The 108,624-nt window shown below is 32.6% G+C and overlaps 5 protein-coding genes across 22 annotated transcripts; 1 reads left to right on the forward strand and 4 right to left on the reverse strand.

The window, feature by feature from the left end:
• Positions 1-9,323: 9,323 nt before the first annotated feature.
• LOC127710504 (uncharacterized) lies at positions 9,324-44,363 on the reverse strand. 13 transcript variants are annotated; one of them, XM_052216398.1, is made up of 8 exons: positions 44,043-44,363; positions 21,805-22,782; positions 19,238-19,342; positions 18,866-18,934; positions 18,277-18,336; positions 15,902-15,970; positions 14,426-14,470; positions 9,324-10,282 (listed from the first exon to the last, which is right to left on the reverse strand). In XM_052216398.1, the coding sequence occupies exons 2-8, from the start codon at positions 22,566-22,568 to the stop codon at positions 9,427-9,429; spliced, it is 1,968 nt and encodes a 655-aa protein (XP_052072358.1). In that variant the 5' UTR covers positions 22,569-22,782; positions 44,043-44,363; the 3' UTR covers positions 9,324-9,426. The 13 variants fall into 13 exon arrangements, with proteins under 13 accessions (XP_052072358.1, XP_052072357.1, XP_052072361.1 ...); XM_052216397.1 differs by lacking the exon at positions 44,043-44,363 and adding an exon at positions 40,417-40,609; XM_052216401.1 differs by lacking the exon at positions 44,043-44,363 and adding an exon at positions 34,091-34,110.
• A 16,148-nt stretch (positions 44,364-60,511) lies between these two features.
• On the reverse strand, positions 60,512-62,957 carry LOC127711627 (tripartite motif-containing protein 45-like). Its single transcript, XM_052217733.1, has one exon. The coding sequence runs from the start codon at positions 62,883-62,885 to the stop codon at positions 60,924-60,926; it is 1,962 nt and encodes a 653-aa protein (XP_052073693.1). The 5' UTR covers positions 62,886-62,957; the 3' UTR covers positions 60,512-60,923.
• An 8,720-nt stretch (positions 62,958-71,677) lies between these two features.
• On the reverse strand, positions 71,678-79,512 carry LOC127712497 (uncharacterized). Of its 6 annotated transcripts, none has more exons than XM_052218963.1 (3): positions 77,015-77,106; positions 75,953-76,211; positions 71,678-73,680 (listed from the first exon to the last, which is right to left on the reverse strand). In XM_052218963.1, exons 2-3 carry the CDS (start codon positions 75,955-75,957, stop codon positions 71,769-71,771), a joined length of 1,917 nt encoding a protein of 638 aa, XP_052074923.1. In that variant the 5' UTR covers positions 75,958-76,211; positions 77,015-77,106; the 3' UTR covers positions 71,678-71,768. The 6 variants fall into 6 exon arrangements, with proteins under 6 accessions (XP_052074923.1, XP_052074925.1, XP_052074927.1 ...); XM_052218965.1 differs by lacking the exon at positions 77,015-77,106 and adding an exon at positions 76,880-76,984; XM_052218967.1 differs by lacking the exons at positions 75,953-76,211; positions 77,015-77,106 and adding an exon at positions 79,407-79,512.
• Positions 79,513-99,756: 20,244 nt separating this feature from the next.
• LOC127712891 (uncharacterized) lies at positions 99,757-101,368 on the forward strand. Its single transcript, XM_052219491.1, has 2 exons — positions 99,757-100,944; positions 101,166-101,368. The coding sequence occupies exons 1-2, from the start codon at positions 100,410-100,412 to the stop codon at positions 101,366-101,368; spliced, it is 738 nt and encodes a 245-aa protein (XP_052075451.1). The 5' UTR covers positions 99,757-100,409.
• Positions 101,369-103,314: 1,946 nt separating this feature from the next.
• LOC127712501 (P2X purinoceptor 7-like) lies at positions 103,315-105,257 on the reverse strand. The gene is made up of 3 exons (XM_052218974.1): positions 105,141-105,257; positions 104,422-104,649; positions 103,315-104,120 (listed from the first exon to the last, which is right to left on the reverse strand). The coding sequence occupies exons 1-3, from the start codon at positions 105,155-105,157 to the stop codon at positions 103,964-103,966; spliced, it is 402 nt and encodes a 133-aa protein (XP_052074934.1). The 5' UTR covers positions 105,158-105,257; the 3' UTR covers positions 103,315-103,963.
• Between the last annotated feature and the right edge of the window lie 3,367 nt (positions 105,258-108,624).

The raw sequence follows: 108,624 nt of genomic DNA on the forward strand, positions 1-108,624 counted from the left end.
TGCTAAAATATAAAGAATAGAGAATAATGGGTTGCTAAAATATAAAGAATAGAGAAAAATTGCCTATAAGAATTAAAGAATACTGACCTCATGAAGGACCTTCATCCAGATCCTCAGTTATCCCTTCCAATAAAGAATATGGTGTTTGTATGCAGCATGCACACGTGACACGACAATCATCACAAACAATTTCTGCAAGTATGCAGTTTGGTTTGGGTATTTTACTTCATTGAGGAATTTTTTGCTATCATCTTTAAAATTATGATCAGATAAGTGAAACTGTACGTGGCAAAAATGATCTGCAGGACAATATCTATTAATAAGACGACATTGTAGGAAGACGGTCAGTCCACTTCTTATAGAGGATTTTGCCCTTGGAAGACAAATTTTATTCATTTTTATGTATTTTGTTGGACTACTGTAGATAAAAACTGTAAACAGCAAAAATTATCAGCTTGGTAAGATCTACAAATGAGACCTGACCGAAATCGTCAGTAGACGCCTTATAGAAGTTACATCCTCTGAAAGACTATTTTACACATTTTGTGTTTTGTTGTTGAACCTACAGTGAATTTCTTCTAATAAATTGACATGGTCAAAATTAGCATTCAACTTTATATAGGACATGCCCAGAATCAATCGTATATATTCTTATTTCGTTAATCAATTTTATGCAACGACGGCTATCTTCACACTAGACAAAAATACCAGCTGAGCAGCTCCTCAGAGCCACTAGTTATGGATCATTGTTCAACATTAAGACATAATAAGTTCAGTAGGTGCAATGTATAAAAGGTCAACTATATATGTTGGTCAACATTGCTAAAATAAATGTAGTGCAAGTAATTGCTAATATTTTGAAATGTAGACAAGTGTGGACACAGATCAGTGTAGATAGTAATTGTTAAATTTGACAGGGTTATCATCACCGAGTTTATGCATTGGTTGTGACCCCTCCAGATGTTGTTTGACCTATTTCTTTGTCTTTCACATAGGGTTCTATGTTAAACTATGTTCAACTGTGACGGTCATCTTGTTTGAAATGTATAATAGATAGTGAAAATAAACAGCAATACACAATATTCAAATAGGCCAACATAACTGAAACCATAAATTGACTCTTTGGTGAACTGTCTTAATTAGTATATGACATTTTTTCTTCTTTTAAATATAAAATGAAGAGATGTGGTATGACAGCTGAGACAACTATCCAAAAAATAATCAGATTAAAAGGACACAAATTTTAGGTCAACACAAAGCAGAGGGAGGTCTCAACAAACAAATTTTGGTACAGATGTTTGGCTGGGGTTTAAAAAAACCATCCTCCATTATATTGATATTTGCTAAAATCCCTACCCATACATATATTTCATAAGATAAATCAACACATTTGTAATATTTCCCAACTATCAAACATACAATCTTTGAAATCTTATTTAGATGTTAGAGGGTATGGATGGGGGCGTTCTTCATTTCTGTATTCTTTAATTTGTTCGCTCATTATTCTTTATCTTTAAAAATAATGGCTATTCCGTAATTACTTGATAACTGTATTCTGGACAATGTTCTTTTCTGTAATCAGTATATGTTTACCCAATTCTTTAATTTTTGCAGTTATTCTTTACATTTTAGCACCACATTATTCCCTATTATTTTTTTATTTATTTTTCGCCCATTATTCTCTATTCCTTAAACTCCATTCACACCCTCATGTTAGCCACATGGGACCATTCACATTTATAAACCATTTACATAAAAATGTTTACCCATTGATATATTAAACCTGCATGAAATTGCACCCCATTGATATATTTGACATTCCAAAAGTTACCCATTCAAGCGGCAGGTCTCTGTATACAGGAAGAGACCCCCTTCCACTAATGCCATACAGCCTTAAAAAAATGAGCAAAATGTATACCAGATATAGTTAGCTATAAACGACCCCAGATAAGAAAAATTGAAACAATACATTATTTAATTTAGAGAAAACTAATTACTCGATTGTGCAAATGACCATTTTTATTATTTTTTTTTGCGATTTTGCCTAATATCTGAAAAAAATATTTAATAGATCATAGATAGATACTGCTGAGATGCAATGTATGGAATTATAGAAAATTAATTTTGATTCAACAATATTTGAAATGTTTAGTTTAATCTGTTTTGGTGGAGACATGAGTAAGTATATTATTTTTGAAAGAATAAAAAATACGTCGAATGCAACAATGACACTGTGACATAGCAGGATGGATTCAAGTTATCCTTTCGTGTATTTTCTTCCACATCAAAGCTATCAGCTCTTTTTTAGTCTTTGTGTTCAAGTTTAAATATTGTTAAGACTTTTGTTTTTTACTATTTATGTCTAGATTGAATAAAGATATATATTTTGTCTTACAATGAGTACAAATTGAATTCGAAAATCTACACAATGCTAGTTTCAACACGCTTTTATGGGACAGGTGCGAAAAGATAAAAACAACTAAACTTAGTTAAGCAATTGGTCCAATATTATTAATTGCTTATGTACTTTATTTCCAACCTTTATGTAAGCATATTTACAATCTATCCATTGTCATTGTTAAAACATAAATTAAAGGTTTAAAACAATCTTTTTATTTATAGAAATTAGCGGAAATGATGACATGTATAGATGTCTAGACCATTTGTCATGATCCATTTATCTCACAACTTTTGGAGAGAAATGTTATCGATACGAGAAGGGCGAATCATGGAGCATTAGGGGTGCTACACTATAAAAATAGAAAACAATTTGCCAAAAAATAAAAGAATAGAGAAAAATGCCTTAACCATTTGAGAAGAGAGACGCCCAATCCAGACCCTCATACCATAAAACATACAAGTGTCATAGTAACACTGAAACATTTCATGATAAAACATACAAGTGTCATAGTAACACTGAAACATTTCATGATAAAACATACAAGTGCCATAGTAACACTGAAACATTTCATGATAAAACATACAAATGCCATAGTAACACTGAAACATTTCATAGTAAAACATACAAGTGCCATAGTAACACTGAAACATTTCATGATAAAACATGCAAGTGCCATAGTAGCACTGAAACATTTCATGATAAAACATGCAAGTGCCATAGTAACACTGAAACATTTCATGATAAAACATACAAGTGCCATAGTAACACTGAAACATTTCATGATAAAACATACAAGTGCCATAGTAACACTGAAACATTTCATGATAAAACATACAAGTGCCATAGTAGCACTGAAACATTTCATGATAAAACATACAAGTGCCATAGTAACACTGAAACATTTCATGATAAAACATACAAGTGTCATAGTAACACTGAAACATTTCATGATAAAACATACAAGTGTCATAGTAACACTGAAACATTTCATGATAAAACATACAAGTGTCATAGTAACACTGAAACATTTCACGATCAAACAAGTCACAATGTCGGCTGTGAAAGTAATTCTTTTAAATTATCTCTTATAAGATAATAACCATTTATTTGAGGAAAACCTCCAAATCAAACTTGTTATCAATTTTCCTGAAAAAAAATACCCATTTTGTATGCTATTTCACTGTACAGATATTTAACTGCTGACATGTCAAATGCAATGTGATGAGCATTGTGGATTTAATGATACGAGAAGATACCATATGTTTTAAAGAATTAAAACAGATCCACTTCATTAGGCAATATCAAAGACTAAAAAAAAAACTTTATTGGATTTAGTACGTTAATTCGAATTATTAAAAAAATAAGTTAAGAATCCTGATAAGACAAAATTTGCAATCGAAACAAAAACCATTTAGGACGCTCTAGTGTTGGCCATTTTTTGATAGTTTGGTCGAAGAAATTAAATAAAATTGATAAAACTGGGTTAACAAAACAAAAGTTAATGTGTGAAATACAACATTGTCGTCCTATGCATGCGTGCGATCTTATATTAGTATAGTTAGACAAGCAACAGGGAAACAACAGGCAAACAAAAGTCGAACAATTATTATATTTATAAACACAATGAGTGTATTTCATTCCTAACATTGATGTTTTTGTTCTTTTTTCAGGCGAAAGGAGTTATTGAAGACAGCCAAACTGTGCCTGGTTATATATGGAAGATTGCGAAAGTTTATGTCGTGATGATAGTGGTAAATGGATATAGAAAGATGTGGTATGAGTGCCAAAATGAGACAACTCTCCATCCAAGTAACAACCCATAAAAGTAAACCATTATAGGTCAAGGTACGGCCTTCAACACGGAGCATTGGCTCACACCGAACAGCAAGCTACAAAGGGCCCCAAAAATTATTAGTGCAAAACCATTCAAACAGGAAAACCAACGGTCTAATCTATATAAAAGCGAGAAACGAGAAACACTATGAACTACATAAACAGACGACAACTACTGTACATCAGATTCCTGACTAAGGACAGTTGCAGACATTTGCAGCGGGATGATTAACCATATGAAAATAAGGAGATGAGGTATGATTGCCAATGAGACAACTATCCACCAAAGTTCAGATAAAGTGGATGTAAGCAATTATAGGCAACCGTACGGCCTTCAACAATGAGAAAAACCCATACCGTATAGTCGGCTATAAAAGGCCCCACAATGAAAAATATGAAACAATTCAATTGAGAAAACTAACGGCCTAATTTGTAACAAAACAAATATGACAGACATGAACCAACGACAACCACTGAACTACAGGCTCCTGACTTGGGACAGGCATATAAAGAATGTGGCGGGGTTAAACATGTTTTTGAGCGCTCAACCCTCCCCCTAACCCGGGACAGTGGGGTAACAGCACAACATAAGAACAAACTATAAAAATCATTTGAAAAAGGCTTAACTCATCAGATCGATATAAATTTAGCAGAAAAACATTAAATATAAACACAGACTGGACGTGGCAGGGTATTTATCCATCCCTCATCATCCATAACATCAAAAAGGACACTAAGAACAGATCTGAGAGTACTCGCAGTTACTGACAGCTAGTTCAAAGCCAATACTAACTGATAAAAAAAATCATGTATCTAAGACTAAAAAATCAATCAGTACACATCCAACATCCAATGGATTTAGTGTAAAGACGTCATTGACAGTCAGAGAAAATCACGACCTTGTGCAATGCCAAAATAAAAGTATCGACAGATTGCAGTACCGTTAAAGTGCATATGTGTATAAAAAAAATTATTTAGTATGATTTTAATTTACTGATAACAAAATCAATATTTGTATCAATAAAAACAAAATACAAAGATATAATTACAGTGTTGAATTGGCAACCTTTTAGAATAAGTTTATTTAAAATATAAATTTCCGGGCTCGGTAAACAACATCACCGTAAAATTTAGGATGTGCTATTCCGTCTGAAATAAGTTTTTTACAGGTATGATGTTTCCCCTCTGGATTTGTATACTCGTTTATTTATCAGTATGGTAAGTGTTATGGTACTTCCGACATCACATATGTGGAGCATTATATCATTGACTTCCATTGCACCTGAAATCATGTCAGGAGTTTAGTGGGATTCGTGTTGCTCAGTCTTTAGTTTTCTATCTTATGTTTTGTAAACTGTTGTTCGTTTTTTACCATGCCGTTGTCAGTTTGGCTTCGACATATGAATATCACTTTGGTATCTGCCGCGTCTCTTCTACATCATATTAGATAAGTTAATATATATGTGGTGTAACCTAATAAAAAACAAATGTCGCAAACAACACTTAATTTATATCGTATATCGTATACACATATCCAAGGCGATAGGTTTACATTTTGATGTTTGCCTTCAATTACAAAACTTATGTTTTCTCCTAACCATCTCTTAACTTTATCAACAACAAAAGATGATTTTATTTTAAATAAACAACATATCTTTAATTAATAGACAAAGACAGTAGAATAAGAAATCCTTGTTATTAAAGGAATAGCTCAAATGTATTGCAGATCATGTATGCTTGGGAAATAAGTATGGTGATCATAGTAAATGTTTATTCCCTGTTGGTGAATAGTCCAGTTGTTTATCTGTTATTATATAATGAAGTAAAAAATGAACGATAAACTCTATCTGTCCCACATTAACAAAGAACACCATCTACGTTACCCTTCCGGAGCACCTGCTATCGTCCTCTTTTAACCCCCTCTCCCAAACATGGATATAGTGTTCAGACGTCACCAAGCACTTTTAAAAGGCGTAGACTTTTAACTAATGAGGTCAATAAGCAAGCTCGTTAAATAGCTGTGTTAAATCAGACTTCAAAGAAACATAACAACGTTTACTAATACAATGAAATTGACGGATATTACATCTCACTTATTATGCACATAGTAACCATCTATCATAAAACTTGGATTTTGCAGAATAAAAAAGTTCACAATTCACAAGGAAAGCTGAAAGCGTCTCTTTTTTCTCGTAAAAAATGAATCTCATTCGACCATATTTTCTTAATGTAAGTAGAGATATGTGGTGAACTTTATTTCAAATTCATTGAAAAACATTGTCCAACATGACCTTCATTCAAGTCCTTTATTTCATAATAACTGGAAAAATAACACTTTATACAGATGACTACGGATATGTACTAATCGTCGTAACCACACTCCCGTCCTCCTTTCCCCCGAATGTGACCTACCGAATTAGACTTGTCACCGGGTTGGTACTTACATAAGCAACATGACGGGTGCCACATGTAGAGCAGGATCTGCTTACCATTACGGAGCACTTGAGATCAACCCAAGTTTTTGGTAGGGTTGTGTTGCTCTGTCTTTAGTTTTCTATATTGTGTTTTGTAAACCGTTGTTTGTATTTATAGTTTTTTTTCTTTTTTGCCATGGCATTATCAGTTTATTTTCGACTTATGAGTTTGAATGTCACTTTAGTATCTTTCGACCCTATTTTATCAATCAAATGAGTCCGAAGCACTTTTTCGAATCTACCTTCTACAGGAACGTTCAAAGCCAAATATTTCAAAAACTAAAGCTGTATAAGTATCGATACACTTGAAGAGCTATATGACCATGATGACCAAAAAGGGACAAAAAATCGTAGTAAAATCCATCGAAGGTCAACTTTGCCTCAGGGAGCTAGAACCTTAGTTTCCGAAATTTTAATCTAATTTTATAAACGGATAATCTATGACAAGCATGTTATAAATCATGTCATTACCGAGGCTGCATTTGTATCGACTCAGTGCTGTAAAAAATGAAGGTCCGAAAAGTTCGAAGCACTTTTAGGGATTTGCCTGCTTAAATTACGTTTGATCTACTTACAAAGCAAGATTTCAAGTTGTTGAGATAATTCAAATATACAAAGTATATTTTACAAGACGAAGGTCCTTAACGTATTCTTTTCGTTGTTCGTAATGCTTTATATATTTTTTTATTATAATTAAATTGGTTTAGGTATTTCCACATGTATATAACTAATATCTATCAATTCACACTGATCATGCTGATTATATGTTCATGTATGTTTAATTCAAGTATAGTTTCGGGGTACACAACTTTCCTACAAACCAAATATGATGGGTAAAAGATGTCAATAATGACTGTTTCATACTGTGGGCTCAATTATTATTGTCGTGGATTCAGGAAAATAATGTATCGTCGCGGATTCTTGATTTCGCGGATTTCGAAAAATACACGCCTATAGGAAATTTGTATTTTGTTAAGAAGTTTAAATTCGTTGTTCACTTACACCCACGAAATCTATGAAAATGACATGTAGTACCCTCTTATACTAATGAATCTACAAAATTATAAATATAATTCTGCAATCTAGATACAAAGGCGGAGAATATACAAATGGAACAATATAAACCCATCAGAAGAAAACCAAATGAACCCAAGGCAAACATTTGAATGACCAAGTCCATAAAACACTACTGACACAGAAAACTAATGATTAGCAAGACGGTGAATTCATATGATATCATGAAGCAAAATATCATTTGGAGTAAGTTTGCTGCTCATGTATTGGGCATTTTATACTTACAGTTTGAAGTCCAAATCTAATAACACAACATTAATTAAAACAATTAAATACGGATATTTGACTGTATATACAAAATGTTATCAAATAATCATTACTCTTTGCCCCGCCACTTTCGTTTTGTGCATGTCCCAGGTTAGGAGCCTTTACTCCAGTGCTTGTGGTTGGTTGATGTTTTTCATAACTGTTTATCGTTTGTTGCTTAAAGCATATAACAGTTCTTTAGTTTTATCTTTTGAATTGTTTAACACTTCGTCATCCGTTAATAGCGTACTACACGGAATATGTTTTGCTCATTTTTGAATGTCGTACGGTGACCTGTAGTTGATTTAATCCTCTTCCATTTGTCTCTGGAGGAAATTCGTCTAATATGCAATTAATATAACCACATCTCTCAATCTTTCTTTTTTCATGTTTTATAAAATTGAGAATGAAAATGGGGAATGTGTCAAAGAGACAACAACTCAACCAAAAAGCAGAAAACAACCGAAGGCAACCAATGGGTCTTCAACACAGCGAGAAAACCCGCACCCGGAGGCGGGCTTCAGCTGGCCCCTAAACAAAAATGTGTACTAGTTCAGTGAAAATGGACGTCACACTAAACTCCAAAACATATAAATGAACTAAAATTAAAAAAAAACCATACAAGACTAACAAAGGCCAGAGGCTCCTGCAAAAATGCGGCGGGGTTATACATGTTTTGTGAGATCTTAACCCTCCCCTATACTAAGTACCTCTAGCAAATGTATGTTTAGGACTGTCGATAGCTTTGAAAGTTTGGTATTGTTCTAGATTGATCAAGATATTCAGTTAGATACTATAAAATTTGTCCTATGAAAAAAATAGAAGACAACGAGGTTGCAATAAAAAACTATAGATCAAATGAATCCCGAAAACACCACGGTTAAAATAAAAACCACGGAAAGACGCAAACAAAACTACCAAAACATAACTCTGAAGACTATAGATTGATGGGCACAAACCACACCAAAATATCGGGGTATAAATCTGGTGCTCCGGATTGGGAAGCACTTCCTGCTCCACATGTGGGACCCGAAGTGCTTGTGCTTATTGAATCTATAATTCTAAGAAACTTTACAAATTGTTCATACAACATTTACAATGACTATAACTATATTTCAAATTCAATCGAAATAATTTTTGCAGCCCATATTTATCCTTTTGTAACCTACTCAATATGTTTGAATACACATAACATGAATACCTCAAGATTTCTCCTAGTATTAATGTATACATTAGTTGTGTTATTTAAACAATGTGTCTGCCTCTAACCCAACCATTTGAAAAATTGAAAAAAGTATCAATAAATATTTTAATAAATGTTTTTATAATATGTCAATGAGTGAAAGACAAATGATTATTTTCTCACTCTCTTATATTGATCTGTATCCCTTAGTCTTCTTATTTCACCAATGAAATGTTAAATCGACGTTGCCTATCTCGTTTAAGCTTATACATACACGATAATGAAACTGGATTATCTTCTCTTGACATGCCTTTTCGAATTCCGAACGAGCCAAAAGACACAGGATTAGTTTTGTCACATTTCATATTATCAACTGACAATTTTATGTGTCTATCTTTAGACTTTTTATCTAAATCTTCATTGTTTATCAAAGCATGAATACGTTCACAACATCTAAATCGCTGGCCATATACCCGTTGTACGTTTGGAGGGTTTGTTCGACTGGAAGACAATACGTTCACTGACAGTTCATTATCAATGTTGTCATGATATGTGTTTGCACGTGATAAAGTTAGCTCCGATCTGTTAGGCCACTGTTTCGCACCTAATGAATCCGGAGTAGATGTTGATCGTTTCCGTGAATGTCCTGCACTATAAATATAATGTCTAGGGAGATTTATAGCACCTCTGCTTAAACTACGTTTCATTTCAAATTTAGGTGTCCAAGGATCACCTGGACCATCTAAATTTAACTGTATATTCTTTTTGTGTAAAGCAGGCTTTGTGTTTTTTTCTTCCATCTCGTTCGTTGCATTTAAACTGTGTGTTGTTGAGTTGCTGCTAGATCGAGTTTGCCGATGTGGCACTACTAAGTTCAAATAATGTTCTAGTGAGAGATTGGGGTGGACAGTTTTGAATTTTTTAAATCCTTCTGATGTTTCCTGATTTCGAACAGGAGCCAGGTTTAGCATCTTTCTCCGATCTTTAACGGACAGAGTTCTTACAACAAAGGGATGATCACTAAATGGTCTTGGCTGCAGTCTGGTGTTTTGTTTTTCTGCTGAAAATTCACTGCAAGCAAACATAGAATAAGTTGTAATCGTTATATTTACTTAATTATAATGTTTATTTCATGAATTTTTAAATGCCGGACAAAATGATTTATTTTTCCCTTTCTATTGTTTGAATTAAGATGGCATATTAAGTTCAATCCAAAAACTTCATGTTTTCTTCTAAATATCGTAACAATAGTCATTATGTTTTTGAACATTAAAATGTCATAATATATTAAAACTTAAGAGTCGAAATATAATTTTATAAGGCATCATTAACATGTGATTACAGTAAAATAGTTGATATTGAAAATTGCAAAAAATTAAAAAATACAGGCAATTTTACAACCAAAACCCTTTCATTAACTCTAACTATCGCCACATCTGATCGATACACAAAGTTATTCTATCAAAAATAAGCCCACAGAGAACAAAACATTGTGATTCTTAAGAAAATACGCTTCAGTAAGTTACACATTTTCATGACACGAGAATATATTAGAAATACTGAACGTTTTGCTGAAAACAATATTCAAGTAGTAGTACATTATTCAAACAAGAAAAAACGGATATCACATCATATGTTAAAATCTACAAACTCAAAGGAAACTAAAGAAAGCATGCATAATTAAGAAAGAAAGATAACTTGCCAGTAACAGTAAGAACTGTATATTTGTAAATGCATTTTGTTTTCCCTGCTTCTCCGTATATGCTATACTAGTTCATCGTGGATTTTTTTTCTGGAGAGACATTAACTGCGTATTTTCAAATATTACATACACGAGGTCTGGATTGGGGAATCCTTATCTAATCTTTTTTTGGGGTCATTTTTTTTCTTTATGATTTTCTGTATTATTGAGCAATTTTTCTCTATACTGTTAACCCTTATACAGACCCTCATATACATGGTTATGTTAAAACCCTTACAATCCATTGATTTCACGGCTTACCCGTTACGTTCTTTCCTATACAAACCGATGTGCACAAAATGCAATGACTAAATAAAAAATAAATTTTCTCAATCTATGTTTGCAAATGCAGCAGATGGATTTTTTGTGAGTGCGTTATAACTGCTCCAGCACGAATAGGGGGAAGACTGAAATCAACACTACATAAGGCTTTGCATGATACGTTTTACGGTCACCATCACGAACAAGTTAATCTATATAATGTGTTTGTGTCTCAACAGCCAAGCGACATGTGTTCACGGTAATTTAATAAAATTGAGAATGGAAATGGGGAATGTGTCAAAGAGACAACAACAACCCGACCATAGAGCAGACAACAGCCGAAGGCCACCAATGGGTCTTCAATGCAGCGAGAAACTCCCACACCCGGAGGCGTCCTTCAGCTGGCCCCTAAACAAATATGTATACTAGTTCAGTGATAACGGACGTCATACTTAACTCCAAATTATACACAAGAAACTAAAATAAAAAATGATACAAGACTAACAAAGGCCAGAGGCTCCTGACTTGGGACAGGCGCAAAAATGCGGCGGGGTTAAACATGTTTTTTTGAGATCTCAACCCTCCCCCTATACCTCTGTACGTAGAAAAAACAAACTTACAACAGTACGCACAGTAAAAATTAGTTTAAGAGAAGTCCGAGTCCGATGTCAGAATAGGAAACAAAAGAAAATAAACAAAATGACAATAATACATAAATAACAACAGACTACTAGCAGTTACTGACATGCCAGCTCCAGACCTCAATTAAACTGATTGAAAGATTATGTCTTCATCATATGAATATCAGGCACAATCCCTCCTAAGGGGTTTAGTATTATACCGTTATAAAATATATGAGAAGAACATAACCCGTATCATTTACCAATTGTGTCCTATGCCCTTTTTCCTATTTTGACCCCCAAAAAAATCAAACCAACACTGTATAAATGTTATGTGTCTGAAGCACTTTTCTGAATTTATCTTCATCAATGTGTTTTCGCATTTCGGGTAATGTATGCTTATCAGGACAATCATTCTTTTCTTGATGATGTTATCTAATCACGCTCCATACGATTCAATCATTTTTTAAATTCATGTGACCGAAGCACTTTTCTGAATTTACCTTCATCAATGTGTATTCGCATTTCGGGTAATGTATGACTAGCAAGACATGCTTTTCTTGCCGATGTACCTGATCACGATCATACGATTCCATCAATTTTTTTAATCTTGATTTGAATAATACAAATTGTTTGACGAGTTTTGGACATTTGTATCCGATTGTTGCCCCTTACAGTTCAGAGCCAGCATTGACCACAATAACAAGTTGATTATCTGACTCGGACTGCGGAAGTCAAATACCCTAGCTTTTTTATGAAATTGCCATTGACAGTCATTTTTCAATCAATTATTTAATGCAGAATTTTCTATATTTACCCAAATTATATTTTCATAAGAATGAAACCAAAAAGTGTTAGTCGCGATTTCTTGAAATAATCTTCGCCTGTAATATAAAGAAGTAAATTATGGCGATAGTGATTCAGCGATGTTCAAATCTCGTAAATCGATAAGAAAGATGCAAAAACTTGATGATTCAGCTTTACATCTTTCTGGTAATTGTTATCAAACTCTGCAGTCAAAGGTACAAGAAGATTTACATGGTGTTGAGGAATGGTGTAATGATTACAATATGTTCATCAATAAAAATAAAACAAAATATATGATTATTGGAACAAAGCAAAAAGCAATGCCACATTACAATGAGAGTTGTTTAACTATTAACAATCAAGCGATACAATCTTCCACATGCGAAAGTCTCTTAGGCATTTAAAATTGACCCTTCCCTCACATGGACAAACCAAATTGATGTGATCTGCTCAAAAATTTCAGCTAGGCTATATCTACTATTAAAGATTAAGAAATTTCTAAATCTAGACTGCAGAAAATTATTCTATAATGGTTATATCTTGCCACTAATTGATTATTGTTGTATAATGTGGAGTAGTTGTAGCAGTGAGGGTTTAAATAGAATATTAAAATTACAAAAGAGAGCTGCTAGATTAATACTAGAAACAGACCCTTTCGCTCCTTCCGAGCCCTTATTCAAACACTTAAACTGGATGACAGTTGAACAGAGAATGAAATATCATTCAGACAGAAATCCATACCCCTTGAGAACGCTATTCAAGGAAATCTCATACTCCCTAAACCAAAAACAGAATTGTTCAAAAAATCTTTTATGTATTCTGTACCATTCTTGTGGAATAAAGTGCCAATACCGTTAAGAAATATTGCAAATGTTAATTCTTTCAAATACAAAATAACAGATCATTTATTGAAATCAACCTAGCTGTATAAAAAATATTGAAAACTGATTAGGTCATCACCTATTTTTTCAAGTTGTATTGAACATTATTATCATACTTTTCTTTTTATACTAAAATATGCAATGCATATGTTTGCATTTTGTTTGATTTTTATGATGAGGGCATCAGGGAAGATTAGTTATATAGCTAACTGTGTAACCCTCTTAAAATAAAGTATTGTTGTTGTTGTTGTTGTTGTTGTAAAACAAGGTAACAAACAAAAACTTATGGAAACGCACGAACTCCAAAAGTATTAATTGAAAACGTTTTAAAAGTCACAGATGTAGAACCAACCAAATCAGATAATAAAAGAACTATCAAATTTCGTGTTTGGTAAGCGTGTACTTTATTGTTGTCATACATTGTATGAATATATGATATGGTTGGGACACAAAAAGAGTTCGGTTTCTCTAAGTACATAATTCTGCATCTTAAAAGGTTCGAAAAGGGTAATGTCATACACTATTTATAAAAGCATTTGACTTTTGCATGCTGACATCAAGACTTCAATACATGGTGTCATGAAATATCTTGAAGTCGTTTCCTTGTACTTTTTGTGCATTACACTAGAAAGAAAAAATAAAATAACAAGTTTACGAACCTTTTTGAATACACTAATTAGGTAGCTACTAACGGATATTCAGAATGTTTCAAAGAATATACATTTTGTTTAAATACAAAGGGATTTTAAAAAAAAAACTTTTATGATTTACCGCGTATGTTTAAAGGTTAAAAGCGAAATATTCAACTGTGTTATTACAATGAAATAAACAAATGACATATCCAATTACCATAATAAATCTACTTTTTGTCTACAACAGCTTTAAGGAAAACAAAAAAAATTACCTATTGGCGTGAGGAAATGCAGATAATGGTCTTTGTTTTGGAAAACTGAAATATTCATAAAATAGTAGAGAAATATCTCTCAACTCAATAAACTAAGTTTAAACATATATTTGACATTCATAAACTATATTAAAATGATTATGACTTGGTTATTTTTAACTACTTTATACATGTTGTGATTACAGCTTTTAGTATGTTTTCGAAATGTGTTGTTCATTTCGAAAAGAAAAGCTACAATCAAAATCTTGCCCTTGACCTGTACTTGTTTCCTGAACTTAAAACTATTTTACCGCCCGTTCAATTCAACGTTCTGTAGTGACATAAACTTGAATGAAATCGGTTCTTTCTAAACTTAATGCACAACTGTTGACCTCTACTTATTTCCTGAACTAAAATATGCTTTTTTTACCGTCGATTAGATTCATAGAGCTTTAATCGACTAAAATCGACCAAATTGATTCTTTAGGTTAGAAGAAGATACAAATCAGTTTTGAGATGTATCCCCACACTATTTTGCACTCCAAAACACAGAGACTGTAAGGTACATTGCATTATGAAATGATGACATGCATTTATAAGTTGAAATTTAAGTCAAGATCAGAATGACTAATTTAGTCTAGAAAATGTTTGAAATGAATGTCCTCCAACATTTGCTACATTCTTGGGTTATGTCCAGACATTATTTTCAAGAGCATCAATCACAAACTTTCAAAAGATATAAGTAAATACTTGGCTGCTAATTGACAATAATATGTCTCTTATTCTATTTCCAAAATTCAATCATCTTGATGTTTTAAAACTAAAAGGCGAACAAAAGTTAGTTCTTAAGAATGTTTGCTACTCATTTTCAAAATAGCAAGCTTTGCATAACACTGGTACATATTAATAGGGAAACAATAAAGGAATTAAAAAAGCGAAAAAAAATATGTGTGCTTGTTTTAGAGATATAAGCTATTGGAAATATGGCGGGAAAATTATTCTCTCTTGATTTTTCATAGTTTTAAAATTGATTAGTTTTATTTTTCAGAACATTAGAAAAATAACAAGGATTTTATAAGATATTACAAATGCCTTCTTATCTTGCATGTAAAAGATTTATGAAAAGAAAAATGAGTGTTAGCGGGGAATTTTGTTTTATGGCATTCAAATAGAAAAAACCAGAGGATTCCGAAATCTGATGAAAAATCAAAAATCTGTTTAGCAAACATTATTAAGGATAAAGTTGTCTGCATGGATTTTAATGGTCAATAGCATGAATACACCAAGATTGACGCACCAATTTGACAAATTCCCTTTCGTGACGTTGTCAGAATGAATTAGTATGCATACACAATATATATCAAAATGTAAATTTACTTTTTTATGGCCATAAATCTGTGATACCAATTTATTGGAATTAAAAGTGATAAAATTTGTTTCTAAACTAAGTGTACAACTATTGATTTCTACTTTTTCCCTGAACCCAAAATATTTTACCGTTCATTCGACTTTTCTTTCACAGATAAAGACGAATCTGTTCTTTTGAATGAAGTTACTATGACTGGGCTGAAATACACATTGACAGTGAATATGTATGTTCCTACTATATACAATATCAATCAGTAAGCAAAGCTTATATTAACAGATCAAAACATTTACGAAGTGTCACACAAATAAATTGTCAGTAAAATTATCCATGTATAAAGTCTTTGCAAAACCCATAAAATTGCAGATGAGTAAACTCATAGGAAACGATAAATTTATTAATTAACCATGTATTATACATGTTATATATCAGATCTATCGCAGTTATTAGTAACCTAACACGAGCTAGAAAATAGTATCATAAACTAGGAAATCAATAGAATTTTGAAATATAATTAATATGGCTGTACTGAATTTGAAGATGTAAACCAAACGCCTGAAAACAATCCAAATCTAGAAAGTAAAAATCGGCAAATCTACAAAGGGATTTCAATTTTTCTTTTTCGTGTTTTTAAAACTTATTTGTAGTGTTTGTTAAATAAAAACAACAGCACATACACATTATTATCACAATTGAATTACATTATTGTAATTTAGTGGAAATATGTTCTTCATGCTTTAATACATACAGACTTGGATTAAATTATCTATATATGTTATATTTATATATGTATCTGACTTGAAACATCCCACATGCAATCAATTACCCTCTATTCCTTTCTTTGTTTATATCATATACATATGACGAGGGTCTTAGACGTGGTAGATATGGTAAAACAGGTCTACAAAAACCATTGTAAGTTGATAGGTGCTGCTTTAAGGAAACATGTTTTCTTTTCGAAATTGAAAGAATATTTGAATAGTGGTCACGCATATATTCTTTCTTATCCAAGAATAATGACAACTGTTAGATTACTCATAAGGGCCAGTTTAAAGAGAAGACATACTTAAGGTTGTACCAAACACCTTGACTAAAATTAATTTGGCTCGAAATTTTATTTTTACATAATTTTGACAAAATATTTACTTTGACCCTTTGACAAAAATATAAAAATCTTGAGAACCACACACTTTATCGGAAAAATTTCATTGGATTTATAGCAGTTTGACAAACACTAATTTTGATCATTGAGAAGCTTAATGTTTCCTTAACAATAGAACGTGATTAAAACGTTCAGCTGAGTTTTACAGAGTTATCTCCCTGTAGTGTTATGTACCACCTTAACAGTTAAATAAAGTACTTTTAAGTTGTATCAACTCGGTATGGGAATACATTTTATTTCGTTTGAAATTTGGGTTTCCCGTTTGCTATATGTATGATTCATGTTTTGAGAACCCATTAATTTAAACCAGTTCTACAACAGCTGGTTACTGTTTATAAAGTTTGATGTTGGGTGCATGGAGCATGAAAAAGGTTTTAGTGGTTTGTTTGGTTAGGTTTTTATGATACTATATAAAGTTCACGATTTAAATGTATCTGTAGAGAAGGTCCTCACAGTTACGACAATGTATTTCAGTTTTGCACAGTTACTGATACGTTTATTATCTAGTCTGAGATACATCGAACAGTAGATATTTCAGATGGTTTCAAATTGTATAAATATTGTCATAAAAGTTGTGTCGTAAAAATGATAAGAAATTGAGAGCAACTTATTCTAATCCTTTGTTCTCTTCTTTATGGCCAATTGAATGTACAGTAGAAATTATTTAAATTCCGACGAGCAAGGCGAAAGAGAATTTGAAATACGTTTTTTAACAGAAAACGGCAATGTCATTTGGAAGATTAATGCACTTTGAAAAAACTGACGTTTATGTGAATATTGAAATTGATATTTTTCCTTTATTTACTAAAAAGTATTTCTTGTTTTAGGACAAGCGTGACAAAATAAAAAATAAAATAGAAAAGGAATCAAAATATGGAAACACAATTAAAACTGAACAAAAACTTTAAGGATAGAGCTTTGAAATATAATTTGAGAATATTGCTTTAATCTGTAAAACAGAAAATAAACATATTTAAAGTATTTCAATTAACTCAAAGGTACATTTCGTTCTCAACATAAAAAGAGGTATAAAAAATAAAAGTACAATTTATCTTTAGTCATAAACCAAATTATTTTAACTTCATTTTCAATGAATCAACCGGGTTATACGACTGTGTCAAATTTGATACAATCATACTATTATCATATCAAATACAATAGCCTTATTCTGATCTATATGAAATTTGCTTATTTCACTTAAATATATACTGAACATTTGACATTTAAGATGGACGCCACAATTACTACCTTAACTATAAATAATGGCTCAATTCATTATCAATTTACTAGGTATTTTAATAGAATTATTTTGTTATTATAACATGCAATATTCATGTGTATTACCGTGAGGCTGTTGCTGGGTAATAGATGAGGGAAGTCGGTCTGTCTCTCCGTAATTGAGGTCTAAAATATTTATTCACAATCTGATTAAAAACAGATCCTGTGTCTACGCTTTGCTTACAAGGATCTAAACACGCTCGGTTCTACTTTCTGTTCTCGTAATTATTACAATCACCCAATGAAATTCATGCCATCCAAATTTTTGAAGGAGTTTTTTTAACTACAAAAGACAAAACCGGAGGATCCCGAAAGATCTTTAAACTGAAAATTGAACGGAACGTGGTCAGATCCTTCATTCGATCATAGCATTGTTTTCTCTCCTCTCAATACACATTTACATCTGTGCATAATACAGCACAGCTTATTTGTGATAGATTTATTAAAATTTATTAGAAGAATTACAATGAAAAATATCTATAGACAATAACTACAAAATTTAATAGTAAAAACATAAAAAGCCAAAATTAAGTAATATTGTAAAGCATTTAGTTTTTAAGCAAAATAAAGGCAATAGCCAATCATAATATTGCTAAAAAGCAAATATATTTCCACATGTACGATTTAAAAAAGCTAAGAAAAATTAAATCTTTACCCGTCTTCATCCGAATCATGCGAAGGACAGTAAACAAGCGATGATGGTCGAGGTCTCGGCAATATTATGCTGAAATATTTTATATTAAGAGGAAAATAATATATAAACGCTCTGTTATCCGTTCTGATTTTTTTATATATTTGTTTATACTAATATATTAAAGATAATAGAAATGGTACATGAGTAAAAACGAACATGAAAACATGACTTTGGGCGTGAAACGTCACACACAAACACACACTGAGGTGATTGATATGCATATGATTAAAAATTGATGTAAAATATATACAAATTGATGTGTTGGAAAAAAGTAAATGTGAAAAGGTTCAAAGTAAATTCGAGAATAAAAAGATAAAAAAAAAAATCATATACCTTTGCTGTTTTTCTTTACAGGCTTCTTTTTCTTTCATTTTGTCTGCTTTTTCTTTAGTGCTACTTGCATAGACCGTTAAGAAATCACAATTTTCAGCTATGGAACTACAAATAAACAACGTCATACCGTACGAGATTAACAAAATTGCTAATGTCACATCATAGGAAGGTGGACAAGTGCAGACTTTAACAAAATATAATACTTAAAAGATAAAAGTCAGTTTCTGTAATATATATCACTTTGTCCATTACATAAATCCAATCACCAACATGAGAATTTTTGGACCAAGTCATTCATAAATTTTGACGACAGTAGTTTACCGAAGTTTTCCTTTGGTAAATCAATTAAGAAGAGACAAGTCATGGAAACAAACAAAAACTTGAGGGAATAGCATGAACTCCGAAAGGAGAGAGCACGGATGCGTCGGCAGTGTAATCGTCTTCATTTATGCACCACCCGCTCAGTGAACCTAGTTAAAATGTCGGATTCGGGAATAGGAATCAATTGGTAAAATACAAAAATTGACAGCATCACGCTCAAGTTGGTCATCATACACTGTATCAATGTGAGAATTTAAAAAAGAGGTTAAAACATAAAATGAATGGATGTGAAAAATATGTTTAAACGACAATTTACACAAACTAACGGAGAACATTCATATTGCATTTGACCAATCCATTCTAAAACGCTAAGTAGAATGTGAAACACGTCTATGCACACTTATTGACAAAAATGAATATGAATTTTGGAAACTTGAATTCTATAATATTACATTTTTTTTGTAAGAGTTAGAACTGGCGATGGACGTTTGTATGTGTATAAAACACGAAGGTATACTGTTCATTTGGGCATTTTTTTCAAAATGCTATATTGTAATAAAAGATTTATATTAGATGTGCGAAATATTTTGTTCTAATTTTTAATTGTTTAGTCATTGATAAAATCACAAAACTTGAATTATAATGCTTCAAACGAAATATGTCCTTTATTGATTATGCTTTTAATTACAGCACTTAATAAACAGGAAACAAAGTCTGTACTGACTATAGATTATTCTATATAATGCTTTTTGTTTCACAATCGAGTTCATTTAAAACACTGCACATGTTTTATGTTTTCTAAAACCAATAAATATAAGCTGTAAAAAATGCCGTGTGCATTATGGAGAAGCAGAAAATTCCAATTTTGAGTAACTGAATTGACCTTACTGGCGTGGGGGGTCGAACCTACGACAGGACGAGAGAATTCTTTAGCTGCATAGACAACAAGACAATGAGGGTAATATATTCAACATGTACATTGACATAGGTACAGAATATGTGTAAACGGGCATTGATTAAGGTGTTCACCCTAATAAGTCAATTACAATAAAATATGACTTTAATAAAAAAACAAAAGTTAGTAAAAGGCATGACATCCAATGGATGTTTTAATAGCAGAGAATAAATGTTATAAAGAATTTGTAATTGGCAATATAGTACTAATGTTAATATCAGTTAATAAAAAGTATTTTTGGTTAAGGTTCCAGACAACGCCACCCTTATATGATAATATACTACATGTATGTACTAAGTTTACTATCAAAAAACGAGTACTCCTACATGTAATCAAACCATCTAAAACTTCAACTTCAAGAAACAAAAAAATAAATAAATCACAAAATTATACGTCAATTAGATTGTTACGCTAATTGACAGAGACAAAAATGTATCCTTACCAACTATAATTTTCCCATTATATAACCTTTATCAATTACTTTATTATCTACAAATGAATTTGATTGTACCGTATTTTCTCCTTCTGCTGTTTTTGCGCACTTGCTATTCTTATTGGAGTCGGTTGAAATAAATATCGACACATTTTGTCAAATTTAATGAAATAATGAACGGAATCGTTCGTGTTGATTTTCCAACGATTTCGTCTGGCACACTTCTTACATGGACTACTAAAATATTAACATTTGATTGGAATATTAGTTCCCAAATTATTAGTACAAATGAACTAAAATTTAGTCCAAAATGCATACTTGTATTAAAATTGCATCAGAATAGTATGTGTTGTTATGGCGTTCATTGGTTGGTTGAATGATGTCGCATAATCTGATTGTATCAGTCTTCAAAAGTCTGTTCTTTTGTTGTGCTGGTAAACCACTGTCCACTGTTGGGGACTGAGAGTTCAGTGCTAACAAGCATGTTTAACCCCGCCACATTTGATATTTGCCTGTCCCAAGTCAGTAGTTGTCGTATTTGGGTTTCGTTTGTTGTTTTGTGCATAAGTTTGCTTTACATTGTGTTATGTCTGGGCCGTTTATAGCTTGCTATGCGGTATGGGTTTTGTTCATTGTTAAAGGCCACACGGCGACAACCATGCAGTTGCAAACATCTACGTCTTTTAGTCTGTTTTGGATAATTGTCTCATTGGCAATTAAACCATATCGATAGTTGTTTTATGAACAATCAAACCACATTTCTTTATTTTATATAAAAATATGATATTTGTTGTTTTAGAAAAATTTTCTTTGTTTTAAATAGAAAAATAAGGTGGAAATATTTATTTCAATACTCACCACATATTTCCCTTTAATTTCGCAGCATATGGATCAGGAATCAACATGGCCTCCTCTCCCTCGTTAGCGGTCTTTAAACGATTGTCTTTAATAGATTCTTCTTTTCTGTATTGTTTAATATACTCGGAAATATCGTCATAATGTTTAAATAAAAAGGTTGAGTCCTTTGGTTCGGTATTGGGTCGTGGAAATGCCGACGATGGCGTTCGGGGAATTTTAGTGTATCGCCGAATATTCGACCTTGATGGTTTTGAATTTTTAACAGTAAATGTTGTATCCCAGCCTCCAAAATCGTCGATAATATTAGGCCGGATTTCCACACCATTGTGAAGTATTTCACGCATTATGTGCCGTTTCGTCGATTTACCGAAATTGCAATCGTCACTTTCCTCGTTTCTTTCGTCGTATATTTCGTCTGGTTCAAACATATCGGGATCGTAATGCTCATACCTTAGCTGGTTCCTTCTATAATTTTCATCTTCGGACGATGAATCGGACGAGTAAGGTGATAAATCTATCGATCCCCGACGATAATTTCCATCGTCATTGTCCGAATCCTCTCCACCATCAGATAAATATGCACATTTTCCAGCTCGAATGGCTTCGTTGTTGTGCGTTTCTATCATAGACAACTGGTCATTTGTCGGTCGTAGAGTCATACTTTTCCGTAATCCATTTGGTGGTTTAGTTGTTAGATCTTGTCTGAACCCGTTAGGTCTCGAAGATTCTAAACGACCTGAGATCTCGGCAAATACTGAAGTCATCTTAATAAATAAAATAACATTGACAATCGGTAAGTTTATTACGGTGACTGTTTGTCACAGTTTTCGAGAAATTGTATTGTTTGAGCTTTACACAATGTTAACTGATTTCCATCAATTAAGCTGTTTACAATTGTGATATTATCATTTGTTCCAAATAATTACCAGCCTTCTTCAATCATTCTATATAGTTCAGAATTTTGGTCTTGAAGAAACCCTGAAATTAAATGCATACAGAAAAAATATATTTGAAACAAAGTGAACATAATAGCAAACAAAGTACCATTATGATTTTTACAAATGCCGAAATTAATTTGATTCGCGAATTTCGGAAATATATTTTTCATCAGCAATGCTCGAAACACAACAAAATGAAAGCACGAAAGCAGCAAAAGGATTTTCGTCGTAGTAGAATATTTCGATATACTCTTTTGCATTATACTTATATTAGAAAATTGAAAACCAAACTATGTAAATTGTATTGCTTTCATTGCCATTTCGTTGACAATTAAAACCTTTGTTTGGCTGAAATGTCCATTTTCAAATTATCACTTTCGAATAAACTTGCATAACAATTAATGTTGTTTGTACCCCCCTTTTTTCTTCCTATTTTTCCTCCGTTTTGAATCCGATTGGTTATTTTCGCGTCATTAAATTATAGTGTGCATTTGACATTTGCATGACACGAAGGTGCAAGTTGATGGAGAGAGATAACTTTTCAGAGCAATTACGACATACTGCAAATACCATAAGTTTGCAGTTCAAACATATTAATACATTTTTCATTATCTTTTTATTGATCCATGTTTGACATTTCTTTCCCATTGAAAGGTGATTTAAATATCTGTTCATTTGCCGATTGAATAAAGATATGAGAAAGTAATGACATAATATCAGGTGTAAATATTTAACTTTTTCCCAATTAAAAGTAATAAACTGGGATAAAACACCAATTAATATAAGAGAGAGTATTAGTGGGTTTACAAAGTTTAACGTAATGCTTACAATATCATTATTACAACAAAACTTTGTAGGATCTTAACCTTGAAGTAAGAAACAGTTTCCCAATTAATTTGAATATAACATTTGATATGAATTCTAACATGTTAATGGGTTATTCATCTTAAAGGCATATTGAGAATAAAAACTGCATATATATATATATATACATATAGAAAATCAAATCTGCTTAATGAAATATGTTTTTTCTATATGTATTTTTCAGATAAACAACAACATATACCGTACTGGAATAAAGTCATATAACGTTTACAGAAATCATAAAAAAAACCGACACAAGGACGTTCGTCATTGAGTTGTAATTCTCGACATTACAATATCTATGTTGTACAAGTCTACTTTAAACAAACATATTTGTTTGATTTTATGCCGACAAACCATATTTTTATTTATAAGGATTAACTTCAATGTATAATACGAAGACATGTTTTTACATTATGAACTTGGATGTCAAAACAAGATTGCTAAATAAATATTTTTCACAAAAGTATTGTCATAAAGCTTAATGAATATCTATCGTATACATAAAAGGAAAACAGAAATTATTGACAACATAAGTCCATTGGCAGATACAGGGGGCGTAGAGGGCGTGTGTCCCCTCCTTTGGTTACAAAATCTCATGTTTCTCACGAGTTATATGATCGTTCAGCATTTAATAGTCTAAAACGTTTATCGCGTCGCTCCGCTCGGTGGTATGTATTCAGTTTATTTTTATAATTACTCCCCACCTCTTTCATGAATTCTGGATCCGCCCCTGAAGACAGTACAAAAGAAGTACCCCAACCCCCTCCCCCGAATCCTCAGAAAAAAATTGACGTACAAACCAAAACTAACAACAAAAAACAACACGTGGTCAGATCAGCCTTAATGCAGTAGTAGATTATCAATGATCAAATCGATTAAAACGAGCAAACGCCAGGTTTACGAGCGCACAAAACCTTCAAATTTGTAATTTATTGTAATTTTTGATATAAGAGAGTTTAAAAAGGGAGAAGATACATTTGGGTCAACCAAAAAACATAAATCCAATAAAAATAGACAACAACAAAACATTTCCTTCTCTATTAGTGTCGCTCGTCGTGTCATCATTCAATTTGTAAGTAAGTGAGGTTGAGAAAAATATATTTCAACCTCTACATTATAGAAATGTATGCCTTGACTAGATTGCACAAACTTCAATTAAATTCATAAAGTGTCAATCAAATCTGTTGAATTTGACAATAATTGACGTGCTCGCAACCCAGTCGTGTTTATAAATATAATTGGCGATCTTTCTGCACAACTACGACATGTTATGTTACATCAATGACAGAAAATAAAGGCATATTATAGAATAAGTCTTCTTTTTCTATTTATCAAACCTCACTAAAATGGATAAGTCTAGACACGATGTAAATCAAGTTCCTATACTGAGAGATCAAAATACAATTTACTAAAATGCAACGCAAAACAACTGGATTCTGTGTTTAGACTGGGATTTAAACCATTTGACAGGGTTTAACTCGTTCTGTGAGTCTCTCTCTCTCTCTTTCTCTCTCTCTCTCTCTCTCTCTCTCTCTCAAAAGCTTTCATCTTTGATAAATAACGAAGCGGAATGAATTTATAGGATTTTTTATAAGTAGATAAATGATTACTCACGACACTGGTTCGAGTTTTTTAAATCTTAGTAGCTCTATAATCATATACGCACAAACCTATATGTACTCCGGCTTTACAAATACTCTGGAACACCTCTTGATCTTTGATCATAAGACTCTCGGTCACTTATAATGCAATTCGGGTGTTCATGTAGTAAGTCTAAGATCATATACACATAAACTTATTTTGATATACTCCAGCTTTTTATATACTCTGGAACACCTGTTGATCATTGATAATTGCATATGTTATATATCATTATTGATTGAATTAACAAATTCATCTGATGACTAAAATTTTAAATCCGCCCATTCGAATTAAACCGCCCAAATATCCGTTTTCAACAAGTTCAAAGTATATATTATACAGACTGATAACGACTTTCATATCCATTTGTATCGAATCAGTGAACGAAATGTAAAATTTTAAGATCACTAATACTTCAATACATAAAAATAATGTATTTTGCATAATTTTGTGTTGATTAGATATTTTCATCTCATATTTTTATAAGCTTAAAATTGATTATTCATACACAGTAGCGAAAGTGGAAGAACATTTTATATAAGCTGTCATTTATTTTCATAACGGATTTTAAGTAGTCTAGTACGGAAAAACAAAATAAACATTCCAAAAAACCTAATGAATTTTTAAAAGGAAATAATATACGTACCTTTAACAATTATACGTGTTTGTATCGAATAAATAATTTTAATTTTAATTATGATTCCTGTTTTCCTTCAGTTCACACATATTTCTATTTTATTAATTTAAAGTAAACAAAATATTTTATTCTCATTGTGATTATTTTTTATAATTGATATTTAATCGATAAACAACGCTTTTGGTTATTGTCATAAACAAAGTATATACGGTGGTTATTATCTTCATAAGGGAGAGTTTATTTTTACTATAGAGATTACAATCGAATATTACCCCCGAGGGTTGAGTGGGATTAGAAATATGGTCATTCCTGGACTGTTTCCGTCAAGCAGTTAAACCTAATATAGAGAGGTGCGTACGTTTTGGCTCTGTGGGATGTATAAGTACACAGTCACGTCTTGTCGGAGTAGGAGCGTCAAATATGAAGCCTCGTGTAGAAACAGTGCCACACACTCTCTGCACGTTGCAGAACCCTTGCACGTTTCTTTAAGGTGTCTTTTATTGTACATGTAAGCCACAGACCAATATTCTACATCCAATATATAAACCTGTCTCCAAAGCCATTATAGATTAATCGTATATTCTTTTGTTTACAAATGAATACATGTATCTGCAAGCTTTTAGATTCTAGTTAAAACAAAATCTTCTTCTTTCTTGCAATTTATAGAAGAAAACGGGATGTACTAGTATTAGAGAGATCTTTGAGTGAGTGCCAACCCTTATTAATGACAATAAGAGATCAAATCTGGGAACCAGTACGTTAACAAATTAACATATAAAAAAAAAATTATATGAATATTATATATCTCCCCAAAATCAGCTGTATTTACAAAGTGCAACCTTTATTTTGGTTCACAGTAGTTAAACTTTCGTTTTCAATGTATAAATACTATATTTAACCTTGAAGAATTAATATTTTTACAAAATTCACCAAAAACAAAATATGCTGAACTGATGTGTTATTTTTTTTACATTTCAAAATATTTGTTTCCTGTTCGCACCTAACTCTTTCAAATTTGTTTGTCAGGAGGTTCCGGATATCAACATCGTAATCTGGCTTTTATCTTTATATCGGTAGAATGGTGGCAAAAAATAGTATAAGTTGTGATCGATCGTTATATTTACCTTTTAATAATCATAATGTTTATTTCATTAATTTTTAAATGTCGGACAAAATGATTTATTTTTCCCTTTTCATTGTTTGAATTAAGATAGCATATTTAGTTCATTCCAAAAACTTCATGTTTTTTTCTAAATATCGCAACAACAGTCATTATGTGCTTGAACATTAAAATGTCATAATATATTAAAGCACAGTTGATTTATCAACTTATAGTTGTAGAAGATATGTATCCTAATGTCAAAATATAATTTTATAAGGTATCATTAACATGTGATAACAGTAAAATAGTTGATATTGAATATTGCAACAATTAATATATTAATCAAATACTACAAACTCAAACGAAACTAATGAAAGCATGCGTAATTAAGTAAATAACTTGCCAGTGACAGTAATAAAAGAACTGTATATTTGTAAATGCACTTTGTTTTCCCCGCTTTTCTCTGTATATGCTATACTAGTTCATCGTGGATTTTTTTCTGTACAGACATTAACTGCGTATTTTTAAATATTACATACACAAGGTCTGGACTGGGTATTCCTTATCTTAATCTTTATTTTGGGGTCATTTTTTCTCTATATTTTTGGGTATTTTTACGGCCAATATTCTCTATATTGTAAACAATCTTAATTTGATTCGCCATATGCGAATTTCGGAAATATATTTTTCATCAGCAATGCTCGAAACAAAACAAAATGGAAGCATGCACGAAAGCATCAAAAGAATTTTCGTCGCAGTAGAATATTTCGGTATACTCTTTTGCATTAAACTTAATATATTAGAAAATTGGAAACCAAACTATGTAAATCGTATTGCTTTCATTGCCCTTTTCGTTGGCAATTATAGCCTTTGCTTGGCTGAAATGTCTATATTTTAAATTACCATTTTCAAATAAACTTGCAAAACAATGAATGTTGGTAGTACCCCCCCCCCCCCCCCCTTTTTTTTTACCACTCCCCCTTTTTTCCTCTTCATATTTTCCCTCGTTTCAAATCCAATTTGTTGTTTTTCGCGACATTAAATTACAGTGTACATTTGACATTTGCATGACAAGAAGGTACGAGGTCATGGCGAGAGATAACTTTTCAAAGTAATTACGACTTACTGCAAATGCCATGAGTTTGCAGTTCAAACATATTAATATATTTGTCATTATCTTTTTATTGATCCATGTTTGACATTTCTCTCCCATTGCAGTATAGGTGATTTAAATATCTCTTCATTTACCGATTGAATAAAGATATGAGAAAGTAATGACATAATATCAGGTGTGAATATTTAACTTTTTCTCAATTAAAGGTAATAAACTGGGATAAAACACCAATTAATATAAAAGAGAGTATTAGTTGGTTTACAAACTGTATGCTTACAATATCATTATTACAACAAAACTTTGTAGGATCTCAACCTTGAAGTAAGAAACAGTTTCTCATGTAATTTGAATATTACATTTGATATTAATTCTAACATATAAATGGGTTATTCATCTTAAAGGCATATCAAGAATAAAAACTGTATATATATGAAATGAGAAAATCAAATCATTTGAATTAAAAATGTTTTTTTATATATGTATTTTTCAGATAAACAACAACATATACAGTACTAGAATAAAGTTATATAACGTTTACAGAAATCATGAATAAAACGACACAAGGACGTTCGTCATTGAGTTGTAATTATCGACATTACAATATCTATCTTGTAAAAGTCCATTTTAAACATACAGATTTGTTTGATTTTTTTGCCGATAAGCCATATTTTTCTTTATAAAAATTAACTTCAATGTATAAAAATGACCCCCAAGATTGACTCAAGAATAGAAATTTGGTCTCTTTGGACTACTTCCGACCGGCAATAAAACCCTCGCCAAAGTGGGCGTCCGTTTAGCTGTGCGGGATGTATCAAGTACGCAGCCACGTCCGGTCAGAATGGGGACGTTAAATCCGATGCCTCGCGTAGAGAGAGTGCCACGTTCTCTGCACGTTAAGAACCCTTGCAACAACTCATTGAGGGGTCCGAAGGTGGCCAGTTGCAAGACCAAATTTCTGTTCCTATCCAATATACCCTCATTTTCCAGTGGCAGTCGAAATTTCCCCGACCTTATCCCGAATGGCCTCAATTACAAGTCCTACCTTTTGTATTTATTGTTAATGTTTTCTCGTCCTGAACATGCATGAAATATTTGCCACTGGACGTTGAGGAGCCAAAAATCAATCAATCAATGTATAATACAAAGACATGTTTTTACACTTTGAACTTGGTTGTCAAAAAAGATTGAAAAATAAATATTTTCCACAGAAGTATTGTCAAAAAGCTTTATTAATGCCTATCGTATACATAAAAGGAAAACAGAAATTATTGACAACCGATCCAGGGGGCATAGAGGGCGTATATCACCCCCTTTGATCGCAGTTTAACAAAATCTTAGGTTTCTCACGAATTAAATGATCTTTCAGCATAAAATAGTCCAAAACGTTCATCGCGTCGATCCGGTCGGTGGTATGTATTCTTTTTTTTTTTTATAATTACGCCTCCACCTCTTTCAAGAATTCTGGATCCGCCCCTGAAGACAGTACAAGAGACGTTCCCCAACCCCTCCCTCGAATCCTCAGAAAAAGTTGACGTACAGACCAAAACTTACAATAAGAAACAACACGTGGTCCGATCAGCCTTAATTTAATAGTAGTTTATCGATAGTCAAATCGATGAAATCGATTAAAAAGACAAATCAAGGTACCAAGCAAAAACCAGGTTTACGTCCGCACAAAGCCTTCAAATTTGTAATTTATTGTAATTTTCCATTTTATTCTGCTATCCGTTTGATATAAGAGTGTTTAAAGAGGGAGGAGATACATTTGGGTCAACCAAAAACCATAAATCCAATAAAACAAAAAATTTCCTGCTCTATTAGTGTCGCTCGTCGTGTCATCATTCAATTTGTAAGTAAGTGAGGTTGAGTAAAATATATATATCCACCCCTACATTATAGAAATGTATGCCTGGACTAGATTGCATAAACGTCAATTAAAATTATTACATGTCAAACACATCTGTTGAATTTGACAATAATTGACGTGTTCGCAACCCAGTCGTGTTTATAACTATAATTGGAGATCTTTCTGCACAACTACGAGATTTGACTATCGATAAACTACTATTGAATTAAGGCTGATCGGACCACGTGTTGTTTCTTGTTGTTAGTTTTGGTCTGTACGTCAACTTTTTCTGAGGATTCGAGGGAGGGGTTGGGGAACGTCTCTTGTACTGTCTTCAGGGGCGGATCCAGAATTCTTTAAAGAGGTGGGGGCGTAATTATAAAAAAAACTGAATACATACTACCGACCGGAGCGACGCGATAAACGTTTTGGACTATTTTATGCTGAAAGATCATATAACTCGTGAGAAACATGAGATTCTGTTTAATGACGACCAAAGGGGGAGACACACGCCCTCTACGCCCCCTGTATCTGCCACTTAAATAAGTTGCAAGCATTTAGATTCTAGCTAAAACAAAATCTTCTTCTTTCTTGCAATTTATAGAAGAAAACGGGATGTACTAGTATTAGAGAGGTCTTGAAGTGAGTGCCAACCCTTATTTGGGACAAATGCGAACATCGTAATCTGGCTTTTATCCTTATATCGGTAGAATGCTGGCAAAAAATAGTATAAGTTGCAATCGATCGTTATATTTACTTTTGAATAATCATAATGTTTATTTCATTGATTTTTAAATGTCGACAAAATGATTTATTTTTCCCTTTTCATTGTTTGAATTAAGATAGCATATTTAGTTTATTCCAAAAACTTCATGTTTTCTTCTGAATATCGCAACAACAGTCATTATGTGCTTGAACATTAAAATGTCACAATATATTAAAGCACAGTTAATTAATCAACTTATAGTTGTAGAAGATATGTATCCTAATGTCAAAATATAATTTTATAAGGTATCATTAACATGTGATAACAGTAAAATAGTTGATATTGAATATTGCAAAAAATAATATATTAATCAAATACTACAAACTCAAACGAAACTAAAGAAAGCATGCATAATTAAGTAAATAACTTGCCAGTGACAGTAATAAAAGAACTATATATTTGTAAATGCACTTTGTTTTTCCCGCTTCTCTGTATATGCTATACTAGTTCATCGTGGATATTTTTCTGTACAGACATTAACTGCGTATTTTTAAATATTACATACACAAGGTCTGGACTGGGTATTCCTTATCTTAATCTTTATTTTGGGGTCATTTTTTTCTCTATATTTTTGGGTATTTTTACGGCCAATACTCTCTATATTGTAAACAATCTTAATTTGATTCGCCATATGCGAATTTCGGAAATATATTTTTCATCAGTAATGCTCGAAACAAAAGAAAATGGAAGCACGAAAGCATCAAAAAAATGTTCGTCGTAGTAGAATATTTCGGCATACTCTTTTGCATTAAACTTAATTTAGTAGAAAATTGAAAACCAAACTATGTAAATTGTATTGCTTTCATTGCCCTTTTTGTTGACAATTATAACCTTTGCTTGGCTGAAATGTCCATTTTTAAATTACCATTTTCAAATAAACTTGCAAAACCATGAATGTTGTTTGTACCCCCTCGCCCCCCCTTTTTGTTACCCTCCCCCTTTTTTTTCTCTTCATATTTTCCCTCGTTTCAAATCCAATTTGTTGTTTTCGCGACATTAAATTACAGTGTACATTTGACATTGGCATGACAAGAAGGTACGAGGTCATGGCGAGAGATAACTTTTCACAGTAATTACGACATACTGCAAATGCCATGAGTTTGCAGTTCAAACATATTAATATTTTTGTCATTATCTTTTTATTGATCCATGTTTGACATTTCTCTCCCATTGCAGTATAGGTGATTTAAATATCTCTTCATTTACCGATTGATAAAAGATATGAGAAAGTAATGACATAATATCAGGTGTGAATATTTAACTTTTTCTCAATTAAAGGTAATAAACTGAGATAAAACACCAATTAATATAAAAGAGAGTATTAGTGGGTTTACAAACTTTATGCTTACAATATCATTATTACAACAAAACTTTGTAGGATCTCAACCTTGAAGTAAGAAACAGTTTCTCATGTAATTTGAATATTACATTTGATATTAATTCTAACATATTAATGGGTTATTCATCTTAAAGGCATATCAAGAATAAAAACTGTATATAAATGAAATGAGAAAATCAAATCATTTGAATTAAAAATGTTTTTTTATATATGTATTTTTCAGATAAACAACAACATATACAGTACTGGAATAAAGTTATATAACGTTTACAGAAATCATGAATAAAACGACACAAGGACGTTCGTCATTGAGTTGTCATTATCGATATTACAATATCTATCTTGTAAAAGTCCATTTTAAACATACAGATTTGTTTGATTTTTTTGCCGATAAACCATATTTTTCTTTATAAAAATTAACTTCAATGTATAAAAATGACCCACAAGATTGACTCAAGAATAGAAATTTGGTCTCTTTGGACTACTTCCGACCGGCAATAAAACCCTCGCCAAAGTGGGCGTCCGTTTAGCTGTGCGGGATGTATCAAGTACGCAGCCACGTCCGGTCAGAATGGGGACGTTAAATCCGATGCCTCGCGTAGAGAGAGTGCCACGCTCTCTGCACGTTAAGAACCCTTGCAACAACTCATTGAGGGGTCCGAAGGTGGCCAGTTGCAATACCAAATTTCTGTCCCTATCCAATATACCCTCATTTTCCAGTGGCAGTCGAAATTTCCCCGACCTTATCCCGAATGGCCTCAATTACAAGACCTACCTTTTTGTATTTATTGTTAATTTGTTCTCGTCCTGAACATGCATGAAATATTTGCCACTGGACGTTGAGGAGCCAAAAATCAATCAATCAATGTATAATACAAAGACATAAGAGAAATCAAATTGGAACTATTTTACATATTATAAGAAAGGAAACATATAGGCTAGGGATACCTGATGAGGTTAGGCCTAGGTCTACATGACCGTAACCGAAACACCTATTTTAGTATTAGAAACCCAGACCTGATCTGGATTTCTATTCTAAAAATACACACACAATAATTATACTACAAACATGCAAGTGTGAATTTCTAGAAAAAATATGAAAATAAATGCAGAAGCATGTATTCCATAACCAGAAATATTCATCATACACTGAGTTTACCAGCTCTAAATTACTCTAAATGTATGCACATAGAAAATGGGATTAATTACGAAGGATTATAATAAAATATACTGGATTGGTCCTGGACCCGATTGATTTTAATATAAACGTCAATTAAAATCATTACATGTCAAACACATCTGTTGAATTTGATAATAATTGACGTGCTCGCAACCCAGTCGTGTTTATAAATATAATTGGCGATCTTTCTTCACAACTACGAGATGTTCGTTACATCAATGACAGAAAATAAAGGCAGATTATAGAATAAGTCTTCTTTATCTCCCATTTATATCTATGATAAAATTGAGAATGGAAATGGGGAATGTGTCAAAGAGACAACAACCCGACCATAGAACAGACAACAGCAGAAGGTCACTAACAGGTCTTCAATGCAGCGAGAAATTCCCGCACCCGGAGGCGTCCTTCAGCTGGCCCCTAAACAAATATATATACTAGTTCAGTGATAATGAACGCCATGATGTCAAACAATTATTTAAAAAAGCTATTTATTTATCAAACCTCACTAAAATGGATAAAGTCTAGACACGATGTAAATCAAGTTCCTATACTGATACTAAATTTCAAAGAGGATCAAAATACAATTTACTAAAATGCAATACAAAACAACTGGATTCTGTCTTCAGACTGGGATGTAAACCATTTGACAGGATTTAACTCGTTCTGTGAGTCTCTCTCTCTCTCTCTCTCTCTCTCTCTCTCTTTTCAGATCTTTTTACCACCAAAAGCTTTCATCTTTGATAAATAACGAAGCGGAATGAATTTATAGGATTTTATAAGAAGATAAATGATTACTCACGATACTGGTTCGAGTTTTAAAAAATCTTAGTAGATCTATAATCATATACACACAAACCTATACGTACTCCGGCTTTACAAATACTCTGGAACACCTCTTGATCTTTGATCATAAGACTCACGGTCACTTATAATGCAATTCGGGTGTTCCTGTAGTAAGACTAAGATCATTTTCACATAAACTTATATTTATATACTCAGGCTTTATATATATACTCTGAAACACCTGTTGATCTTTTATAATTGCTTATGTTACATATTATTATTGATTCTATTGACAAATTCATTTGATGACTAAATTTTAAATCCGCGCATTCGAATTAAACCGTCCAAATATCCGTTTTCAACAAGTTCAAAGTATACATTCTACAGACTGATAACGACTTTCATATACATTTGTATCGAATCAGTGAACGAAATGTAAAATTTTAAAATCACTAATACTTCAATACATAAAAATAATGTGTTTTGAATAATTTTGTGTTGATTAGATATTTTCATCTCATATTTTTATAGGCTTGAAATTGATTATTCATACACAGTAGCGAAAGTGGAAGAAAATAAGTAAAAATCAGTTATTTATTTTCAAAACGGATTTTAAGTAGTACGGAAAAACGAAATAAACATTCCAAAAACGTAATGAATTTTGAAAAGGAAATAATATACGTCCTTTTAACAATTTTACGTGTTTATACCGAATAAATAATTTAAATCTTAATTACAAGTCATGTTTTCCTTCAGTTCACACATATTTCTATTTCATTCATTCGGAGTAAACAAAGCATTTTATTCTCATTGTATTTTTGTGTAATTGGTGTTTAATCGATATACAAAGGTTTTGTGTTTTTTTTCCCTTAACAGAGTATACGATGATAAAGTCTTCATAAGAAAGAGTTTACATGTATCACAGTATGTTACCATACAAATTTAAATCTAATGCACCCTCGAGGGTTGACTGGGGAATAGAAATATGGTCATCTCTAGGCAGTTTCTGCCAAGCAGTGCAACCATTGTAGAGATTTGTTTCTGTTTTTGGCTTTGCGGGATGCATAAATACGCAGCCACGTCTTTTTCTTTTTTTTCATGGCTTATTAATATAAAAATGTAATTATAAGAAATGAATGCTTCTTTTTGTAATTTTATGTAAAAATGTTGAACAAGCACACATTTTTAGAATGAAGCTCGGAAATACAAAATTTGCTTCGGTCACCACTTTCAAACCACAATAAAATTACGAAAAGAAGCATGCATTTCTTAATGAAATATTAAATGGATGTATTAATAGCATGTAGCCGTTATAGATTAATTATATGTTCTTTAGTTTACGAACGAATACATGTATCTGTAAGCATTTAGCTACTAGCTAAAACAAAATCTTCTTCTTTCATGCAATTTATAGAAAAACGAGGCGTACTAGTATTTGAGGGGGTCTTGAAGTGAGTGCCCTTACAAGTGGCAATTGTGAACATCGTAATCTGCCTTTTATTTTTATATCGGTAGAATGCTGCAAACTGAATAAAATATGGAGATGCCGAGTAAAAATCTGTCAGACATCAGCAATATATATCTATTTGAATCTAAGAAAACTTTTCTTTTTTTTCTTTTATTTGGAGAAGGGTGTGTTTGTCTAGTGGTTTGGTTGTGTCTTGATCATTACTGATCTATTTGTTGTGGAAAAGGGGAGGGGAGAGAATACAAACGATAATCTGTGAAAGTCCTGTTGTGATTAGTTGATAAATTGGATGGATGGAATAATGTATGGATAAAAGGATGTTAAATGTCCAGTAGCAAATATTACATCAATATTCAGGACAAGCAAAATATCATGTTAGTGTGATATGAAAAAGAAGTTTAATAGACAAACTCAATCAAAATGTTAACGTTCCGATAAAAAAAAAGGGGAAATTTTCCACCGAAACAAATGTAACCCTGTATCTGGACACATCATGAGGATGGATGGCTGCTTAACGTCCAGCGGCAAATTATTATGCATATTCAGGACGAGAACATGTGAATGTAATATGAGTATTAACCCTGCTTTATACTAGACCGACACGCTGAGTCGGATTTTTAACGTGCTAGTTCACAAGGTAACAGTCCGCAGGTAGACATATCATTTTACTCGGACACATTAATCTGACTCCGAGCCGACCAGTCTTTGCTCTTACTTCTTAATGCTGCGTGCTTAGTGAAGAAGTAGCAAATACCAATTTAAAAGTCTTTGGTTTGGCCAGGTCGGGGTTCGAACCCACGACCTCCCGCGCTCGAGGCGATCACGCTACCACGAGACCACCGAGGCGGTGGACACATCATAAATCTTATCTTACCTCCTATATATTTCTAGAAATATGATTGGTCAAAAGTAACCGCGTGGAGACCGTGTATATTTCATATGGGGTTAGTAGGCGTGGTGTATTTCAATACATGCTTAGTAGTGGTGCTACGTCCCTTTGTGAAAACAACACGGTGTTGAGGAAAAATCTGAAAGGTTTCAACAGACGAAGAAAACTGATGATGAACGATTGAAATAAATTCATAAAACGCATTATAAGCTAACAAGTTGTTATTGTTGGCATTTGTTTTTGTATAGACCAATGGAAGTAGGTTCTTAATATTGAAGATTTGATCACTTTGATAGGCCACTAGTCTAAATACCACATGTTAAGATAGTCGGAAGATGTATTCGATACACAGTGTGATGGTGACCTAATACGATGTATATGGGGTCAGTAAATTCCATATGGGGATTCGAGCTTTGCTTTCACCACATATGGAATTTACTGACCCCCATATATATCGTATTAGGTCCCTAGCACACTATGGAACTAATATTACTCATAGATCTGACATGCGTAAGGGAGAAGCAACACAGACTCGTTTTTTATGCAGTTCTACATTGTTTGAGACTGCCAGAGATCTGGCGCAGCCCTCAAATAGAGATCACTAACAAGATACTACCGAGGTGGTTCACTTGATTGAATATAACAGTAAGAAATAAGGTCTATGAATCTCATAATGACTACAAACAGTTACTGAAAATCGTATTAGTGTACCAAGTTCAGCGATCATTCCCTTTTTTGTTTGACTGGTATACTACCTTAACTTAAGAATGTACCTTACAATGTCCCTACATATGAAATGCCAAATTCGAACACTCGCCAAAAATACCACATACTAGTTATATATTAACCCTATACTAGTGTTTACTTTTTTTCAGATATCACTATGTCAAGAACATCAATATTTTACTTTCACTTCAAAGGAATTCATCATGTTATTAATTTTCGATTTTTTGTCTTATCTTAGACAGTGGAATTAAATAACACATTTTATCGCGAGATCAATGAGCGGGAAGTCACGATAATCTCGGCCAACAAATCTTATAAAGCTCATAAATACAATATTGAACTATTAATTATACCACACCGGATGGTTATAATGTGGAACTACTTGTCATAATCAATAGCAAGCATAGTTGAAGTTATTTGGTGTGGATGAATTAGGAAAAAATTTACTTTCTGAAAGAAGAAATGAACTTGCTATTAAAAGGCATTCCGAAACCTGAGAATATAAGAGAGATTCCGAGAAATGTGAAACTTAAACAGGCGATGGAGTCACGCAACTCTGCTAAAAGGAGGATATCGTTGGTACTCGTGCTTCAGATGATGCCTCCTTACCTTTTCAGTTTTTAAGATTGATTTGTAATCATTGAATTAATAAAGGCTTTTTCAAGTTTGATTCGTGCTGTTTTATGCTGATTTTGTTAGAGTACAGATCGGGTTTAAAAGGGGGAAGTTTGACGAAAAAAACTTATTTAAACCATCCACATATCCATGTGCCTATCCAAAGTCAGAAAGCTTCACAATGGTAAAGTTAAAATCATACCGTAATGGATGATGTGTGTAAGGGACAAAAAGGGGGATGGTATTTTAGAGATTCAAGGTGTCTTGATAGTTTATACTGAATTTATTTGTAGGTTTTATAGATTATGTTTTAATTTTCTTTAAACTAATTTCATGCATGACTGCCAGTTCTCTTAAATTGGTACTTAGTGTTTTTGTCTTTACATTAGTTGTCTGTTTGTTTTTCGCGCACATCTGATGTCAAGTCATTTCCCTGATGATTTTTGACAGTTTATTCTTATCTTGTGCTGTTACACTACTGCCCTGTTAAGGGAAGAGCTCATAAAACATGATTCATCCACCCGCCATTATCTTTATATTTCTGTCAGGAGTCAGGAGTCTGTAATTCAGTGCTTGATGTCTTTCATATTTTTTTTTCGTTTATTGTTTTGTCAGAAATTAGGCCGCTGTTTTTTTAGTCTGAATTTTCCCCTTTTTTTCAAAATCTGGACCTTTTATAGCGGAATACATGGTGTAGGTTTTGCTCTTTGTTGGAGGTCATACGGCCTTGAACTATGATAGTTGCTTACGTTCACGTCATTTGGACTTCGGAAGATATTTGTCTCATTGGTAATCGTACCACATATCATTATTTTTATATGGGCGATTCTAATGTAACGTTCATTTTGATTGGATAACGTCACCAATTTCATGGCATCAATTCACAATTGATGCTATGAAACTGTACGCGCAATCGCAGATTACGTATGACATATTTTAAATGTATGATTTGGCGTTTTTTTCTGTCAGTTTCATTAGAATGGAGATAACAATATTGTATCGACGGCATCAATTGGTGATTTGATGGTCGCAAATACCCATTTACTGGTTCCGCTAACGCGACGCCAGTAAACTTTATTTGCGACCATCAAATCACCAATTGATGCCGTCGGAGCTTAAAATACAATACAGTTATCTCCTAATTTACAGCGTTTGATATGGTATATTCACCGGTCTGTATGTTGCCCTCTATATTTCGCTTCAGATTTTGTTATGTTTTAGTGTTTCTGTCTTATTGACTCATAATCTACATAAATTAAACATCATTGTCAATAGCTATATAGGTTGCTTTTCATTTGTTCGTTTCAACTTGTCGGATTACCTATTACGTGTAAATTTCATGGAATGAAATTGATTACAACGGTATAGATTATCTATTATGGATATGTTACGACGCTCTAAAATAACATATTAATTGAAGTTTTAATGTTGATATAAACTGAAACGAGGCTATAATTGTTGCATCAATTGATTTAATTGTGTGGGGGAAGTTGATTATTTCATTTTTACATGTTACTTTCGTTACATTAATGCAACATTAATGCATGTGTCTGGCCTTCCTTTGTTTATAAGGAAACTGTCTCGATTTTTTAATTTATAAATAGAACTTTGTCTGATGCAAGTATTCCACTTTTTGACCTTATATTGAAGAAATATTGTCAATATATTAGAACTTGATATCAAATATTCTTTCATTTAGTAAATGAGCAATACAGACTCAGACATGTAAGATATTTTGACAATTACTGAAAAAACTTTCTTTGAACAAAAGGAAGTCAAGCCCAAATATTCGTCAATGACAGTAACTTTATTGCTTTAGTTTTTAAAGGAAAACATAGTTAGGCCGCCAAATGTCTTTTTGTTATTTGTGTCGTTGGGTTGATGACACTTTCGTGTATACCCAACATCTTTTAATATTCATTCACTGAAATATTAGAAATTATTTCAAAACTCTGTGCATATATATATACTTTTTGAAACATAAGAAGTAAATATGAATTGCAGAAAGTTATATGAATTTAGTGAGTGGTTTAGAGTATTATGCAATTGTTAGTTACAGTTTTATAGAATTATTATCATATATCTTATTTCATCTAATTTAATTCTAGATGTAATGGAACCAGACCAGTAACTAATCGTGAAACATTCCGTTAAACTACAAACTATTTCGTCAAGTTCATTTGATACGTTTTTGTCATATCATGCTCCTGTTCTTTATTGGGGGAAGCATCTCTGTTTGCTGGATCCTTTAACATTCCGAATATGTAGGATATGTTGGTTGCTGAACGTCACACAACGAAACTATTGGCCAATATATCAATGTCATTAGTTTAGAGAAAGGAGCCAGAGGGAAGTCTATTATCTTTATTAGTTCTTTGTTTTATGATATACCCTAACATTTGGCCTCGATCATATCAGATGCTTAAAGTATTACAGGTTTCATTGTTTCAAGAAAAAGGGGGCTTTGATATTAGTCCAACTACTTGAAATGGGCTGACTGCTGCGATTCGTCTATTTAAATTATTTAACTTTCAAGTATATACACATTTCCGCAGTGTATAATACTTTCAGATATATACATAGCAAGTCAAATCGTTTTTCCTCTGCAGATTGTTACATAGCAAAATAAAAGCTGTAACAACAAAAAACAACATTCACACACACAAAATGAGGAAATTAAAGTTAAGTTTCAATTTCTTACCTTCAGAAAACAGAATTAATCCATATCTTATCAAATATCAACTTCTTTTAGTTACATATCTAGATTTTTTTTATATTACTTTAGAAATATCATTTAAAATATGAAACTCAAAACTTTCCGTTGCAAAATTGCCATTGGAAACCATGTGTCACGGTTTGTACGTTTCACTCTCGATCTGTTGTTGTTCATTTCAATCCATTGTCTTAATTTTGAAATAGTTTTAATTAGACTCGATTGAATAGTGTCAGAGATATTTTGTTGATAGAGATTATTTTGCGTGTCGGTTTAAATTCCGCTTTTCTTTAGCGATCGACGAGTCATGCAAAATTTATTGTTATAAAATATTAAGCGGAAAATAACAATACAATTACCATTTTGTGCTATTTAAACACAATGACCTTAAATATTTATTAATTTCTCTATTTCAGTGAATATATCTAGGTCTGAAGATAACTAGATAAAGTTTCTAATAAATAAGTAATTTTTATTTTCGCAAGACTGGTTCTGTTCCAAATTGAACCAATTTAAAAAAAAATATATACAGGTATGAATATATAAATCGTAAACTAAGTAAAATGTAGTAGAATAATAAAGACTCTACTGAAAAAAGTACGCTAAGAACCAGTCTATAAAAATAACATAGTTTGTAGACAGTCTATGGTACCAGTAGTACGACAAAAAAATCACAGGTACAAGCAAAACAATCCAAATAGTACATTTCAAGAAATATGCTCTAGCTCAGTTATTAAAAATTAAATCACAGTAATTAAGTACAGCTAATTAATAAAAAAAAAAACACCAAAAAACAGTAAAGGTCCAAAATAATGTTGATGCATGGCGACTTAAGCAAGGATTCATTTTGTAGAGTTATCTCCCTTTCCTAATGCATTCTCAGTAATTTACATCTCAAATGAACAGACAGATATACCACCAAGCAATTATAATAATCTTTTTATTTATATTCATATTACATTCCAAAACGTGTTTCCGCACCTTGCATCACCTTGTACCTAACTTTTATAAATAAATCGTGCTTTATTTTCTGATATATCAGTCGCTGAACTTCCGGGTAAATTTCACACAGCAGTAACATAAACATGTTCATGTAAAATGTCCAAAGTAAATGTTTATATGATAATGTTGTGTTACACACTTATGCCTACTGTATCAGGTTAGGAGTGGATTGAGTGTCCACAAACATGTTAAACCCTGCCAATTCATCATGTGCCTGTCAAAACTCTGGACCCTGTAAGCCATTGGTTGTCATTGGTTGTAGTATGCAATATATGGTTTGTTTTTATTTATTGTAGTAGCATAATTCAATTCGTTGGTTTTCTCGTTTGAATTGTTTCACATTTTGTCATTACATGGGCTTTTATAGCTTACTATACGGTATATGTTTTGCTCATTGTTGAAGACCGTAATTGTCCGTATACATGTACTTTTTTGTCACATTGACAATCATACAACAACTCCTTATTTTTGTACAGAATAGAAAATAAAAGGAACTTTCATATCGTATTTAATTCAAACTAAGATCAGGAATTTGCCATTGCGTTGCAGCAGTAGATAGTACACCCAAAGTAACTCCTAAGATAAAAAAATAAGGATTTCATGTAATGACACGATGCATATGTTTTTTTCGCTATACATGAACTATTTGAATATGCACACAGCCTTAGTTTAAAGTAAACAGTACTTAACATTAGATTTGGTGTTTTACTTTGGCGATTTATTCATTTCCAATTAACCTTAGCAAACGAGGCGATAGTTTTAGTCGTTGAAAATGAAAGTTTATTCAACAATATAAATTCTTTCACAATACCAATAACGATGATCTTGGCATTAATTTTATACTGACTTGATCTCACAAGTATCAAATCTAGACTTTCTCACCCATAGCCCTCGGATTCCAACTGACAGAACCGCGTTTATCAAGGCTTTATAAACGATACCTGTTCACATTTACTGGGTTTGAAACACCAAAACAAAAATACAATGCACTTCATATTTATTTTTTTTTTATATTATTTTTTATTGCATGTATACTTAAAATAAACCAATTGTGTATTTGATTGAAGTGTTTATTTGTGGACAAAAACATTACATGTAAACAGAGAATGTACGTATGATCCGTTTCATATGACCTGCTGGTTAAAAGCCAGAAAAAAAAAAAAAAAATAATTGTGTTCATTTTTCTTTTTCATAACCTTTAGAAAACGAAATAATCAACAAGTAAATGGTTTAAACATTAGTCGTTTGTTTTGTAAACAAACAAACAACATATAAGTAGCGACTACAAACAATCGAACGTTATTACCATATAATGGACGTATTTGTAAATAATTTAAGGTGCAAAAGACAAAATGAGCTTTATTATAATATCAATGAATGGGTTATTTAATTAATTTACAGATGTAGGAGGTAAACGAGTCCAGAATATATGGAAGTCTGTTGAATAATAAGGCCAAGCAGGTCTCCAATAAGATCCTTTTAATAACAAAGGCCATCTATATTAGGCTATATGTGTCATTTAAAACGCAAGATGTGAGGGCTATCCCCATTGAAAAAAAGGTGTAAACATACTCTGTTTGCACTTTCTTTCTTCTATCTAAAATCGTATAAATTGCATAATATGTTTTGTTTTGCCTGTACTTTGTCATCAAGTCCATATAATTACATTTATTCACAAAACTGACAAGTTTGTTTTTTAATTTAGATATATTCTCGTTTAGAGTAAGGGAGCAACCATTTAACTTCAAGGGGGGGGGGGGGGGGGACGGGGGCGGGGGCGGGGTTATGGATTTTTGTCGGAGTCAGAACTGAATTTTTTTTCGCGCGAACACCTTTTTTTTTAGTTTTTCGATCAAATCATATTTTTTTCAAAATTTAACACTATAAGGTACGGGGAAAATCTGGATTCAGAATACTCTTTTTTTACAATATTTTTTTCATTAACTTAGAGATCAGAATATTTTTTTTAGGAAAAGACAATAACCATAACCACCCTCAACCACCCCTTGTAGTTAAATGGTCGTTCCTTAAGACCTTTCACGAGGGAATGGGTGAAATCTACATAGAATGAGCAGATATGCATTATACATGTACATCTATGGGACGATTAAGTCATGAAAATATATTCAACGTCTATACTCCGTCTTCTAAGCCCATGAGTAGCCAACAAAACAGAATAATAGAGCCGTATACTTCAGACTTATTGTCAGTTTATTTTTCTATTTATACCGAAAATGACAGACATAAACAACAAACTTCCATAACCACTACAGATTATTTAAATAAAACTTGACCATAAAAGTATAAAACAAGAACGTCTGTTTCTAAGGCTTGTATTTCATTACAATGTTATTATCAAAAAAGAGATGATGTCATAAATTAATGCATTGCAGGGAGATACATGTGAGGTATGATTGCAAATGAAACAACTATCACACAGAGAACAAAGGACACAGATTCAAGTGGCGACTTAACCTTCGGCTGATTCGCATTGACGGTGTAACCGGACTGCCCGATTTACTTCGGTATTCCTACCTTCCGTTGGAAAAAAAACCCAATCGCATGCATAGTTAATACATAGTTGTACAGAAATAGACAACAAAACTACTTACCTATAATTTTCCACATAGACGAATTCCATAAATTGTTCAGCAATTTAATTAACCGGGTTTTTATGTTGCAAATGATTCACAAATATCGGTTATCCTTTTGTTCTATTTAATTCAATGTTCCGAAACAAATTGTCAATTTCAAATCCACAGTTGATGTCCTTTTTCTGTCAATCATTCAAGTAACAACACAAATGTCAATTTCATCAAGTCTCTAGGTATATTTTATCTATATATAATTACCAACATAAAGTAACAACCCAGTGCATTTGTCAATAATCCTAACGTAAAACTATTGACTAAAACATGTCTCTTTGAAGTAAATATGTGGACCATTTTGAAATAAAACAATACAGGGTATTTAAATTTACATGTATAGTGAAATTTAAATCATCAATTTATTTTTATCTGTACGTATATAATTAGTATACGATCTGCTATCAGGGGGGTCATCAAGCTTTGTAACATTCTGAGGGTGTAAAATATGAATGTCTTAAAGTGCAATGTCTCAATTATTTCATGTTTATGTTAAGTTAACAAAATATAAGAACCAAAGAATAACAAGTGAACAAAAATGTCTATATTTAACGTTCATTAAAAATAGAAACGACTACTTTTGCAATTTAGTAAAATTTACAAAAATAATATTCAGAATATGGCGTTTTTAAACAAAAATGGATAGAGGGAAATTTCAATATTATCTATAAATAATGTATCACAATGTCTGTAATGATCAAAAGAACTTGAAATCAGACTCAGATACTCCTTAGAATATGACAGAATGTGACAAACTAAATCATTGACTAGAAATATGCTTCAATTTTCTGTCGTAATTCTCTGGGATGATAGAGATAAACTGTCCCCTCTTATATCAACTGTGAATAAATTAACAATTTGGAAGATACCAAGACCTTGTTGATAAATATTCCGTATCAACTTCACAAATAATACATAATTGTCGTGAAGTATAGATTCTAGGCACTGACGTTGTTTATCATCTTAATTACGTGTTATATTGTTCTTTTTATTTGTCCTTGTACATTTTTAACCTTTACTGTTTAGTCTATTTTTGGTATCACACTTTTGGCGTGGCTCGGTATTTATACATCCCGTCTTTGTGTTATTGTGCTATGGTCAATTTTTGTATTCTTGTCCTTCATTTTTGCTGATGTGCTTTTTATGTAGAGTGTCTGTGTGCCATTTTGTTTTTCTTTGTTGAGATAGTTATTTGTTTTATAAAGGACTTTCCGTTTTGGGTTTCCCTTGTGTTTGGTTTTTTGTTACTTTACTTTTTGTTTAACCGAAACAAACGATATTAGGACTGTTTGCCTTGTTATGGTATATGGCAACAGATAATGAAAGGAAGGCAACTGAAATCTTCAAGGGTAGTTTTAATTTACTCCAATCATTTTAAATGCATTATTCATATCCCCAATTTACACCCAATTAAGTGAGTTAAATAAGTAGATTATTGATAAAATTATAAGAATATTAGAAATGATGATGTACCAAGTTTCATATCATCCACCATATTTACATTCACAATTTGCGTTTGAGCGTTTCTGGTGAAGGTAAATCCAGAAAGCACCGAATAAAGTGTTATTTCCGGTTACTTACACTGGGGACCTCATAAATATCCTCATTTAAATGATGGAACACTTCAGACTTAATGATTGTTTGTTACAAAACGTATCGATAACTAAAATATGATAGGGTCACGTGTCTAAATTTAAAACAACTTTATGATGAGAATCTTTATATAAACATCAATATATCTAAGTGATCTGAACGACACTTTAAGCTTTGTAAATGTTTACAAATGGATTTTAATGAACACAGATAAAGTTATAAACTTTAATAATTATGTCACTGTTTGGCTAAAACGGTAGCACAACATAAATTTAAAAGCATTATAAAGTCTGACAATTTATTAAGTTGAAACATTGTATTGTTTTTACTGATAAGGCTGTTTATGTATATCGTCAATATAATTTCGATTGTTTTGCACTTATTTGGCCCATAGAAGCACGGAGTGCACACAGACATAGTAGAAATCGTATAAAGGAAAGAAGAGAAAGAGATTACATATTTTTTAAAGTTTATTCCTCGTTTATAGTTTAATATAAAAATAAGAAGATGTGGTATGATTGCCAATGAGACAACTATCCACCAAGTTCAAATGAAGTGGAAGTAAGCAATTATAGGCAACCGTACGGCCTTCGAAAATGAGAAAAACTCATACCATATAGTCGGCTATAAAAGGTACCGACATGAAAGATATGAAACAATTTAATTGAGAAATATAACGGCCTAATTTATAACAAAACAATTTACGAAAAACAAATATGACAGACAGAAACCAACGACAACCACTGAACTACAGGCTCCTGACTTTGGATATAGGCACATACAGAATATGGCGGAGTTAAACATGTTTGTGAGCGTTCAACCCTCCCCTAACCTTGGACAGTGGTGTAACAGCACAAAATACGAACAAACTATATAAAAAAAAAACATTTTCAGCATATTTAGACGTGCAGTACACAATTATTTGATTCATGAACATTTGTAGACAGTCTGCTCTTACGATCTTGATTTTCGACACAAGGTTATCCAAATCATGATGTCTCCAGTACTTCCATAGCGCATTAAATCATTACAGGGTGACGTCATGATCTAAGTGTGAATCGGTCCAAACATAATGAATAAAATATGAAAACAACACGTTTTAAATTTCATGTTCTGGATTTATCTTCATCAAGAACGCTCAAAGCCAAATATTTGAAAGCCAAGGAATAACATGCAATTGTCTAGTAAGTAAGACCCCCCCTACGTATGTAAGGTCAAACTGTGGACAATCTGACACAGAGGTAACAACCCCTTGTGATTATTGTACTAGCATGCAAGGTATCAACTTATTGGTATAGTCGTATTTGAATCAGAAATAAACTACAGTATACTTCAAGGTTTTGTCATTATTAGGTCAAATAACTGAGTAGATGGGTTGGACATTTAAAACAAAACAATCTATCAACAGTATATTTATTTAAGCATGTGGTCTTTTAAGTTCAATTTTTTCTGAGCTCTTTATGTCCTTTAAAATAACATGTTAATAAATAAGAATATAAGTTTTAAAATTTGGAAAATATCATCTTCAAAAGTAAAGTACGCGTATATAATGTTGTTATTTTTTCATATTATATAATTGAAAAATGCAAAAATGCAAAAACGTCTAATTCGTGATATTCCGCTAAAGGTTTCTTCAAATACCTTATTTTGACCCAATGAGTGAATCACTAATATAAAAGGAAAAGAGACTATACATGTTTCTCTTTTTTTTTAAAGTTATGTTAAGTGTTGTGTAGTAGGATTGATTGATTGATTGGTGTTTAACGCCATTTTCATCACTATTGGCTATTTCGATCGATGCTGTCAATTTTTATTGGTGGAGGAAGTCGGAGTGCCCGAAGGGAACCACCGACCTTCGGTAGGAAAACTGACAATTTTGTAGTGGGAAAAAATGTTTCATGATCATGTAACAAAGGACGCGGCAATACAGATGATGCATGTTTTAAATTATAAAGCAAACAACAAAAAATAAACAAAAACAAAAACGAGTGAAACATATATTGGTACGAAATTGTCCACATGTTTTTACCAAACAGAATTTCTGAAAACTGAAAAGTCTCACTGATCGGTTCTAATGGAGTCTCTGATTGTATAAAATTGAAAAACATCAGTTATTTTACATTGTTAGATTATCTAACATGTATGACAACATTATTCTATAGACAGAAGGTCAATTGACAATTTTCCCCTTATTGCAGTAGGACGCCTTTCTGCATACATTTTAAAACAGACAAGACTTAATCAAGCATACCATATCATATTGTCAAATTTAAATTAAAAGAAAATGATCATAATGTACTTAAGGACGGAAGCAAAAAAAAAACCCTCTTAAGGATGTTCTCTCCTCTTGTTTTTGAAATTTGTCAGATATTCGGAATCCTCTGGTTTTTTCCAAGTAGTCCCATTACAAAATTTTCCCCACTAACCCCTCCTTTTCTTTTCATAAATTAATTACACATAGTTTAAAAAGCCATATTTGAAAATGCTATACAATCCTTCTTATTTTTTCATAATTTTTTAAAGAAAAAAGGTGCAAATGTTAATTGAATGAAAAGTCTAGAGAGAATTATTTCTCGCCAAATTTTCAATGGCTTTTATCTCGAAAACAAGCACACGGACCCTTAATTTTTTTCTGCTTTATTAGTTCCTTTATTTATATACTATTAATTTATAACAGTCTTAAAAAGCTTGTTATTTTGAAACAGAGTAGCGAACATCCTTAAACATCAAGATTGTTTATAAGTCCCATATTATCCTTGTCTTAAAATATTTTTTACGGGGTTGTTTAAATTGTGCTGTTACACCATTGTCCCAAGTTTGGATTAGATCTTTCTCACAAACATGTGAAATCTTTATGTTGAGATCCAAGACAGGAGCCCGTTTTCCGGGTGGTTGTCGTGGGTTGCTGTCTGCCATAATTGTTTTCGTTTATTGTCGTAGTATAAATTAAGACGCTGGTTTTCTTTGTTTAACCTTTCCACATTCTGCATCTTGAGACCTTTTATACATTACTAGAGTATTGGTTTGCTCATTGTATGCTGACCTGCAATTCTCAATCTAATAAAAATTAAATATCCGCACTACATAGCGACCAAGCTAACAAATGAACGAGTGCGGAGATATAAAAAAGTAAAATAACAAAAATACTGAACTCCAAGGAAAATTCAAAACGGAAAGTCTCTTATCAAATGGCAAAATTAAAAGCTCAAACACATCAAACGAATGGAAAACAACTGTCATACACCTGACTTGGTACAGGCATTTCCTTATGTAGAAAATGGTGGATTAAACCTGGTTTTATAGCTAGCAAAACCTCTCACTTGTATGACAGTCGCAAAAAAATCCATTATATTGACAACAGTGTGTGAACAAAACAAACAGACATAAAATTTGAAAATGTCAAAAATAGGGGTACAGCAGTCAACATTGTGTTGTAATTAAATTTTGTGATTTGTCACATCAATGTCCTTTGGTTTTTAACGGATAGCTGTCTCATTAACAATTATATACAATATCTCCGTTTTTATACTCGTTAAATACTGATTTTCGTTAAAAGTTGCACAATTCGATGGTGTTGCATGTGCATATTTTATATTTACAATCGGGTTTGTTTTTGTTTCCGTCTTTTGAATGAATATTGACGTCTGACTTTTTCTTGAAAATAATCACGTTATCCGCATTTGTCCCGGAGTTTCTTTTCCTGTAAACAATAGGATGAGTGAATGTCAATTAAACAATGCAATCAATTATCAAAGAACAATAAAACTGTTTGCGACTGACATTAACCCAGTTTATAGAGCGCTATTAAACAGTCGATTTGATATCGTTGATTGCCATGCTTCCGAATAGTTTTAAAAATTAATATTGACGATGAACTATATGCTAGGTAGAAATATTTTTGAGCTTCCAATTTTCTATGGTTTATCGCACGTTGTTGTTTCTTTAAAATGTATATTACATAAAAATTTAATCTGATATTTTACAGAAAGAATAGAGTCAGTATTGAAACACTGACTGAGTCAACGATGCATCTGGATAATCCCTCTCCCCTAAAAAAAATAAAAAGAAAAGAAATAATCTTTGATTTTAAAAAGCGATATGGATAAAACCGTTATATGTCAACAACAACAGCAATAACAACAACAACAACAAAAAAAAAAAAAAAAAAAAAAAACGGAACAAAATTAAGACAATTTATGTTAAATTACTAGATTTATATTCTCTACTAATTTCTCATCAACGAATAAGATGATACACATGATACACATGTAAATATCTGCTTTTCGATTGACAAGTTCTATATTATTTTGTTTTCAAATATGATCTAACACTTTTCCTCTCAGACAATACAACCGACAACGTCATTTGCATTGATAAAAACATGGGTTCAGCGCTTTTAAAGATTCAACAGACAGGCACTTTTGTCTGAATATGTTTTAACCTGTATACGCTATCTAAAGGTATTTAAGTAAAAAAAAAAAAAAAAATAGAGATAAGTGTCTGTGTATAATCTCCCTTTATACATACGTTGTTTTGAATTTAAATTGACTGGGTGGGCTTTAGTATCATCTTTCATGCGAAACAGTGGAAATAAACACTTTCAAATTTTAGAGGATTGCAACACAATTCCATATTGCAGTCCTAAGTATGAAATCGTCCAAATTATAATTGCATATTGTTATTCTAAACTGTTTCTAAAAATTGATCGCCCTGAAGATCATATTTTTTTTTACTAAAATCAGGTCTGGAGCTGGCATGTCAGTAACTGCTAGTAGTCCTTTGTTAATTTATGTATCATTGTCATTTTGCTTAGTTTCTTCTGTTACCTATTTTGACATCGAACTCGGACTTCTTTTGAACTGAGTTTTACTGTGCGTATTGCTGTGTGTTTGTTTATTCTACATTGGCTAGAGGCATAGGGGAGGGTTCATTTTTGCGCCTGTCCCAAGTCAGGAGCCTCTGGAATTTGTTAGTCTTGTATGATTTTTTAATTTTAGTTCATTTATATGTTTCGGAGTTTAGTGTGACGTCCATTTTTATGAACTTAAGTCTAGTATACATTTTTGTTTAGGGGCCAGCTGAAGCCCGCCTCCGGGTGCGGGATTTTCTCGCTGTGTTGAAGACCCATTGGTGGCCTTGGGCTTTTTTTTTTTTTGCTCTTTGGTCGATCTGTTGTCTCTTTGACACATTCCCCATTTCCAATCTCAATTTTACTCTTTATAAAAGAGAAGTTACTATTATCATAAGGCCACTTTTTTGGCCCCTTAGGGACTGGTCATTTGTAACCTGAAGGGGGTGGGAGTGGGAGGAAATGAAGGGGGACTTTTAAAATTTTTGGGAATGGAAAGGGGGTGTTCAATTTTTCAATACTTCTGATGGAGGGGGGGGGCATTGAACATTTTTTACAAGATTTTAGCAATTCTGTATTTTAAACATGCAAAAATTAAAGCTGATTTGATGAATTCTCTAAATCAGTATCTGATTATTCAACAGAAGTGTCTAACACTTGATTTGGATATCTATAGCTAGTCACATTGTTTGGCCTTCAAACTTCATTTCAATGTTAAATATTTATTCATGTGAGTCATGACCATCTTCTGTTTGTTTGTTGGACATGGATAATGCAGGTTTTTCTCGAAAGTTTTCTTAATATTATACCCCTTTCCATATGTTAAAAACACTCATCTGATGATATAAGTTGTTTCTTTACATGGTTAATCGCAGAACACATGATTGAGCACATGTTTCAATGGTTCAGGATGATATCTAGAAGTCAAGTGCGGCTTTTTCATATGTCTTTTATAATGTAAATAATTTTCATTTATGACATGAAGGTATTGAGCCAGGCGACCCACACCCAACGCGTCCCCTTACAATACAAATAAAATAAAAAAAATGTTGGCAGAAAAGACATAACAAACTTTCGCCTTGCTCCACTCGGCTCATTTGTTTAGAAAAAAATCCTAATTTTCAACATGTGCCTCTAGGAAAGTATTTGTTATCCCAAATCCATTTTCTAACTTCTTTAATAAAGATAGGAACAATGTGCTGAAATTGAATGAAAGTGTGGAAAATGTCAATGAGACCATAACAGGCATATATGTTATAGATATAGATAGTTTATTCTCATAAAACCATGAAGTACATAGGTTACAGAGAAGTTAAAAACATGCATAAAAAATATTAGATGAGATAACATAATATTTAAAAAAAAAATAAAAATGAATAAATGAATAAATAAATGAATAAAAAATATATAATTAAATGAATATATATGAGAATACAAAAAAAAAATGAAATAAACATGTTTAAAGAAATAATTTTAGTATTTAAATATGTAGAAGTTATGGTTGAGAAGAAGGAGTAATTTTACTGTTGATACATCTTATGAAATTGCAAAGCTGTCTGAGTGTCTTTTGTATTTTGGAGTTAAACAATGTCTTGAATTTTAAAATATTATGACTGAGCACATGTTTCAATATATAAAAAGATATGAAAATAAAGAGATGTGGTATGATTGCCAACGAGACAACTATCCACCAAAGTTCAAATGAAGTGGATGTTAGCAATTTTAGGCAACCATACGGCCTTCAACAATGAGAAAAACCCAGACGTATAATTGGCTATAAAAGGCCCCGACATGAAAAATATGAAACAATTCAACTGAAAAAACTAACGGCCTAATTTATAACAAAACAAGAGAGGCGAAAGATACCAAAGGGACATTCAAACTCATAAGTCAAAAATAAACTGACAAAGCCATGGCTAAAAAAGTAAAAGACCAACAGACAAACAACAACATAGAAAACTAAAGACTGAGCAAGACGAACCCCAATTTCAATTTACGAAAAACAAATACGACAGACATGAACCAACGACAACCCTCCTGACTTGTTCCCTGTAGTCAAAAACAACTGACCAACTTGAAGAATTATTTCCAATTCCGATGCACTATTTTATTGAATAATAATAATGTAAACTGTTCATGCCTTTGGAAAAAGGGGGTAGGTTCTTGAATTTATTTTCCTTCTTCAAGGTGGGGTCTTGAAAAAAAAATACGAGAAATTCTGATGTTTCATCCCATCCCCCAAATCAAAAGAAAATGACCAGTCCCTTAGATTCGAAAATCAAAATGTGTAATAAATCTACCAAGTAACATCCTTCAGATGTCTATAAGTTATTCGTCTGAAAGATATCAGACTCTTAAGGCTGACTCTGAATTTTATCGTACGTATTTGCAGTTGGACTTCAAACATCTTGAATTCAGTGCAAAACTACAAGAACAGCATTGCAGAAATTGTCTTATTTTGAGATCTTGTCGTTTATATTTCGATATATAAGACTTGCCCAAAATATGACATTATATTGCTTCGAAATGTATTTTATACAGATATTAATGTGTATAAAATTTCTCTTTTGACGCAGCCTGGTGTCACTTATATTTTGTCCAAAGACTATGTGTAAAATAACATTTGTATGTCAAATACAATGTAAAAAATGTATGTGAATGTTCATTATGATGCCATAGTGACATCACAAGTGAACGTTCTACACTAAAGTATCCAGAGTATACTTACCTGTTTATTAATCAATAACACTTTGAAAGTCTAGGAATTATTTTACTAGTTTTGTAATTTCGGGGACCAAATAAGCTAGCTTTTATCATTTCCTTCCGTTCGTACAAAGCCATTTTCTTAATTGAACTTTATCAGGTACGTTTGAAAGCGAGGGATGTATAAATTTGTATATAGAAACGATAGGAGCTATGTTACCACAAGGTAACCTTAAATATAGAAAAGGCGACGTCGCAGTACAACATGTCTTTACCAATTACATGGTATGAATTACTATAATGAGGAGTATATTTCAATAAGACAGCAATCAACGACACAAATAACCAATTTAAGAAAAAGAATAAAGCCCTTAAATATAACCATTTATAAACTCTGTCTTTTAGTTAAGAATGCAGCGTAACAGTTTAAACGCTGTTTTTACAAGACTAGTATTTTATAAAGGAAAGCAAAAGTTTACACTCAAAGTCATCATTTGCGTTTAGATCTACATGTAGGTTAACTAAAAGGGACACAAGCTACGATTAAGGCAAAAATTAAAAGAATGATATTTTATGAATTCCATCCAAATAAAGAGCAAACGATAAGCTGTATTTGATGTGTAAATCGTTATGTCGTTTTCTGGATGGCAATAGGTCCAAATTGAAGTCTGGGGAGTTCTGTCCTAAATAATCGTTTAAACTGGTTAAATATTTGTTGACTTCCAATATCTGCTCATGTAAAGTGACATCCTCCTTTAAAAACTGGTCTGGATCAGGGTGGTCATGAAAAAGATTCCATTTGGAAATTTATTTGGATGGGATTCATCCATCTCCTGCATTCGCCACACTTTGGTTAATTAGACTGTGTTTAAGGTTTAAATACAGAATGTAATTAACATATTTAGCTACTTTTATTGTACTTTTACAAATTGTGACTTGGATAGAGAGTTGTCTCATTGGCACTCATACCACATCTTCTTATATCTATTGAACGTTTTTGCAATAACGAATAAGCGGAAACAGATCTTTCATGATCATTTTCACGATCATCAAAATGATGTACCCGATCTTTCACGATCCGAAATATAAATTTTGTACAAATATTACCGTTTTTGCAAAGTTTCTGAATAAACTAATCAAAATAACTTTAAGAACTATTTCAAACAGTAATATTGAACAATATTTGCAGGAGAAAAGTAGTTTATGCATTAAAAATTTGAAAAAGAATAATGTTTGTTTACATTTTTTTATTTCTCTGAAATTTCGAAGAGCAATCTGCCTTTTGTAGTTTTGTAAAAACGGTGTCCTTTTAAGTCTTGATCTTTTTTCGGATACCAATCAAAATGTTGAATCATTTTGACGGACAGTTTTATTTTTTCAATATTTTTCATAATAATTGATTAAAAAAGATTATTTACTGACGGTGCATGTGTCTTCTCGATTATATTTCATTCACGATCCTATACCAGGTCTTTCACGATCTGATCGCAATGCTTGACCACCGTTAGTTATTCTTTCACGATCGTTTCTCTCGATAAATCGAATGACACCCGTGTAATTCAACTAGTGAGAAAATAGTTTTAGTAAACAACCAGTCTGTAAACATTGTTGGTGTTTCTCGGATAAAAATGCAAATACCGCAAGGAAAACATTGGGTTTTAGAACATATATTTTCGCAAACATCACATCCTTATTAGGAACAGACTATTTGTTATCAAAGAAAATAGTGTTGGATTTTTCTAAATTGTCTGTTTCTTCTCGATTTAGTAAAGTGAAGAATCAAAAGCGTTTATCTATTTTGCCGAATTCTGAGATTGTATTATGGGGCAAAGTTCGTGGTAATATTTTACATGGTGTGCAAGGGATCTGCACGAGTCACAATTATTTATTAAAATTGGGTGCTGTCACAGCGAAATCAGTAGTTTTTGTAAATAAGGACCAACTGATACACGTCAAAATATTCAATCCGTCAAGTGAGACTGTTGTCATCTCAAGGGGAACAATTTTAGCACAATTTGAGATACTGGACAATGATTTTGATGTTACAACGATTCAAAACGATGGAAAACTTGAAGTGAATAACGTTCAATTTCAAACCAAAAAGATTCCCGAAGAGGTTGAAAGCGGAGCAAAATTTCAGCAGGCCGAAAACGGAACAAAATTTCTGTCATATTTTGATATCCCAAAGCATTTATCTGATTTAGAACAAGTACCCGGTATCTTGTACCACGACGGTCACGTGACTACACACCAAATCAATTGTGAAGAATTAAAGCAAACACATACGTTTCCTTTCAGTAAAGTTGCATATTTTAAGATTATTTTTATACTAGATTTTTATATTTTTCGTTCAAAAATGCTTTATTTGTAATTTTGTTAACCTGCAAAAATACGAAAGTCCGTCGGGTGTAACTAACTACCGGTGGGAAAGTCCGAACCCGTAAATGGAAGGCATTTTGATGATCGTGAAAAGGATCGTGAAAGATCTGTTTCCGCTTATTTGTTATTGCAAAAAAGCTCGAATCTTTCTTTAAACAAGTGATTATTTATGCTTGTAATCGGTATATCAACATATTAGATTTACATGGCTTATTCCGCTTCCTTTTTGTTTGTGAATAGGGCTATATTGGTTCAATGCCATTGGATTTGATTTTTTTATAATACCACACCGACTAGTGTTCTTATTACAATACAATGGTGTCTGTCCGTCCTGGATAAGTTTTATTTGTTTGAAAAGTTAAGATTGTCTCATCTGCTTCCCATTAATTTTTATGCATAGTCATATCTATAAAACGAAGATCCTTGTTGATTTTTTGTAAAAATAGGGAAAAAACATGGTTTAAAACAAAACAACAGAAAAACAACTGTCATATTCCTGACTTGGCACAGGGATTTTTCCTAAGCAAATGGTGGATTAAATCTGGGTTACTTGCTTGCTTATACGCCCACTTGTAGGACAGTTGTTTAATGTTCCGTAATATTGCCAAATTAGGGGAGCAACACAAACAGATATAATTGGTTTACGTGGTCATATTTGGCATCCAGCAGCATACATCACAGACATACAACACAACTTAATTTAACGTTCAATAGATATAAGAAGATGTGGTATGAGTGCCAATGAGACAACTCTCCATCCAAGTCACAATTTGTAAAAGTAAACCATTACAGTTCAAAGTACGGCCTTCAACACAGAGCCTTGGCTCACACCGAACAAACACACTTACAAACGAATCAAACAAATACGCCAGCCAAACAAAGATTATGTAGTTGATAATACAGCCAATATAGTAAAGCATAATTAAGGAGCCCCTTGAGTGTCATGTAAATATAAATATGTTCGTTTGCCGGATATTTATTCTTGCACGCACCAGTTTGAAAACTCGTGCGCACGACTTTCGAACTTGCGTGTGCATGACTTTCAAACTGGCCCGCATGACTTTCAAACACGTGCTCACGACTTTCAAAAATGGTGTTCACGACCTTCAAGATCTGGTGCGCATGACTTTGAAACTGGAGCGCATAACTTCTAAACTGTAGCGTATGACTATCAAAATGGTGCGCATGACTTTCAAACTGGCGCGCAGGACTTTCAAGAACTGGCGCACACGACTTTCAAACTTGTTCGCATGACTGTCAAACTTGTGTGCATGACTTTCAAACTGGTTTGCATGACTTTCAAACTGGCGTGCTCGACTTTCAAATTGGTGCACACGACTTTCAAACTCGTGTGCACCAGTTTAAAAGTCGAGCGCACCAGTTTTCAGATGTGTCCTTATCGCATCTCTGGACCAACCCACATAAAGAACGATAAACGTCAAAAATCTGAAAGCTGGATGCACATATACCGAACCACGACAAGAGGCATACGATCAAATGGAACTTAATACTATAGTAGTACAAAGACAAATAAAGATAAAACTGTAAAGTAGATAAAATGCTACACAGCGTCAACACCTTAAACCCTGGTTCATTAATTGTTTGCGAAGGCACTGATAACGTTTTACAAACTCGATCTGAGTATCAGCTGCAATCTCTTGAAAATCGTATGAGTTCAGAAATGTATACTTCATAGGCGGATGAACTTGGTAAATCGTTGCTAAGGTGAGGAAATTTTATGATTTCAAAATTGAAATCATCTTGTTTGTCATAGATTCTGGTATTAAAAGATGACCGCTGTAGTCAAATCGGGGTATGTGTCTAAAAATGATGCAGAGGAAGCTGTGTATATGGTGTCTATAATATCTAGTTCATGACTATTAATGGGTCCAAATGAGAAAAGTTCGTATTGTTAATGGAAAGAACATCTTCAATACACCTGTATGTAAAATTAAATGATGTGATATGATAGCCAATGAGACAACTCTGCACAAGAGACCAAAATGACACAGAATTTAACAACTACAGATCATCGTACGGCCTTCAGCAATGAGTAAAACCCATACAGCTATAAAAGGCCACGAAATTACATATGTAAAACAATTCAAAGGAGAAAACAAACGGCCTGATTTATGTAAATTGAACGAAAAACAAATAAGATATACACCAACAAACGACAACCACTGAATTACAGACTCCTGACCTGGAACAGGCACCTACATAATGTGGCGGGGTTAAACATGTTAGCGACCCTCTTTCTTACCTGGGACAGTGGTGTAACAGAACCGCAATTGAACTAACTATAAAATTGTTGAAAATGGTCTTACTCATCAGATCGATACAAGGCAGAAACAAGTAACAGAAACACAGAGTGAACTTATACATCTCCATTATCCTTTCCAAAACAAAAACTCACATATTAAGATATTTTCGGGGAAAGACCACCAGACCCCCTCTCGCTTCCCTCATGTGTGAATTCATTACGCATTATGTATACACAATATTTACCTTTCGGCCATTTACGCTGCTGGCGGTCTTATCATCTTGGATGTCTAGTTACGCGTAGCATTGCCTCATAAATGAAAATAGGTCTAAATATGGGTAAAAATATATATATCACCAACAAAAATTAAAGCAATAAATTACGTTCTTAGAAAGTAATTACACACTTCAACCAATTACGAGTATATCAATTGGTAAAACAAATGCTGTTTTCTGAGTCATTAAGTCTGGTCACGCCTTGTCTTTCACGATCCAAATAATGCGTTGAATGATCTTTCACGATCAATTTTGATAAAAAAAACAACAAAAATAGACTTTTTCAAAAATAATATGAACTTTTTCAAGTAATAACATAAATATATTTTACTGGACTATCTGACATATACAGATTAAGTTTCAAATATATCATGATATATTGGAATGTGACTATTATAGTTACAAAATGTAATATTTTTCTAAATGATTTTCATAGGATTGCGTGTCGCCTTTTGTGTTTTCTTAAAGAGTACTGCATTTTTTCATTTATTAAGTGCACAGTTTTATTAAGGACGTTGAATCATTTTGACAGACATAATTTTTGTTCTAATTTGTTCCACCTTTTGAAACTACAGCAGATTGTTTCTTAGATTTTGAAGTAGAACTACACTTAATTGCATTCACGATCCGATACCAGATCTTTCACGATCTGATCGCAATGCTTGACCACCGTTAGTTATTCTTTCACGATCAATTCTCTCAATAAACCGAAAGACACCTGTGTCTGTAAGCAAAGGAGAAAATTGGAGGGCAATTCATAAAACTTTAAGCTTTATAAACAATGCGTTAGTACAAAGCTGGATCCCAAATACACATACAACAAATTCTTGCTATTAGGTCTCACTTCCACAATAAATCTCTATATTTGTGAAAACATTTATTAAAAGTTTTGAACAATTTATGATATCTTTTTTTTATAGCACTAAGGGTGTGCTTATTATCGCATTTGGATTTTTTAAGTGACAGGATGTTAAACTTTGTCATTTTGTGAAATTATGCAAGCAGAGTACATGTACAGACTTTAACCTGTTTACGCATGTTACGCTTACTACAGTTTTCAAATTAGAGGGTTATTTTTTTATTTTGTAGAGGTTTTATTCACATCAACGGTGTGCATATAATACGAATTTCCAATCAAAACGGACACAATCACGGAAAAAGACCCGACAAACAACAATAGCATAACAACACACAGAAAACTAAAGATTGAGCAGTACGAACCCACATAAAACACCGGGAGTGAATTCGGGAGCACAGTGAGGGTCAGTCGTGCCGCTTCCTCTGATGATATCCCTCGTGTTGCACATGTATTCTCTTGTTAAAATATATCGATGTGTCCTATCCAGTGATAAACCAAATAACAAAAGCGGATTGATAAAAGTATCTTGCCAAAGTCGAAAACATCCTCAAATTGAAAAAAAAATCAACAAAATAAAAAAAAACAAAAAACATCGGTACCTTTTAAATTCTCTAGCGAATGTAAAAGTTTGAAATGAAAACATGATATTCCTGGACGAATAATTAACGAGATTTAAAGACAACGCAGACATTGGAGAATGAAACAGCACAAGCTAGAACAGTGAAAATAAAAGCAAATGCAAAACGAAGACCTTTATAACAAAACTATACACCATGTTTTCAGTTTTGTATCTAATCATATTTGCTAGATCTAATAATATTGGCGAAATCAAAACCATAATAAATAGAATTGTTATACACATATGCTCATTAACGGTACGTACTACAATCTTTCGATATCTTCATTTTGGCATTGCACAAGGTCATGTTTTTCCCGGACTGTTATTGACGTCTTTATCGTAAACCCATTGGATGTCGGATGTGTACTGATTGATATTTTAGTCTTAGATACATGCTTTTTTGTATTAGTTGTTATTGGTTCAGAACAAGCTTTCAGTTACTGCGATTACTCTCAGATCTGTACTTGGTGTCTTTTTATGGGGGTCAGGGATGGATAAACACCCTGCCACGTTCGGTCTGTGTTTTTGTTTGATGTTTTCCTGCTTTGTATCGATGTGATGAGTTAAGCCTTTTTAAACTGATTTTTATAGTTTATATATGTTGTACCGTTTAAACCCCAGGTTAGGGGAGGGTTAAGCGCTCACAAACATGTTTAACCACGCCCATTCTACATGTGCCTAGTCCAAGCCAGGAGCCTTTAGTTCAGTGGTTGTCCTTGGTTCATGTCTGTCATTTTCGTTTTTCGTAAATTGTTTTGTTATAAATTAGGCCGTTAGTTTTATTAATTGAATTGTTTCATATTTTGCATGTGATATTTTATATAAAAAACACAAAAACACACATTTCTCCCTTCAATTAAATTAACCATTTCAATAAATGAATATTCTCTGAAATAAAATTGTATTGTTTAATTAGGGTTAAATACCGCTCTCTACCCCTTACAGTAGGAAGTATATGAAGGTAAGCATATGCAATTGATGAAAAGATTAATTGATTGTTGATTGCTTAATATTTGACGGAAAGAACTGTAGGGCATATGTCAATGCGGTAACAACCAATCGACATTAAAAACTAGTAAACAACCAGATGTCATAACAAAGCTAGGTGTCAGATTCGAAATCCTACAGAGTAAAAAAGTTTGTGAATAAATTAAAGTTATGATAGGGTATCAAAGATCTACCAACAACATCAAGTTTGATGAATGAATAAACAGTCATTTCAACTTTTCTGTTTATCGGCTTTCTGTTATGGTAAACGTCAATATGTTCAAAATGGTTAAAAGGTTTCCACATCTAACAACACCAAAATCAAGTGTATGAATAAATATTAATTTCGCTTTTACCGGGGAAAGGGACCAAGGCTTTACTACCACTAAATGTCCAAAGATTTCCACATCTATCAATTGCAAGATCTAAAAGGATTGTAGTTGCATTATGCGCATTTGGTGGTAAAATATCTCCTATGTAATGTCCATACGGAGTAAACAAACATATTCTTTGGTTTCCGTGAGCTCTGTCAGCGACAAACACATTGCCTCGCTGATCTTCGCAAACCAGCCAGAAGTAAGAATTTTCATCCTGGAATAATTGCTCTAATTTTCCAGAAAATGTAAATGCATAAAGTGATTTTTCTGTGCAGATTAAAATTCTGGAAACCGTTGTCACACGCATGCAAGATATAGACTCCAAACCATTAAAATTTTGCGCTAACAACTTGCTGCCAAAAGTGTTAATGACTCTACCGTTATTGTCGGTTTCATAAAAAGTACCCTTCGGTTGATTCAGCAGCAACACTGTATCATTATCAACTGTACAAGCATGTGTAAATGTAACTTTAACATCTAATTTTTCAATTTGTTTTGAAATTTGGCTTAATCTGAAAAGACATAATGTATTTTTTTCTGTAAGGTAGAAGTAAACGTTGTTCTGTGTATGTCCAACTGGGTTCACATGACACTTTCCACACTGGATGAAAACAAAGTCTTTGTACGAACCATCCGCACTTATAATTTTCAACTGATTGCCTACTAATACCAACACTGCATCTGTATTGTAAGTGCAGACAACTGAGTCGACACGAAAATCAAGATTGAATGATTTTCTTTTTGCAAAGGCGTTTTCGTTGTCAACTAGATGTGACGACGGTTTCTGTTTAACGGCTATAAACGAATTTGTCATAGGTCTTTGTTCCCTTTCAATTTGTCCTACTGCCTCATAAAGCTGATTTAATTTAATTGACCCAGGCTTTAGCAGGGGTTCGAAAATGTCAGGCATTGTTATACCATAATTATGTTCATAGTGGCATAAGCGTGTTTCAAGTTCTGGAAAAGATTTTATCAAATCGCTTTTGTCTCCAAACTCCAACAAATTTTCGGTCGCATACAGGAGCCCATCGATCGTCTTCTTAGATCTGTTCACGTCCTTTCTGTACGATTCTAAAACAGCCTTGTCTGTGTGTGCCAAGCTATCTAGTTTGCAGATATTTTCATCTGTAATTTCATCAATTTTTCTGCAAACGTCCAATTTCAGACGTTCTGATAAGTCTTTAATTTCTACTCGTGTGTTCTTTATATGATTATTATATTTCTTTTCCTCGTGTGCAGCCTCGTTTAAGAGTGATTGGAGAAGGGGTAAACGTGATTTTAAACCTCTTAACGCTACACTTAAGGATGTTCGTGCTTTTGCAACAGTCGTTTGAAATGGTTCAGTTTTATGTCCTTTATGTATACCTAACATGCAAATAGAACAAACGGGTTTTGAGCACGATTTACAGAATTCCTCTATCGGACGACAGTATGTATAATGCTCTTGACACATTTTCTCAACGGTGGCAACTTGCATACATGCATCGTCCTTCGAAACGGTCCCGTTTCCCTGTGTGTCTATAAGGACTACGGTATGACCTTTGAACTTGTTATGCTTTTTATGGTAATCATGACACTCTTTGCACATAAGTTCTTGACAATCTTCACATTCAGAAGAGACCACACCTGTGTTATCGCACATTTGACACTGTATTCTAGATTGATCATTTTCCGAACGATAAGAAAATTTATAGTCATCTAGTCCATCGATTCCCTCCCTATTAAGAGAAGTTAAGCTTTCACATAACGGACATGCTATTCGATATTTCGGGAGACAGAACGATTGCTTGTCTAAGCAACGACGACAGAACACATGGAAGCATTTTAATACTTTCGGATTATACAATTTCGATTCACATATTCCACAAGAATATATACTTGGAGTAAAAGTTGAACCCTCAGCCATTGCTGTTGGTTATGAAATTTAATCAAAATTAAATTATCAATACTGATTTTAACAAAACTAAACTTGTTACTTAATTTATTGTTTTCACTACAAAGCAGTATTGATTACTGTGTGCATGTTCCGATTAATAATCAATAATAAAGCCAATTTATAAGCTTGAGTAGTAGCTTTTAAAAATTATTAAATGATCCGATAGTTCCATAAAATATAAGCATTCTAACTGTAACGTACCAATTCCTCTTTCCAACTTTTTTATATTTGTTTATATAAGCTGTGATAAAATCTGATATAACATGTTAAAAGTATAAGCGTTTGACTTGGTAGTGAAATAGAAAAGGATTTTATGTTTCATTTCTCAAGATGGCGGTTTGTTTCTTGCATTTTGAAAAATAAATTCATACCCATATTTAACCCACTCTCTTATTACAATTTTTAAAATTGTCCCACCATTCACCCCGATCGATGAGCTTTTCATATTCTACATTGTATTTAATTGTACTCATCCTGATGTACCGGACATTTATTTCTCTTTTTTTTTCTCACATTATGTATGAACGACTAATATGATGTACGCATGACTGTTTAGCGTCCAGTGGCAAATAAGATGCATATTCTGGACGAGAACCTGCTTCAGCTGTGTACAAGACAAACACGCTGAGCCATATTTTTAAATCACGTGCTTGTTGACACAGTAATAGTCCATAAGAAGACATGTCACTCTGCCTAGGCACGAAATTCTGACTCATTGCCGACCAGTTTGTGCTTTAATTTCTTAATGCCGCGTGCTTAGCGAAGAAGCAAACAATACTAATTTTAACTACAGGCTTTGGTTTGGCTCGGCCAGAATCGAAATAAATGCTTTTGTGAATATGAACATTATTTTATTAAGTGACTTACATATACAATAAACACTGAAACTATAGTCACATGATTGCGGTACAATGTAAAATCAATATAAAGTTGAAAGTTTGACTTCAGTGATTTAATTATCAATATCGCGAAATTTGTCAATACATATATCATATAACGTTTATTATTTTTTTTAGATACGGAGGGCATGTAAATTTAAAGTATAAGTAGAGCCAACCCATCAAACAGTAATATAGAATATTGGTTATGTTGTCCCTTTAATCATTGAGTTTACACCGGGAGCAATGGCAAAATACACAAGACTAATAGTAGGGCTGAGGAACGTCCGTCTGAAACCCATAGATACTCAGATACCGTTTGATAAAATTTTCATACTTAGTCGGAATATTTGTCATTATAATTACTTGACTTTCATATATCGTCAGTTTGATTCGACTATTCTTACGATAGTTATGAAACTTTGTCCATTTTGTTTGTTTTTTTTTTGTATTGCAAGCATGACACATCGTGAATGCAAGTCATCAGAATTTGTTTAACAGAAGGCTCTCATACTTTGACTGTTTACCATCACGTGTAATTGACCATATTGTATCGCCATTTTCATTTGAACATTTTTAGTTATTTGACTGGCGGTTTTTTTTTGTATTCTGACAATAACATCTTGTGAACGCAACTCCTCTGATCTGTTTAAAAAGAAAGCTTTCGTACAAATATGGCAAGACACGAAGTTACAACTGCATGAAAGAATGAAAGAACAAAACCATTAACTGGAAAAAAGAAAATAATTGATTATATTAAGAGTTTATTAAACGAAAAAAAAACAAGTCATACCATCAATTATGGGCTAAGATTGTGAATTCCCAGTCTAAGACTGAGATACAAACCATTTGTGAATGTCCTGCTTCCGGATTGCCAAATTCTTTTTTGTTGAAATAAGATGTTGAAGGAATTTTACATTTTCCTCTCTACAATGATACATATATGACTCCATTGATAAAAAACGCGCAATCTACAAGTTAACGCACGCTGCGGTTTTTTTCTACAAAAAAAAATAAATGATGACAAATGATTGAACTAAAACATTTAATTTTTTCGGCTCGAAAGTCTTTCCTTCATCAAACTAATGCCATTGTTGAGAATCTCCCGAATGTCATATCATACAGAACGTAAGGAAATACAAAGGGGCAATTTCACAACTATAACTCGAAAAAACATGGCCTACAGAAAAAATAACTAGAGGCTCTTAAGAGCCTGTGTCGCTCACTTTGATCTATGTGCATATCAAACAAAGGACACTCTCCAACATTGTAGACGAGAATAGACTTCATGACAAAAATCTCTATTTTGTTGATCTTGTATTACTGATCTTTTAGTCTGTTTAATTTCTCTCTATCTTCTTTAGTTTTTGCTAAAAACACAAAAAAGGGTACAAAAAATCCTCATTTTAGGGCAATCCCTCCTATGACGAGTGACAGTCTGCTACATGTAACTATATCGGAAAAGTTTGACTTTTTAATAGATCTTGCCTTGCTGATCATTTTTGTGATTAAAGGTGTTTATTTATCTATTATAATTTAAATCATATAAGGCATAAAGTAAAAAAAAAATGTTTCTCTCTAAATATCATAGTTTTCATGATTATAAGCAAAAATGAAAAAAAATGGTAAAATTTGTCATTTATGTGCAATAACTCCTATAAGAATTTGTCTAACAGTTTTGACGTATAAGGACAATTGGTAGAGATCATTATTCTGAACATTTTTGCTCCTTTAAGATTTTCTCTATTTATAACGTTTAAAAAAATTTACAAACAATTGTCAAAAATTGACTATAAAGGGCAATAACTCCTTAAGGGGTTAATTGACCATTTTGGTCATGTTGACTTATTTGTAGATCTTACGTTGCCGAACGTTATTGCCGTTTACATTTTATCTATATCTATAATAATATTCAAGATAATAACCAAAAACTGCAAAATGTCCTTATAATTACAAATTCAGGGCAGCAACCCAACTACGAGTTATCTGATTTGTCTGAAAATTTCAGGGCTCATAGATCTTAACCTGATGAACATTTATACGTCGTTTCAAATTTGCTCTTAATGCTTTAGTTTAAGAGATATAAGCCAAAATCTGCATTTTACTATTATGTTCTATTTTTAGCAATGTCGGCCATGTTGGTTTGCAAGCGAGGTCATCGGACACATTTCTTAAATTAGATACCATAAGGATGATTGTGGCTAAGTTTGGTTAAATTTGTACCAGTAGTTTTAGAGGAGAAGATTTTTGTAAAAGATACAAAAATTTACAATAAATTGTTAAAAACTGACTATAAAGGGCAATAACTCCTTAAGGGGTCAATTGATCATTTTAGTCATGTTGACTTATTTGTGGATCTTACTTTGCTGTACATTATTGTTGTGTACAGTTTATCTCTATCTATAATGATATTGAAGATAATAACAAAAACCTGCAAAATTTTCTTAAAATTACCAATTCATGGGCAGCAACCAAAACAATGGGATGTCTGATTTGTCTAAAAATTCCAGGCAGATAGATCTTGACCTGATGAACAATTTTACCCCTGTCAGATTTGCTCTTAATGCTTTAGTTTCCGAGATATAAGCCACAATCTACATTTTACCCCTATGTTCTTTTTTTAGCCATGGCGGCCATCTTGGTTGGTGGGCTGGGACATCGGACACATTTTGTAAACTAGATACCCCAATGATGATTGTGGCCAAGTTTGGTTAAATTTGGTTCAGGAATTTCAGAGGAGAAGATTTTTGTAAAAGTTAACGACGACGGACGACGACGGACGACGGACGCCGGACGCCAAGTGATGAGAAAAGCTCACTTGGCCTATTAGGCCAGGTGAGCTAAAAAGGGGAGTTTAAGAACATTCAACACAATGCAAAAAATAGAAATCATTAAGCAAAACAACTCATACAATCAACGGTTGTGAACTTAGCTGCTCTGGAATGATTCGCAGTAAAAGGTATCAACTCACTGTACGTCTTTCGAAAACTTCAAATATGACTGACTCAGTGTCAGTGTCACAATCACATATATAAGGTAATAACAGACTAGGACTCAGTTTCAATTGAAATGACGAGTAACATGTAGGCAGTAAGTTAACAGAAGTCATTAAAACTACAAAATTTAATGAAAAATCAATTCAAAATTTGAGTTGAATAAAAAATGAGAAACCTTGCATTTTAGATATTACACATATAGTTGAATAATTTTAATCATCTAAATATCACATTTAATACATAAACTCATACATACATGATCTCATCCATTGATAATAACCGGTTATATAGACGTTTTCACAGTAAGTACTTTGAAAAAAGAAATTAATGAAATACGATTTAATATATCCTTGTGACATTTCAAACTAAAGCACACTTAGTATCAATATACAGTTTTCAACAAGTCAGGTGTCTGTGCAATTCGAAAGCTCGAAATCGACACGAACCTAACCAAAATAAGCTATAGGTAAACTTTAGAGGAACTATACATAAATATGCCAGATAGGTGTATGAAATAAATACTGATTTTATCATTAAGTTTTATTTGTCAACATATAAGGTAAACAAACAACGTTCTAAAATATATCAAAATATTACCACATTTATTAACAACAAATATACGGTAGACTGCCAACAACAAATTCGGAGTATGATTCAACACAACTTAATTTTCTCCTTCGTCGTCGTAATCATAAACGATTCCATGTCCATTGATTGTCCAAATACTCCCACATTATCAGCAGATAACGCTTGCTGGTATATACCATATAACTTAAATAAATACTTATATGATGGAAAAATTTCTTCTATATAGTTTCCATATCGAGTGAAAAAAAAACACACGCTTTTCTCACCCTTTTCATCGTCTGCCACAAACAAATTCACGCGTTGATCTTTGCAAATCTGACAGAACTTTGATTTTTTTGTTCTGAAATACGTGCTCTAATTGACCAGAGAAAGTAAATGTGAACAGTGAAGGCCATGATGAGATGAGAATTCCAGATACTGATGATGTAACAAACATGATATTAATTTTGTCAAGACAATTTGAACTTCGTCTCATTAAGTCGATACTAAAAGTATTAATGACTGCTTTCATCGTTGGTTCCGTAAAAGGTGAATACAAATGGATTGATTTAGCACCAAGAAAGTATTATTATCAGTGGTACAAGCATGCGTAAAGGTGATTTATAATTTTAAATATGTTTTGAAACCGGGTTAGATTTAAAAAGACACGAAAAGGTATTTTTCACTATTTGAAATGGTATGGTATATATTATGGCACACTAGCCCACTAGACTAACTCGCGCAATCCAACATTTGAAAGAACTACTGACATTGACAAATCCATCTGTTTAAAACTTTATAACTGTCTGTCTATTATTTCCAACACTGCTTTTTGAGCTTTATCAGAACAGACATTTGTTTTGAAAGGAAAATCAAGTTTTTTTATGTTTTAATATTTTTTAAGGCTTTAATGTTGTCAACAAGATATGAAGAAGGATTCTGTCTGACAGCGATAAACGAATTAGTCAAAAGTTTGTGTTCCCTTTCCATTTTCTTACTGCTTCATAAAGCTGATTGAGCTGTTTGAAGCTCTGTCAAGGCAGTTATTTTTTGGTCTGTCTTACCAAACTCCAACAGGTTATTGGAAGCATATAATAGCACACTGATTGTCATTTTAGACCTGGACAACTCATCCCTGTACGATTCAAAAACAGTCTTGTCTGCTTGTGTCATTCTGTTTTACTTACAGATATTTACAAGAGTAGTTCCGTCAATTTATTTTAATCGGTCAGATGTTTCTTTGATTTTCGCCCTTGTGTTTCTTATATGATTATCATTTTCCCCCTCAAAATGAGCTTTTGTCCCATGTACATTTACTCCATATCCTTTCATTTTCTATTAGGTAAAAAAAAATCGAGAAAGGGTAATCGTGATTTAAACGCTCTCGTCGCTGCGTGAATTGAAGTTCATGCTTTCGTAATAGTTGTTTGCAACGGTTCTGTTTTATGTCCTCTATGAAAACCTGCCAAGCAAATATTACAAATAGTTTTTGAGCATGCTTTACAGAATTCCCAAACCTGACGACAGTATTGATAATGCTCTTGACAAATTTCTCTATGGTGGCAATCTGCGTACATGCACTCTCCGTCGAGGAGGTCTCTTTACCATGTGTATCTATAGCGACTACGGTATGGATTTTGAATTTGTTTTGTTTTTTATGGTTATCATGACACTCTTTGCATATAAACTATATTTTGACAATTATTGACGCTTGACAATTTTCACATTTAGAAGAAGCAACATCTTGTTAATCGCACATTTGATACTGAATTTTAGATTGTTCATTTACCGAATTCGAGACAGAGAAGTAACGCTTTCACACAACGGAAATGCTATTCGATGCGTTGAAGGACGAACAGTTGACTGGTATAAGCACCGAAGACAGAACACATGGGTGTTATTTTTATATTTTAGGATTATACATTTTCGAATGACACAAACACTTGAAGCAAAACTGATCTCGCAGCCATTGTTGGTTATGACGCTCTCTAAATATTAAATAAATGATTGTATTTTTACATAGATTTATTGTATATTGTTGTTATTGTTTTCACTACAAAACGTCGTGATTACTGTGTGCATGTTCCAATAAATGAGCATAGACAAAATCGTTTGATTATGTTTGAGTTACAGGTTTTAAAAAGTATTAATCTATTCGATATAGATCCGTAGTGTATGGGCAGTCAAAAAGATTTTAACATTCAAAGTCAGCAGTTTTGTCTTTGTCATTAACTTTTTTCGTTAAATATTCTGTCTTGTTTGCTTTTTTCCTTTGTTTTATTTGTCTTGTACCATGCCAATGTGTGACTACTTCCTTATTGTCTATAACAGAAGCTATATTTCTAATATGTGTTTGCTGTCATCATACAAGTGTATTGTATATGTATGGAGAGAACTTAATATAACTTGCGTCAAAACATTTTGCTTGATTATTGCAATAAAATATTATTAAGATAAAAAATAATATAGGCATGTCAATTGTGACGTTCCCATTTAATGGTCAAACAATAATTGTAATATGGCAGTAAGGTTTGGATATTTAATGCATAATGTACATGTGACTTACACCAGCAGTGTAACTGAGACTGTTGTCGCTTCGCTCAGATATGTTTTGATCTTGTGGAACAATTAAAAAAGTGTAACTGAGACTGCTGTCACTTCGCTCAGATATGTTTTGATCTTGTGGAACAATTAAAATGTATTCTTGTGTGTTTCAATACATACTACTGTTATAAGGTTACTACTGTTTTGTTTTCAATTTCTGTTTAATCTGAAGTTAAAATATTTAATGAATAAAACAGTATAACGTATAGAAACTGTAAACATGCTTGACGATGATCATCATCATAGGTTGAAGCGCCATGTTCTAGAACTATTGAAAGTTAAATTTTAAATCTATACTATTAAACGAGAAGACCTCATTTTGTGTGTCGCTTCTCTTCCTTCCCCAATGAATTAATCATCATGCCTATAGGTACCATGCATAGTCGCATTTGTCATCCATTCTTATGATTATTCAGTTTGGGTTATTTTGGGAGAAAAAGAAAGAAAAAGGCGTCCGGATATTGTTTCCGTCATCAGACCAACATTTAAGTCATACCCAAGACTTCCGATTTTAAACTTTAAAAGAGGGGGTAAAGGGTTATTTTCGTGCAACGTGTTTTGCCACTTTTTATTTCACGTGCAGCCGTGAAAAAGGTTCGTTATTCACCGTGTTTCTTGAAATCGATAAAAAGATCAATGTGCAAGAAATTTTTAATTGTTCGCTCATTGTGAAATGGCAATTTTATTTCGCGTTCTCAGTCCGTGCAGATACCCCCCTTTACTCCCCTCTTTAAACATAATTTTCATAATTACGCGGAGACATGACAATTATTTTCGCGTTATTCTGCATGTATACTATGTTTATAATCCTAAAATATATAGAGACTCTCTATATAATATAGCAGTGATCGCCGTGGAGAAGAAACTTGGAAATGATAGTTTAACTTAATAGAAAACACACTTTATTTATATTATATGTATGTTCATAGCGGTCATGATGCAGAAACGCGAAAATCATTGAATTTAACAGAGAGCAAAAATATAACGGACTTTGGAAAAAAGGGAGAGGGCTTAAAATAATTGTCCAGTCTCCAAGTGCCTATGACTCAGTTTGATACCTTTTCTGAAATTCTCCAGACATAAAATCTTTTACAATAATTCATCCTACAACAGTTAACATACTTTCAACCAAGCTCTAAATACCCGCGATTTCGCGGGTGTGTTCTAGTTCATTTTGATAATTCAGACGTGAAAATATCAGATTGATGTTGAAAGTAAAAATAGTGTGATTAAGTATGAAAATAACCACAACGTGTGTCAGATATTTGAAAAATAGAAGTTTCCCCCTGACCATGCTGACGGTTGCATAAACATTTCTACGTTTCTGTTGTCTCAAAATTATGTTTAACCCTTACTAGATAATAAGCAGTTCGCTGGTCTACGGCAAGAATGTTTACAGTTTATTACTATTTTGATGTTTTAATGAACTCTCGTAAATTTTCGTACTGTACAATAACATTCGCTCTGTATGTGTAACATGCATTTTAATTGTTCCTTTATTTTTCGAGTGAGTTCACTTCCCTTAATCTTAACGGAGCAAGTTTATTACCTGAATAGATTTTTTAGTAAGAGCACTATCGAATCTTGCCGTTGACTGCTTCTCATATGACAAGCGACCAACAGTGGGATAGAAGATTGCAATAGCTGAAACTACGTCCTCTTTATGCATGCCTGTATTAATACATGTACTAATGAAGTAAACCTCGATACGACCATGTTAAAACATGATATAATTTATTAAGTTTGTCCAACCTTCTATTTAGCTGGACCACAATGTCAATACGCAATCATAATATATTAATTCATTTCTAACATTGTAATTTATATATTCTTATTAACTCTGTTTTATCTATTACAGACAACAGATTTCGACCAACGAATAAACTATTTCCGTCACCGAAGTAATTAGGAAGTCTTAAGGTGGACACTGGTTTCAAATCACCATCAACCGACAAAACACGCACTACTTTCGATTCGCGTAAGAATACAAATATTTTACCATCATAAAAGCAAACGCCTTCTGGGGTGTCATTTAAATCATATGTCCATTTGACGAGTCCATTTTGATTGACGCAAGAAATAAAACTGTTAGTTTTAGTTTGAATGCTAACTACTATAGTGCCATTTGGAAGACAACATATACTTTTAAGAGGCATAATAAAGGGATCGCCGAATTCGGTTGGTTCACAAAGAAAGGCTTCACTAAAATGTTTAAGAACATTTCCATCGATTTCAATGATGTCAATATGCGACGTTACCCCACGCGACCAATCAAAGTTAACTCTTTTTTTTGAAGCACCACTGGGACTTGAATGACATATGACTGCATACACATTATCTGGCAAGCGAGAAATATTAAAGTACGCATTTTCCGTTACTTTTTCGGTAATTATACTCAAACTTTTATAAGTTGATAAGCGGATAAGACGCGATTGTTTCCCAGGGGCAGTAAGTAAGACATCATCGTTTTCATGAATATTGGTGATGTCGTATACACCTGCAATCGAAACTTCATCAATGAACTGATTTTCGACAGTGTCTCGGAATCTTTGTACCTTCAAGTTTGCATTGTCTATGGCAATTATCGAATGTCCTTGAAGAATTAAACCTGTAAATCTTGCAGTAATTTTATTTTCTAATCCACTCGGTTCAACTTGAATCGCTAGGAACTGTTCAAGTTCAAATGCACGAATAGGTAAAACGTCTGATGAATATTTGATTCGCTTGCTGCATACTGTGGTCTCCGTATCTTCGAAGTCTAGTGTATCAGCTGGAACAACATGAACCGTTCCTATCGGTTGATCAACAAGTGTGTCACACAAATTCAGAAACTTTTCGTTAAGTTCAAGTTTTAGCTCAATTGGATTATCTGATACTCGAAGTGAATAAAGCAGATCCGTATTTTTCTGCAGACTTTCCGGGATTTTTGATAAAACGGTTAACATATCTTTAGTTGAAGTGAGGGATTTTGATAATTCTATTTCATCACGGAATCGTTTTAAACTTTTGACAATTCCTTCCGTTCTTTTCTGCAATTGTTCTACGTTTGTAACGCTATCAACTTTGCTCAATATGTCTAAACATTTTCGATTGATCATTTTCTCAAAATCTTGAACGATTGTCTTCAATTTGTAAACAGTATTTCTTATCTGCTGCCTTGAATGCATCAATAATTGATCTTTATCGGTCTCACTAGTGACAATGTCCTGTCCGTATCTGATTAGATTTTCTATTTCGTCATATGCATCTCTCAATTTTTCCCTTGCCAAATCTCTACATTTTTTAAAATTTTTGCAATCACAGTCGGTACTCCTATGATTCTCAACAGCACATTCGGAACATATAATCTGATAACATCCAAAACAGAAAAAGTCACAAATGTTTTGAGGGTGTTCAGAACATGGTATTCCATTTTTAGGTTTTATTTGAGTGTTGCCATCATCTGAGATAGCCTGTAGTAACAATTGAGCTAGATCGTCTGTTGGAAAGGAATTAGCCCATTCTTCTGCTGATACTGTATAAGATGACGCTTTAATCTCTCGTCTATCCACAGGACACGTGAATTTGTTAAAGCGTCTCGTTGATTCTATCAACTGGGTCAAACATTCACAGCATATCGAATGGTCACATGGTAATAATTTTGGGTCTTTTAAAGTGTCTCTACATATAGGACAAGATAAATGATCAGATGTTATATTATCTGCAAGTCTTCTCTGCATTCTGTAAAGAAATACAATTTAATTATTTAATTTAGAAATATTCCCGGACATAAAACAGCGAAATCCTCAGCTTTTAAAATCTTTGCACATAATACATACATTTCATTAAACAATACCATTACATAGAAGTTTTATAAGATTCCGTCATTTTGATTGGACGGAGCATACATAAACATTAATTGTATTTTCCCAAGATATGCAACATCTATGACTTCACGTGATCTACGTGCAACGTTTAAACAATGCATAGAAAAACAAACGAAAAGCCTAATAATTTCATGGGTAAAGAATAGATATGTAATTATTAAAGAATTGAAGGTTTCTTTTTGTGTTTTTAAAGGGTTGTAAAATTAAGAGTATAACGGTGCGCAAACAGTTAGTGTCTCATTGGCACTCATACCACATCTTCTTATATCTATAGTTACAAAATGTGATTCGGTCAAGTTCATTGGATGCTTTTGCGCCTAAAAAAAATAAAAAAGCAATACGTTCTTGAATAGAAATATCTTTTCTCATTTTGTTGAACAAACATAAAACCTTTAAGTTCCCGAATGAAATTGATCACAGGATTTGTAATTACGCAGAAGGACGGGTGCACATCTTGATCAGAATCTACCTACCCTGGGTACCTGAGATTACTCCCGGTTTAGGTAGTGTTAATGTTAGTCAGTCATTGCTATTATGCATGGTGTTTTGCAGACTGTTGATTTTCTTTTTTTTTAGCCATGGATTTGTCAGTCTGTCTTCGACTGATGAGTTTTGTTTTTCCCTTTTCAAAATTGGTACCTTCCGCCTCTTCTTTTGTCCCATAATTGAATTGAGATGTGTAGTGTTTTGTTGTTATTCGTTTCATACGTTTCATACTTTAGACTGGTTTTCTTTAAATTATGGTACTTATTTGCTTTCTTTTCTTTTTGTTTTACACAAGACTAATATATTTTTTTCCAAACTCGGGAGTATTACTTTTCTGCACACTTTGTAAACTCGGAATACGTTTATTACATATCCGTACAAAGATCACACTAATTTTCCGCAATCGTTGTGGTCAGTTAACCAATGTTTTCTTTAAAGATGGGTTAATGCATAATCATTGTATGTTTGTATATATTAGTTACCTGATCCTTCGAAAAATCAAGACAACAATAAAAATAAGATGTTCAAAGATAACCATTGAGACAACTATCTACAAAAAATCGACGGGCAAGGATATAAATACATGTGTTTGACAAAGTCAACTAATATTTGTGGAAAACAGTTGTTTCGTTTGAAGATCCTCAGAATAATTCCGAGAGTTTCTGAAATCCATTGCATGCACTAAATACGAGGCCCTTCACATGTTTAGTCACTTTCTTCCCGGTGGCAGTCTAGATATCCCGCCCTTCATCACCAGAAGACCCACGTTTTAGAACCTGCCTATTGTTGATTGTTCATGTCCTGACTGTGAATGAGTGAAATATATGCCACTGGACGTAAAAAAAAAGAAAACCATTGAAATTTCAGTAGTTCAAACTCCGTGTTTTGTTATAAGAAGCTCAAACATTTATCGAGTATAAAATAACAAATAAACAAAAGATAAAAAAAATTCCGACGTTTTAAGCTTCACGTATACCTTAAAAGTAAATTGTGCCAAGTTTAATTTGAAGTCATTCCTATGTAAATTAAAGAAGAATTTGCATTGACAGTCTTTCCTAACTCACAGAGGAAACCAAGTTGATATAAGAAAAACAATAATGTTGGAGACAAAAAAAAAGACTACATGACAAAATTAAATAAACTATATGGAAGAGATTGGGGCTGTTAAGCCTGTACAGAGTGTATATTAAACCAGGTCATGATTTCTACACGACAAAACGTCATCAATGAGGATTTTGAAAACTGTACGCTCATTGGTAACGATTTGAAAAGATAAATTTTCTGGCTACATATCTAATGCCTCGAGTATGGAGAGTGTCTTTGTGACTGCAGTTTAATGACGCTCGCAGAAACATTAAATTAAATTGACAGCAGAAAATATCTAGTGTTCACAGGGAGAGGGAGGGTGAAAACTTATTTTGTATATTAAATGTATCTTAACTTAGGTTTAATTCAATTTCAAAAAGACAGGTGGATACATGCTAAAGTAAGGTCAACTGGAATTTAGGTTCTTTATGCATACCATTGCATATTTGCACCCCCCTCCTCCTCCTAAAAAAAAAAATTAAAAAAATTTTTCTGTAATCAGTATTTTATAACCAATTCTTTTATTTCTAACAGTTATTCTTTATGCATTTCACCTCATTATTCCCTATTCTTTATTTCGTTTGTCCAGTTTTCTCTATTCTTTATTTCGTTTGTCCAGTTTTCTCTATTCTTTATTTTTAATGGCCATTATTCTCTATTTTGTTAACCCCGTTCAGACCCACATTTTGGGCCGCCTCTTACGGCATGGAGTGGTTCTTATCTTGCCTGGTGTGAGACTAAACTACTAACGCGCTCTCTTTTTAAAGTGATGTCAAATTTTCCCATCCTTCATTCTTCGTCTTAGTCGACCTACTTTCATACAAAAAAAAGTGGATGTGGTATGATTGCCGATGAGAAAACTCTCCACCAGAGATCCAATGACATAGAAGTTAATACACGATAATAATACATATCCTGCTTATAAAATAAGGCGATGTGGAATAATTGCCAATCAAACAATAGTACATGTGAATTTAAGCAATTTTAAATTAGTAGTTTTTGTTCTAAATATGCATGAACTATTGTACATTGGACGGTAAACAAGCAACAACAAAAAACCGGACATCTATTTCTCCTTTTTTTCATTATTAACATTCACTACTAGAAACAATAATCCTTTATTTTGTCTATTCAATATATAAACTGTACCTGTATATTATTATTTCTTGAAGATTATGATTAATGTTCTACACAAAAAAATGACAAAAATTATGTATTCTGATTTACTTACATAGTACTCAATGACTCCGAAGACCTTTGTATGATATTATTTTGTTTACGACTATTATCAATATTCTACACAGAGATAGACAAAAACTAAGTATTTTGATTTACTTACATTTTACTCAATGACATTCAGTGTATACAATAATTAACTCATTGCAGAATAAAAACTAATGTATGTTATTATTTCTTTAAGATTAAGATAAATTTTCTACAAAGAAATAGACAAAACGTTTGTATTTTTATTTAATACTTACATTTTACTCATACAACGTAAATTGCAGTAAGGAATTTAATATAAAATAATATATGGTACTACTTCTTTAAGATTAATATGATCAATTTTCAACATGAAAAAAAAAGACAAACGCAATTTAATTTTATTTACTTACATTTTCAATGCAGAATCGAAACTAAGTTTTGTTGAATATAGTTTAAATTTAGAAAATCATATGATTATATGACGTACATATACCATAAACACTTAAACTATGACCACAGGATTGTGTAAAAATATAAATAAAGTTGGGAAGTTTTACTTCAATGATTTAATTATGAATATAGGGAAAACTGCCAATACATATATCATATAATGTTTAAATGATTGGTTAATTTAAATACGAAATATATGTTAATTGAAGGTATGAAACATGTATGAGGAGAGACAACCCTTTAGTAAAAATATGGAATTATATGAATTATGTTGTTCCTTTAATAAATGTGTTTACTAATGAATCGAGAGAAAGGAAACCTGTCTATTCTCGCAATAAACTTTGGCTTTGGTAAACGATAAACAGTTTAATTTCTTTGGTAAAACTACTTTATCGTATTGAAGTTTTTAGAAACTTTTTAAACTTTTAAACTGTATTATTTGAAATTTGAATAACGACAGGATTCATGATAATTTATATTTCTAAGATGACAGGTTTTAGTCTATTTTATAATACCCAAATTTCACATTGCCGTCATGGTTCACATATATGTTTTTTTTCCTTAAAAAAACTATCTACCCCTATTTTTTGTTTCCACTGTCTGTATCTCTCCGCTCAGCTCTTAATAAAATTGCACATAACGGCTTTGCGACGTCAAAAACGTTAACCCGGCCTAAATAAATTGACTCGGACATATCAACGACATCATAATGAATGAACCGACGTTGATGTTTGACCCAAACTTATCAAGTCATCATCCGGTTTGCTGGTGAAACAAGAAAAAACACTTGTTTCTGTATTATAGATACAATGAATAAGCGTGGATTCTTGAAAAAGAAACCATGAGCCCGGAGGGCGAGTAGTTTGTTTTTCATGAATCAACGCTTATCATTGTATCTATAACTTAAACTATTGTGTTGATGTCTTTTCAAAATTAAAGCCTTTTCTTAATTAGAAGGCATTGTAAGCGAGTATAAATAACCCTGTTATCATGTTCAACGATGCACTAAAGTTCACAATTAATTGGTTAGAGAAATACAAATATAACATAACACGTCTGTCTTTAAATTATTATGCATCTGAATATTATCCGTAATTTACAAAATAAGACATATTCGAACTTATTTTTAAGTATATATAATAAGTATATTACCAATATTTCTAGCAAGAAATCTAATTCTAGGCACATCATAATTTACTAGCATAGGTATTTGCGAATAAACATTTGTATAGATATGTAGTAAAACAGATGAAATCATACTATATATATAAAACAAAAATGCACAAATTGAATGTTATAATTTTTTCAAGTACATGAATCAGTCAATAATAATTCAAAAATAAACGGGAAAAGCCGCTACTTTAACAAAAATATCCACAATAACATACAAAATAAGAAAAACGGAAAAACTGAAGAATAGGGACAACAAATTGAAAACAGGGATTCGAACCTAAACCGACAAGTCTCTACTTCTAACTTGACTCTATAACTCATGGATCTTAACCTCGCGGCTACCAAGTTATACTATACGATTGTCTATTATGTATATATAAAGGTACAAACCCTGTGTGTCCATTGTACCGATGTGTATCATATGATCATTTATATATATAAAATAGACATCTAGATTGCAATCTATTGGTAGCCGAGAGGTTTCATCGATGTGTTGAGGTCAGTCAGACATAACAGATTTCAAGGAGGGTTCGATTCCCAGTGAAGGCATATAAAAATTACAAAAAATAAAGGTAAGTTTTTAAATTAATTCCATTAGTGAACAGAAATCAGTAAATTAGCTAATTCAAATTTAATGAAATTAGGCACACAAAGGAAACAATTGAATATGATTTGGTAAGTCCATTTCAGCGACAGATTTAGGAAACGTTGATTCTAGAAAAAGAATAGGCTGATGTCACGGCAATGGTTTAAATCATGCAACATAACAAATGTACTAGGTTTAAGATTTCTATCATATTTATTTTGTAAAATATCAATATGCAAACAACCTGATAATCGGTACCTATCTTACGCACTTTCGTTTTTAAAATGGGTTCAATTTTCCCATCCTTCATCCCAGTCGACCTATACATTCACTAATAGTCTCAATAACAAATATCTATTAAATATATGAACCGTACCTGTATGTTCCTGCTTCTTGAAGAATATGCTCAATTTTTTCTATAGAAATAGACTAAACTATTTTATTTTGATTAACTTACATTTTAGACATTGACATTCAGATTATACAGTAAGGGTTGCAATGCAGAATCAAAACTATATATAATATATTATATATAATTATGATCAATTTTCTACATAGAAATAGACAAACACAATGTATTTTGACTTACTTACATGTTCAATACAGAATCGAAACTAAGTTTTGTCTGAATAAAGTTTGAATTAAGAACATCATATGATAATATTACGTACACACAACATAAACACTTAACACTATGGCCACAGGATTGTGTTAAAATCTATATAATTATAAAGTTGGGAAGTTTTACTTCACTGATTTAATTATGCAAATAGGGAAGTCTGCCAATACATACTTTTTATAACGTTTATAAACTGTTTTGTTTTAGATACGAATTACGTGTTAATTGAATGTATGAGGAAAGACAACCCTCGAGTAAAAATATGGATTATGAATTATTCCCTTTAATCAGTGAGTTTACTAGTGAGTCGAGAGATAGGACACATGACCTTTCTCCCGATAAGGTTTAGGCTTAGGTAAAAAGTGAACAGTTTAATTTCTTTCGTAAAACTATTACTCATAAGTTACTTAGAAACTTTTAATGTTATCTTTTGAACAGTATTATATGAATTTTGAATAACGATTTTAATCATGTTAATAGTCGGGTTTATTATTTTTCACTCTAGAAAATTTATTAAAAGCATGTGAGAGTGGTATTTCTTAGATGACAGTCTTTAGTCCAATTTTAATGCCCCCCCCCCCCTCCCTTCGCAACAAAGACGCAGTTGTTGGGGCCATATAGTTTTACCCTTATCCGTCATTCCATCATTCTGTCATACCGTCATTCCGCAACGAACAGTTATACCGACTTTTTTTCTAAACGCCTTCACATATTGAGCTGATATTTATAACGTAAGTCTACTATGATGGGCAACAGATCGAGAATACGTTTCGTTCCGGTCCGCTGATTTTTGTCGAAATTACGGGCTTTGGACTGTATAATTTCATGAATATAGTAGTTATACGGACTTTTTTACTAAACGCCTTCACATATTTAGCTTATTTTAGAATGTGAATCTATTATGATGAGTTACAAATCAAATTTACGCTTGGTTCCGCTCCGCTGCTTTTCGCTGAAACAAAAGTCTTTGAACTTTGAACATTTTGTGAAAATAACAGTTATACGGACTCTTTTTCTAAATGCCTTTACATGTTGATATAAAAATAAGGAGATGTGGTATGATTGCCAATGAGACAACTATCCACCAAAGTTCAATTGAAATGGATCAGATGTAAGCAATTATAGGCAACCGTACGGCTTCAACAATGAGAAAAACCTATACCGTATGGTTAGCTATAAAAGGCCCCGACATGAAAAATATGAAACAATCCAATTGAGAAAACTAACGGCCTAATTTATAACAAAACAATTTACGAAAAACAAATATGACAAACATGCACCAATGACAACCACTGAACTACAGGCTCCTGACTTGGGACAGTCACATAAAGAATGTTGCGCGGTTAAACATGTTTTCGTTTTAAAACTAGATGTGTCGAAACGACACGAATGGCCGTTCTTTCAAATAAAGCATGAAGCTATTTTTAGGAGCAGAAATTTGAGAATCAAAGTTTGTTTGACTGTTATTGTCACGAAATTTTCAAAGTCCAATGTCTGTAATTTCGTGAAAAATCAGGTGGGCGGAATCAAACGTAAATTCGATCTGTAACTCATTATAGTAGACTCACATACTAAAAAACGGCTCAATATGTGAAGGCGATTAGAAAAAAAAACCGTATAACTGTTCGTTGCGGAATTTGGGAATGACGGAATAGCAGAATAATGGATAAGGGTAAAACTATATAGGGCAATAAAAAGAAAAATCATACACATGCCGAATCTTAATAGAATAACAAAGGATATGGGGTATCCATCCATGACACAAAATTAGTTCACGCACAGCAAGAACACAAAAAAAAATACACCAAAGGAACATTATACCGTTCTGTTTTACCGATATTTCTAATCATTATACATTTCATTTCAAATCATCTCAATACATATCTGAATATATGAGCACATTAATCTCCATATCGCAGCCAAATAGTACAAATACATTTGTGAATTAAAGAATGTGATTAAATTCATACGACATTTTAAATATCATTATATAACAAAAAATGTAATTTCATGATGTCATGTAGTTGTATAAATGTTTGTTTGGTTCTGTACATGTACTTTTCAGTTAGGTTGACGGGCTATTTTTGTCAATATTTAAGATGTATTTGCGAAAAATAATACATTATGTGTTACATTGAAGATGCATTGTTCAATGAACAGAGGTAAAGTGAACATCATCCACCAAATATAAATAAGAAGATATGGTATGAGTGCCAATGAGACAAACTCTCCTTCTAAGTCACAATGTGTAAAAAGTAAACAATTATAGGTCAAGGTACGGCCTTGAACACGGAGCCTTGGTTCACACCGAACAGCAAGCTATAGATGGTCCCAAAATGACTTGTGCAAAACAATTCAAACAGGAAAACCAACGGTCTAATCTATAAACAAAAAAACGAGAAAGGAGAAACACTGATGAACCACACCAACAAACGACAACCACTGAACAACAGGCTCCTGACTTAGGACAGTTGCATACAAATGCAGCAGGTTAAAACGTTTTAACCGGCGCCAACCTTCACCCTAACCTGAAACAGTAGTGTAACATTACACCATAAAAAGACACACTATGAAATATCAATTGAAATGGCTTAACTCGATGAAAAAGACATATAAACAAAACACAAGTAAACATACACTGAACGAATATGTTTGATCTATGACACAATATAAATACAATATTAGTAAAAAAAGATGTAGAACAATGTCAAAGGTCAAAAAGACAACTTTAACCTGGGACAAAACGGCGTTAAATAAAGTAACGTACACAGGTAAATTTAGATATAATGATAATGTTGTCAGGAGTACGGAAACGATTTTTCCAAAATAAATTAATTTGTTGTTCACAGTGCGAGTACAGACGTGAAAATTTATCGTCATACTAAATACTGATCAAAGGTGGTACATAGTAAAAATAGTGAGACGAGATATACATGTAATACAAAATAAGTAAACATTGAATAACAGATATGCATTACAAATTGTGTCAAGAGGTCAAATTAACACGAAAGTACGATTTGAGAGTACTCTCAGTTACTGAAAGCTAGTTAAAAGTCAAAAACAATTAATAATAAAAAAATCATGCATCAGAGACTAAAATCAGTAAAAACACATCCCAGGGATTTAGTGTTTTAACGCCATGGACAGTCAAAGAAGACATGACTTGTGCAATGCCAAAATAAAAGTATCGACAGGCAGTAAGATAGTTCGGATTTAACCTTATAATACATATGTATCATGCTATATATAGATAAAGCAATGTATTTATACATTCCAAAAACCCATTCGAAAAGAAGATAAATTTAGTTATGTTTTAATTTGTTGATGACCAAATCGATGTTAGTGCCAATGTAAACAATATTCAAAGATCTTATTACAACATTAAAAAGATAACCTTTACTAATAAGTTTGTTTAAAGGTTCGATGAGTTTACACGGATCACATAATGATTTCCGCGCTTTTAGTAATATTACCGTAAAATTTAGGATGTGAAATACCGTTTTTAATAAGTTTTCTACAGGTACAGCCAAATTTACTAATCAAATCTTTGTATCTATGAAAGAATTTAGTAAATGTTTTCAGTAATTTATGGTAACGAAATCCCTGACTTAATAATTTACCAGTGATGCATTGATTACGTTCGTTAAAATCTATGACATCACTACACACACAGGCATAACGAACGAGTTGGGATATATAAACACCGTATGATGGAGCCAAAGGAACATCGCCGTCTAAAAAAGGAAAATTAACAATAGGGAATGCAAAACTCTTTTGTCGTAAATTTAAGTATGGAGTTTCCCTTTAGAAATTGAAATGTCTTAATCTAGAAAAGGACAACTACTGCTGTTTATGTTAGATTTATTCAAAGTAAGTTCCTTTGAGTAAATTTCGGTAGTATATTAAGAGAACTCTGGATGATTTAACGAAAAATATCATCAAGATAACGGTAGGTATTGTTGAATGTGTCCAAATATATAACAATGACGTTTGGCCATAAACTGTGATTCATAGCAATACAGGAATAAATCTGCTATTAAAGGGGCGCAATTAGTGCCCATAGGAATACCTACTATACACTTTATCGCCGAAACGTACATATATGTTGTCCAGGAGAAAATTTAAAGCTTCAATCATATATCCACACTTCCAGCAAGTGTATCTAGCATACTTTCCTTTTTCGTTACAGAAAAGGCTTTAAACGATTTACAGCAAATAAATTTGCAATGAGATTTTTCAAAAGACAATTTAATTAAATTTGAAAACTTTTTCTTAATAAGATTGTGTGGAAGTGTAGTGTAGAGAATAGAAAAATCATAACTGTCAACAGAATTAAAAGGCACGTATTTTATCTAAAACCTCTAAAGAATTTTTAACAAACCAAAAATGATTAATACCATTATTTTCATAAACTTTATTACAAAAGTTAATAACAAGTTCTTTGATAGTAGTTAGGGAGGTAGTTAGAAGCACTGATAGATTAGTAGTAGAACAGTTACTAGATGCGGAGATGAAACGAAATTTAAATGGTTGTTTGTGTGATTTAGGTAACCAGTACATAGTCGGGACTTGCAAATGTTCGGAAGAGTCTTTAAGCTGGGTAGTGGCAGTGATATGCTTGTTTACAATTTGACTCTCTGTGGAGCGTACGGACCTGAATGTAGAAGAATTGATAATTTCGTTTTGGAGAACTTCCGTGAAGTATATGCGTCACACCACTACTACATTATTGGCTGCTTTGTCTGCCGGTACGAACACAAACCGCTTTGCGAGTACTTGGAGTTTATTTTTTATTCTAGAAATGGGTATATAATGAACCCTATTATTGGTTTCAGAATTGTTTTGAAAATGAGATAAACAAATATCAACAATATTCATAATTTTATTCATATAACTGTCAAGAGATTTTTTTATCAAATTTTTCGCGTTTACACCAATTTTTACAGTAGGCAGATAGAACGTCTTTAATGACCTCACGACACTGTTTCCAATCTTTAATGGATGGAGGACGATATTTAGGTCCTTTCTTAAAAAAAGTTTTTACCTCACGGTCTTCAACGATGTTGAGGTCTCCTGTAATGACATAACCATAGGGAACATATCTAAAACTAGATGTTTCACAGTCCCAAGTGGAAGGAGCAGTATATTCTATATTGACGTCTGATGTTACTGACGTATAATTCAAAATCAAACTTCTGCTGGTTTCTTTGCACGAATACGAAAAAATAGGTGGTTCTGTATTATCAAAATATGGAGGTATTTGGCTATGGATGGTAGAGTCATTGAATATACTAGATAAATTAATAAAATCAATACATCTATTTATATATTTTAATTTAAGAAAATGCCGTTTATAATTTTCAGGTTTATCGATACTAGGAAACAGCCTGTGATGACAAAAGGCTGTAATAATACGGGTGTATTCATACAACGGGCTGAACATTGGAATTTTATCACACTCCAGAAAAATATCATGTAGTTTACTTATTGGTATATGAGCAAGTTTGCATAATAATTGATGTCTACCATTATTTTTGATTATAGATCACAGATTAGCAAGTGTATAATTTATACGATGTTTAATACGTAGATTACGGTTTGTACGTTTACCATGAGACTTATTATTTCTTAGACGTATGTCGACAATATTCATGACATCGATAGAAGTTTTAGATATGTTCCCCATGTCCCAACATTTTGTCATTGAGACCGAGAGGATAAGCTGTTTGAAGTATTTCATCCAAAATAGTTCGCGAACTTCACGGGATTTTTCAAATTGTTTGTGTGATTGTCCTGGTTGTTTCTAAACGGTTTCAAGTGGTTGGAATTTTATAAATTTTAGATTGTGATTATGCTTATCTAAATGTTGGTATATCAAACTTTTGAATTTTGTAGGTCTTTGAAAGTGGTAAAGGTGCTCTTGTGTTCTTCTGTAATATTCTCGTACCATCTGTCCCACATATTGAATACCACACTTAGGCTGAGTTCAAGTTACCAGATAAATAAGATTTTGGGTTTTTCAGGTAATGTCACAGGAAAAGGAGAGCGAAAAAGCTCTCCCGTTCACTGTTGACCTTGGCTAACAGTATTGTGTGAAGTTAATTTGAAACAGGTCAGTCATTTTCTGGCATTGCACTGAAAAATATGTGGATATCCACGTGCAATTTTGTTTAACAATCTAGCTGCAGAGTTATTGCCTCCTTTGACCCAATTGTACACAGTGCTAAATGTAGCAGGATAATTTTGATAGGCTGCTGTAGAATTTATATTAGAAATACAATTTTTAAAGCACGTGGATCTTCTAGAAGTAGGATTGTTAAGACTTCCACTTAAGGTGCTAAGGGCCGTCACGAACTTTCTCTCAGGGGACAGCTTTTGCTCCATGATGACGGGTCATACTGACATTGAGATGAATAACAGCAACTGTTCCTTTGCTTTTTCCATTTGCTAATTGTGATTTTATATCAAATATTGAATATCATATCTTTTCTATCACAAAATGATAACGGTACTAAATTAAATTGTCTGTTCGTTTTGGGTTTATTTTTTAGAAAGGGGGTGGGGGCGCACTTCGATCCTTTTTGTGGTAGGGGTCATCAGCTGAGAAATTAAGTACACCACCCTTTTCATGTTTTTTAGATACTAAAAAGAACATACCTTTTCACTATTATTTTTTTGACAAAAAGACCGATAGCCATATTATGCCATTTCACGGAGAGTAAAAGTAAGTTTGTCAAATATCTAATGCATTTAGGGTTGTTGGTTTAATTGTATACAATCAGCAACCTTATCATGTATCAAGTTTTAATTTTTTAACCTTATCACATATAATGAAGCTTTATGAAGAATATATAATAAGTGAGCCGGTCGAGGTTTGTTTTGTTTGAAGTTTTCACTACTCACCAGAACATGCAGAACGTATTCTTGAAAAATTCCTGTCAAAATTAACCATTGTAATATGATTAATACATGTACCTGTATATACTAGTACATTTAAATATCTTGATTGATTGATTTTTCTTGCAAAACATCCAATTGCTAATGTTCCGGACCTAATGAGTATTTGGACCATACGCGTATAGTCATGGCCATATGGGTATACTCATATGTCCCAACCTCACGCGTATGGTCGGACAACATGAGTATATACTCGTTTTGTTATTAACAGGCCGGACGGATTAGTTTGACCATATAGGTATTTTTCGAATAAATTCTAACATCTTTGGCAGGAACACAAAACTTTTTTTTTTCGAACCAAAATCAGCACAAGTTACTCTCTGAAATCCTTTATCTTTGACATAGTGTGTCTGAAGCTTGGTGCATCTGTTATCTTACCTTCGCTAGAGTTAATTTAACGCACATGTATCCTGTCGACGTTTTCGGAAGAAACCACAGGCACTTTTTTCTTTTGTCTTTGATGATATTAATATATGTTTTTCAGTTGTCCCTCTATTCTTATTTTCCACATAACAATATATAGGGAGCGCGTAAAAAAGGTAAAAAAAAAAAAAAAAAACTACCGAACTCCAAGGAAAATTCAAAACGGAGAGTCCTTTATCAAAACTGGCAAAATCAAAAGCATTACACACTAATAAGAATGAAAAACAACTGTCACATTTCTGACTTGGTACAGCCATTTCCTTATGTAGACAATGGTGTATTAAGACCAGTTTTATAGCTAACGTAACCTCTCACTGGTATGACAGTCACATATAATTCCATTATATTGACAACAATGTGTGAGCAAACTACTGTTATTGTAAGATCGTTTGAATAGGTCCAGGAATAGATTAAATAGCTAAACATAGTTTGAAATGTTAAAAAAAAACTTTAATTAAGTAAAATCAAATTTAAACACCAAAATTAGAGAGAAAAATGAGGATTTAATGCACAAAGTGTCTGTGTGTAAAACGTTGATCTCTTGTTGAACAGTTTATTTAGATATTTCTCGAAGTTTTTTTCCAAAGTCGACATATTGTGTATTGGAGGAAAATCGATAATAACCTTATGAAAAATGCGTTTACTATATTTTGACTTCTGAGTAAAAGTCACATTTTTCACCTTCATCATGTAATAATGATTTAATTTTACCATATGATTAAATAAGTCAAAATTTCATGTTTTAAAGATCTTTATTATGACACATCGAAGGATCACACGTAATGCCATTTACAGTAAAAATTACGTTTCAACATTCATCGTGTTTATAACCCGGACCATATTTGTATATACGCATACGGTCATGACCATAGACGTATGGTCCAAATACTCATATGGTCCGGAACACAAATAAACAAGTAATGCACATTTAGGACGAGAACGACTTCATATTTGACATAATAGGTAATTTGTAAGTGATGGCAAAATTAAAAAAAAATAATCTCGAAGGGTTTTACAAACACCAATCAAAGAATAACGTCGTTTAAATTGTAATTGTTATATACATCTGTTGTATTTGTTAATGATTCAATAATTACTTAAAATCAAAATAACGTTGAAAATTAATTGACGTTTGTGCAAACGTTCAAACTTAAAAAAAAAAATTTCCACCTTCTGCATGCACTAAAACAATACCTGCTTTTATAAACAAAAGGAGACGTTGATTAGACAGAAACCCAACAACGAATATAAGCAAAAGTATAAAAAAGACAGGATTTTATTTTACTATGGATCAAGATCTACATCGTTCAAATCTATTTAAAAAGAGAGGCGAAAGATACCAAAGGCATATTCAAATTTAAAGTTATCAGTAAGATCTACCATGCATAAAAAGCAAATTATCCAAATAAAGGAAACATTGAATGACTACTTATCAGGTTCCTTACTTAGGAAACGCACCTCAAATGTGAAACGTAGAAGATCTTACATTGATAAACTTCCTAAATATGCCAAAGTCTATGTTTTGCTAAATAAACTCCACTCTCTCGGACTCCTATCAAAGTGAATAAAAGATGCGTCTTTGTATGGCACACGTTTTTGGTAATTATGCTCTGGTTGGGTTCTACCACAAGTGACTCCCAAGTCAATTCTTAGGAGTGCCAAATTCAATTATACCTTGGGTGCCAAAGACAATACTTTGGTGTGTAGAAGCATGGTCATTTGGCCTTCTCTCGTCCGACGATAGAGTATAGATGTTGAGGACGAATTCTTCTGATTGCGTTGGATGAATGAATACGCTACCAGTTTTTTCCGAAATTAAATCGTTAAAATCTTATGGCAAATGAGTTCCGCGCTCTCTGCACATTAAAATTACCTTTGGAAGGTATTTCGGTGGTGTAACTTAAGTCTCAGGATAAAAAGTCTGTTTATAGCAAACACTCAAAATATTACAATATAAATGATAAGAGATTCTGATCACAATGTATCAGATTTCATTCAATACAGAACTTAAAATCATGCGAAAATACATATTTAATTGATTTGACGGTTTTCGAATATATGTGAAATTTTTTGTTTCCGTTATCTTTGTCTAAATCGACTACGGTGCAATATGAAATGAATAACATATACTTTGAGGTCAATACATTCATCACAGATACCAGGATTAAAATTTTGTACCAGACGCGCGTTTCGTCTACACAAAAAAAAACTCATCAGTTACTTTCGAATCAAAAATGTTAAAAAGGCGAAATAAAATACGAAGTTGAAAAGCATAGAGAATTCAAAATTCCGAAAGATTTTCCAGATTGAAACACTGCTCTAAAAGTTTCATGGACTACATATTGACAAAACATACATCCAGCTTTTACGGGGTCCGTTGGTGACAAGTTGCAAGGAAAACTTTCTGTCCCTATCCATAATACAATCGTTTTCTAGTGGCGCTTCATCCCGGACCAACCCTGTTACACGACCTACCGACATGTTTTGTATTTATTGTTAATTCCTTCTTGTCCTGAACATGCACGCAATATTTGCCACTGTACTTTGAGCACATATCAATCAATTAATATACACTAAATGTTAATTTGTTAAAAATATAAATTTATTTGTACGAGTTTTTCTCCTGTTTTGTAGCGAGTACACATACATTTTATATTTCCGATTCTGTAGATATAAGAAGATGGGATATGAGTGCCAATGAGACAACTCTCCATTCAAGTCACAATTTGTAAAAGTAAACCATTATAGGTCAAAGTACGGCCTTCAACACGGAGCCTTGGCTCACACCGAACAGCAAGCTATAAAAGCCCCCAAAAGTGACTAGTGTAATCAGGAAAACCAACGGTTTAATCTATATAAAAACGAGAAACGAGAAACACTTATGAACCACATCAACAAACGACAACCACTGAACATCAGGTTCCTAATTTATGACAGGTGCAAACAAATGCAGCGGGTTTAAACGTTTTAATAGGCGCCAACCTTCGCCCAAACCTAAAACAACAGTGTAACATCACAACATAGAAAGACTCACTATAAGATATCAATTGCAATGGCTTAACTCAATCAAAAGACATATAAACAAGAATTAGTGAACATACACTGAACGAATAAATTTGATCTATGACACAATGTAGATACAAAATTAATAAAACAAGGGGGTTAGATGTAAAACAATATCAGAAAGACAACCATAACCTTGGACAAAATGCCGCCAACAAAAAAACGTACACAGGTAAATACAAATAATTTTGTTGTAAGGTATACATGGAGTACGGAAATATTTTTACAAAATAAATAATTTTGTTGTTCATAGTACGAGAACAGAAGTGAAAATTTATTGTCATACTAAACAATTACCAAAGGTGGTAAATATTTGAAATAGTGAGACGATATAAAATACTAAATAAGTAAACATTAAATAAAAAAAAAAATACATTACCAAATGTATCAACAGGTCAAATACCACGAAAGTACGATTTGAGAGTACTCGCAGTTACTGAAAACTAGTTAAAAACCAAAATTATTAGTAATAGAAAATCATGCATCAGAGACTAGAATCAACTATAACACATCCCAGGGATTTAGTGTTTTAACGTCATGGACAGTCAGAGAAAACATGACTTGTGCAAATATGTATTGTTTTTATCCTGCAATTTACACCCGACACCGCGAAGGGGACCTCAAAGTGAATTATCACACAAAAAGAAATGTCCGTTTGCTCAATATGAAAGCAAGTACAAGCACAAATAAAGCAAAAATGTATTTGTTTACCTGCTATCAGTTGGCTGATTGCGGGATAAAAAAATTTAACTGTTCTTTTTTTTACCTCTATTTTTTTTATCCGACTCTCGATTTGCAGTGTTGCTGACAAGGATTAAACTGTATTATGTCTTGTTTTTTTTATAGATAAGAAAATAAATTTGTAAATATTTTGTGTCTTGCTGTTTGACTTATTATAGTGCTATTGTTTTATTTTCGTCGAGTTTTTCGAAGATCTATTCTATTCCACATCGCGATACAACTCGATTAATTCGGAAAATACGAAGCATTCCTGAAACCTCTTTATCTTATTCAGTAACTATAAAACACAGTAAGCCTTGTATTCACCGTTTTATATATTTTGTATGGTAAAATAAAATGTTAGGGTGAAGGTTGGCGCCTGTTAAAACCTTTAAACCCGCTGCATATGTTTGCACCTATCCTAAGTCAGGTGTTTCTTGTTTCTCGTTTTTTATATAGATTAGACAGTTGGGTTTCCTGTTTGTATTGTTTACACTAGTCATTTTGGGGCCCGTTATAGCTTGCTGTTCGGTGTGATCCAAGGCTCCGTGTTGAAGGCCGTACTTTGACCTATAATTGTTTACTTTTTACACATTGTGACTTGAATGGAGAGTTGTCTCATTGACACTCATACCACATCTTCTTATTTCTAAATAAATCATTTTGACGGATACCAAAAAAAACTGCATGAGTCATATACCTAAACTAAACATGATGAAAAGCAAGAAATAAGGGGGAAATGTTTGTTAATGCCTGTTGAACTCTTTAGTACATATTTTTACAAAAAAATACAGATTAAGAAATAATTGCAGACGAATAACATAAAGGAATCATAATATTCATTCACAAAAGTGAGTCTCAACATGCACTCTCTAACAAGAGAGGTATAATTATCACATCAAATGTCTATAAGATGTACTGCAAGCTAACTGAATGCAATCTTATGGGTTATATTGAAGATAAAGGGATACTTGGTGAAACTCAAGGTGCATTCCGAACAAGATAGGAGAGTGGAGGATTACATTTTCACACTTAAGGCAGGAAGGAAAAGACTGTTCTTGCCTTCCTTGATCTTTCATCGGCTTTTGAAAAGTTTGGCGAAATGGACTGTTCTATCTTCTATGAAAAAAAGGTATCTAGGAATACTGAAAGATTCCCCGTGCACTATATAAAAATATTAACAAAAAGGGCCTTTTTGGTAATTACGAGACTCAGTCTAATTGGTTCGATCAAGAATTTGATCTTAAAAAGGGATGGATATGACTGGCAATATTAGTAGCATGATTATATTACTCTGGAAAAAGTTTAGTGAACAAATACTATGGAAGACCAAACACGACAATACCGAAGCTGCATCTTAAGCCTTTATTGTAAATGTGTATGAAGAAGCTTATTGAAGTCATTACTCCGAAAGGTTTAAGGACGTCGTAATAGAATATCTGCTTCACGGGTGATAACGGATATATTACAACTCGTGATCCTACATCCAGTCGATACTGTTTACTTATATTCTGGCATTGCACAAGGTCATGCGTTTCTCAGACTGTTTATGGCGTCTTTACACTAAATCCGTTGAATGTGTAATGATTGATACTTTAGTCTGGGAGAACACAATCATTTATTAGTGATACAGTAATTGGCTTTGAACTAGCTGTCAGAGACTGCATGTACTCTCAGATCTGTACTGTGTGTCTTTTTTGTTGTGGGTGGTGTATTAATTTCTTGTACATTATAGTCTATGCTTTTATTAGCTGATTTTTCTGCTTTGTATCGATCTGATGAGTAAAGCTCTTTCCAACTGATATTTATAGTTCTTATGTTGTACTGTTACATCATTGTCCAAGGTTAAGGGGAGGGTATGGCTCCAGCAAGCATGTTTAACCCCGCCACATTCTTTATGCGCCTGTCCCAAGTCAGGCACCTGTAGTTTAGTGGTTGTCGTTTGTTCAGGTCTGTCATATTTGTTTTTCGTAAATTGTTTTGTCATAAATTAGGCCGTCGTTTGTTTTTTCAAATGAATTGTTTCACATGTCGTGGTCTTTTATAGCTGAATATACAGTTTTCTCATTCCGTATGGTTGTCTATAATTGCTAACACCCACGTCATTTGAACTTTGGCGGATAGTTGTATCATTGGCAATCATACCACATCTCCTTATTTTTATATTAGTCCTCTTAAACTGTATTCGTTTGATCACGAGCAATACGACGGTTGCCACGTGTTGGGCAGGATAGTTTTGCCATTCGGGAGCACCTCCGATATTTTTTGTGGTTTGTCATGCTCGAACTATAGTTTTTTTCTTTGTTATTTTTATTTTACCACATGATATTGTCAGTCTATCTTTTGACTTACTAATACTATTTTTGATATTCCCCCTTTATCATCTTCTGCCTCTTTCTAAACAATGCTATTCAATTTCGTACTTGAAGTGGCTTTCCAAATTTTCTGATCGAGCGGAATCAAATTGAATTTAATATCTTAGCTGCTTGTTTGTTATTTGGAGTATGTAATAAAGTCCTCTAATATTGCTTTCAACTTTTGCTGTGCCACTGCATTTCTGTATACCACCATGTGACAAATGAAACATGTTAATTAGCTCAAGGTCATATGATATATGCCAGACAGACACATGCACCTTGCAATCATCCAACACACCAAATATAGTTGACCAATTGCTCAAAGTACTAAGATTAATCATCAAATCCTTAATCGACCAAAGAACTATAAAAAACATTGCAGTTGACCAAAGAAAGGGGTCATGGTTAGATGGATTCTGTCAGACAAACGCATACACCTTACAATCATCCCATACACCAAATATAGGTCGCCCGTTTGCTTATAGTATCTTTGAATCAGACCAAACCACAATAACTTATCATTGACGTATAAACGTAAAATGAGGTCTAGATGAAATAAAACCTGTCAGACGGACATGCCGCATTATAATAATTTTAAACATCAAATTTACATGTAGTTGACCTATTGCTTAATAATGCTCAAAGTATTTGGTAAACGGATATAACAACGAAAACATAATCTTGTTCACTGGTCCATAAAATGAGATCAAGTTTAGATGAACCATGTCTGACACAAACATAGACCTTTCAAGAATTCCATATACCAAAATTAGTTATCAGATTACTCATAAGAAGTACCCATATCCTCAGTGATTGATATAATCTTGCATCCAGTTCATGTTTAGTTATGGGCATAGAAAACGTTAAAGGAGAGAACCGAATACAAGATAAAATCTATACGTTTCAGATACCAAAATGTGGACTACTATGCACAATGCAATGCACAAGTGCTCACTGGATATAGCTCAGAGTTGTTAACAACATAACTAGTCTGGAGATAAAAAATGACGCATGATAATCAACAATATTGTCATCTGAGATCTATAATTTTATTTTTACCATTGTTATGAAATAGCGAGCACAAATATACAAATCCACTTGCCCTCATTGACCTTTCCTGTGAACATCGCCTCATCAGACGCTAAAGTGAAGGTGTGTTCCGTCAACATTTGATCACATAGTAATTCTTGTGTTTTTTCTAATGTTGTCTCTTGCTCATCAACCCAAAATGCATACATGTAATACCAATATCAAAATCTAAATATGAAAAACCTATCCACATTTTGGTACTAATGGGTGGGAGAGGGGGGAATATATCAAGGATCTCATCAACCCAAACAGTCAATATGTATTGCCTGACTAAATATAGCCCTTAAACCAACCACTTGGATATTGAAAGAATGAGGATGTATCCCATGTACTTCAGCCAAAGATATCAACCAATGAGGTTATACCCATATCCTCAGTGATTGATATAATCTTGCATCCAGTTCATGTTTAGTTATGGACATAGAAAACTCTGTTGTCCATACAGCATATTTGCATGCCAATCTCAAATAACACCACTAGCAAGGCTTTCCCTTAAGGAATAGTATTCCCAAAACTCAAAACAAAAATGTCTTCAACACTTTTATTAAATATTATTCTTTTATTTCTTTACAATGCAACTAACCATTTCTAGATACGTGTACACAGTTCTTTATAAATAGTTTCACAATTCAATAAGTTCTCATGAATTCGACCACATACAAATTTATAAAGTCTCGTTAAGGCAATGAACTCATATCAAAATGTACATTATTTGTATCACATCTTCAGCATGATGAAAGCTTGTCGTAAGCAAAGGGACTTCACCTCCAAGTGTCAACTATGCTGGCTTGTCGCTTACTTTACTGTTGTTGGATCAAACTCACTCTTTACTTCCCAATCAGGAACATTGACAATTGTATTTCCACTTGATTCTTCTCAACTCTGCTAAAACTATATTAACCAATAACAATTTGTTTATTTGTACTTGTACAGCATTAGTCACACTTCGAAAAGGAAAAATCCCTTCGCCTACAATCCACGTGGAAAACCACTAGGGAATCAGTGTCCCTCGAACTGTAGACAAAGAAATTTGAATTTAAAAATTTCACTTAACATAAAATTTTAGTATACATTGGTATACAAAATCATTCAACATTATATTTAGTAGATAAAACAAAACAAAAATATTGCAACAATTAATCTTCCAAATCAAACAGATTGTTGTGACATCTTTCAACACATCAATGAAATTATATACAAATCCACTAGTAAACATCTCAAAATTAGGGGCAAATTTTTAGAATTACTTTCAAATAGGTTCATTTAACATAAAGCTGTTCCATCACATGTTTTTTTTTTTTTTTTTTTTTTTAATTCAAGTATCGCGCCTTACTGGCATCTTCTGCCTTTCTCTTCAATACAGACAATTTAGTGTTATATCTATATTTACACCATTTCTTTTTTTTATTATTATATTTCCTGAAATCAAATCATTACGTAAACATGCAATTTGTACTCACCAGATTCTGATCAGAAAAATCCTGTCCTTTAAGGTTGATCCTCAATGACATGAATTATCGTAGAATGTCATATTGCTTCTCCTTCAGACATCAGCTTGTCAGTAACACCCATGATCTGAAAGCTAAAACATTCTATTCATATTCTATGTACATTCAAACAGATCGCTGAACGCGGACCTCGACGAAGACACCTTTTTATTCAATACACATCACTCCAGCCAACAAAACTAATACCAAATGACATGTAATTTCACACTTAATGCTTTCCCTTTCTCAATCTCACTATTCCTTTCTAACAAAATCTTATTATACATAAAATATTTTAACAAACTCCAATTATACATAAAATATTTTAACGCTATAGTACTTTGCCCGGCGTTTAACCGACAAACGGCATAACAAATATCTGATCACCTGGGTTAATAATATCTACCCATGACAAGGTCTAAATCCCAAAACATTTCACCACCAAGGTCAAAAATTACCACCTAGGTCTATTAAGAAGCCACCAAGGCGAATATAAATGACCACCAAGGTCTTAAAGCCACCAAGGCTAGTATTTTCTGTTTAATGTTGCCACCAAGGCAAATGTGAACAATTATAAAAATGACCACCTAGGTTTATTGCCACCAAGGCAAATATAAATGACCACCTAGGTCTATTGCCACCAAGGCATATATAAATGACCACCAAGGTCTTAAAGCCACCATGGCTATATTGCCACCAAGGCAAATGTAAGTAAAAGTTAAAGAATATAATTACTTTGCCGACAACACGTGGAGCACGACCATCCCACAGCTTGAATATTGAAAGAATGAGGATGTATCCCATGTACTTCCGCCAAAGATATCAACCAATGAGGTTATGAAAAATTAAACCTTGAAAATTTTTTACACTTTTCTTATAGATCTTTTACATATTTTACTATAGTTTTGATAGTAATAAGTTTTGATTTATTTTACAAATAAAAAGAATTTCACTGTCTTCTTGTCACCCAAATTTATGAGTTAATTTTAAAAGAGATTATATAAAATACCAGAGTTAAACAAAGAATTAGACTAGCCATTGTTTGCCATTTTTCAAAAGATTAACAAAAGCTGTAAATTAGAGTTTATTATATTATCTAAAAGCGATAGCAAAGTAAAGGTTAGATAATACTTGGTCATGTTTTATGAAGATTTAAAGCCCAAGGTGTAGCCGAGGGTGTTAAATGTTCATAAAACATGACCAAATATTGTCTGACCAATTTAGAACATATTCAAACTTTCGAGTGACCTTACAAAATTATCCTTTCCCATTGTAATATTCAAACCTTGATAAGAATTCACTTTTTATAAAGAAGTGTTAACTAGGTTAACAAAATGAATGTATAATATAGGTAATGCTCATTTCAATGGTTGGAATGAAATAGCACTAACATAGTTTTGTGCGGACAAAAAGGATAAATTGTTCAAACATTGAATTTTTCTTCAGCTTCAGGTAAAATTCAATACTTATATACCTTAAATTTTCTTGATTTTAAAAAGCACACAATGTTATATAAATCAGCTTTTTGAAATTTGTATATTTTTTGATAATTATAAAACTCACTCTATAAATATTTGAATTACAACCATTAAACATCAGATGCTTACTTTTTATTGATGAATGTACATGTATTGTGTTTTTTTTTCGAAAAAAAATCCTTTGCTTTATATATCAACAGTCTGACATTGTTTTCTTGAAAGAAAAAAAAATAATAATTGACTCGAATGTCTGATATCAAAATTGAATAAAAGATTATTTTACCTACATCTTTGCCCCCATTTCATTTTTTGTTTGTTATATATATGTACCATGATAAACATTTGCAAAATTCAAAATGTTTTTTTATAATTCTATTCTCTTTCATCTTTAATCAGCAGGCTATTTTCCCAAGGTAAACGCTTCAGGGGATTGTACACTTCGTTCGTGTAGTTATTAAGAGTTCCCTTTCTTTATTAATCTACAATGAAAAATCATTCATGTGAAGCATTTTATAGTGCATGGAAAGCCATGTACTATGAAAATTAGAAGGGAAAAAACTGACTTTTCATTGGACGAGAAGGGGTGAGTATGTTCTAATATTATGTAACCTTTGACCATATGTTGGATTAGCATGTCTGGATTAAGACCACGCTATCGTTGATTTGAGTTCTTATGTGACATGGGGCCAGTGAAAGGGATTATAAGATATTTTCCTTGCTGTACATAATTATTTACCCATATGTGCCTCACCTGGGAATGAAACGAAAATTGTATTTTAAGAATTTCTGGTCACTCGGACATTGACCAGCAAAAAATAAACATCTTTAATACTTATATACCTTAAATTTCTTGATTTTAAAAGGCACACAATGTTATATAAATCAGCTTTTTGAAATTTGTATATTTTTTGATGATTATAAAACTCACTCTATAAATATTTGAATTAAAGCCATTCAACATCAGATGCTTACTTTTTATTGATGAATGTACATGTATTGTGTTATTTTTTGAAAAAAATCCTTTGCTTTATATATCAGCAGTCTGACATTGTTTTCTTGAAAGAAAAAAAAATAATAATTGACTCGAATGTCTGGTATCAAAATTGACTAAGGATTATTTTACCTTCATCTTTGCCCCCATTTCATTTTTTGTTTGTTATATATATGTACCATGATAAACATTTGCAAAATTCAAAATGTTTTTTAATAATTCTATTCTCTTTCATCTTTAATCAGCAGGCTATTTTCCCAAGGTAAATGCTTCAGGGGATTGTACACTTCGTTAGTGTAGTTATTAAGAGTTCCCTTTCTTGATTAATCTACAATGAAAAATCATTCATGTGAAGCATTTTATAGTGCATGGAAAGCCATGTACTATGAAAATTAGAAGGGAAAAAACTGACTTTTCATTGGACGAGAAGGGGTGAGTATGTTCTAATATTATGTAACCTTTGACCATATGTTGGATTAGCATGTCTGGATTAAGACCACGCTATCGTTGATTTGAGTTCTTATGTGACATGGGGCCAGTGAAAGGGATTATAAGATATTTTCCTTGCTGTACATAATTATTTACCCATATGTGCCTCAATGAAACGAAAATTGTATTTTAAGAATTTCTGGTCACTCGGACATTGACCAGCAAAAAATAAACATCTTTTATTTTACAAAGAATTGGTTTTCATTCCAGGTGAGTGTAACGTTAAAGGACACCGGCCACTTCAAACAATCATGTGTAAAATAAAACCTTCATAGTTAATAAAATCGATATCTTCATGTTGTTGTGTGTATTTCTTATCAGGGAATGTGATAATCATTAGTGTAAACACAGATGGCCTTGATCGCCCTTGTATGCATATTTTTAGACATGATAACGAGGCTCACGGCTATGACATCACTTGTGTTACCAGCTGTATATTCTCAGTGGTAATACTATATAGATAATACAGAAATTCCATGAGTATAGGGTTCCATTCATATCTCATATTACATACATATTTTAGTTTTATGTAAAAGCAAATCTTTATGCAGAATTATTCAAAAGTAAGAAGTAATTATTTTTTATTTCGTAAATATTAGTGTATAAATATGCCGTATTGTGTGGTTTACGGTTGCAATAGCAATTCTCAATGTGACAAAAATATATATTGGTTTACTTTTCCGAAAGATTCTCAGAGAAATCGAGCTTGGGTTCACTATTGTAAACGACAGGACTTTACACCGTCTAAACATAACAGAATTTGTTCTAAGCATTTTACCCTTCATCAGTATAGCAGACACCCAGAAAGACTTTTAGAATTGTGATATCCGGATGCGAGAGCAGCACTGAAAGATGACGCCGTACCCGACATTCCTGTAGTTGTGGATGCAGAAAAAGGACCATCTTCTCCTAAAAAGCCTAGGTCGGCCTTCGAAAAAAGACAGAAACGTCAGGTACAATTGATCCTCTTTATTATTCATCGAAACTTATGTGAAACATACGTTCATGGTTATCTGTATGGTTTCAATACTTATAAACAATTATTATATTTGTATATCTTTCTTCCCATTTTTGTTCTTCTGAAAATTGTCACAGGCATTTATCTTATTAACATGAAAAGGTATATATCCATTTACATAATACTACGATCCATTAAAAAAATTATCGTAAGTAATACTGAAATGTTCAGGACTTCCGAGTATTTTTTTTTTTCTCGTATACTTTTTTTTCTGAAAAGTAGTTTATGGGATAATTTATAATTTCGCTTGAAGAAGGAGTCCGTGTATTGCCATTCTGAATCTATTATAAAATGAAATAAACGAATAAGGTTTCGCGAGTCTTGCTAAAGAAAACATAAAAAAAACATATCAATTATTTAATTCCACCAGAAATCTGCGACAGTCCTTTCCCGAATACCACGCATAAAAAAAGGTGTATCTACGGGATATATGATTTTTTTTACATTCATGTATGAGAGTATATTTTTTTTAATGAAAGCATTTTTTTTAAATAAAAATTTAATTTCATCTATAGGTTCTTGAAGAGGCCTTCAATGATTCATTAGATAAGTCTTTAGACTCCATTGACATTGAAACTGAATCGTCACCCGCACATGACAGTATGGACATTCGGGAAGAGGAAGCAATTCCGGTAGATGTACAAAAAACATTCGAGACAACTGCTTCTAATACCGATGCCACAAACATGACAACGCAGAAATTTCAAACAGATTCCATTCCACAGAGAACAAGAAGATTGCAAACGTCAAAGCCCAAGAGAAAATCTAAAGGTATCCAGTGTAACCCTTCAGATATTGATTCAGAATGTCTAGTCGCCACATCAAAATAATTGATAACCGCAAATACTACAAGCAGTAGCCATACACCGGTAGCGACCGAGCAAAACTTGGATGACAATGATGAGATGGATGATGATGAAGATGATGTAGATGAATATGATAATGATCCTGATTATATTTATAACGAGTCCGAGGAAGAAGATGGAGACGATGAGTATGGTTCTGATGATGACGAAGAAACAAGCAATTACAGGATAGAAGAATGTAATGATCCAATTGAAGAAAAGTATTACATGGTCTCTGAAACAGCATTATTTCAGTTACTCTCAGTATGTAGAGAGTGTAACAGTCGGTGCGTTCCAATAATTGAATTCAGTAGAGGGACAATGATATCTACATCATCTGTATGTGCTTTTGGACACGTCTACAAGTGGAAATCCCAAAACTGTCATGAAAGACTACCATGGGGAAATATTTTACTTGCAAGTGCCATAATGTTTAGCGGAAATAATACAGCCAAGATTGTAAGATTATTCGATCAAATGAAACTGAAAGGCATTAGTGAACGCTCAGTAAGAAGACTGCAAACAGCATACACATCATGTGCTGTTATTTATGAATTTGACTCACAGCAAGCAGACCTGCTTACTTCCTTGCAAGGTATGTATATTTCTTCATAGTGTTACTTCGTTTATTATACCTAAGTCTCTTTTAATTTATTTCCTGGAATACATGTTTTTTTCTATCCTCATTTTCTCCCACTCTCAAATTAAGTATCTTGTGACAGAACATAATATATTTTCTGTACGAAATAATTTCATTGTTTATTATATAAATAAAAATGTTATAATCTTCATGCATTACACTTTTTAATATTGCAGGTCCAGATAAACAAGTAGTACTTGGTGGCGACGGAAGGTGTGACAGTCCTGGTTATAGTGCTAAATATGGCAGTTATACCCTGATGGACTTGAACACAAATAAAATATTGGACATTCAGCTTGTTCAGGTTTGCATTAATTTAACACTTGATAGGGTTCTCGATATTAGTTTTAAATTAGATCTGTATAAACGTGATAAATGATTCCAAATGAATTCAGCTTAACATGCATACTTTTATAAAACGGACTGAGAGTTGCTGTCCAGTGGCAAGCATTTCATGAATCTTACCCAAATCTCATAATTTTCTTATAAGTTTTGAATTAGATCTGTATAAATGATTCCAAATAAATACAGCTTAACATGCATACAACTATAAAACGGGTTGATTGTTGCTGTCCAGTGGCAAGTATTTCATGAATATTACCCAAATCTCATTGTTTTTATCTAATTTTTAAATTATATATGTATAAATGATTAGGAATAAATACAATTTAACATGCATACTACGGATTGATTGTTGTTGTCCAGTGGCCAGTATTTCATGAAATTTTCTCCAAATCTCATTGTTTTCATAAATTATGATGACAAATAATTTCATTGTTTGCTTATTTATTTCAGTCAAATGAAGTTAAGGGGTCAACCCATATGGAATTGGAAGGACTAAAGAGGGGTTTGTCCCTTCTTATGGACACTAATAATATTGAAGTCTCAACGCTTGTCACAGATAGACATGTTATGATTAAGAAGTTCATGAAGGACAACCATCCAGAAATAAATCATTATGTAATAATGAAATAAATGTATGGCATATAGCAAAAGGTATAACTCACTCAACTTCTTACTATAGCTATTTATACAATCTAATCAAGTTGTGAGTGAAAAATCTCAAATAATTGAATAACAAATCATGTTTTATAAAACCGCAATACTCTTAGAATGTTAAATAATTAAAAAAAATTTGCATTTCGAAATATTTACTTTAATCCATTGCTTACAGGAATATCAAAAAAATTGGAAACCAGAGCCAAGGAGAAAGATACAGGGGACATAAGACCATGGATAAAGAGCATTGTTAACCATACATTTTGGGTAGCTGCATCAAGTGGGGAAGATCAAAATGTGAAAATACACAAATGGACATCAATTTCCAACCACATCATCAATAAACATGTCCATGAGTCTGATGTATTTCCGCAATGTATCCATGGAGAACTTGAAGAACAAAGAGCTTGGCTTAAACAAGGTAAAAAATATCTTGAAATAAAAATGGTTTCCATATTTCTATGAAAAAAGTCTAATTGTGATTTTTCGTGTTTTTGTACAAATTAAAATAAAAAACTATTTAAATAAGAAAATAAAAAGGTTTGATTTATCAGATCGACGCATTGGCGATCATACCACATCCTTTTATTTTTATAAAATGTCTACATGTATATCATAAGCCATATATGGTGAAATGTTCGCATCTAAGCGAGGCATTTCAGTTTGAATCTATACATTTCTATGGCTCAAATTATTTCTTTAATAAATGATATTCAATTTTAATTTTTAGGTTCCAGATCTCATAAACTTGTTCTGGAAGTAATCGAAAGCAAATATGTGCTTAACGATTTAAAAAAGTTGTCACCAGTGCACCAGACATATGGCCTTGAGGTGTATCACTCTCTTGTGAACCAGTATGCACCAAAGAACACCCACTTCTTCCAGTATGCAATGAAAGCAAGGTAATTTATTGTGAACAGTATGTTAAAATAACCAATAGCAAACAGAATAGTGAAAGGTGTGTTCCTGTACTTTAATTACATTAAATGGTCACCATAAAGTGTACATATAAACTCATCAGTGGCTAATTTAAAACTTTGAAGCAATAAATTAAAAAGTTTAGTAGGTTCTTTATTTATAAATCTGTTGATTTAAATGCTTTTGTACCGTTTTTTCTTCTTCTTCAGAATTTACATTGCTGCATTGCATTACAATGAAAATGGAAATAGACAGCAAGCTGTCATAAAAGCAGGAATCCTGAAATGGAAAAAGTCGTACCCTAAGGCAAAAAAAGAAGAGCAATGTGTTGTCAAACCACAGAAAGTTCAAGCAACCTATGGTAGGATTTCATAAAACTTTCTGGTTCAATAATAAAAACATAAAAAGCACTATGCAAGACATTTACTTTGTAATAATATTGCTCTTCAGCAGTTTATTTTTATTTATGGGAATTTTAAAGGTTTATTTACAGCAGAATGAGTCTCTTTTTGTACAATTGAAATTGAATAAGTTTGTATTCTCAAAATGCATAATGCACATGCATGTAAGTGCATTTATAAATTCGCACTGCTAAGTTATGTGAATTAGAGGCTGAGCTACTACATATTGTTTCTATTTGTCTTGTAGATTATGTTGGAGCTCTTCTGAAAAGAACTTTTGACAGACGAAATAACTTGTCAAGCATTAAAGAAGCTTTAGAGGACTTTAACGTTGTATACCAGAGACTTCCTCCACTAACAGCATCAAATGCTCATTTTGATAAGGAGGAGCTAATAAGACATCGAACAAGTCGTTTTGCTAGAAACTGACATCATTTCTCAACTTTGCATACTTGTACATTTGTTTTAATATATTATGTGATCATTGTTCAATATAACTGTTCACCATTATCCTTGTATTTACCACAATTTACACCATGTAATCAAGAGTTTCTATCTTTCAATGCTAGGTTGTGGAAACATGAAATATACACAGATTTTAACCAAAAATATGGGCGGGAAATTGAGAGCTTCATGAAATATTTTTTTTCAAATTATCATGGCCTGGCATATTTGAACCCAGTAAAGTCCTCAGATGGGAATGCCTCCCGAATTTTTATTACTGCACATGCTGGTATCACTTTTCTTCTTTTTTTACCAAGAATATGCCAGATCCAACGAGTGAACCGTCTGTACGCAATATATCTATATAATCTGAAAAAAAAATTAAATATTTAACAGATTATTCAAATTTGTTATACAAAGTGATGCTCTTGAACAAGGATATTATTATAACTGATTTTCAGTATGCTGAAAAAAAGTGATTAAGATGATTTCATATTTTCATGATGATATATTTGATTATCCAGATTTAATTATTTTGCCTTTTTTGCATTCCATCATCAGCTTGGTCTTGACATTTTTTTTTATTATGTTTCTGATTGAAATTGTAATTAAAAAATGATAGTTGTGAAGTTAAATTTATGTTTAATCAACGACATTAAATTGAACTTACTCATGAATTGGTTCATTATCATCTACTGGTCCCTGCCTTTCAACAAAGTCATACAAATTTAAAGAGACTTCAATGACATGTCTATTTAGACAGTTTCCAGTAAACCCCTCATGGTCTGTTATGCAATCAAGGTCCCCATCTTCCATCTTTTCTGCAACTGGACCAACTTCCTTGCAACAAAGGCATTCATCCACAGTGGGCATTACAGTGCAGTTGTTACAGTCACACCTGGGAAATTTAATGTACTATGTAGATTTGACTTGCAAATATTTTACAATAAATCCTTAAAATCCATTATTATGTAGATTTGTAAAAAACGGTCAAGTAATTTATAAAAAAGGTAACAATGCATCAGTGTGAAATGAAAAGCATAGCACATTTTAACATTAATTCCATATCATTGTGAGTAATTACTACATGTACAAAATGTACAACAAAATCAGAACCTATTTTTTAAATAAAAACTAATAGTCTGTAGGTCTTATTCATCATCTTATTCTTTGAAAATGAAAGTATGGCATTATCCCATTTCATTTGACTCTGTATGTAGTTCAGGGAGTTTTTTAATATACGAGTGTCGGCAAATGTGTATGATATACATGTCAACCCCCCTTTTTTAATAAAGAACAAAAAACGGACTAAAACACATTTACATCTAAAGAGGCTTGGTTATGTGAGTTATTTAATCATGTTAGACAATATTGGACAATCAACCATACCATGCCAAGTTATCCATCCGGCTGTCTTGCAGGTCAGAGGAGTCAGATTCGTCGACTTCAGAATTTTCCTCAGAGTCCGATTGATTTTGACTGCTCACTTCGTTTTGTTCAATATGAACAACAGGCTCGAACTGATACGGTTGAATATTATCAACAGCAGTTATAAATGGCTCATCATCGCTGTCCTGTCCGTCGAAATCGATTGAATACTTTGTCTAATTTGATTTGGAAATAGCTGTGTTTCTCGTGGTATGGCGAATGTAAACAACACAAGTGACGTCACGCAGTCATTCGGGACGATGCTTATTTATTGTCGGCAATTATAGGCAATGTCCGAAAAAGGGTTATTTCAAGCTGATACAACCTGTTTTTATAGACATACGATATGTGTTACACACTAATCTACGAAATTAACGATGTTTACATCCCATTACGATTTATTTTACAAATGATAGTTTGAAGTGGCCGGTGTCCTTTAAGTTTTATAACTTGATATTTTAAATGAATATTTTCATGTTTAAGGCATTGACATTTTAAATGAATGTTTTCTAGATGTCAAGATATTATAAACTGAAAAGGGTATAGTTGCAGCCGCAACAGCTTAGGGGAAGTAAAAGTTTTTTTACATTTACAGAATTTTCTTATGTAAATAATTATTTTTGAAGACAACATCTTTATGCTTCCTATCATTGAATTTAACATGTTTATCCCTCTTTTTAATAATTAAATAATTGCGTTTGTATTTTTATTGAGTTATTTGGGTGTAATACCACCAAATCATAGTACGTCACATCCGGTTGCTTACGAAAAAGGGTCGAAAAAAAATATTCCCTTGAATTTGACAGTTGTAGGAAATTAATCCTACATTTCATTGCATTACAATTGTTCTTGGTCATAAACATATTTTTGGTGTTTACAATTGTTCTTGGTCATAAACATATTTTTGGTGTTTCAAAGCATCACTATTTTTTATTAGGTGTTTAAATAGAATATTTTGGATTCTTGAGGTTACATGGTTACTAAAGCTTGTACACAGGTAAAAAAGAGGTACAAGTTTGATTGGTTAACTTCTAGTGATAGTTATTTTCTTATATGCAATGAAATGTCATGTGAAATTTTGTCTATAGTACTGGACAGGATAAAACTTTACTCATGCCAAGTATTTCTTTATTTGAAACAAAGATAAATTCTTCACAATTTTTTGAAAAGTTTAACAAAGACTAATCATAAAGGTAAGTTAGTCAATAGTACGTTTCATTCCATTTTTTATGTTGAAAAACAGAGCGGTATTATGCTATTCTGTATTCTGTATCTGTATAGATTCTGCCAATGTAGGCACCCCTCCAATAGAATAGAAATAAAATAATGTCCTTCACCACATAATATTATAAGTTAAGAATATGTCCAATCCAATCCACTACACAATAATATATTTATAAAAATGACTTCTTCTGTTCCGCCACCGTTTAATTTCACAATAAAAGATAAAATCATGTTTGATTGTAATCCGTATGCACCTTTATAATAACCAAAATTTATTATTGGTTGATAACTGTCTATTTGATTTTATTGAAACTGTGATACACTCTGATCATCAGCATAATGTCAAAATATTCTTTAAATTTACTCATCATGATAGATAGTTTTTCTTGTCACATTTTTGTTGTTTGATTAGCAGTTCATACCGCTTCATAAGCAGGTTGTTAATAAGCTGTCTACACACTACATCTAGCTGTCCAGCAATCTTTGATTAAGATCATTATTGCGTTTATCTATAGTATAATAGAAAGGATTAACTATTAGCTAAACTAAGTCTATGTCCTCTTCATAAGATTTTGCTAAAAGTTCACTACCTCTATCGACTTTTATCTCCATCAATCTTTCCCTGTCTGTCTCAAGTGACTCACACGTCAGTAGAAAATGTGATAAAATTTAAGGACTCTTGTTAAATAGCTTACATGTTGGGATATTTTTATTTTTATTGAATGCAATTCGATTCGATTGAAATATATATGTTCTTGTTGCGATTTTGATTCTTGTAGGAATCCTTCCAATGTCTCTAGTATTTGCTGTCTTTGTAGTAATAAATGGGTGTATTTTCCCGATAGTATATTGACAATTCATATATTGGAGAGTTGAGTACATCTTTGAGTCATCAAGAATTTTGATTGGATTTGTTGCTATTATAGCGACAACTTCAGCGCAGGTAGGTGCACAACAGTTTATGTTACCAATCTTTCCGCCGAGTCCTGTTTCACACAAGAGGTTCAGTAAAGTTTTGACATATACTTTATATAAGTCGGCAGATATAGCTCCAACTTGACGTACTCCTTGATCTACTAAGTAAGGTTCGGAAAGGTGACCATTCCATTTAATACATGTAGCAGCATTTTGGTAAAGATTTTGTATCATTAGCAGTGATTGATCAGATATTCCAATTTGGAAGAGTCTTCTAATAAGGTTTGCATGTACCACCACATCAAAGGCTGATTTCCCATTGAGCATAGCTATGTAAATTGGTCTTTTTAAATCTTTATTTTCTCTCTCAAATTCCTCTATGATGAGTTCACACATAAGTGGGGTGGTATCCTCCATGAATCCACTTCGTAACGGGTTTTGAGATTCAATAATTTTTACATTTTCTCTTCGTTTTAAGATCTTTTCTATTATTTTCGATAAGGTTGGTGTGACAGTAATTCCACGGTAGTTAATAGCATCTTTAATATTGCCTTTATTTTTGAATATTGGAAATAATGTGCCAATTTTGAGTAAGTCTGGATCAAAGCAGTATTTGAATGACATATCTATTAGTTCACGTATATAAGCTTTCAGATCTTCACCACCATATATAATATATTCTGCTTTATTTTTGTTCAAACTTGCAATTGCTTTTTCTACTTCCTCATCAGTCACTTGCTTATGGGTATATCTATTTTTGACATATATCAGATATAACTTTAACTTCTTTCTAAACATGTTCAAAATGTTTTTGATCGAACTTTGTATTGACAGACTTTTTAGTTAGTTCTCCAAAATGTACATGCCAGCCGTTCATAATTTGGTTTATCACTGTAATATACTTGATTATCGACGTTGAGTTTATATAAGTTTGGACATTTTTCCTCTTTGATTTCTAATCATTCTAAAAAAAGTTTTGGTATCTGTGACTTTGGATTCAATTAGTTTTTGCCTCTCATGTATTCTTCCAATGGCTATTTCTAAACGACATTGTTTCCTCAATTCATAAGTTGTTTGTTTCTTTTGTTTCAGGTAAATGTTGTTCGGATCATTAATACTTCCATCACTTTTCCAGTTATAAAACGCATTTTTCTTGTTCCTGATAGCTCTACGGATTTCCTTATTCATCACTTTTTGGCTTTTTTTTCCTATATTTTATTTGTTTAGTTGCTTTAATTATAATGTCATTTAATATATTGAATCCGCTCTCAAGGTCTTCACGATTTTGCACTTTTTGTTGAATTAA

The sequence above is a fragment of the Mytilus californianus genome, unplaced genomic scaffold (genome assembly GCF_021869535.1).
Source record: "Mytilus californianus isolate M0D057914Y unplaced genomic scaffold, xbMytCali1.0.p SCAF_8, whole genome shotgun sequence".
In the NCBI taxonomy this organism is placed as follows: domain Eukaryota; kingdom Metazoa; phylum Mollusca; class Bivalvia; order Mytilida; family Mytilidae; genus Mytilus; species Mytilus californianus.

What these genes read in the sequence shown, in the direction of transcription:
- LOC127710504 (XM_052216398.1), bottom strand. Translation starts at nt 22,568, where the DNA reads ATGACTTCAGTATTTGCCGAGATCTCAGGTCGTTTAGAATCTTCGAGA. An exon ending in TGTAAAGAAAAACAGCAAAG is followed by an intron (nt 18,935 to 19,237) that starts GTATATGATTTT and finishes AAAATATTTCAG; the next exon opens with CATAATATTGCCGAGACCTC. An exon ending in GCATTTCCTCACGCCAATAG is followed by an intron (nt 10,283 to 14,425) that starts GTAATTTTTTTT and finishes GTTTGCTTGCAG; the next exon opens with TGAATTTTCAGCAGAAAAAC.
- LOC127712501 (XM_052218974.1), bottom strand. An exon ending in GATAATGAACCAATTCATGA is followed by an intron (nt 104,121 to 104,421) that starts GTAAGTTCAATT and finishes TTTTTTTTTCAG; the next exon opens with ATTATATAGATATATTGCGT.
- LOC127711627 (XM_052217733.1), bottom strand. Translation starts at nt 62,885, where the DNA reads ATGGCTGAGGGTTCAACTTTTACTCCAAGTATATATTCTTGTGGAATA.
- LOC127712891 (XM_052219491.1), top strand. Translation starts at nt 100,410, where the DNA reads ATGGATGATGATGAAGATGATGTAGATGAATATGATAATGATCCTGAT. An exon ending in CCTGCTTACTTCCTTGCAAG is followed by an intron (nt 100,945 to 101,165) that starts GTATGTATATTT and finishes TTAATATTGCAG; the next exon opens with GTCCAGATAAACAAGTAGTA.